The sequence below is a fragment of the Dermacentor andersoni genome, chromosome 1 (genome assembly GCF_023375885.2).
Source record: "Dermacentor andersoni chromosome 1, qqDerAnde1_hic_scaffold, whole genome shotgun sequence".
Lineage (NCBI taxonomy): Eukaryota > Metazoa > Arthropoda > Arachnida > Ixodida > Ixodidae > Dermacentor > Dermacentor andersoni.
The window spans coordinates 73,355,137-73,481,796 of NC_092814.1; the positions used below are offsets into that span (position 1 = coordinate 73,355,137).

A 126,660-nucleotide genomic window follows, 5' to 3' on the forward strand; every position below is an offset into this window, starting at 1 on the left:
TTCGCGGGCTTTCTTTAAACGCCGAAAAACATCGTCACTCAGCATGCACGTACGTTGCTGCAAAAAATTGGATCGGTCGTTTCTGAACCCCCTTCCACAACGCAACGAAACAAACTTGGCCCTAAAGTGAATATTTAAAAAGAATTGCATAATTTTAACTTAGTTAATTAAGTCATTAAGTGGAATATAAGAAATTCTCTAAAGGAGCGCCACATGACAGAAAAACATATGTCGTTGGTTTCATTCAGCTGCGGTTAACCGCTTTCTTTTTTAATCCTTGGTTCAAGTTACGTGAAACACCCTGTATAGTATGAAGTCAACAGACGTTCCATCCATGGAAAGCTTAGGGGGAAATTACCAGTTTATTATGTTACTGCGGAATTCTGTGTAGGGGTTAATTTTTTTTTTTCTTTCGATAAACACAATATTCTTCATAAATAAAACGGGAAACAAAACTGGTGTAATCTCCTTTCACTCAACACTTGGAATTTATGTGTAGTCAAATGTAGCATAGCCCAACAAAAAAAAAATGTGCATAGCCGCGTCACTGTTTCACTGTCATTTAGGAACTTGAACATGAAGTGCAATCAGGAAATTCTGTTGTGAGATGTTCTTCACGCCCGCTTTTTGTTATCAACTTCGAAACTGATACCTGGCCCGTATAGCGATTAAAAATGAACTTCAGAGGCCGAATTTCCGAAGCTTTTCATTCGTAAGTGCTGTTTGCCATTGGCTGGCCCCCTTCGGTAAATATGTCCAATTTCACAATTCGCTGATAGCTGCTCTTACGAACAGTTTCAGCTTAAGTACTGTTTTGTGAATACGGGCCCAGGGCTTTGTTTTGAACACTTCTAACCTTAACGTAACATAGGGTAAATGAATACAAAACAGTATTAGCGTACTCAAGAACGTGTAACATACGAATGTTATATGCTCTAATTTTTTTCCCCGGTGATTAAATGTGGAGGGGACATTAACGGTAGTGTTTTCACGTTGCCTTGGTTATTGGCTGTGCTCATCACACTGCAAATCACCTCATATAAAAAGAAAGCCCCGTGCCTGCGGGGTGGCACGAGATAATCTTTTCATGCATTATGTACTCAAACAAGGGAGGCTCGCTTCCTATTCGGCTTTTTTCTTTCTCATTTATGGACACTTTCCATGTATTGCACGAGTGAAACAGTTGACAGTTTTCTGCTCGATGAAATATGATTATCAGTTGAATTAGTGATTGAATATATAACACAAGGGTCCTAGTAAAGACTAATTTTAGCATTGCGTGAGTCCGCTAAGATAGCGTAACAATATAATTAATCTATAGCAAAAAGAATAGCGCGCCCAAATTGAAAGCCCGGCGAACGCCAGAACCAACTGGAAGCATATCGACCTGAACGAACATGTTTAAAGTGGCATAGTGATATCGAGATGTTTACTGCATCCAACTGAAAATCTGGTTATACTTTAATATTCATAAAAAGTTCAATGGATAGTTTGAAGCAAGAAACGTTTTAGCGAGATGCCGGAAAATCGCATCTACATGACTTCGATAATTTATGGCCAACACAGAAGCATGGTCTATTTCAACTAGCTGTGTACCGTACAAAAACAAGTTACAACAAGAACATAATAAATGTGGTAGTAAATTACACGTTCAGCACATTCAGACAAGTACAAGTGAGTGCTATCGGCATTTAATTTGGTACTTGCGGTGTTTGTCAGCTTGTAGATGCACAGGCTTTACTTACAACACTTTTCACTCCTGATAAAGATACCCATAGAGTGCGATTTTTTTAATTTTGCAAGATAACTTGAAGACGACTCAGAGCATCACTTTAAAAATACGTACATTAGATATTTTACGTGGATCTAGATATTTCCTGTCGCGCAAATTTAGGAATTAAGTGCACCCTTTTCTGATACTAAACTTAAAAGTTTCAATAGGAGCTTAGACTTCTAAAAGTGTCGAACGGGGAGAAGTTTAAATGATCAGTTGGAAACACTAATTTGATAGGTTCGTTAAGTGCATTAAAAATGGAACAGCATCAAAAGCAGAAACGTTCTTTACAGCATACATCAAAGTGAGATATATCCTTGTTATTGCAAACCTTCAAATAGTGACGTGAGAATACTCACTAATTCTACTAAGACGAGCACTGTAAATATTATGTAACTACGTTCCTAACTTCTCGCACGTTTCGTATGTCGTCGCGCTTTAACGTTGTAGCGTTAAGGGCCCCGCGACGCAGAAAAATAGGCGTTGGGCGTCGCTCCGGCAAAAAGATTTTCGAACCACGCATACCCAGTCACGCAGGCCCTCCATGTGGCTCAAGGAAACTACTGAACCAATTGAATTTCTCAAGGTGAACATGTAGAAAAATCGTAAAGGACGACTTAGACGCAACCTACAGACATGATAGCGTCGGGCTGTAATTTGTATATACGAGAAAACAGAATTCTATTACGCGGTAACTCAAACACAAACCCCTTTTAACGCGATAGCGTTTTCCAGCTGCCGTTTGAGGTCTGTCTTAGTAGGAGCGGCGGGGCCCCCTCGGTTCCTTGCACACAATCAAAAAAGGAACCACAAAGCTCGCCTTCGTGCATAGCGTTTCCGCCAGCGTTTCCCAGTGAACACTACGGTTACATAAGCTGCAGCTGCCTAGAAGCGTGAGAAGCACTTGGGGATTTTTGAACGCTATCACGTTCCACTCTTACAGGCGAAACTTAAGCGTCCTCCAATTTACCCCTTCTTTCTTTCTTTTCTTTTTTTTTCTTTGTAGACGATAATTCCAGGCAGTTAAGCCTTCTTTTTGTGCAAATAACGCATCGGGTAGTCGGATTGAGTATGTTTGTTATTTGAGTCTTAAGTGGTACAAATATTCGCTTACAAGCGTGCGCCATTTTCTATTTTAACCACAAGGAACATCGCACGAGCCATCATAGGACTGGAACAAAATTCTTCGAACGAACATTCCAAGCTATCCAAAATAACGACATCATCAGCCCTTCAGAACTTACGAAAAAGATGTTATTTAACGAACGTGTTCGCTTTAAAATACAACATATAGCGCAGATTTTTCTGTGGTTGCATATGCCATCAATTACATCGCATTCTATTTCTTCTGGTATGTTTCATAGTATAAAAATCAGGTCTATAATGGATTTAGCATCACCATGTACTCGTCTGCATCAATTTAGTTGCGTAAGGACAAAACAAACCAGAATGTCCATTTTTTTTCGTTGTTGACAACCTCTCTTTTAACAGCTGTGAAAATACTCCTCAGTGCCTCACAAATTATAATAACCAGAAATTATTCGTCTAGCATTATCTGTCGTAATAGAAGTCCTACATATTTAGGTTGTTACACCACGTCTACCCCCGTCAAGAGACGCTCTTTAAGCTACTGAAAAAGAATTGCCTCTGAAAAAAAAAAAAAGACTACTTACAAAACGTAAAATCAATTCCAGGTTGCTTAGTTATGCGCGTAGCTTTTAGATCTTCCTTAAAAATCATTTCCACACTCACATTCTTGCAACGATGGTTTCCCCTGTACATATACATATTAAAACATATTATACGTATTAGGCCTCTCTGTTTAACATGTTAAACAGAGAAGGCACAAATTCCCCGTCGAAGACACCTTCGTTAAGCGGTGTTTCTGTGAGCACGTTGACGTCATACTCATGGATTGAAGATAAGCGTTCTAACTCAAATTCCTCACGCCATGACGTTCCGGCAATTTAAGTTCAGCCGCTTCAGTGAAAAGAAATCTGGAAGTCACTTTTTCTTTTTGTTACCTTTAGAAGCAATCAACTTATTCACAGTAGCTTAGTCCCAGGAAGAGAAGCAGTTTCACTGACCGACATCTCCACATGTACAAGTTTTACGCGTTAGTTACGTTTTCTTTTTGCACTGGTACAGCCGTACAATTTCTCTCGAATAGTGCGTTCAACAATAGCTTTAATGGCGCTTTAACCCAGACATGCCGTAGTTACATCCGCAGGTTAATGAAAGCAATGAAAAACGTTGGTGTTCCTGCGCCGTCCGCAGGAGTTTGGGTCGCCGCAGCGTTGTCGTTTACACTTGTCGGTTCAAGTTTCATAACACTGATAATGACACCGGGCTGCGTGGAGATGAGCAAGTGGCACAATGCTTACACATACATAGACTCCCAGAGGAGTTTCTGCGTGAATTTTTCTAGCGACTCTAGGCAAGACTGGTGAAAAGGATGATGAATGGGTATTAGCATAGACGAACTAATGACGGTCTGTTAAGAATGCTCGAGTCCAACTAAGAACTGATTGGTGCACATTTTATTTTGAGAGTCTGAGTAGTAAACGAACATGCAGTACTTTATCAAAGGTTTTCTTTTTCAAAATCAAGACCAAGGGACAGGTATATACATTGTGATCGAGCGATGAGTAAATATCGTGCAAATATAAATCGAGAAAGGAGTCATCAGGCAAAGAGGCACAATCTCTCCAATGCTATTCAATGCATGCTTACAAGAAGTATTCAAGCTATTAGAGTGGGAAGGCTTAGGAGTGAGGTTCAATGGCGAATATCTCAACAAGCTTCGGTTTGCAGATCAAATTTTCCTGTTCAGCAACGCCGGGGGGTGATCAAGGACTTTAACCGAGAAAGTATCAGAGTAGGCTTGAAGATTATTATGTAAAAAACAAATATATAGATAGGAGAAAGAATAGCCCAGCAAGAGAACAAGAATTCGTGATCGCATTCGCAGTCAGGAAATTTACATAAGAAAAAAATTGGTTGGACTGCCTCTTTTGTTTTTGTTTTTAATTTTCAATGCTATTGTTACTCCCTTGCTTTTATGTTAAATTCTTGGGTTCATTCGCATCTTTCTGCACTAATCAATGTTTTACTTTGTTAAGGTGTTAAATTATTTTGATCTTTATATATGTATTTACTATACTTCCCTCCTTTCACAACGCCCAACGAGCACTTTGTAGGGTACTCATAAATCAAATTTTAAAAAATAAGGCAGCGATTACCAAATCCTTAATGGGAGCTTGCCTCTGTCGTTGAAAAGAAGAGTGTACAATCATTGCACGGTACCAGTGCTAATATTGGGTGCAGAAACTTGGACGTTAAAAGAAGCTCGAGAACAAGTTAAGGACCGCACAAATAAATATCGAATGATAAATGTTAGGCGTAACGTTAAGAGACATGAAGAGAGCGGTGTGGATCAGAGAGCAAGCTGGAATAACCGATATTCTCGTTGACATTAAGAGAAAAAAATGGAGCTGATTTTCTCTGATTCCCGTACAGCTATTAGGAATTACTCAGCCGGCTTCATCTCAGTGGAAGCACACAAGTTACTTATACACAGTATTAATACTCATAATTACGACCAACTGGATAGCTCACACCTAGTCTGGTTTCCGGCTCATCAGGGCCACTCGGTCAGCCCCAGTGGCTGCAATCCTAACGAGCAAGCTCACTCTGCTGTCCGAGATCTCACATGCCGCGCATCAGATCAGGAACTGCTCCAGGATGACTGCGGCTCCTACAAAGACCCACTTACTACTTTTCACGAGATCACCTCACACTATAGGGAAGGCAGGAGGTTTTTTCCTCCCCCCCATCAGAAGCTCAACCGAGCTCAGGCAGTCACATTAAGAATGATTCAAACTAAATCTTATCCCACACCTTTTGTGCTTAACAAAATTGACCGGGATTTTCCCGCGGAATGTAAAAGTTGTGGACACACTTCGTGTCTATTTGATCATATGTTCTGGCTGTGCCCCAACCAAAGGGCTTCGGATCTCAACAGTGAGGAGGACTGGAGTCGACGCATATCCAGCAAAGTCCTCCAAGATCAACTCCTGGCCGTCCGGAGAGCTCACGACATCGGGAAAGCCTTTGGCCTACCGGTGCCTACGTGGGCGGAGCCACCGACTTAGCCTGGGGGCTTGTGCCCTCGGACCCTAGTTTCTCTGGACTAAAATAAAGTTCTTGCCATGCCATGCCGGGCAGGCTACGTAATGCTTTGGGCAAATAACAGGTGGACCATTAGAGTTACAGAACGGGTACTAATGGAAAGGAAGCGCAGTCAAGGACGGCAGAAAATTAAGTGGGGTGGTGAAATCAAGAAATTTGCAGGGGCAAGTTGGAATAAGCCAGCACAAGACAGAGGAGATCGCTGGGAAGGGACTTCCTCCTGCAGTGGACTTAAAAATAGGCGGCGGCAGCGGCGGGTGCTGCTGCTGCTGCTGATGATGATGTAGGTGGGGCGGGGAGAGGGAGGTTGAAGTGGAAAAGAGGCACATATACTTCTGCAGTCCTATTGGGAGCGCGGCTCAGCGCCTGTGGGGAGAGGAAAAAGGGAAGAAAGAGAATAGGATAATGAAGGAAGGATTAGAGGGGGAAGGTGGCGCCCCATGGCGGGACCAGCAGTGGGTGCCAGCAGACCCCTAGAGTCTGCTGGACAGCGAGGTGTCTTCCAGGACGTCGATGACTGCCTTGAAGGCATGCCCCTTTGGCGGCGGGTGGGGAAAATCAGGTCCCCGATTGGAGGCAGGGAGGCCTGGCTGGCGGAGGGTAACAGCGAGTTTTACTCGTTGAGTTTAGCAAAAAAAAAATGGCTGAGGTTTAACTCTTGTATACCTAGTTCTCACGAGCGAAAGGTCTGTTTGACTTGGTTTTGCAAAGACTATACACACAGTGTTTCATTAAAGTTAGGCTACAGCTTTTCACACACGTTACACACGCTACCGAACGGGTTGTCCGTGAAGTCATGGTGAAACCTGGCCGTCGCAATCGAGCCTTCCGCCAGCCAAAGGGTGTGGTTCGTCAAACGTTCCTTGTGCGTGCCGTTGATTGTATCATCGGCTTCGTCTCCTTCTCCTTGTTGGTGTTCATGTTGCTTAACGACGGCGACGGTTGCAGTAGCATCGATATTGGGACGCTTCCGCGCTTGGTAAGCTTCTCTATAGCGTGCTAATCTGGCCTCCCTTTGATCCGGTGTTTCAGCAGACAACTTTGCCTTTGCTTGAGATTTCGCTGCCTGCTGTCAAGGTCTCGCAGCCTACTGAATGATTGAATTCAGCTTCTCGCTTGCGCTTCAGCGCAAGCGAGACGGGCTTAGTTGGCGCGCCATTAATGGCGAGAGAGAGAAGTGGTTCTTGAGGAAAAAAAGGAAAGGTTGACGCTATCTTCTGCAGCCCTTGCGGGAGCACAGCTCAGCGCCAACAGGGGTGGGAGGAGATAGTGGGTGCAAAAAAGATAGGAGAGTAGGGGGTTAAGTTGTCGCCATGGCAGCGGCTGAGCAGACCGGCAGGAAGGGCCTAGTGGGTCCGGCAGGAATGGTAACCTGGTGAAAGGCCAGGGGGCGGGGATCCAGCAGGAGCCCGATGGTTGGGGCAGGTCAGGTAGCCTAGAGTTGGTTGGATAGCCGTGGGGCTAGCCGTCTTTGCAAAAAATCCTAGAGTCTCGCCGAGAGCTCCGACGAGTCGAGGTATTCGACGACACTTCGTTCGTTGCTACCAGGGAAGGGAATGTCTTCCTGCCGTACAGAAGGATGCCCCGGGTGCCGGAACGCCTGCAGGAGGCGGCCACGCTGCTGCAGGTAAGCAGGGCAGGCCAGCAGGAGGTGCTCCTGGGTATCGGGCTCCCCACAGGAGACGCAGGCTGGAGAGGCGATTATGCCGTGCCGGTGGCGGCGAGCCCGGGCCAGTCCAGCAGCAGCCAATACACAGTCGCAGCAGGAGGGAGGTCTCCCTGCGTGCGAGGCCACGCTGCGGGAGTGGTCGTGGAGGGCGGCCCAAGGACATCCGCTTGTCCAAATGGCAGGCCAGCAGATGACGTCGCAGCCTGTAGCGTATGAAGCCACTTGCTGTCACTGCCACTGGGCGGGACCACACCGTGGTGGGCGCGCTTTGCCAGTGCATCAGCCTCCTCGTTGCCCGCTATCCCCACGTGGGCTGGACGCCAATGCAGGGACACTGAGCAGCCCACCTCCTAGAACGCCATCCGCATAGTCGAGAGCAGGGCGACCGCAAGGCTGGCCCTTTCTGGTCTTTGCAGGCTGAGAAGTGCCGCCTTGGAGTCGCAGTAGATAGTCACTGAGGTCGCTGGCAGCTCCTCCACGAGTACGTCCACAGCCAGGTTGAGGCCTGCTACCTCTGCGGCTCCTGTCGGGGAGGCGACACTGCCTGCTCCCCGACCATGCGACTTGAACAGCGGCAGAGGTGCGACCAAGCACCGGCAAAGCAGCTGTTAACCCTCGTCTAGTCACGTGGTACCGCAGCTGCGAGGCTCCGAGCGAGCGCAGCTGCGACGCCTCTCCGCAGCGGATCACGTGGCGTGACGTCACACCTACCACACTTGCGCTCCGGCATCTCAAAGTCATTTCAACGCGATGAATAACCTTGAACGACATGGCTTAGTAGAGCTTTCGCTTGAGGAAGCGCAACCTGTTTAACCCTACGCCTCCTAGATAGCGCAAGGCCTGTGCACTTCTATCCATGACGTCATGCTACCTTTCCCGACTGCCATAGAATCTAATGGGGATGCTCACGGGTAAGCCGCTGCGATTTTGTTGTGACCGCCTGTGTCACGCCGGGCTTGACAGTGGAAATTTCGCTTCAAGTAGTACGGCGTCATAAAGCAGAGTGCACAGGCCTGCTATCTAGGAGACGTTGATTATCCTCTTTGCCTTTCCTTCTTACTCTTTGTTCCGTTGTAAACCAAGCTAAACTCTTAGCTCTTTCATTACCATGGGGAAAACAGGTGTTGTTTGTAGGTTGCGACAGATTTTTTTCTGAAGGAACTACTGCACTCAATATTTTATGTAATACATAAACAAAAAGCAGAATGAACGCACTTTTCACGCATAAAAGTTTCATTAACGAGATTTAAGTTATAAAAAAGGTATAAATTGCCAGAATCAAGATTGTGGTATAAAATCGAACAACGTTTGTAAAGACACGCTTGTATCTACTAAGAAAAATGTGTAATAAGAAATATGAAATCTACAAAATATATTGCCGTCTGATAGGCATTAGCTCTGAAAAAATGAAAATTTTTCATTGAACAGGTGTTCCATTACAAACATTTAACTGCAAGCACTACAGTTGGGCGTCCCGGGTCGCGGCCGCCGGTATTCCGGGCTGGTTTGCGTCGCTGTCGCTGTCAGAGTCTAAGCCCAACGAAAAGGCAGCATCCTCAGACTCGCTGCTGCTCGACCCATTGATTAAATCAGCCGCAGACGCAGCGGAATCGCGAAATCTGCGATCTTTCCAAGAGCGCGCCGCTCCCGGAGACGGTCATTTTTGCTTCCTAATTTGACTATCGCGAAACTATATGGCGCGCTAAAACATTACCGCCTGTCGCGGAAAAGTCGAACTGCGTAAAAAACAACACTATGGTTCTCCTCCTTAATGTCCGATAACGCAGTTTGTCCGCGAGCTGCGCGGAAGGTCTCGAAAGCGGCGTTTCAAGCCATCGTTAGCAGGCTAACGATGCCCAGTGGGCGCGGTACGGAAAGATTTAAGCGACCTTTGCACATTAATCGCAATTATTATATCAGGGAAGCGTGCCAGATAGATTAAGGCAGTGGTTATGTCCATTGACCTCCATTTTGTAACGATGCCTTCTACTTGAGTGTATGTCACTCTTATCAACCACCGTTCACGGCCCACTGATACCACTGATAACGCGGGCAGAGCGTCTCTCATAGCACTGACGAAGCGCGAAAAGCGCGGAAGGGAATAGCATCAGAAAAAACATCAGTTGATATTCGCCTCGATGTCAGTGAGGGAAACTTGATGGTGTTGTTGGTGTCACGAAGACACATTGCAGTAGGCAAAGCTGTGACGCTTATTGCAAGGGGTTAACTGTTTGTTAAGATGGAATGCGCAAGCGATACAACAGAAACTATTTGCACAGACATCTAAAGGCTACGAGTCAAAAGTTACAATCATGTTGCAATATTGGTCTTTCAATCTTAGCCGAATCTCCACCGAATCTCCCTTCCAACGCCCCTGCTCAAAACTTTCCCCGACACCACCCTCCCCCCCAGCGTTCGTCCAATCACACTGCGGTGCGCCAAGTGTACACACAACGGGGCTCCAGGGTGACACTGTCCGAAGTTCTTATGTCTCGAGGTCATTGCCATAAATCCTTGCTGTGCAGTAGACCTCCACCTTGCAAGACGCAGGCTCCCAAGAGACGCTTTCACGCTCGTTGGGGCATCTGGCCCGTTCGCGGAATGTTTCGGCAGGGGTGCGGCCAAGAGGCGATGGGTTGACTTCAAAGCAACAGCACTGTTTCCGCGAACCGAATCGCGAAAGTCCCAGCTCAATTTGCCCGCTTGCGCACTCTCCGTAAACCACAGCTCCGCTAAAAAAATTAAATTGTGGGGTTTTACGTGCCAAAACCTCGGTCTGATTATGAGGCACGCCGTAGTGGAGCACTCCGGAAATTTGGACCACCTGGAGTTCTTTAACGTGCACCTAAATCTAGGCACACAGGTGTTCTCGCATTTCGCCTCCATCGAAATGCGGGCGCCACGGCCGGTACTCGATCCCGCGACGTCCGATCGCGCGTCTTATTTGACAACCGCCGCTTCTATATTTACATGTAGCCGAGCGCACAAACAACGATGAAACTCCACTACATGACAAAATCGCGATGCTTGTTTTTGATGTCTTAGCATTAGGACTGTCAAAGTGAGAACGGAGGTGTATGCGTGTGACGGTCCGCTCCAGACCACGATCGCTTGCACTTCGCTCCTCAGGAGCTCACGTGTGTCGAGTGAGCTCCTGGACAACACTTTGCAATGCGGTGAACGCGGTTTAAATCATGGATACGGGACCTCAAAGAGCTGTGACGTAACGCTAACACATGTCTCTCGCATTTCCCGCTAAATCGCCACTGATTTTTTTACCCAATACTATTGACTTCCACACTCTCGGCTTTTTACAGCGCAATAGGGGTGTCAAGGAGGCGGCTTACCTAGCGTATGTTAGGTCCATATAGGAATATGCCTGCCTTGTGTGGAAATTGAGATGTAAGGGCCTGGAGAAAACCGGGAAAGATTGGGGGTGAAACGCTTTTTCTTTTGTTGCGTTTTTTTTTCAACACAGAAAAAGTGTACGATTGTAGAAGGGACGATGACGACATGGAAACGGCAGCATAGTTTGAGGTGTTTTCATAATGTATTCCGATGCGGAGATTCGCAGGCGGCATATTGAAATAACATGTGTGGTAGAATCACGCCGCTGTCCTGCAAAATTTTTAGTCAACCTAAGACTCGAGCTGCACACGAAAGCAGCTGATATGGGTACCAGTGGTCACCAGGGGGTTGAGGGAAACGAGCGTGTAGACGCTTCGGCCCGAGCTCTTGTTCCCCGGGGTCCTTCTACGTCCTCCCAAGCTGACTTTTTTTGTATAGGCTTCTCCTTTCCGTTAAGGACACACTCAGAGATGTTACAGCCTTTGCGTCTTGAGAGGCAGACACTCCCGGCGCCCGCTACGGGTCTTAATAAATCAGAAGGGTCTCACCTCCGCCGGCTACAAACTATGCCGTTTAATAATCCAGCTAAGCTTCACATAATTGAGCCCGAGTCTTTTTTGGCGCAGTGCAAATGCTGTGGCCAGACCGTCCCATACGGCATGGGCTTGTCATCAAAATAGCAGTATTGCCATAATGAATTAGCCAACGTTGGAGGGCTGGCCCAGCTCGGATCTCGAGAAGCAACGAGCCCTCGTCGAAAAACGACGGGCAGCGGCTTTTGCTAACGGTGTCGCGATGACCAGTCTTCCCGTAACCGAAAGCCTTTTCTTGGTTTTCAATAAGTTTTTATCATCAAGTGTTTTTATTACATGCTTTCAGTTTCGTTTTGAAAATTTATCGTGGCTTTCAAACACAGTGGATTACAGGGCGCCCTCTGGGTTTTGGTCCGGTACTGGCGTCTGGGACTCTGCGAAGCATGTGTAACCGTCAACCTGGTGGCAACGCCTTTGCAGTAATCAGCCGCTGACAACTATATAGATCTTCTAGGCGGCTGCAGATACTTTCTTCTGCTGTTGTGACTGAAGCCGATTTTTGTTCGGAAATGCCATAAAAAATTTGAAGGGGTCCTGAACCACTTTTTATCTTTATTTTATTTTATTGTACCCTCAAGACCGTAGTATTACAGAGGGGAGTGGGTAAAAAACATACCAAGTAAATAACAAAGCAGCAAGAAATGGTTAGTTATTACAGCAAAATTGATTAGTTAATTGTATCCGGGAGTGATGATGTCTGATAAGGCCGAACGGAACTTTGAGTTGTCCTTGAATGCGACAACTGCGCCGGGAAGGTGGTTCCATTTCTGAGAGGTCCCAGGAATAAATGATTCGTTACAGGTTCTGGTGCGGCATTGAATGATTCCAACCTTATGGCTATGATCTATGCGAGAGGAAATGTAGGTAGGAGATGATATAAGATTATCGCGCAGTAAGTAATTGTGGAAATATAGTTTATGAAATAAGGCAAGGCGAAAGCACTTACGCCTGGCTGAGAGAGGAGCAAGTAGCAAGAGTTTTCCATGGCAGTTACGCTTGATGTGCGGTTGTAATTGATGAATTTTGGATTAGTTCAAGTGATTGAATAAGGGTTTCGAGGTGCGGGTCCCAGATGGATGAGGCGTACTCCATTTTACTCCTAATAAGCGTTTTGTATAGGATTAATTTTAATGATGTAGGAGCAGAAGAAAAATTTTGGCGAGGATAACCTAGCATGCGGTTAGCATTGTTAATTACCTTATCGATGTGCAACGACCAGGAAAGTGACGAGGTTATGTGGACGCCTAGGTATTTATAATAGGTTACGACCTCTAGGGGAGTATCATCAATGTAATAGTTCGGCGGAGAAATATCGCTGCGAGCTACACGCATACATTTACATCTAGCTACGTTAAGTTGTATTAACCATACGTCACACCAGTTAGAGATAGCGTTTATATCGTCTTGTAAGAATTTGTTATCAGATTTGGCCGATATTTCACAGGGGATAACACAGTCATCTGCGAAAAGGTAAATATTAGAAAAGACGTCATTGGGTAAATCGTTAATGTAAATTAAGAAAAGAAGAGGGCCTATAACTGATCCTTGGGGCACACGAGAGTCTACGGGATTAAATGGGGACATATGACTGTTTGACACAACATACTGTGACCGATTAAGGAGAAAATTCTCAAGCCATGCAAACATGTTAGGATCAAGAATAAGTGTACTAAGTTTAAATAGAAGCAATTTATGACACACTTTATCGAAGGCCTTGGCGATATCAAAGAAAACACAGTCTGCGAATGAACCTTTGTCGAGAATAATATGAAGGCTGTTAGTAAAAGAAAGAAGTTGAGTGTCACAAGAGAAGTTTTTTTCAGAAACCATGTTGTGCTTTTGTGAAAAATGAATTATTGTCTAAGTGAATGAATGAGTGAATGTTTGTTGTTTAATGGCGCAAGGGCCAGGTATGGCCAAAGAGCGCCATGCCCGTGGTAATGAGTTCGAAGTAGGTAAAGGCAAGGCGCAGAAGACCAGGACTTAGGAAGAATAACACCTAAGTGTCCTGGTCCTGGTCTTGCCTGGTCTTCTGCGCCTTGCCTTTACCTACTTCAAGCATGAACCAACTAGCCCAAGCAAGAGTTTTACTTGAGCGTAATGAGTTCGCAGTGTAGTTATGAGTTCTATGAAGTTGATATGACGTGGCTGTAAAGGGACCTTAAAAATGATCGCTCTAAAGTGCATAAAGTCTATGTGTAATAAGATTATGGCGATGACAAATGACGTTTACTATGAGTATTAAGGTGCATTGCGAAAGAATGATACGATATACAAAATATGTAACATGTTAAATTGACTAGAGCACCACTGCCTCGTTAGAGCCCTTGAGACACAAGGGCCTCGAGGCATGTGCTATACAAAACCACTATCACAGCGGCATCTTGTTGAAAGAGGATGCGCTGCGAATTTAATGGGCTTATAACATGTAGGACAACAACATTTAAGAAATTGAGAACTGCTTTGGTGTTCAAAAACGGTTTGTTTTACCAAGAAACATATCCGGGTGAAGAGGGACGCAATAATGGTATGCAAGAAAAAAAAATTTCTTTCTCTCAGATTCCGCTTTCCGACACTCCAGGAGGACGTGGAGGACGGTCAGCTTCTCACCACATCACCCCATCGACCACAGGTTGGAGGTTCATTTCCAGTGAGCAGAAAATTGTGGGTGCCAAATGTGTGCCCTATTCTGAGACGACAGAATAGGACATCTGTTTGCCGTGATTTTGTTGCGGAGGGCCAAAAGCCTAACTGTGGCTTTATACCGCGCAGTTTATTATTTATTTCTGCGTTCCACATGCGTTGCCAGTGGTTTCACAGTTTTTTTTTTTTTCGTATGAAAGGCTCCAGATCTGTGACAGGGACAGCAGCCGTAGGAATATTAGCAAGTGATGTGAGTAATGTGGCCATTTTATCAGCTAGGACATTACCCTCGATGCCTCCATGGCCAGGTACCCAGCATATTACTACATGTCTATGTGATAAATAAATGTTGCATAAGAGTGAGTAAAGTTCAATGAAAACAGGATTGCTGTGCTTTTGTGAAGGAATTAACGCTTTTACAAGATTTAACGAGTCAGTGAATATTATTGCTCTGTCGAGTTTTAATTTCTTTATGTGTTTTACTGCAGACAGTACTGCATAGGCTTCTGCAGTGAAGATGCTTGTTAGCGGGTTCACTACGTCGGATTTAGAAAAATAGGGACCAACAGCAGCATAAGATACGCAAGCATCTGATTTTGACGCGTCTGTGTAGAATTCGGAGCAGGAGTACTTCGATTGAAGTTCACGGAAATGCATAGCGGTTTCGTGCTTTGTGACCTCTACAAAGGATACATCACAGTGTATCACCTGCCACTCCCAGGGCGGTAATAGCTTAGCTGGAGGCATTAGGCGATGTTCGAGAATTGGGACATCCATTTCTTCGCTAAGTTCTCTTGCATGCAGTGGCAAAGGAAATCTCATAGAGGGTCTATTACGAAAAAGTGTTTCACACGTCAAGTCGTTAACGGTTGTGAAACACGGATGCTCCTTATTAGAGCGCACTTTGAGAAAATAGGTGAAGCTGATGTATGTTCTTTGAAAATGGAGTGACCACTCATCTGACTCTACGTATAGACTTTCGACAGGGCTTGTTCTAAATCCACCAGTGGCCAGGCAGGTATACCCAGATGGTGAACGGGGTCTAACTTCTTTAGCGCGCTCGGTGAGGCAGAGTGATATACTACGGCACCATAGTCTATTCGGGATCGAACTAGGCTTCTGTAAAGATTCAGTAAACACTTCCTGTCGCTACCCCATGTTTCGTGGGATAGGATTTTAAGTAAGTTCATTGTTTTTAGACATATTGCTTTAAGACGTGTTATGTGTGAAATGAAAGTAAGCCTGGAGTCAAGTATAACACCTAAAAATGTGTGCTCTTTGTTGACAGGAATTTGTTGTCCACCCAGTTCTACATAAGGATCTGGAACCAGGCCTCTCTTTCTTGTAAAGACAACACAATAACCTTAGCGGGGGGGGGGGGGGGGGGGGTGATTTTAAATCCATTTTGGTCTGCCCACTTGGATACCTTCCCTGCTGTACCTGTCTCTCACACACTGTAAAGTCGCAGGATTTGAAACCTATTTGTATATCGTCTACGCAGACAGAATAAAAAATAGCTGCTGGTAATGATGCACGAAGCGTTTTCATCTTAAAGGGACACTAAAGTGAAAAATGATTTATTCTGCATCAGTAAATTACCGTTCTACAACACCAAAAACACCACTCTTACAACGATAAGACGTTTGGTAAGCCAGAAAAAGCGCAAGAACGAAATACGGCTGGCGACGGCTACTTGAGTTCCCGGACCTGGGGGCTGTGGCGTCTGGATTTTGATGGCATCTTCTAGGGCCTACTAATTATATATAGCGGTACAGATTGACTACATTGTGTTCTAAAGGAACCAAATATTAAACATGGCAAGCTTCGGGAACCTTTATTCAGCCACCGCGGCCCAAATGCGAGAACATACTTTGGAATCCCTGACGTCACGTTTACGTACTGGCGCTGGGGTTTCGGCGCGAAATTCAAATACTGATACTTGGACCTTCATTTTCTCATCTAATAATCAAACTATTTTTTTGAAATGACTGCCTGCAGGATTCTCAAACAATGCTCCATTAGTCTAAACTGATTTGTTGTTTCGCTTTAGTGTCCCTTTAACGACAAAGAGCGTGCAACTGAGTACGGCACCCTGGGGTACCCCAGTTTCCTGCATGAATGTACGCGATAGGTAAGTACATTACCTATATTCACCCGAAATGTACGGTTGTCTAGGTAGCTTTCTATAATCTTTAGCATATTACCGCGGATGCCCAACGCCGAAAGGTCGTGCAGGATTCCGTACCGCCAAGTTGTATCGTACGCTTTTTCCATATCAAGAAACACGGATAAGAAGGTTGTTTGTGTACGAAGGCATCGCGAATGCTTGCTTCGATGCGCACGAAATGGTCGGTTGTAGATTGCACTTCCATAAAGCCACACTGGAATGGGTCAAGCATTTTGGCGGACTCTAGGAAATGTATTAGACGGGGATTGATCTTTTTTTTTTCAAAAAGCTTACAAAGGCAGCTCGTAAGCGCTATGGGACGGTAGCTAGTCAGCAATGAAGTATCTTAATCGTGCTTCAAAACAGGGATCACAATAGCATCTTTCCACTTAGATGGGAGATAACCAGCAGCCCAGATAGTATTGAAAAGTGTGAGTAGCGTGATTTGTGTGTCGGAGTGCATGTGCTTAAGCATATCGTACATGGTTCTATCAGGGCCCGGTGCAGGGCTCTGACATGCTGATAAGGAAGCTTTAAGTTCGGCAATGGTAAAAGGACGGTTATAAGGATCGTTTGGGATACATTTCAGATACAGTGGCTTAAGTTCTTCTATTGCTTTATGTTTCAAAATGTTCCCCGAATAGTGGGTGGAGCTAGACACGCGCTCGAAGTGTTCACCAAGAGCGTCGACCTGGTCTTCCAACTTGTTTCCCTCTATATCAACAAGGGGCAACGGATGCATTTGCTGTCCCTTAAGTCTCCTTAGCCTATTCCATACTTTTGCCTCCTGTGTGTACGAGTTAATGCCGGATAAGAACCTCTCCCAGCTTGTCTTCTTAGCTTGCTGCCGCGTTCGTCTTCGCTGCGATTTAATGTTTTTAAATGCTCTCAAATTTTCTCCACTTGGGGATCGGCGTAGTATGCCCCACGCTTTATTTTGCTTTTTCCACACCTCCTTGCACTCGCCATTCCACCACGGAACTTGTCTTTTGGATGAGCTACCGCTTGACTGTGGAATGAAGTTATTCGCTGCTTCGATGATAAAAGTGGTAAAATCCGCTACCGCGTCGTCAATACTAAAATCGGTGATAAAACCTCGTGATAGGTAGGTCGATTCCTTAACATGGTCCCAGTCGGCAGAAGCTAGCTTCCCCCGACGCGCACGTGGAGGGCATTCATGCTGTACAATTAAGTTTAAAAAAAACAGGAAAATGGTCACTTCCGTAAGGTTTTTTAATAACGCTCCCTTCTAAGTAAGGAATAAGAGCTGCCGAGCCAATAGATAGGTCTTTAGAAGAATGACAGTTGTGATACACATTATAATAAGTTGGTTCGTTCTTATTGAACAGACATGTACCCGTGCCTACTAGAAAGTTCTCTATCATTAGACCTCTCACGTCGCATCGTGAGTCTTCCCACATCGTGTTGTGAGCATTAAAATCTCCCACGAGTATGTAAAGCTCGGGAAGCTGACTAATGAGGTTACAAAAGTCTGTTTTTTCAAGATGATGGTTTGGGGGTATATAAATGGAACAGACAGTGATTAATTTATTAAAAAGAATGGCCCGAACTGACACTGCCTCAAGGCGCGTTAGAAGGGCGACTTGTCGGCAAGCTACAGACTTATCGGCTACTACTGCTATACCGCCACAGGCGGTAGCCTCATCGCGGTCATTCCGGAAGATAGAGTAATAACGAAGAAAATTTGTGTTCGTAGGTTTCAGATGTGTCTCCTGAACAGGCAGCAACGTTGGATTGTGTTTGTGCAGTAGTTCTGCAATGTCGTCGAGGTTACGAAGGAGCCCTCTGGCATTACACTGTAGCATCTGTGTCTCCATTATGATATATTTCTTGTGTGCTGTGTGTTTAAAGGACGAGGATTAGCTCACGGGCCCTTTACAGGCGCCGTGACGCGAGTTTTGTCTTTTTTGGAGCGGTCGAGAGAAGCTCGCCGCTCCTTAGGCGCTGGTGGCGCCGCCTGGCTGGTTGTTGTGTCCATTGCCTCTTGCGAGGCGCAGGACACGCGCTCTTCGAAGCGCTGTGTTTGACGTGAAGGCCTCGGCACGTTCGACGAGACCTTAGGCCACCGGACCGGTGGTCGGTGGTCCCTTCTTCTGGGGTGGCGGAACAGCGCTAGCTGCAGCCGCCGGGGGGCCGGATGTCGTCACCGCTGGCTCACTGCGTGTGGGCCGGACAGCCGCCGGAAGCCGTTGTGGCACTGCCCCCTGACGCGCCACACCGGCAAAGCTGCTCTTAGGCAGGTATGACACCCGCCTACGTGCCTCCTTGAAATATATATTTTCTTTGACTTTGATTGTGACAATTTCTTTTTCTTTTTTCCAAGATGGGCGCGACCGCGAATACTCGGCGTGCTCCCCATCACAGTTTACACAATGGAGAGAGTTCTTGCAAGCTTCAGACGTGTGTTCATGGGCACTGCATTTCGCACATGTTTGGCGGCCTCGGCAGCTCTGCGAACGGTGGCCCAAACGCTGGCATTTGAAACATCGGAGGGGATTTGGCACGTATGGCCTAACACGGAGCTTGATGTACCCGGCCTCGATTGACTCGGGCAGGACACTTGAACCAAAGGTGATTATAAGGTGCTTGGTTTGGATTTATTTGCCGTCCCGCCTGATCTTAATTCTTCTGACATTGATCACATTTTGCTCACTGAAGCCCTCCAGGAGTTCCGCTTCAGTTAGCCCCAACAGATCATCATCTGAAACGACGCCACGGGTGTAATTCATAGTACGGTGCGGGGTTACAATTACTTGGGTTTCCCCAAATGACACTAGTTTTGGCAATTTCTCATACTGCTTCTGATCGCGGAGCTCCAAGAGGATATCACCGCTTGCCGTCCTCGACGCTTTATAACCGGGACCAAAAACATCAGTCAAAGACTTTGATACAAGGAACCGTGAAATGGTGCGCACTGTTTTGTCGGGTTTTTCCGGGTGAACTACATGGAAACGTGAGAAGTTGTGGACTTGGCGTCCGAAAAACTGAAAGACATCTTCGGTCCGCCCTCCTTTCTGAGGGCAATCAGGGAGTTTAGGAAAAACATTCTCCATAAGTATTGATGGAGTCTTCGGCAGCGATGCCAACCACACACCATGGAGCCCAACAGAGGGGCGTGACATAAGCTCCTTCAAGAGATGTTCTGCCTACGCCAGCCGTACATCGCAGCTATAACCAAATACAGCATAACCAAGACTGGCTAGCCCCACAAGGTTAACCCTTGCCGCCGGGAAACTAGGAAGTGATAAGAAGTGAGGTGAGGACAGGAAAGATTAAAAGTGAGAGAGAGAGAGAGAGAGACGAAGATTGAAGAGGAGGACAGGAAAAGGCGACTGCCGATTTCCCCCAGGCGGTGTCAGAGTTGTCGGACGGTCCTACCGCTGTCGACCAGATGTAGGAGTCGTCGGACTATCTCGCCGCTGCCACCATTTGAAGGAGATGAAGGTCGTAGACAGGAACTCGGTGAACAGGATTTGTTTACATATTAACAGTTTAAGCAGGATACATTGGCAGACTAGCGCGACTCCCATATGGAGCCCGCAAAACTAACATACAGCAAACAGTTTATGAGCACACAGCTCACTAGTACATTTCTAGTATGACAGAGCACTCAGCTCCCGACAACGAGCACGACACGAGCACACCTAGCAGCCGGCAAACGCTGCTTATAAGCTCTCCGCTTGACGTCATAGTTCGACGTCGTCGTTCGACGTCACTCTTCGAGGTCCCCGTGGACGGAGTCCCAGTGGACGGAAACGCTCGTCCAGTCATTGTAAACTTGCCGCCGCCCCGCAGTACGGCCCACACACACAAATTAAGGCACACACGTTCGAGCCTACACACACAAAGGCTGACACGTTCGAGGGCCATGTGGACGGAAATGTTCGTGTTGCACACACACACAGGTGAAAAGGCCGGACAGTTCTCGGTACCGCCCAGCTTTCAGTGCCGACGTCAGAGGGCTTCGTAGAACTCTGCTTTGTCCCGGATGGCTCGGCCAAGTACCAATTTCCTGAGCTAATCGCGCGCCACGTGGCTGCCGGCTCTTCGCAGTTCTCCGAAGGGCGCCCCGTCTGGTGGGCTTGGAACACGTGCAGCGGGCTGAAAGCTGGCCCGTACGGCCATTCTTAACAGCTCCTCCATGGCCCGGAAAATCTCGCCTGGCCAGTGCTGGCAACCGCTGGGCAGGAAGACAATGGCTGGCGAGCAAGACGATGGCTTTGCTCTCTGCAACCCCTGCGTACTTGGAATGCCTTCAACCATCTTACAACAACTGGCACAGAAGAGCCGACCCGGCAACACAATACCGCTCAGCGTTCAAACGCCCGGAATCAGCTGCTAACCCACCAGGCCTCCTATCACAATTCCAATGCAAGTCACTCAACTGGGAATCCCAAATTTTGCCCCAAAATTTCGTGCCGCCAAAGCGAGCGTTCACGTTCCCCTTTCAGTTCGACCAAACCTGACTGTCGTGCTGCACAAGAGTAAAGGTTTACGCAGAATTAAACCGAAGGCTCTCAAACACCAATACCCAAACATAACATAAGCAGCCTAACTTCACGAACAGCCTGTTCTTACCCTATCGCAGTGGCGTACTTATCTCACGTACTGTTGCCACTGAACAGTCTGGCCAACTCCACAGGTACGCAATCACAATCGCGCTAGCTTTGTGGTCCCTATTCCGAACACGTGCTTGCATCCAACAAAGTTTTCATCACGCTGACTCACATTTGTTCGTTTAGTCCACACAGGACACGTTCCTTAAACAAACAACCAAATTTGCGTAACTTACGCATCACAGAGGAACCTTCGAACAAATGTGTCTTCTAATAACTAGCTCTACGCACGCGTACTAGAGAAGTCAGAATACGGCTGCACTCAACACACACGAGCAACCCAGACATAAATCTGCTTCTTTCCGTCCACACAGGACACGCGCTAATGGACTTAAGAGCTCATCTCAGTGCAAATCACGCACTTACTGAAAATCTACGCGGTTAACCTTAGAAAATAAAAAAAAACGCTTATAAAAAAGAAGAAGGTTAAATAACACACACGCGCGTTACGATAGGCCTCTCAACGATAACCTTGACCTTCAGCTTACTCACACACACAAAAAAAGAAAGCCTATATACTTATTAATGAACACCTCGCGAGACTACAGGTTTACTTTAAATGCGTCTTTCAAATCTCGAGCTTCTCAAACAAAACATAAACAGAGCTCATACCTTACATATTGAAAGAAACTTAAATCGCGAAAATTATCCGAGTGCTCAAAAATAAAACAAAACAACATGCTTTACTTCCACGGAAGCTCCCTTGGCCTCCCGTTCCAAGCATTTACAACTGACTCATACTTTTGAGCCGTACTCGAGGTGGTCGCGGTCCGAAAGCTACTCTGGCTACGGGGGAAGAACAAAAGGGCTGACTCACTATCAGCTCCCCCAAGACGTTAGAGTCCCCTGCCAATTTGCGCCCTCGCGCCTCGCTTTCAGCATGTCCTCGATTGACCGCGTCGCTACTCCCCACCTGGTCTCGTCTTGCCACCTTGCGCTTCTTTGTACTGCACGCTGAGCTTCGAAGAGAACGACGGAACGACGAGGAATTTAACTGCCCCGTGCCCTTTGTCCGCGTCCGTGCAGAACATGCTTCCCGGTCCCCTTTTGACCGGTGGCTCGAGCGATTAGGATGCGTCAACATCGTCCGTGACGACCGCACCTTTTTCCTCGCGCCTTGCCTTTTCGCGCCTGTCGCCGTCTTTGGCTTCGCTACATTAGCCACCGCATTCCGATCCTTTCGGCGCTTCTTTCTGCGGCGCTTTCTCCTCGAACTCTCTTTCATGCCGTCATCTCGCGCCTCGTGCTGGCCGTTACACATCTCGTCGGCCCGGATCGGTCTCTTACCCGCACAGTCTGAGTGATTTACATTAAAATCTACTCTCACTTTGCCTCGACTGGCGGACAGCTCAACCGACTCTGGCACAATGCAGCAGGCTTTACTCGAGTTATGCAACTCGCACTCTTGCGAACTGCCCTCTACTGCATTGCCCAGCTCACGCTGTGCATCTGCACACAGCCCGTCGGTATCGATCGCTGTCTCACGCGCACAGTCCGAATGATTAACAACTGAATCATCCCTATCTAGGCTATCTAGACTGACGGAGAGCCGCACCGATCCCTGAACAATGCAGTTGTTCTCCCGTGAGCTACGGAGCTCGCCACCCCGAGAACTATTCTCAACTGCATCGTCCAGTTCGCACTTCACTTCTGCACGCAGATCTGACTCGACATGGGTGCTCGCGTCTGTCAAGTCCGTAGTATTCTGTATCTCGCTAACGACCTCGCTACCATGAGATGCGACGCACACGCGCGGTAACTGTGCCAATTTGTTCGCAGCTGGCCTAGCTGTCTCTACAGTCCTCTGTTGGCACAGCACCTCGTCGCTCTCACTCTGGCCTTTAACGGCCTCTGTTGCCACTAAGGCTTCGTTAGCTGCTAGCACTTCGAGTTCACCTATGAACGTGCTGCTACTCTCACAGGTACTACTACTTTTCTCGGCTTTCGACGAAAATCTGCAATCTACTTCCTCACACTTTTGCTGCGTCCAGCCTACAGATTTCTCAAGCCGCTGTTGACTTCCTGCGTTTAGCTGCTGCAAATCCTGTATCTGTTTCTTTACTGCTGCAATTTCTTTTTCAACCTCCTGCCGTTTTTGCTCACGCTCTCGGCGTTTTCGCTCGCGCTCTTGGCATTCTTGCTTAATTGATTCCTGTTCCCGCTTTTTGCTTAGAATTCGTTTGCCCATTTGTTCTATGAATTTCAAATCATTGTTACTTTCTAGAATGGTTTTACGAATCTCTGACTCCCTCAAGTCCTCATCTACGTTTACCTCGATCTCCTCACACAACCACAACAGGTCAGCTCTCGTCAAACACATTAGGACCATGGTCGCTACTTTAAGCTTTGGCTCTGCTGTCACACAATACTCGTTGCGATACCCACGCAAATCAAAATACAAGTAAAAGATCCCAGCGAATCAAATCAAAAACACAGAGAAATTGAAGCCTGGTAAATCTTACAGCCAAAACCAAACGCTTACCCACTGAAGCAGCGCCATATCACCAGTCCTTCCCCGCCGTATCCAGTCAGTTGCAAGAGGTGGTCAATCTCAAGTCGCCTCCAACTTGATCAGGATGCCGGTCAGTCACCATGTGCCAACGTCCGTCAGCTGCCGTTGCTGTCTCCGAGTCGAAAGGCCGATCTTAGAAGCCGTAGGCTGGTCTAGGAGCCGTAGGCTGATCTCACCGCTGCCATTCAGTTATTAGATTTGGCAGACGTAGCTGTAGAGATGAACTTGGGACGACAGGGCTAGGCGAGCAGGATTTAATTGCAGGATTTACATTTAAAAACAGGACATACATTGGCAGTCCAGCGCGACTCCCATATGGAGCCCGCAAGACTAACATACAGCAAACAGCTTACGAGCACACAGCTCACTAGTTAATTTCTAGCATGACAGAGCACTCAGCTCCCGACAACGAGCACGACACGAGCACACCTAGCAGCCGGCAAACGCTGCTTATAAGCTCTCCGCTTGACGTCATAGTTCGACGTCGTCGTTCGACGTCACTCTTCGAGGTCCCCGTGGACGGAGTCCCAGTGGACGGAAACGCTCGTCCAGTCATTGTAAACTTGCCGCCGCCCCGCAGTACGGCCCACACACACAAAGGCACACACGTTCGAGCCTACAAACACAAAGGCTGACACGTTCGAGGGCCCTGTGGACGGAAATGTTCGTGTTGCACACACACACAGGTGAAAAGGCCGGACAGTTCTCGGTACCACCCAGCTTTCAGTGCCGACGTCAGAGGGCTTCGTAGAACTCTGCTTTGTCCCGGATGGCTCGGCCAAGTACCAATTTCCTGAGCTGATCGCGCGCCACGTGGCTGCCGGCTCTTCGCAGTTCTCCGAAGGGCGCCCCGTCTGGTGGGCTTGGAACACGTGCAGCGGGCTGAAAGCTGGCCCGTACGGCCATTCTTAACAGCGGGTCAATCTGGAGGTGCCGTCTACGTGAAGCCGAGGCCAAAGAGGTGTGTTGCCTCTACCAGGGGGCCTTAAAGGTCCAAACACCCGGGATTAGCTCAACCCCCAGGACCGCCTTTTTCCCGGAGACGGCTAAGCCGCGCACGGCTACACGCGGGAGGGTCCAACCCTCGTGTGCTAGGGAACGTGGTGTCGCAACACACCAAACACCTGCTCACGCAGACGCCCCTGCGGGTAATTATTGTCTAAGTGCTTTGCTAAATGCGAGTACAAAATATGTTCAAGAACCTTGCAAGGAATGCTGGTGAGGGAAATGGGGCGGTAGTTGAGGGGCGAATGTTTGCTACCAGACTTGTGAAGTGGGACCACCTTCCCGACCTTCCAATCTGCAGATAGCTGATGGGTATCTAAAGACTGCTGAAAAAATTTTTGAAAGCAGGACAGATGAAGAAACAACAGTATTTTTGAGAAATTTCGCGTTAACCAAATCAGTACCGGGACTTAATGACAACTTCAGATCCAGGCTCGTACCCACGGGGGTGCGCGGCCCCCCCCCCAATATTAAGCGACATACCCCCCCCCCCCCCTCTCCGCCCACGCCACCAATCCTAACACACATTCCTAAAGCACCGCCAAATCAATGTTGAGATTTCACAGCTATTTGGCGGGCAACATTTTGCTGCCTTTTTCCCTCCTTTCGGATGGCGGTAGCTATCGGCATCTCCTGGGGTGTGAAGGCCAGTTTTCTCATAGATTCGGCGCCCGCGCGATTAACTCGAGATTCAACGGTCACGCGCATTGCTGTTGCTTCGTTAGTTCAGCCTTCTTTGTTTAGACAGATCCAGGGACCAGGAAAGAGATTTCGTTCGTAGTCAGCTGGTCTGTATGCACGAGAAACGAGTTGCGGCCTGACAAAACGCCAGTTGCGTTTAACTTGTCCTTTTGCTTCATTATTTCATCGAGTGACGGCTCGCCGCGACGGTGGCAGATCCTCGTAATTATATACCCGCGATATGGGTTAGATAAGATGGAAAATAAAATAATGCGAAACAGCGTCCATCATCACACCCTGCAATAACCCTTAAGAAGCTTTAACTCGGGCCCAACTCCGATGCGGTCTATTCAAACAGATGTAAAACGCAAAAATGCGTTTCTGAGATAACCCCTGGACCGATTTTAATTAAATTTGTTGCATTTGAAAGAGAAGGTAAATTCTAGTTTCTGTCGGAAACGGAATTTCGATTTATGGGGTGAATATTGTGAAAAAGATTTTCAGAAATTCGGAAAGAATAGATGCACGAAGTTTATAAATTAATAGCTCTGCATCAAAAAGAGACACCGCGGTTCTGTAAACGGCATCCATTAGATCATTCAAAGCGGACAAATTCGATACGTCAATTTGTTACATTGTGTACAAGGGTTCTGCAAAAGCTGTATTTCTATATTACTTATTTTTTTTAGATTCATATGTAAAATATCGATGTTGTCCCCTTTAGATGTAACATCAATTGCAATTCACAGAATTGCGATATTATTTTTCCTTGCTGAGTTAGAGAGTTGTAAACGTGATAGTTTCGTTTTCTGAAATTTTTTATTTTTTGCCAATTTTTAGTAAAGAATTGACAATCTAAATCGAACATTGGAAACCATTCGTCACTAGATTTTAAGTTTCTCTTTTAAATGCAACAAACCTCGTCAAATTTGGTGCAGTGGTTGTCGAGAAAAACGAATACATGTGTTTCGATAGGAGCACCCGAGCTAAGGCTTCCTCTTAAACTCATAAGCAATATGACTGTCACCCGTTGCCTCGTCTGGTTTTTCCCTAATTGTACAGCACTTTTCGTGCAAACTTGGCAACTGGAAACAAGAGTCGCAAGGAGTTGAGAAGATAAGCTATCTACTAAGGGAGAGAGCCAAGGCAACCGCCAAACAGGAAGAAAAAGCGAATATTCACAAATTTAATCGCTGTTTAAGAAAATCTTTATGGATCAACATATTTTTATTTAAAAAGGAAGTAGAGAAAACGCCGCCGGAAGTGGAGAACAATTCCGTGTGTTTTGAATGACGCCTCGGCAGTTATCAGTCGAGCCGCCTGACTAGCCACTTCCTTGCTGTGCTTATGTATAGGTGTTTTTCTAACCTTCCGCGGTGGGCTCAGTACGTCTAGAACCGCAGCGTTCGGCGCTCTATACGGTTGTACGGGACTGGCGGCCACACATCGTTACGTAACTTCCCAAATAACAATACGAGTCGGTTGTGGCACTTAACTTGGTCGAGCAGTAAACGAGGGACCCAAAAGAACTCTGATTGTTCCACAAATGTATCATCATCATTATCATCATCATAATCGTCATCATCATCAGCAGCAGCAGCAGCAGCAGCAGCCTGGTTACGCCCACTGCAGGGCAAAGGCCTCTCCCATACTTCTCCAACTACCCCGGTCATGTACTAATTGTGGCCATGTTGTCCCTGGAAACTTCTTAATCTCATCCGCCCACCTAACTTTCTGCCGCCCCCTGCTACGCTTCCCTTTCCTTGGAATCCAGTCCGTAATCCTTAATGAGCATCGGTTATATTCCCTCCTCATTACATGTCCTGCCCATGCCCATTTCTTTTTCTTGATTTCAACTAAGATGTCATTAACTCACGTTTGTTTCCTCACCCTCTGTGCTCTTTCCTTATCCCTTAACGTTACACCCATCATTCTTCTTTCCATAGCTCGTTGCATCGTCCTCAATTTAAGTAGAACCCTTTTCGTAAGCCTCCAGGTTTCTGCCCCGTACGCGAGTACTGGTAAGACACAGCTGTTATACACTTTTCTCTTGTGGGATAATGGCAACCTGCTGTTCATGATCTGAGAATGCCTGCAAAACGCACCCCAGCCCATTCTTATTCTTCTGATCATTTCAGTCTCAAGATCCGGATTCGCGGTCACTACCTGTCCTAAGTAGACGTATTCCCTTACCACTACCAGTGCCTTGCTACCTATCGTAAGCTGCTGTTCTCTTCCGAGACTGTTAAACATTACTTTAGTTTTCTGTAATTTTTAGACCCACCCTTCTGCTTTGCCTCTCCAGGTCAGTGAGCATGCATTGCAATTGGTCCCCTAAGTTACTAAGCAAGGCAATATCATGAGCGAATCGGAAGTTACTAAGGTATTCTCCATTAACTCTTATCCCCAAATCTTCCCAATCCAGGTCTCTGAATACCTCCTGTAAACACGATGTGAATAGCATTGGAGAGATCGTATCTCCCTGCTTGACGCCTTTCTTTATTGGCATTTTGTTGCTTTCTTTATGGTGGACTACGGTGGCTGTGAAGCCGCTATAGATATCTTCCAGTATTTTTACATACGGCTCGTCTACACCCTGATTCCGTAATGCCTCCCTGACTGCTGATGTTTCGACTGAATCAAACGCTTTCTCGTAATCAATGAAAGCTATATATAAGGGTTGGTTATATTCCGCACATCTCTATTACCTGATTGATAGTGTGAATATGGTCTATTGTTGAGTAGCTTTTACGGAATCCGACTTGGTCCTTTGGTTGACAAAAGTCTAAGGTGTTCCTGATTCTATTTGCGATTACCTTGGTATATACTTTGTAGGCAACGGACAGTAAGCTGATCGGTCTATAATTTTTCAAGCCTTTGGCGTCCCCTTTCTTATGGATTAGGATTATGTTAGCGTTCTTCCAAGATTCCGGCACGCTCGAAGTCATGAGGCATCGTATACAGGGTGGCCAGTTTTTGTAGAACAATCTGCCCACCATCCTTCAACAAATCTGCTGTTACCTGATCCTCCCCAGCTGCCTTCCCCCTTTGCATAGCTCCCAAGGCTTTCTTTACTTCTTCCGGGGTTACTTGTGGGATTTCAAGTTCCTCGAGAATATTCTCTCTTCCATTATCGTCGTGGGTGCCACTTGTACTGTATAAATCTCTATAGAACTCCTCATCTACTTGAACTATCTCATCCATATTATAATGATATTGCCGGCTTGGTGTCATAACGCATACATTTGATTCTTGCCTATTCCTAGTTTTTTCTTCACTGCTTTTAGGCTTCTTCCGTTCCTGAGAGCATATTCAATTCTATACATATTATACTTCCTTATGTCAGCTGTCTTACGCTTGTTGATTAACTTCGAAAGTTCTGCCAGTTCTGTTCTAGCTGTAGGGTTAGAGACTTTCATACATTGGCGTTTCTTGATGAGATCTTTCGTCTCCTGCGATAACTTACTGGTAGCCTGTCTAACGGAGTTGCCGCCGACTTCTATTGCAGACTCCTTAATGATGCCCATAAGATTGTCGTTCATTGCTTGAACACTAAGGTCCTCTTCCTGTGTTAAAGCCGAATACCTGTTCTGTAGCTTGATCCGGAACTCCTCTATTTTCCCTCTTACCGCTAACTCATTGATCGGCTTCTTATGTACCAGTTTCTTCCGTTCGCTCCTCAAGTCGAGGCTAATTCGAGTTCTTACCATCCTATGGTCACTGCAGCGCACCTTGCCGAGCACGTCCACATCTTGTATGATGCCAGGGTTAGCGCAGAGTATGAAGTCTATTTCATATCTAGTCTCGCCATTCGGGCTCCTCCACGTCCACTTTCGGCTATCCCGCTTGCAGAAGGTATTCATTATCCACATATTATTCTGTTCTGCAAACTCTACTAATAACTCTCCCCTGCTATTCCACAAACGTATACTCCTCTATAATTCTTCTCGAGCTAATTCAAAAACCGCTGTTTTAATCGGATACCACTTAAAGGGACACTAAAGGTTACCAGAAACTCAAGTTAAAGTGGTAGAGCATTGTTCTAGAACGTCTAAGGCGTCAATTTAATCGCGAACAGAGCTTTAGTAACCGAGAAATTGAGGTAAATGCATGACACGATTTGAGACCCCCCAGCGACATTCCGGTACTAGCCCGATGACGAAAGGACTCCTCATAATTTGTGTTCCTAATACTCAACTACTCGTATTAAAAATATCATTTCATTCGATTATAAGACGGAAAAAAATGCTACTTGTCTACGTCTATTCGACTCTAAGAAAAAATAACATTTTGACATTACCCTTCAGTAATATGGGTGTTCGAAAGGTTTCGTTTTCGCTCGACTCTGCGCGCTCGACTCTGCGCCGCGCAGGCTTTGGAGTTTCAGTACTTTCGTTATCGCGTCGTGCTGTGAGGGTTCTGCTGGCTCGCGACACTTTCATTTGGAACAAGCAGCGAGAATGCCACGTCCATGTGATGTCGTGGGAAGCCCTCGTTGCTTTCCCGCTCCGGAGAGCCGGTGTCGAGGCCGCCGTCGTAGTACGCAACGACGCCGGCAGTGCGAGCCCTCAGCAGCAGGTAGCGCTCGTCGGTGCTCAAATCGCTGAAGTTGAGCCCACCATCGCGAGCCAATCTGTCGGTGTCAGGGTCCATTGCGACGAGCGTCGAAGTTTGCGCCATAGAATGAAGTACCAGCTTATGGGCATCTTGCGCTGGAGTTTGAGGTATAGTAGCGGCGCCTGGTGGCGGTGCGGGAAACGACATCTGGGTCGCGCCAGCTTGGGTCGTATTGAGCCCTGGCTGTGGCGAAGCACGTTTGTAGGCCGAGTTTTGCGTCGATTCGCACTTTTTTATGCCCTGTTGCGAGTGCGAAAAGGCTCGTCACTTCTCACAGATCACGCCGACCACGCTGCGAGCTCGCCGCAGCCTATAGTTTAACGAAAACGGACTCTCCGTGTGCCGTGGGACGTAATGTGGGACGTAATTCGTTTCTCCTTCCGCTAGCCACTATACTCCCGCTTTCGCTCTGCTGTCGGCTCTGTCTTGGCTCTGTTTCTGGCCGCGAGTTTGCGTTTTGCGCAGAAAAGCCGTAGCGCCGTCTGCGGACGCCGTTCTACTCACCGTTGGCGCAACGTCACTATGAGACCATGATGTCAGTACTCCTCGATCGGAGGGCGGGCGAATTGAACTGCGCTAGCGGTACGCGGACGCTTCAGAACGCATTTTCTCTTAAAATAAGTCTCTCCTTGGCACGAAACAAGCGTTTCGAGGTTTCTGTGATGGTATTTCAACAGTCCACGTTGACTTAATAGTAACCTTTAGTCTCCCTTTAAGTCTCCAATGAAGCCCCGCCCACGCCCTCATAACCGCCAGCCACTGTTCCTCCGCGAGGCTGCAAATAATTCGTACTTCAAATTTTGCCTGTTACCCAAATCAGGCGGTAACGACAAAAATAAATTTATTAGCGCGTAAATTTATACGTTTTCCCTCGCCTATAGAGTGGAATGATGAATGCCTAATTTTTTATTGAACTGAAATAAAATGCTTGCTTCGCTGCAACTATGCGGCATATTGTCAAGTTGCACTTCAGTTGGCAGTGAAATTTCATGAGTAAAACAGGCCCAGCAGTGAAATGTACCACAGACTTTTGAAGATTTAATTAATTATGGAGTTTTACTCCGGCAATTCGTACTACCTGGAGTTCTTTAACGTGCACCTAAATTAAGTACATGGGAGTTTCCGCATTCCAATCGAAAATGCGGCCGCCGTGGCCGGGATTCGATCCCGCGACCTCGTGCTTCGCAACCTAACATCATAGCCACTATGGACTATGGGACCTCCTTTTGTACTAATAAATAAACTATGAAATTATGAAATTATAAGCAACCATGGCAGGTAGACTTTTGAAGAGTGAAATGCTAAGACTCCATACACTTTGTCCATGTCTGTTGCACACCTCATTGCTACCGTCGATGAAAAGCCTCTTCAAGAACAGCAGACGGTCCGGAGGTATCAAATACGACGCCATTTTGAAAAGGCCGCATGACGACGACTTTGTTTCTGTGATTTGCTGGCAGAGTAACACAACTCCGCGTGGGCCGTGTGCCTTGTTTGTCAACTGCTGTTTTTGTTTTTTTTAAGTTGTGTGCTACCATAGAAATCTTTATTTTACACTTTCGCTTTTTTAAAATGTTCTTGGCAGTGTTCTTCCTGCGCTTCTTTGCTGCGCGAGTTCATTTGATGTGGTTTCTTGCTTGCCTAGTAAAGGAGAGGTGTATCTCACAGGCGTACCTGTGAGATACACCTTATTTCATTTCTCTTTTGCGGGTTTACGCGTCTTTACGGTGAATGGCGGGCGTTATTAACATTTGTACTTGTAAAGGTACCCGCCCCCTCATTTGCATAGAAAAGTTACCTTGGATTGCCCCCCCCCCCCCCCGAAAAAAAATTCTGGGTACGTGCCTGTTCAGATCTTTAATTACATTTTCGATCCCAAGAGGTTCAATGATAATAAAGTCCATAGGTGGGTAATTGCAACACTCAACCACTGGAATCCATTAACGTGACCGAATTATCTTTGGAAAAGTGGAAAATGGCATCTAAGTGGGAAAAGGCATTTGAAGTGAAAATAGGTTATTTCAGAAATACTTTGCCGCAAAAAGTACTTCAATGCGCTCAGCAGAAGCGGAGTTAATCAAACACGGCCTCCGCTGTGCTCCCGTTCCTTCTTCAATGCCTTGCACTGCGAAGGCTACGGCGCAGTGGCGCGTGCCCACAACGCCCCGCCTTCTAGATGTCACTATGGCGCGCAGCTCAAATTTCATTTTGGATGTTAACGTACAGGCCACGACTTCCGCCTTTGGTGCCTACGACGCGCGAAACGTAAGCCAAACGCGCTTGTCCTCAGCGAGCCGCAGTGCGCTTAGCCAGTGGACTCGTGGCGGCACCCCGCGGCGGCCGCGGTATCTACGCCATGTAGCCGACCGCAGCTTGATGTAAGCTATCGGCCAATAGCAGCCGTCTAAGGGAATGACGAAATAAAGCGTCCAGAAGAGAGTGAGGCCAAGGCCTTCTGTTGAAAAGAGAGCGTTCGAGAGAAAGGTGACCTCGCGATCCGCTTGCCAGCTCCACGCAGCGTGTACGACAGCAAAACTTGGCTGAGATGTTCACAGCAGCGTATGCTACCCGCGGACTATGTTATTACCAAGCCCCAGGTGTGGTTCACGGCCCCTTAAAACGGGCTCACAAGTAAACGAGTTCGAAAACTCGTCTACGTACAATCAAATCTGAATGTGGAAGCAGCCGCGACCGGATTCTAATGCGAGTGCGTCCGTCGAGTGAATCATACACTGAGCGACCTTTCTCTCAGTTATTAGCTTAGCAATATTTCGCAAAAGAGAACAAGGTGTTCCTTCCATTGTCTTCCCGTTATCTACGTAATTATGACGTGTAATTAAGGATGGTTATTTGTTTTTCTTGCTGGAATAATTCTTATAAGCCATTTTTACTGGAATATCAATTTTTCTAAAGATTTCCTAAAAACACAGGAACAAAATGTTTCCCTCCTGCTAAAGATGCCCGAAATCTTGCACTTCTGCGAGGGAACCGTTTGACACGGTACGTATTGGTGCACTTGAGCGCATTCAGCAAGATTTGTTGTGGGAACGTATGAGCGGTTTGCAAGAACCCGTGACATGACGCAAGCAAGACATTAAATTGAGCTCGCTGCGCGAAGACACATTTGTTCGAGTTGAGCTTTTTTCATGCAATTTATAGCAATGAAGCCGGAATTAATGCTTCAACTTATCTGCAGCCAGCACCATAGGCGGAGAGCTTTCATTTTTACTCGGGGGGGGGGGGGGGGGGGTGGGGTACTATCTTTCCGAACCCCATATATATATATATATATATATATATATAAAATAGAAGTAAGGGGTTTAACCGAGTTTCCCGATTTTTATTAGTCATATCATGAGAAACCAACACTGACACCAAGGACAACATAAGGGAAATTACTTGTGCTTAATAAATGAAATAAAGAAACGATAAATTATTGGAAATGAAAGTGGATGAAAAAACAACTTGCCGCAGGTGGGGAACGATGCAAAGGTTGTGGGATCGTTCCCACAACCTATATATATATATATATATATATATATATATATATATATTTCTTGCACTTGAAGAAAATTCGTGAGACCTCGAAGAATTGAGCGCTGAAGTGACGGCATTATATGAATATCTACAAGACCTCATAGTACATAGTAGGAGACAGTTCAGTTTCACAGCCTGAGTCCTCTCGGTGGTGTAATCTTCCTTCGTGTAATTGTCACATACTTGGCTATCATTAATACTGCTTCGCCTTTCCGGCGAAACTGCAGCCTCTCTCTCTCTTTCTTCTTTTTCTGTGACTGATGACTGATGTTGATACTGATTTTGAGTGAATCCGGCTTGGCCTCCTCTCGGTTACTGAGTGATACAGTGTTCCCCAGCTATCACGCACCAAGACTTTAAAAAAGAGCAGTTGCGTTACTCGAAAAAAATCTAGTGCATATTGTTTCCAATACAGTGCAGTAGCCGCCAGTAATTCTTTCGTTACTGAGGTTTATCTCGGTAATCGCAATCAATTAGCTAACTATAGAAGTACTGTCATAATTATCAAAGTGTCAATGGGATATTTGCAGGCACCCCCAAATGACACCTAACATCGATGTTTTCAGCGACGTACTAATTGCGTACAATTCTTTCCGACTGGCAAAGAAACCTCACGAAGTATGAAAAATACCACGTGAGTGCGCTCCCACCCGCATCATAAAGCAGCGCCCTGAAATAAGCTGATTGAAAGCAACTGCATTGCCTGTCGCAAACCTGAAGAGACAGCGCAACACCTTGATAATGGTACGGAAGGAGCACCAACAGCAGGTTTCGCAGCTTAGCAGATATTCCTTCCTCTCATTTCTACGTCACACTTATTATCAGTCTCTCAAGGCCGATTGATCACATTGATAACAAAAGCCCCTTGATAACGGGGCCGAAACGCCGCTCTGACCACGCACGAAATGCGAAAAGCAATGTAATAGGCATATAATGTTTCAAAATACCGGCTTTGCTCCCACCGAATCGAAAGAGTGCACGCGAAGCTATATTTTGCGCCAGACACTTGCTTCGGACCAAAGCCAAATTAAAGTGACTGTTTTATTTTTCATGAAAGTGTACGCGTGCTGCACAAACAGGTTTGTGTCAAAAAAGAGAAATAAACAGGCTGGGAAGCCACGAACATGCACAGAAAAGGCAAAACCGATGCGTTCAAGGAAGTAAATATACCGCTTCTAAACGCGCCGAATTGGCAATCAGGATGTCTGCCCCCCCCCCCCAAAAAAAAAATCATAAGATTTCAGTGTGCCCCTATTATCTATGAATTCGTAAGCTCCGTTGAACACCAGCTGCTGCCCAGAGGACGTGTTCGAATAGGTCTCTTTCTGGAGCTACGGAGTACTGTGTCCGTTTTATCACATCATCAGTGGCTTTTTTGATGACCGACGACGGAATTCTACGGCAGACATCCGTTATCCTTGCCTTGAACTAATCTGTCGTCCGTCTCGATCATGTAAGCACGATCTTTCAGAACAAATGACAACATCAAAGAACTATCAAAAGAGTTTTCATTGGGTCAAGCGACTGCAATAGTATTAAGACAATCAAGTCTAACCAAGAAACATTAGAAACTACGCTCATTGACATTCTTACCCGCATTGAAACTATCGAGCGTAAAACCAACGACTCTAGCTCCATGAATCATCACATAGCTGCCGTGCAGGATACTTCTACGCGCCTGACGTCACAGCAAGCTTCAATCCAGCGAAAACTTGATTATACATGGTATTCCTGACGCACGTGAAACATGGCAACAAACCCAGCAGCCCCAGCTGAAAGCGATCGCCGTGTTGTCCACCGCGATGGGCAGCAGCATCTCAGAATCCGAGATCAAACGCGCGCACCGTTTAGGCAGTTTCACAGCATGAAAATGTCGGCCTGTTATTATAAATTGTACTTCTTTTAAAACCAGGGAAAATGTGCTGGCATTACGATCAAAATTCAAAGAGAATAGAATGTCAGTTGCTGAAGACTTTTCCGCCGCCCCTCGCCATGCTAGAAGAAAGCTGGTTAATTCGCGAAAGGATTACCCGGATCACCGAACTTCCAGCTGTGGCACAACAAGCTCATTGTTAACATTAAACGATATATGTACGACGCAGCCAGCAGCAGCATTAACCCTTTCGCTGTCGGACCTTTCTGGCCGTGACGCACCCCCAGTGTCGGCTTGGTTTCAGGGAGCGAGCATAACAGGGAATGAACATAGCAATTTATTTTTGATTATGATTGGTATACAAATAACATAGTCAATGGAATATGCACATTTTAATGTTCTGCAGCTGTTATTAGTAAACATCATCATCATCATCAGCCTGACTATAACATCCGTTCAACATCCGAATCTGACGATGCGGAACTCATCTCTTCGTCGCGTTAGACGCTGTCCGAGTCCAAATCTGAGCTCGGCTCGTATTCTGAATCGTAAGAGCCACCGCTCCAATGAACAGACGAAGGTCTCGAGCTGCTCAGCTATCCGAAAGTAACCGCGCGCAGGGAGGATGCGCTTTCAGTCGCCCGCGCAAGGAGATAAATGGGACGTTGTGTGATCAAGAAGAGGGAGATGGAAAAAGGCTAAAACAAAGTTCGAAGGGCTTTACGTTTACTGCTGCAAGTCGGAAGCGAGGGTGCGGCGAGAGAGCGAAAGCAGCAATCGAGTCACTCTTTTCGGTGAGGCAACGGCGGCGCGTGCGCCTGAACTTGACGCGCTGTAGCAGACACACCAACAGAAGAAAATAAAAACCTTCAAACCGGCGGAGATGGCAGAACAACCCTTGAACCCATAACCACACGCGCGCGACGCATGATCCAGCGAACGCGGAGCCACCGCGCCACTCGGCAAAAAGAGAGGGGGGCGTGGCAGTCGCACCGTACTCTTCAATACGTGTATTAACACAGGCCGGGGCGAAAATACGAACTTGTAGGAAGAGTCAACAGATGGCGTGGCCAAGTCCGGGAGCGCCAGCTTTGCGCTCAGGCGCGAAATTTTGAACGCGCGATAGAGAACGTACCGGTACGTCAGTGACACTGTGGGGGGGAAGCGCGATGACGTACCGGTACGTCAGTGACAGCGAAAGGGTCAAAGAGCTAAGCCCGCCCATTTCCGGTGATTCATCTAGCGGTGTATCGCGACCTTCAGCGCCAAACTTGAGTGGCGAAACACCACCATAGGTGATCGCTAGGGGACGTGGTGGTTTGTTGCAGGCACCCAGTGTGTCTGTACTTTTGGCACATGTCAGAAGCGTACTTAATAAGCGAGAGTCACTTGAATCAGTTGTTGACACGTGCAATTCGGCTGTCATTGCGCTCACTGAAACCTGGCTTCACCCAAACATTACTGACAACGAAATATTTCATGACGCACCTAGCTCCAGCATTTATCGCTGTGACCGTGAATCAGGTGTAGGAGGCGGTGTTATGTTGGCTACCTCGCGAGATATTCGGTCTTCCTATATTCCTGTTCAAACTTATCTAGAAAGTGTATGGGCGCACGCTTATATCTGTCATAAAAACTTTGTATTTGGGGTTTGCTATCGTCCGTTCAATAATTGCTCAAATTTTGCTGCCCATTTATATGATGCCATTGATACCATTATTGAACGTCATCCTAACGCTTTCATTTTTTTCCTGGGAGACTTCAACTTTCCCAACATTTCCTGGTCTTCTGATCCCCCGGCTTTGAAACCGTTTTCATCAGAAAGCTTTGATTTTATCAATCTTTGTTCTGTATTTTCTCTTTATCAGCTTGTTTCACAACCTACTAGGCTATGGCACAATACGGTAAATACGCTTGACCTTATACTAACGAACTGTCCTGATATGATCTCTGATTTATCGTATCTGCCAGGTATTAACGATTATTTAGTGCTCTGTTCTGAACTTAAATATTGTCAGTCAATAAACCGGAGAGTCAAAAAGTCCCTTCGTAATTACAGCAAAGCCAACTTTGAAGCTATTAATAACGAACTGTCTACTTTTCTTAACGTTTTCTTTGATGATATTGAAAGCCGTACTACCGAAACTAACTGGAATATGTTTACAACAAAAGAGCATGAACTAATTGACAGGCACGTACCTACGCGCACTATTTCTCCGCATTCAAAAGAACTTCGGTATAACTCGCAGTTAAAATGACTTCGTAACAAAAAAAAAAAAAAAAAAGCGGCTCTATCGCTCTGCCAAGCATTCTCCCTCCGAGCAGCGGTGGGATGCATATGTGAAAGCGAATAATGCTTATGTCTCCGCACTGAAATGTTCTCGTAATAAATTCCTTTAACATACTTTGCCAACTATGCTCAGTAATGACCCAAAAAAGTTTTGGCCAACCATTCACCCCGACCGTAACAGCGAAATCACGTTACTTGACTCTTCTGGTGAAGCAATCCCAGTTGCCGACTGCTCTGTGGAGTTAAATGATGTATTTTGCCTTAATTTTGTTACAACCTCGTCTACAACATTTCCCAACGTGCAGTGTTTTGATTCTCTAACAATGGATCCAGTAATTATTCAACCCCTCGGCATCGAAAAAATTATCGAATCATTGAAAGTGTCTTCAAGCCCAGGAATTGACCTTATCAATGCGAAATTCTTAAAAAGTACCAAAATATATTCTAGTATTATACTATCCAAAATATTCCAACAATCAATTGATGAATGCACACTGCCATCCGACTGGAAAGTTGGAAAGGTGGTTCTAGTTCATAAATCTGCAAGTAAAAATTCACCCCTAAACTACCGCCCGATTTCACTAACTAGTATTCCGTGTAAAATCCTCGAACATGTCCTTTACACACACATTGTTAATTTCCTTGATGCTAACTCGTTCTTTTCGAAGGCTCAACATGGTTTCCGCCGATCTCTTTCCGGCGAAACACAGTTAATTGGCTTCCTTTACACACAAGCTACATACAATTCTTGATCGTCGTTCTATAGCTGACTGTGTCTTCCTAGATTTCGCAAAAGCTTTTGAAAAAGTTTGCCACAGTTTACTTCTCTTTAAATTAAGCAAATTGAACATTGATAGGAAACTTCTCTCGTGGATCGAATATTTTCTAACCGGACGCTCACAATTCGTGTCTGCCAACACTTTTAATTCCCCGTTGAGGCCAGTTCATTCTGGCGTGCCCCAAGGTTCAGTGCTCCTCTCCCGTCTCTCATTTATATTAATGACTTGCCGCAATGCGTGACCTCTAACATGCACTTATTCGCCGACGATTGCGCAGTCTTCCGAGAAATTATTGACCAAAATGATGTTACGATCCTTCAAAACGACATCAATTGTATATCTAACTGGTGTAAAGTCTGGCTGAGGAACTCAACACAACGAAGCGTAAGGTATTACGTATCTTCCGTACAACTTCTTGCCCCACTTCCTACTTGCTCGAGAATTCCGCTCTCGAATCCGTAACATCCTATTGCTACTTAGATGTCCACATAACTTCCTCTCTTTCTTGGTCTCTTCATATTAGTAAAATAATTAGCAATGCAAACCGCTCGTTAGGTTACCTCCGGCGCAATTTTTCATCTGCTCCTGTTTCTTTAAAACTCCTCCTTTACAAATCTTTAGTCCGAAGTAAACTCGAATATGCCTCTTCCATCTGGGACCCCAGCACTGCTATATTAACCTCTGCCCTAGAGCTTGTCCAACATATCTGTGTCCGCTATATTCTAGGAAACTACAGTCGTACTGCCATCACTTTAATAAAAGAGTCTCTACAGCTTGCGTCACTCGCCTGTCGCCGCAAGTTTTCTCGCCTATGTCTCTTCCACAAAATATGCTACAGTCTCGCCCTGCACAACGACCTTATTCTTCCTCCATCATACATTTCCCCTCGTTTCGATCCTGCAGAAAAGGTGGGAATAATGTAGTGCTTAACGCAAACATGTTATCAATCATTTGTATCCCGCACTTCACAGCACTGGAACCACCTTCCGGGATCAGTCACGGACCTTTCGGAGCACTTGAGACGGAGGCCGCAGTGTCATCTATGCTGCCCCCCCAGTACCCGTACCTATTTTCGAACAGGTCCGATCACCTCCTGCGCGAGAAGGGGCTTTTGTTTGGTGAGGCTAGCGTTCAGGCCTTAACCAGATCGAAGGTTCGGGAGCTCGCTGCAAAGGCGGTAGTTGCGGGGCCGACGTTGTTGAACGATGAAAAAGGGTCAGAGGCGCAGCAAGCTAGTATTCAGAGCACGCCCGAACGGGATAAAATTGAGCCTGTAGCGTTAAAGGCACCAGATACTGGAGAGGAAATTCCCGATGCGGGAAAGTTAGAAGAGCTTCCGGTCGAGCTTCCGGGACTAGGCTCAGTGACAAACAGGAAAGACACCGATCAAGTCATTAGTGACTTAATAAGTAAAGCATCGCTGTCGCCTGAGCAGAAAACCGAACTACACCAGCTCTTACAAGAGTTTCAAGGTCTGTTCTCTGAGAGGCCTGGTAGGACTTCTGTCCTTACTCATGACATAGAACTTACCTCCCCAGAGCCAGTACGATCCAAGGCGTACCGGGTGTCACCCCGCCAGAGCGATATTATGGAGGCTGAGGTAAAGAAAATGCTACAGCTCGGTGTTATTGAAGCGGGTGAGAGTGATTATACCTCCCCTTTGATTTTAGTTGAGGTACCGGGCAAGGAACCTCGTCCTTGCGTCGACTACCGCAGGCTTAATTCCATCACTAAGGATCAAATTTATCCGATCCCTAACATCGAGGAGCGCCTTGAGAGAGTGAGTAGCGCTCAGTTTATTTCCACCCTAGATCTTGTCAGGGGTTATTGGCAGGTTCCACTTACAGAAGAGGCTAGTAGGTATATATGCGGCGTTCATTTCACCAATGGGGACATTCCGTCCTAAAGTTTTGAGTTTTGGTTTGAAGAACGCGCCATACTGCTTTTCAAGCCTCATGGATAAAGTGTTGCGGGGACAGCAAGAATTCGCTTTACCGTATCTAGACGACGTAGCGATATTCTCCGCATCCTGGCCTGAGCATATGGCGCACTTGCGGGCAGTGCTAACCCGCCTGCGCGATGCGGGCTTGACAGTCAAGGCTCCCAAGTGCCAGTTAGCACAGGCCGAGGTTGTCTACCTCGGACACGTGATTGGTCGGGGTCGTCGCCGCCCCTCTGAAATAAAGGTGGCCGCTGTGCGAGACTTCCCGCAACCGCGCACGAAGACCGATATTCGGTCGTTCTTAGGTGTCGCCGGCTACTATCAGAGGTACATCCCCAGGTACTCTGATATCGCGGCTCCCTTGACGGATGCTCTAAGAAAGACAGAGCCGCAAACAGTCGTCTGGGACGAGACAAAGGAAAGAGCTTTTAGCGCCCTAAAGAGCGCCCTAACAAGCCAGCCTGTGCTACGATCGCCCGACTACACAAAAGGGTTCGTTGTTCAGTGTGATGCTAGTGAGCGAGGCATGGGCGTTGTACTGTGCCAACGGGAAAATGGAGAAGTAGAACACCCCGTCCTGTATGCTAGTCGTAAGCTGACGAGTCGTGAGCAGGCGTATAGCGCCACCGAGAAAGAGTGTGCGTGTATCGTGTGGGCCGTTCAGAAATTGTCATGTTACCTAGCTGGCTCGAGGTTTATCATTGAGACGGATCACTGCCCTCTCCAATGGCTGCAGACCATCTCTCCCAAAAATGGCCGCCTCCTGCGCTGGAGCCTCGCTTTGCAACAATATTCCTTTGAGGTGCGTTACAAAAAGGGGAGTCTCAACGGTAACGCCGATGGCTTAAGTCGAAGCCCCTAACGTGGGAATCAGCCTCAAAATTGCTTGTTACTGATGTTTTTCTTCCTGAGGCAGGATTTTTTTTAACTTATTGCTTTTGTGTAGTGTTTCAAAGTGATGATGTGCTTTCTAGTGCAATTTTCCGATTTGTGGACGCGTTCTGAGTGCTGCTAAACTACTGTAAGGAACTAGGCAGCAGTATAAAAGGGGAAAGAGCCTGGCAGGGCTTAGTGAGGGTTGTGCCGTGCTTGCTGACTGAGCGGTTGACTTTCGGCGTAGTTCTAACGCTTGCCGGAAACGAGAACAAAAATGTCAACTCTCCCGAAGTCACTTTGCAGTGTCCTGTGTGCACCTGAACGTGAGAACGAGGCCTTCTCTGTGCGCTGCGCTCAAGAAACGCCAAAGGACGCCCGACTTCGGTTATGAGCATCATCGAGCGACATCCCTCCGGACAGCGGATGCAGTCCCCTGACCATCGGGATCTCCTTCCCCCGGCGGGGCGGTCTGTTACGTTTCGCCTACAACGCGCGGTAATGCCGGCGCGGATGCAACGGACGCTGGGGCTTCGTTCAAAGCGGCGGACATTTTGGCCCGTTCGAAGCCGCCGCAACGTGTCCAGGCGTGTTTCAGTGCCACGTGTCTTCGTGTGTGCGTGTGTGTGTGTGTGCCCTCGCTTGTCAAAGCGCGGCAGCCGGGGAGCGGAGTTCCCCGAATGAGGAGCCTGGAGGTCTCTCGGCTCAACCGTTCGCGCCGTCGTGTGGGCGGGTTGGCGATGCGTCACTGCACTCAGTTCAGCAGGTCTCTCGGCTCGACCGTGCGCGCCGTCGTGGGCTCATGCTCCGCCGTCCCGTGACCTTCATCCCGTGACCTTCATCCCGTGACCTTCCCTTTTGGACCGCGACGCCGAGAGTATAAGAGCAGCTGCCCCCGGACGCCAGGAGAGAGGCTCCGATTTCTACTGTTGAATTACGTGCTCTCCCGTCTCTCCACTTCGGTCGAACTGACCGGCCGCTCTTTTGCTATGTTAGAATAAACAAGTTGTTCTGTTACCAGTCTTCTCTTGCTTTGCCGGGACCTTCGGATGCTTCCAGTGCCCCAGGCCGCCAGGCCAACGCTACCCTTGGGGCTTGCGACCCATTGGCAATAACGGGCGTCAGCACCGAGACCCCAACAACTCGTGCCAGCGGTGCGATTACAACATCTGGTGGCAGCGGTGGGAGATCGCGACAACGGAGGCCAGCAGCGAAGAGATGCGGTTGACTGTATGCTGAGCAGCACAACGACCATCCGGGAGCAGTGCAACGAGCCCTGTGTGATGACTGGTTGCCTGCAGCGGAACGACTGCGCTGAATTCTTGGCTGCGAGGTTTGGTGAGTGCGGGACTTTCTTCTTCTGAGTTTTGCCAGGCTTTTGTTAGTGTTAGAAACAGAGCTGGTAATTGTGGTTGTTGTTGCTGCCGGGTTAGTTTGCGGCAAGACAATAGTAGGCAGTAGAGAAAGCAGCATTCAGAGCAGCCATGGATTTGAAGTCGTTGCGCAAACCGATATTGCTGGAGCTTGCAAGAGAGTTGGGTCTGGATGTCTCAGACAAACTCAGAAAACCAGAACTGCTAAGGGCTATTCTTGAGTTAGAAGCTGAGGATGACGAGCTGTCGGAATGCCTTGAGACCATTGAGGAGAGGGAGCGTGAACTTAAAGAGCAAAAAGAGAAACAGGAGCGTGAACGAAAAGAACAGAAAGAAAAAGAAGAGCGCGAACACGCTTTGGAAATGAAGCGTCTCGAGGTAGAGATGGAACGCGCTCGTAATGGAAGTCAGGCACACGGTGCAGGAGAACGAGTAATGTTCAAAATGACTGACCTGATGCGGCCGTTTAAGCTTGGAGAGGACATTGGTTTGTTCCTGGTTAACTTTGAGCGAACGTGCGAGAAGCAGGGGTTCTCTCGGGAAACGTGGCCACAGCGCTTGCTCACTTTGTTACCCGGCGAGGCGGCCGACGTAGTCGCTCGCTTGGAGAGAGAGGAGGCAGAGGATTTCGACAAAGTGAAATCGAGTCTGCTAAAAAAGTACCGGCTGTCAGCGGAGGCGTTCCGTCGGAAGTTTCGGGAAAACGAGAAAGGCAGAAGTGAGTCATATACAGAGTTTGCGTACAGGCTTATGTCAAACATGCAGGAGTGGCTCAAAGAAGAGAAAGCGTTTGGTGACCACGAGAAAGTTCTGCAGTGTTTCGGGCTAGAACAGTTTTATAGTCGGTTACCTGAGAACGTGCGGTACTGGGTCTTGGATAGGCCAGACGTTAGTACGGTGGCTCGAGCCGCTGAGCTAGCCGAGGAGTTTGTGACGCGTCGGGCTCGCGGAGCTAAGGACGGTCAAAAGGGTGAATTTGGCTCCAAGTTGGAGAGGCCGAAGTTCACACCCATGAGAGCAAAGGGGGATACACGTAGTGCGGATGCGAGTGAAAGCAGTCCGACCGAACGTACGGAGACGGCGGCAACCGAAGCCGAACGCAGAAAGCGGTTCGAGGCGAGGCAAGCGCGCGTTTGTTATACGTGCCAGAAGCCGGGTCACTTTTCGGCGCAGTGTCCAGAAACAAAAACAAAAGTCGTGTTTTTGTCTATATGCAGCACTGACGAGAACATGAAGCTTCTCGAGCCTTACATGCGAGACCTCCTCGTGAACGGGAAAGAGTGCCGAGTGCTTCGCGATTCCGCAGCTACAATGGATGTAGTTCACCCCTCTTACGTAGAACCCGATATGTTCACGGGCGAGTGCGCATGGATCAAGCAAGCAGTGGAAGCTCATAGCGTGTGTCTGCCGGTAGCAAAAGTGCTTATTGAAGGACCTTTCGGAGCACTTGAGACGGAGGCCGCAGTGTCATCTATGCTGCCCCCCCAGTACCCGTACCTATTTTCGAACAGGTCCGATCACCTCCTGCGCGAGAAGGGGCTTTTGTTTGGTGAGGCTAGCGTTCAGGCCTTAACCAGATCGAAGGTTCGGGAGCTCGCTGCAAAGGCGGTAGTTGCGGGGCCGACGTTGTTGAACGATGAAAAAGGGTCAGAGGCGCAGCAAGCTAGTATTCAGAGCACGCCCGAACGGGATAAAATTGAGCCTGTAGCGTTAAAGGCACCAGATACTGGAGAGGAAATTCCCGATGCGGGAAAGTTAGAAGAGCTTCCGGTCGAGCTTCCGGGACTAGGCTCAGTGACAAACAGGAAAGACACCGATCAAGTCATTAGTGACTTAATAAGTAAAGCATCGCTGTCGCCTGAGCAGAAAACCGAACTACACCAGCTCTTACAAGAGTTTCAAGGTCTGTTCTCTGAGAGGCCTGGTAGGACTTCTGTCCTTACTCATGACATAGAACTTACCTCCCCAGAGCCAGTACGATCCAAGGCGTACCGGGTGTCACCCCGCCAGAGCGATATTATGGAGGCTGAGGTAAAGAAAATGCTACAGCTCGGTGTTATTGAAGCGGGTGAGAGTGATTATACCTCCCCTTTGATTTTAGTTGAGGTACCGGGCAAGGAACCTCGTCCTTGCGTCGACTACCGCAGGCTTAATTCCATCACTAAGGATCAAATTTATCCGATCCCTAACATCGAGGAGCGCCTTGAGAGAGTGAGTAGCGCTCAGTTTATTTCCACCCTAGATCTTGTCAGGGGTTATTGGCAGGTTCCACTTACAGAAGAGGCTAGTAGGTATATATGCGGCGTTCATTTCACCAATGGGGACATTCCGTCCTAAAGTTTTGAGTTTTGGTTTGAAGAACGCGCCATACTGCTTTTCAAGCCTCATGGATAAAGTGTTGCGGGGACAGCAAGAATTCGCTTTACCGTATCTAGACGACGTAGCGATATTCTCCGCATCCTGGCCTGAGCATATGGCGCACTTGCGGGCAGTGCTAACCCGCCTGCGCGATGCGGGCTTGACAGTCAAGGCTCCCAAGTGCCAGTTAGCACAGGCCGAGGTTGTCTACCTCGGACACGTGATTGGTCGGGGTCGTCGCCGCCCCTCTGAAATAAAGGTGGCCGCTGTGCGAGACTTCCCGCAACCGCGCACGAAGACCGATATTCGGTCGTTCTTAGGTGTCGCCGGCTACTATCAGAGGTACATCCCCAGGTACTCTGATATCGCGGCTCCCTTGACGGATGCTCTAAGAAAGACAGAGCCGCAAACAGTCGTCTGGGACGAGACAAAGGAAAGAGCTTTTAGCGCCCTAAAGAGCGCCCTAACAAGCCAGCCTGTGCTACGATCGCCCGACTACACAAAAGGGTTCGTTGTTCAGTGTGATGCTAGTGAGCGAGGCATGGGCGTTGTACTGTGCCAACGGGAAAATGGAGAAGTAGAACACCCCGTCCTGTATGCTAGTCGTAAGCTGACGAGTCGTGAGCAGGCGTATAGCGCCACCGAGAAAGAGTGTGCGTGTATCGTGTGGGCCGTTCAGAAATTGTCATGTTACCTAGCTGGCTCGAGGTTTATCATTGAGACGGATCACTGCCCTCTCCAATGGCTGCAGACCATCTCTCCCAAAAATGGCCGCCTCCTGCGCTGGAGCCTCGCTTTGCAACAATATTCCTTTGAGGTGCGTTACAAAAAGGGGAGTCTCAACGGTAACGCCGATGGCTTAAGTCGAAGCCCCTAACGTGGGAATCAGCCTCAAAATTGCTTGTTACTGATGTTTTTCTTCCTGAGGCAGGATTTTTTTTAACTTATTGCTTTTGTGTAGTGTTTCAAAGTGATGATGTGCTTTCTAGTGCAATTTTCCGATTTGTGGACGCGTTCTGAGTGCTGCTAAACTACTGTAAGGAACTAGGCAGCAGTATAAAAGGGGAAAGAGCCTGGCAGGGCTTAGTGAGGGTTGTGCCGTGCTTGCTGACTGAGCGGTTGACTTTCGGCGTAGTTCTAACGCTTGCCGGAAACGAGAACAAAAATGTCAACTCTCCCGAAGTCACTTTGCAGTGTCCTGTGTGCACCTGAACGTGAGAACGAGGCCTTCTCTGTGCGCTGCGCTCAAGAAACGCCAAAGGACGCCCGACTTCGGTTATGAGCATCATCGAGCGACATCCCTCCGGACAGCGGATGCAGTCCCCTGACCATCGGGATCTCCTTCCCCCGGCGGGGCGGTCTGTTACGTTTCGCCTACAACGCGCGGTAATGCCGGCGCGGATGCAACGGACGCTGGGGCTTCGTTCAAAGCGGCGGACATTTTGGCCCGTTCGAAGCCGCCGCAACGTGTCCAGGCGTGTTTCAGTGCCACGTGTCTTCGTGTGTGCGTGTGTGTGTGTGTGCCCTCGCTTGTCAAAGCGCGGCAGCCGGGGAGCGGAGTTCCCCGAATGAGGAGCCTGGAGGTCTCTCGGCTCAACCGTTCGCGCCGTCGTGTGGGCGGGTTGGCGATGCGTCACTGCACTCGGTTCAGCAGGTCTCTCGGCTCGACCGTGCGCGCCGTCGTGGGCTCATGCTCCGCCGTCCCGTGACCTTCATCCCGTGACCTTCATCCCGTGACCTTCCCTTTTGGACCGCGACGCCGAGAGTATAAGAGCAGCTGCCCCCGGACGCCAGGAGAGAGGCTCCGATTTCTACTGTTGAATTACGTGCTCTCCCGTCTCTCCACTTCGGTCGAACTGACCGGCCGCTCTTTTGCTATGTTAGAATAAACAAGTTGTTCTGTTACCAGTCTTCTCTTGCTTTGCCGGGACCTTCGGATGCTTCCAGTGCCCCAGGCCGCCAGGCCAACGCTACCCTTGGGGCTTGCGACCCATTGGCAATAACGGGCGTCAGCACCGAGACCCCAACAACTCGTGCCAGCGGTGCGATTACAACAGTGCCGATTGCGCTTTGCGCAGCGTGGATTGGAGTAACTCAAATAGTTTGCATTATGCAAATTTACATGGCCGTTTCTGTGAAAATTGGCTTCATCTGTGCTCATGATATTGCTCAAAAGGTCCGGTGACTCATCGGCTTTTGTGAGGACCCAGTTCGGGAAATCTATACGATTCTAAAGGTCCCTATCTTCCAAGCATTGGCGAAAGGCTGTCATTTAGATTCCTCCAAACTGATGACCTGGAAATTGGTACCTGGGCGGCCACGTCCCGCACATTAGCATGAGGGTTTGATGCCATAAATGCTAGAACATCTGTTCGTAGGCTAGGACTCAAAGATGGAGTCCTCCACCGCTGTTTCTTGAAAATCAACTCAAACATTTATTTTTTTCCAAAGCATGATTACAACAAGAAGGATATGCAGAAGAGGGTCCCAAGGTCACAAGTCCGTACCGGGACCCTCCGTATATGATTACTGGATACAAATTACGAAATTAGGAGAGAAATATAGAATTAACCAAGCCAACAGAAAAATGGTACAAACAAAAAAAAAAGCTACCAGTTTGTCTCAGGTTTTCGTAATTTCTGATGATACTAGTCGATGCGTTTGGCCTACCGCCACAGTTCCATGCCTGATATATATATTTGCGGCCTTCCTTTTCTTGTCATTTGCAGCTCTCAAGGCAAGGATAATTTTTACCTTCTGCTCATTAGAGAAAGACAATGCGACTGGGACGAAACAAAACGCACCTGCTCCTTCAAACATTTTCACTGGCGTTGTCAATTCGCTTTTGTGGTAATAGGTTATGCGGCAAAAATAACAAAAAAAAACGTGTACTTTCTCTACGCTAAGGCAACAGCTATCACAGTTTGTTTCCAACTAACACCAAACGCGACGTGTTACTTCGGCTGGGGAGCGGCAGATAAGGCACTAGCTCGATCACGATGTTTTTCTTTATTTCGTTCTGAATAACTAATAGGAAGCCTGTTCGAGGCCGCTGCTTTATGATCCGGGTGGGAGCGCAGTCACGTGGTATTCTTCATATTTCGCGGTATTTATCAGTCGGAAAGAAATTAGTACACAATTAATATGCTTCGCTGAAAATACCGCTGTTAGCTGTCCCTTGGCTGTGCCTTCAGATGCTTCATTGAAACTGATAATTAGTATAGTAGGTCTCGAATGAATTAATTACAATTACCTAATTAAACCTCAGTAACGAAACAATCACTGGCAGCTACTCTACTGTACTGTAAACAATAAGCACTAGGTTTTGTTCGAGTAAGGCATTGCTCTTCTCTTAAATCTTGGGGCATTATAGGACACCCTGTATATATTTATGACCTTTGCATGCTAGTGAAGATGTTTACCGGGGTGTTACCGGGGCTTAGCGGAGAGACGAGAACTAGGAGTCGGATTCCTGATTAATAAGGAAATAGCTGGTAACATACAGGAATTCTATAGCATTAACGAGAGGGTGGCATGTCTTGTTGTGAAACTTAATAAGAGGTACAAAATGAAGGTTGTACAGGTCTACGCTCCTACATCTAGTCATGATGACCAGGAAGTCGAAAGCTTTTATGAAGACGTAGAATCGGCGATGGGTAAAGTCAAAACAAAGTACACTATACTGATGGGCGACTTCAATGCCAGGGTAGGCAAGAAGCAGGCTGGAGACAAGTCAGTGGGGGAATATGGCATAGGCCCTAGGAATAGCAGAGGAGAATTATTAGTAGAGTTTGCAGAACAGAATAATATGCGTATAATGAATACCTTTTTCCGCAAGCGGGTTAGCCGAAAGTGGACGTGGAGGAGCCCGAATGGTGAGACTAGAAATGAAATCGACTTCATACTCTGCGCGAACCCTGGCATCATTCAAGATGTAGACGTGCTCGGCAAGGTACGCTGCAGTGACCACAGGATGGTAAGAACTCGAATTAGCCTAGACTTGAGGAGGGAACGAAAGAAACTGGTACACAAGAAGCCAATCAATGAGTTAGCGGTAAGAGGGAAACTAGAGGAATTCCGGATCAAACTACAGAACAGGTATTCGGCTTTAACTCAGGAAGAGGACCTTAGTGTTGAAGCAATGAACGACAATCTCATGGGCATCATTAAGGAGTGCGCAATAGAAGTCGGTGGTAACGCCGTTAGACAGGAAACCAGTAAGCTATCGCAGGAGACGAAAGATCTGATCAAGAAACGCCAATGTATGAAAGCCTCTAATCCTACAGCTAGAATAGAACTGGCAGAACTTTCTAAGTTAATCAACAAGCGTAAGACAGCGGACATCAGGAACTATAATATGGATAGAATTGAACAGGCTCTCAGGAACGGAGGAAGCCTAAAAACAGTGAAGAAGAAACTAGGAATAGGCAAGAATCAGATGTGTGCGTTAAGAGACAAAGCCGGCAATATCGTTACTAATATGGACGAGATAGTTCAAGTGGCTGAGGAGTTCTATAGAGATTTATACAGTACCAGTGGCACCCACGACGATAGTGGAAGAGAGAATAGCCTAGAGGAATTCGAAATCCCACAGGTAACGCCAGAAGAAGTAAAGAAAGCCTTAGGAGCTATGCAAAGGGGGAAGGCAGCTGGGGAGGATCAGGTAACAGCAGATTTGTTGAAGGATGGTGGTCAGATTGTTCTAGAGAAACTGGCCACCCTCTATACGCAATGCCTGATAACCTCGTGCGTACCGGAATCTTGGAAGAACGCTAACATAATCCTAATCCATAAGAAAGGGGACGCCAAAGACTTGAAAAATTATAGACCGATCAGCTTACTGTCCGTTGCCTACAAAGTATTTACTAAGGTAATCGCAAATAGAATCAGGAACACCTTAGACTTCTGTCAACCAAAGGACCAGGCAGGATTCCGTAAAGGCTACTCAACAATAGACCATATTCACACTATCAATCAAGTGATAGAGAAATGTGCAGAATATAACCAACCCTTATATATAGCTTTCATTGATTACGAGAAAGCGTTTGATTCAGTCGAAACCTCAGCAGTCATGGAGGCATTACGGAATCAGGGTGTAGATGAGCCATATGTAAAAATACTGGAAGATATCTATAGCGGCTCCACAGCCACCGTAGTCCTCCACAAAGAAAGCAACAAAATCCCTATAAAGAAAGGCGTCAGACAGGGAGATACGATATCTCCAATGCTATTCACAGCATGTTTACAGGAGGTATTCAGAGGCCTGGAGTGGGAAGAATTGGGGATAAAAGTTGATGGAGAATACCTTAGCAACTTGCGATTCGCTGATGATATTGCCTTGCTTAGTAACTCAGGAGACCAATTGCAATGCATGCTCACTGACCTGGAGAGGCAAAGCAGAAGGGTGGGTCTGAAAATTAATCTGCAGAAAACTAAAGTACTGTTTAACAGTCTCGGAAGAGAACAGCAGTTTACGATAGGTAGCGAAACACTGGAAGTGGTAAGGGAATACATCTACTTAGGGCAGGTAGTGACCACGGATCCGGATCATGAGACTGAAATAACCAGAAGAATAAGAATGGGTTGGGGTGCGTTTGGCAGGCATTCTCAAATCATGAACAGTAGGTTGCCACTATCCCTCAAAAGGAAAGTGTACAACAGCTGTGTGTTACCAGTACTCACATATGGGGCAGAAACCTGGAGGCTTACGAAAAGGGTTCTGCTGAAATTGAGAACGACGCAACGAGCTATGGAAAGAAGAATGATGGGTGTAACGTTAAGGGATAAGAAAAGAGCAGATTGGGTGAGGCAACAAACGCGGGTAAACGACATCTTAGTTGAAATCAAGAAAAAGAAATGGGCATGGGCCGGACATGTAATGAGGAGGGAAGATAACCGATGGTCACTAAGAGCTACGGACTGGATTCCAAGAGAAGGGAAGCGTAGCAGGGGGCGGCAGAAAGTTAGGTGGGCAGATGACATTAAGACGTTTGCAGGGACAACATGGCCACAATTAGTACATGACCGGGGTAGTTGGAGAAGTATGGGAGAGGCCTTTGCCCTGCAGTGGGCGTAACTAGGCTGATGATGATGATGATGATGATGAAGATGTTTCCATCCCTAATAATGTTGTAATTTGTTATTATTTTTTTTTCTAGAATCGTTAGCATTGCTTACTGGAAAGAGAAGCAATACTCAGACACACAACATTCACGTGCATTTTACACGCCATTGATAAAAGACTCTGCCGAAGGGGTCTATGAATAGGTTTTTTTCATGGTCAAAAAAGCCTCGCAATGCAATTTGAAGCGTGGTGAATATACAGCAACATATTCATTATCTCGGCATACGCTGTCCATACCTTTAGAAATAATTTTTAATTGGCTACCTCCATCTCTTTCAAAGACATATTGAACTTTGTGGTGTGTGTATACTTATTTATATTGTGTATGTGCATCGTGTTTACAGTGAAAATTTAAAACGATGTTGAAGTGAGAAAATACGGATGAGGCAGCAGGCGCTAGTGCTTCTAATGCGCGTGTCCTTTCATTGTCGGGATTTGCAGAAATAAAGCGAAAGTATGAATTAAAATCCGTGCACGTCCGCGCCAACAATGATGCAGTAAGCTATTAGCCCCAGTAAAATTTCAAGTGAGAAGGTCGAGGAAAGTCAAAAGAAGCCTCAAATGATGTGGGTGACAAAGCTCTGGCAATGGCACTTTAGATGTGTGCGTCTGGGGGGGGGGGGAGAGGGGGTTCAGCCCCCTCCGGAGTTTTCCGGAGGGGGCTTGGGCCCCAGAGCGCCTCCGTAGTCGACCAGCACACTACCTGTCATAACGCATGGACCAGGAACTCAAGGTTCGGCCTCACTCCTCAAGGACAGATCTATTTTATAAATTTTTCGCCGAGGATCACTCATGGGTAGGGTAAGTTGCTAGCAGATGGTGGTTGGCCGCAGGACTACACATTTTATGATGCTTTGAGCTCCCAGCATTATGCTGGGAGCACAAAGTCTACAGCCCACCTCCCCCATGCATGGCATGCCTGCTACTACACATACGCTAAGGTGAACGAATGGCTTATTCATTGTTGCAAAAGCAATTAGGTAGCAATTTTTGTGGCACAGGAACTTGAGAAGGTGTAGAGTGCTCTTTATTATTTTCAGTTGTGTGCTTTTAGCTGTTTGACAGTGTACGGTCGGCGACGAAGTTTACGCACCGCTGCGGATTCCGATAAAAATAAAGTTGAATATTCGCTTAGCTTGGTGTTCCAACTTTCACACTGTACTAGTTATGTGAACACGGTGATGTACGCTTGTTGGCTATGCTCGCCAACTGCTCCGAAATTCAACGCTTCCTCAGATCCACCGGTCCGTAATTCTTTGACGCCGACTGCACATATCGCAGAGGAGCTCATACATCTCAAGTCACTGGTCGCACTGCTATTGAAGAAAGTTTATCCAGGGACTTCAGAAATGCGCGTGAAGAGATCCTAGATGAAAGTTATGCGTAGAGGTCTTCATCCCGCTTTCATCATTGCCAACAATCAACGCAAATCTGTATGATACGAAATATTTATTTAATGTGGTATGCACGATATAACTAAGGCAATTATGAATGCGACAAAAGAAGTGGAAGAGTTCACTTTCTTCTACGCTTCTTAGATTTACGATGGTGCTTCTGCTTTTTTCTGGACTCGTGTTTTGAGTGGCTGTGCTTGCGGCGACGCTTTCTCGATTCTCCCGGGGAGCTACTGCTGCTTGAAGAGCTTGAGCTGCTGTCAGAATCCGACGATCCTTCAAGAAGTTCCTGCAGCTGGCGAATTCTATCATGAAATAATAAAAAAAGAAAAGCGAATATACACACTCGAAAAAGCTGACTGAAACATATTACACTTGTCGATATGATCGGTCATGCACGATTTAATAAAACGACAGGTAGAAGGCAAGACACAGCTTGACAGCGATACAATTTCGTCCGTTATCTTTCAGTGACCATAGCCGTAATGCGTTCATTCCATCGTTTGTTCCCCAATACCCAAGAGCACCAACCTCATGCCCTACGAGTACATGACGCTAACGAAAGACGGCAGATGAACAAATATTTCCTCAACTAATGCATCGGATCGTTAATCCCCACCAAAGGGCGAACTTACCGTTCCTGCTTTTCAGTCGCTTTGCTTTCTTTCACGAACTCGTGCATCGGATCTTCATGCACCTAGGAATGAAGTAGCGCTCTGACGCACTTTAAAAGTAGTTCGGAATAAATGCAACTTTCATAGTGCACTTACAAATCTAAACTTCTCGCTTGCAGAGTTTCCACTGAGGAACATAGGACACTCCCTGTCTCCTGTCCTATGTCCGTAGGCTTTGCACCTCCAACCTATTGGAAAAGAGCGTCTGATGTTGAACGTCTCATGTACTAGCGGTGCTACAGTATATCACGCACATTTCATTACTTTAACTTCCTTTCCCAGGGGCATCCACAGACCCTTCGTAGGTGCCTTTGACAGAAACTCTCGCGCATGTTTGTTCTCTGGCAAGTCAGGAATACAGTCTTCGGGATTCTCCTTTTCCTCCTGAATTAGACCCGGTGGAGCCTGGCTGTAGCTAAAAAAAGAAATCAAAACAACACCGTTAATCGAGCTTTACACCTTTACCAGTAGCAGGTCGTGAGCAGCAGCGTGAAAGACAGGCAGTACAATGTGTCGATGTGTTTCAGAGCCTGAATTTTCTCGCTGACATTCTGCCCCTTGTCAAGTAGCGTCGGTCCTGGCTTAGCTTCCTGGCTACCACAACGACCGGACTTGGTTGATGACATTATAATCAGCAACACATCACGAAAAGGCCACGAAACCGCGAGAAATAACTGCAACGACGCCGCAAGATCAAAAGTGAACCAGTCACAATTACTACTGTACACTCCAGCCACAACACAGAACAAGTAGGACTTGACTCGACTCTCGAGCCACAACACACGTTAAGCCAAGCCGAATAATAATGCAACTTGTAGTTTTAAAAAAATGCTAGCCTACTTTCAGAACAAGTAGACGCATGAGTATAAACTATAATAAATGTTAGCTGAGAAAGCGTATGAACAAAAAATATTTGCTTAAATTATTTCTATTTGTGACGCTCGGCGCTGCCGGCGTCTTGTTTTGAGATACTTCAATATGGCGCCATGTTCAAACAGAACATCTGAAACTACAGTTGGAGTGCTACAGTGCTACAACCAACCTGTTGCTGCAAATGATCGGTACGATCAGCTTTCTGAAGAAGTTACATATATTCGGTAGAGATCAGCATCTCCCAGTGTCACTTATATTCGAGCATGCTTTTGAGCTGAACATTTTAATCCCCGCTGTGTCGGTACAGTTAGCGCTCCAAACAGGTACAGGCTGTGCGACGCAGGTGCTAAACGCACGCGCACATAGCGCGTGGCAGAGGTGAGGTGGTAACCACATGGTGTGCATCTATTTCTATGGCGATGGATCATCTTAAGAGCTTGGAAAGTTCGATCAGATGGGATTCTCAAAGCACATCATCACTAGCATGTGCAGAAAAAATTCCGGCAGAAGTCATTTCACGATGACTGTCCATGGCAATGCGATTAGCATTCGAGCAATGTAGCGGCACCCAGTATTTCTGAAGATACGTTTATTTAAAATCTGTAGTGGTCACTCTCAGACTTCCGTTGTTTTAGCTTTATGCGACATACCCTGGCATTGCCCACTTTCTCATGGCACTCACTTGCCCATGTAGCCCATGAGCATGGCGGCATGACAATGACTGTATGACGCCGACGCAGTGACGACAATGTAATGAAGAAGAAATGACGTCGATGAAACGGCAAGGTGGTATGATGACGACGGGATGACGATAATGAGATGACAATTCGTAAAAAGAGGATGATGATGACATAACGAGGACAGCGTCACGACGATGGCACGACGACGCAATGACGACGGTGCCAGCATAATCACGATTGAATGACGACAGCATGCATTACGATAGAATGACGAAGAAGGAAACATGTCGATGGATCGACGAAGGGAGTATGGTGACGACGGCTTGGCAACAATAGCATGATGTTACTGTAGTTATAGAGTTAAAATGACAGCATAACGCAATGATAAGACTATGACTGTGTGGCAACGATGGCGTGACGACAATTACGTGGCGGCGACGGCATGACAAGAGTAGGATATGTCTGATTTAGAATAACGATGACATATCGACCGTGACGGCATCATAACGACGGTATGATAACAAATGCATGACGACGACGCAATGACAACGATGGCATGACAACGGTATGAGGAAAATGGGATGATGATAAATGTATCACGACAGTGGCGTGATGACGACTGTATCATGAAGCCTGTGAAGCCTGTATGACAACGATGGCATACCGAGTGTTGGATAACGAAGGTGGATTGACAGCGATGGCACGACCACGACAGCATGACGACTGTGACAATAAATGTGTGATAGTGACTGTCTGAATATGATGGCATAACAAGGTGACATGGCAATAGTGGCATAATCACGATTGAATGACAAAGGCCTAGTATGATAGAATGGCAAAGAAGGAGTGACATCAATAGAACGATGAAGGCGGTATTGTGATAATGGCTTGATGACAATAGGATGTTACTGAATAACGAGAATGGTAAAACAACAGCATGATGACGATGGTGTAATGATGACAGCATAATTTGAATCAGATGATGATGATGGAATGACCACAACGGCGTTGCAACAACTTTATGTGGACAGTGGGATGACGACAATGGCATGACGACGACTGTATCAGGAAGCCTGTATGACAATGAGGCTCGACGATGATGATATGACGAGTCGAATGACGAAACTGGAATGACCACGTTGGAATGACCTCGATGGCATCACAACGGCGGTGTGACAACAAATGCATGATCACTGTATGACGACGATGGCATGATGAGAGTCGGACGACAAAGCTGGAATGATAACACTGTGACAACCACGGCGGCATCATGACCACTAGCAAATATCTAGTGTCCCAAGCTATTAGGCAACTTGAGCCACTGAGTCGGTGTTGAAGGCATGATGGCAATGGCATGACAGGAGTCAGATCACGAAGTTGAAATAACGATGACAAAATGACCACAATGGTATCGCGATCTTGAGTGCGTACCTAGTTGTTCAAGATGGTAAACAACTTGGATCACTGGGTCAGCGTAAGAGGCTGCTTAGATAAGCAGATAGATAGGCTGAAAATGACTGAAGTAGCCAAAGGATGATAATTGCATTGAAAAGAAAACTGCATGGCCCTAGAGAAGTGAACAACGCCAGCAGTGAAGGGGGGAGGGCAGGTCATCATTCTGTGTACACGAGCCGTTCAATTAGATATTGTCATCCAGGTGCAGAATAAGCTCGATGCATTTGCATAGAGGTAATGAATAAAACCCTAACTAGGCTGGCTTCAGAAGCAGCAACTGAAGTAGGAGGTAAGACACCAAGGCAACCAGTAGGTAAGCTCTCCCAATTAACAAAGGACCTAATAAAGAAATGACAAAGCCTGAAAGTGTACAACTCAAGAGATCAGATAGAATTCATGGAACTGTCAAAATTGACCAAAGAAGAAGTAAGGGCTATTCTAAATTATAATGTGAGAAAGGCTGAGGAAGCCGTAAAAAATGAACACAATAAAATCAGTGCGAAGAAAACTTGGCATAGGACAAGCCAAGATGTATGCACTGAAAGATAAGCAGGGTAATGTCATCAACAATTTAGAAGATATAGTAAATGCAGCAGAAGAGTTCTGTACTGACCTGTACAGTACCCAAAGGAGCCATGCTACCTTCATTCAAAGTAGCAATGAACAGGGTACACAGGCTCCTTCTATAACTAACAATGAAGTTATAAGGGCATTGCTAAACATGACCTGGGGAAAAGTGGCAGGAGAAGATGGAATAACAGTCAATTTAATCAGAGATGGAGGAGATATCACGCTTGAAAAGCTTGTGGCCCTTTATACAAAATGTCTTACGACGTTAAGGGTTCCAGAGAACTAGAAGAATACCAACATTATACTCATCCACAAAAAGGGAGACGTTAGAATTTAAAAATTATAGGCCCATTAGCTTACTTTCAGTATTGTATAAAATATTCATCAAGATAATTTCCAATAGAATAAGGGCAACACTTGACTTAAGCCAACCAAGAGAACAGGCTGGCTTCAGGAAAAGATATTGTACAGTGGATCACATCCATGTCATGTAATCGAGAAATCTGCAGAGTACAATCAACCTCTCCATATGGCTTTCATAGATTATGAAAAAGCATTTGATTTAGTAGAGATACCAGCAGTCATAGAGGCATTACGTAATCAAGGAGTACAGGAGGCATACGTGAATATCTTGGGAAAGGTCTACAAACATTCCACAGCTACCTTGGTTCTCCACAAGAAAAGTAGAAAGACACCTATAAAGAAAGGGGTCAGGCAAGGAGACAATCTCTCTAATGCTATTCACTGCATGCTTGGAAGAAGTATTCAAGCTATTAAACTGGGAAGGCTTGGGAGTGAAGATCAATGGCAAATATCTCTGCAACCTTCAGTTTGCAGATGACATTGTCCTATTCAGCAGCACAGGATGAATTACAACAAATGATTGAGGACCTTAATAGAGAAAGTGTAAGAGTAAGGTTGAAGATTAATATGCACAAGACAAAGATAATGACCAATAGCCTGGCAATGAAACAACAGTTCGGGATCGCCAGTCAGCCTCTAGATTCGGTGACGAGGTATATTTATCTAGGTCAATTACTCGTAGAGGACCCTCATCAGGAGAAGGAAATGTACAGAAGACTAAAAAGGTTGAAGTGCATACGGCAGGCGTTGCCAGATCCTGACTGGGAGCTTACCACTATCATTACCACTAGCAAAAATTTGTTGTCAGAAGTCTGAAAGAATTCAAATAATTGCTAACCTGCTTATAATGCATCATTGCTTGCCCTCTGCGTCAAATGGCAATAGTTGGTGAACATCACCTTACTACATCTTTCACGTATTAGTATCTGAGGAACTGTTATTTGTCATCTGGATTAGTGTGTAAAACATACAATAAAGATGTTCCTTGTGCTGGCACGTGCATTTGGCACGAGTTTACGTATACCTTGCCACATGAAAGCAGGATCTTGTAGATCACATTTCATACACAATCCACAAACTTTTGCACATTTTTCACACCGCATGTTTCACACCACATGTTACACGCCACATGTTCCATGCCACATGTTCCTTGTGTAAGCTCCTTATCAGAATGTACTTTTTTGGCCCAAAAAAGCTTGGCCCAAAGCAGAGCACTGGGACGTCATGCCTCTCAGCTACCTTTTTTAGGCGATGCGACAGATTGTGTATGTAAGGCAGAATTACCGGTCTCTTAGTTCATTCATTATTCTTTTTCCCCTATTTTTCTGGGCATTCCCATTTTCATGCGGCAAGGTATACATGGGCCAGACGGGATTGTCTCAATGACAGGCTCAGAAAACACTGATATGCAAGGCAGCAAATAGCCAAGTCCAACAATCTGGCCATACATTGTAGGATGTGCAATGTATGCCAAACTTTGGCAAGACAACAGTTGTCGCTAAAGAAAAATTCACAAGAGAAATTCGAGAGGCTTTAGAGAAAGAATAAGAAGACAAGTGTATGAGCCCACCTTCAGTCATGCTTAGTGATGCCGAAATTACATATGCATGTGATGCATTTATATGTAAATAGTGAAGAATAATATAGGGAGAAATAAATGTGAGGACACGATTGAGTGGATTTGTTGACTTGATTCCCAGCTTGCTCATGCAGCTGCAATGCATCATTGTTTTCAGTTAAATATGTGGTCTGGTCTAATGGTTGTAGTTTGCGTTTCTTTGGTGTCGTTGTGTTTTCCTTCTTAGTCGGGGTTCCTGTTGTCCCCATTAGTGTGTGCTGCACAAGCGCAAAAACAGTGGATGTACACAAAATAGCCCAATTCGTTGCTCTGTTAAGAAGGAAATATTGCTTTTGCACAAACTGCAACTGAAGAAACTGAAAAGAACAAATGAAAAGGTTTAATGTCATTTTAGGAGTGACAGCAGCCTTCCGAGGATTTCAGTGTGGTTCGTCGATTGGCAGCACAGGTTGATTAGAAATACTTGGGTGTGTTTAAAATTGGTCACCATCAAACAGACTTTTACTTAATGAATTACATGTAATTAATTGTAATCAATTACATTTTTTGGTAGTTATGTAACTGATCAATTACTTTGTTTACTCGGTATGGGCTACTGCACTTCAATAATTTTTTTCAATAGTCAATGACATCATCATCATCATCAGCCTGGTTATGCCCACTGCAGGGCAAAGGCCTCTCCCATACTTCTCCAACTACCCCGGTCATGTACTAATTGTGGCCATGTTGTCCCTGCAAACTTCTTAATTTCGTCCACCCACCTAACTTTCTGCCGCCCTCTGCTACGCTTCCCTTCCATTGGAATCCATTCCGTAACTCTTAATGACCATCGGTTATCTTCCCTCCTCATTACGTGTCCTGCCCATGCCCATTTCTTTTTCTTGATTTCAACTAAGATATCATTAACTCGCGTTTGTTCCCTTACCCAATCTGCTCTTTTCTTATCCCTTAACGTTACACCTATCATTCTTCTTTCCATAGCTCGTTGCGTCGTCCTCAATTTAAGTAGAATCCTTTTCGTAAGCCTCCAGGTTTCTGCCCCGTACGTGAGTACTGGTAAGACACAGCTGTTATAAACTTTTCTCTTGAGGGATAATGGCAACCGGCTGTTCATGATCTGAGAATGCCTGCCAAACGCACCCCAGCCCATTGTTATTCTTCTGATTATTTCAGTCTCATGATCCGGATCCGCCGTCACTACCTGTCCTAAGTAGATGTATTCCCTTACCACTTCCAGTGCCTCACTACCTATTATAAACTGCTGTTCTCTTCCGAGACTGTTAAACATTACTTTAGTTTTCTGCAGATTAATTTTTAGACCCACCCTTCGGCTTTGCCTCTCCAGGTCAGTGAGCATGCATTGCAGTTGGTCCCCTGAGTTACTAAGCAAGGCAATATCATCAGCGAATCGCAAGTTACTAAGGTATTCTCCATTAACTCTTATCCCCAATTCTTCCCTATCCAGGTCTCTGAATACCTCCTGTAAGCACGCTGTGAATAGCATTGGAGAGATCGTATCTCCCTGCCTGACGCCTTTCTTTATTGGGATTTTGTTGCTTTCTTTATGGAGGACTATGGTGGCTGTGGAGCTGCTATAGATATCTTTCAGTATTTTTACATACGGCTCGTCTACACCCTGATTCCGCAATGCCTCCATGACTGCTGAGGTTTCGACTGAATCAAACGCTTTCTCGTAATCAATGAAAGCTATATATAAAGGTTGTTTATATTCCGCACATTTTTCTATCACCTGATTGATAGTGTGAATATGGTCTATTGTTGAGCAGCCTTTATGGAATCCTGCCTGGTCCAATGACAGTAACCAGTTATTTTATAGACAAGACAAACTGTGATGGGTGATACAGCTTTGAGCACTTCAATGTGGTGGGAACTATAGTAGAACACGCGCGATCACTCCAGGCAGCAGCCTTGGGGATTTACATCCTTAGACAGGCAAACCGGGCACTCAGTATTTGTTTCCTCATCTTAATGACAGGTCATGGGGCTTGTATTGTTGCACCACATTCTGCATCTGGCAATGGTTTCGCATATCTATTTGCCACGAGTGGCACCACGTCAGAGTGTTCATGTTTAGCGAATTCAGACTTTGCTTATTTCATTGTCATGGGATAGTTCCCGACCTTTATTTGATCATTTTGCCATCCGGTGTTTGTAGGTTACAACACCGCCTTTTCCCTCAACACGCACAGAGCGACTTTTCATTGTTGCTGTTGACGTCCTCACAAGATAATGAGAAAAAAAAAAAGGTGACTAACGAAAATTTTGAAAAGCAATTACTAGTGAAGATAAACATGTGAAGGGCTGCTGAGGACACACTAAAAAGCCAGGGCAGCTGTTTTTATTTACTGTATTTGTGCAGTGCCAATAACAGCTGGAAGAAAAATAATGGTAAAGTAACTGATTACTGTTTAGTAATTACTCAGTTGCTTTCATGGAGCATTAATTGGTCACTGTAATAAATAACATTTTTGAACGATTTAAGTGTAATCATAATTGGTTACTTTTTTCCTGTAATGTGTGCAAGTCTGCCATCAAAGGCTACAATGACAGCGGGAAACCTACGTAATCGCTGATAAAAGATGCTTCTAGCTATGTGGTCATCTTTTTTTTGCACTGATATGTAAATACAACCAGCTGCAACAGAAAAAATACTGAATCATATAACCAATTCACATTTTTACAATGAAGCTGTTAAGGGGCTACTTTCCCCGCTATTGTGTCCGCGTGTAGAAAAACATTCCAAAGATAGTGCAATGCCGGGCCGACCCGCAGCGGAAGTGAAGCAGGCGTTAAACACTCCCCATATATGAGTCGATCCCAAACATAGTGCAATGCCGGGTCAACACCAGGGCGGAATTGAAGCAGACATTAAACACTCCCCATACGTGAGCCGATCCCAAAGATAGTGCAATGCCAGGCCGACCCACGGCGGAAGTGCAGTTCGCCATTAAGGGGCCCACATACACAGCTTCACTGGTCATCCTTCTTCACAGAGTGGAAGGGCACTGAGTTTTTTTTTAAGTGTTCACATAAACTTACTTTACCATTTATTTTGTTGGGTTAGCGTAAATGCTGACTGCATGCTGCAGCAATGGTTTGGGATGACTGCGGCATAGCGGGTGCTAAGACTTATAGTGCATGGGTACAAATCCGCTGGTATTCCCAAAGGACGCATAGGAAGAGAGCGTATGTTACCCACTTGGTTCTCTCTCTACCTTAGCTCTCGATATTTCAAGAGAAAGCTCGGACAAAGCCATGCACTGTCACTCCAGTGCCCATGCCTGGAGCTAGCCACCTCTCTGTTTTAGCGCCTTTCCATGTGAATTCTGATGTCCAGCTCTCCACAGCTGATATCAACTAAGTTGGTGTAGTGGCACAAAAGGTTATGCTAGAATCTGTGTATCAGGAGAGGTGCTGTAGCGATAGACTATGCACCTTTGTGTTGCTTATGGAAACTCGCATATCCACTTTGACGAAGAAAATTAAGTCTGTCAACAACTTTGCGAAATGTGCTGCACCAGGCAAGAACAGTTGATTAAGTGCAACAAAAATTTCTTTGAGCTGCTTAGACTATAGCACAAGTCTAAGCTGCTATGAAGGGAGGCGTTAAAGAATTGAAGAATTAAAGGCCTATTAGCTTGATTTCGTTATTGTACAAGATATTCAAAAGGGTACTGCAACACTTTTTGAGTATGATAAGAAAATGTTTGCAAATCAGTAAACAATGCTGCCATGAACATGCGAGCCAAATATAATCTTGATGCATGAAGCAGGGAGCCTACAATATCGCATACCTTAAACTTTTTGCTCACTCCCTGCTGTGGCTTTTGAGGCCCCCTCTCTTTTTCTGCTGTCAGCGACATCATAGCCAGAATGACAACCCGTAGATGCCAGTCATTGGCTGATTCTTCATAAATCATGAATCTCTTATAAAATCTCCAATATCTTGTAGCAAGGCACCCACTGTAAGTGGCATTTGTCATTGGACATTGTGCTGCGTGCTCTTAAGCAGTCCTAGTAAAGTGAGGGCTATGAGTGGAGTTATGTAATGTGGAGTCGGCACTGGGTCAGCATTGGGTCAGCCTCTTCCCAGAGTGGTAGCCCACAAGGAGTCTAGTGTTATACTTGAAGGCTATAGAGTACTGTCCCAGCTTTGGAGCTTATTCTTTAAAAAGCCAAAGCACTCCATCTCTCCACTCTGTTTACTTTCTCTGTCATCTATCCGCCACGGTGGCTCAATGGCTGTGGTGTCCTTCTGCTGCACTCGAGGTTGTAGGTTTGATTCCCAGCCATGGTGGCTGCATTTGGTGGGGGAAAAATGCAAAAACGCTCATGTACTTGTATTTAGGTACACATCAAAGAACACAGGTGATCAAAATGAATTTGTAGTGCTCCACTACGGTGCCCTTCATGGCCCACCATGCAGCTTCAGGGCTAAAAACCCAATGAATTGATCAATTTCACTGAGACCTAAAACTTATACCAGCCCTTCATTATGCCTTGAAGGTAAATACAAGTATGTATTCATGATCATCACCAAAAATTCTGGTTGCATGAATACTTCAAAAAATTCTAGTAGAAACCATCAATAATGATTCTGAAAGACTTCTTTGAAATCTACTGGAATTCCATTGTGTTTCTTTGCATTGGTTTTGTATGCTACATTGTGGTCAACTGTATTTTGAAGTTGCAGCATGAGTTGTTGCTGCGAAATGTCCATTTGCCATGTTCTTATTTAATTTCTCTTTCTACAAGAAGGGTGGTGTAAACCAAAATAAACTTATTATTATTGTGGCAAAAGCATGCAACTTTCCCTCGCCACTCCTCCCCCTCACCATATTCCTCTCTCCCATTCCCCTCACCAAGTTCCTTATAATTCTTTTACATGGAACTGACCAAGTTTTCATTACACCATCTGCGAGATCAGCCTGGTTGAATGAAAAACACTGTCCACTTTAGTCAGCGAGAACGCAACTGGACAGACATGCCGGAACCCGATGAAGAAGAGAAAAAAAAAGGTTTCCTTTGATGAAGTAATTATGCACTTGACGTAGTATATTTGTTGCATTGAGGATATTTAGGTACCATTTATTGCTTCATTGCGTAATTTTGTAGAGAACACAGCCAGTCACCAGCACATCTTTAGGGATAGCACAGATGGCTATGTAAGCAGATTATTTACATATGTGCTGTTGTGCACAGCTGGAGGCGAGTGATTCTTTCTTAACTCCATACCCCCTCCCTACACCATATTCCTCCACTCAATTCTTACCAACCCCTCACCACATCCCCTTACATTACACTGCCCTGAGAACATTTCTACTCACAATCTATTGGACTGATGGTCCATTGATTTAGGGATTGGATAGTCGCAAAGAAGCTGTATAATGCTTACAAGCTAAGCCAGTCCTTAATGTTTGCAGATGAAAACCAGTTATAAATATTCAGTCATATAATATTGTTTCCAAAGAATACCTCCAAGAATGCTAAAGGACTGTTTGCGTCACAAACTCTAATATTTGTTGTTGGTGCTGGCTGTTTCTTTGATCGAGTTCCATTATACGATTATGGAATATAATACACTCCATTTGACCTTATGCTCTGGTCACTCATGCTGGTCTGATTTGGTCTTCCATCCCATTCGACCACCAGTAGTGAAAGATTGTGTTTCTGTACAATTGAAAAAAAGATCAGTGCTCATCTGAGAAAATCGATTGCAGTCTACCCATCATGAAAGCAACTTGCAATGCTGGGCCTGTTGCCATTTGTGCAAGTTTCTGTGACACCCAAGCGCAAAGTCCTCAACTTAACAAAGTGGCTCCAATGTACAATGTTAGATTCTTTTGACTGCACCAAACTTGTAACAAAACTAGGATATGTCAGAATGGCAAGGCTGCCATGTTTATAATGATAATTTAATCCTCGACTATGGCACTTAGCTACATTAATGGATAGGCCAAGGATACACCATATTTATGTAGATATACATATAAGTCCTTGGATATGCTTATTCTGCTCCTATTCTCTTTTCATGCCGTTCTTCTGCTTCACTTACCTTACATTTTTGAACATTGAAACTGCTTTAGCTAAGGCTGGTGATAAGAACATTCTTGGCTGATACTACCTCTTCATACTACTCTGTCAAAGCTATTTGTGGGAGTGCAGTTCTCCCTTTGTACGTCCCTCTCACTCACTATGCATGGTAGCACCTAGCAGACCACAACTTTGAAGATAGTTGGCACCAATGAGTTAAATAGAATGTCCACATTAAACCCTTGCATGAGGTGAAGCAAGAAAAATGGAGGCTCGCTCTCAGTCATGTGTATACCACCTTTCAAGCAAGAACTACAGCCTCCTATTGGTATTCGTACTTGCCAATAGTTGTGCAACAAGCACTTTTCCATGTACCTGTGGTCATCTTCATCCCAGCACATGTGCTTAGCTCCTACAGGACTTTGGGGAGACGCATGTCAACCTGATTCAGAGCCATCATAAAAATTGTATTTCTAAAAAGCCTTCTGCTTGCCTAGTTGGCACCTGCTGAAGCACATTATTGCTGCTAAAAGGATACACAGGAACAAAGACTCAAAAACACTGATGACACAGGAAGCACTTTTAAAAAAATGCTACTTTTACTTGTCACTGTTTTTGAATACATCATTACAGTCAGTGTGTTGTCTCGGCTTCTGTATATGTGCTTTTTAGTGGCAGTCATGTCCTTGAAGGGTTTTTTCCTTTTACAGGCAAGAGCCTACCAGTGCGAGTGAACCTTGGTGCAGTTTTCAAGGAGTTTGGATACATGTACATAACCAAGGGTGTTTGTAAAAGCTGACCTCTACAATAAGGAACTTCATGGGGAGGATCCAACTTGTATCACAGGCGATTGCCTGTATGTCGGGAGTATATAGTATGTGTAATTGGAATCATGTCATTTATGCGGTAAATGACAAATAATAAATGTAGTAGATCAATAGGGATTAAACCTGGCCCCCCTCAATTAAATAACTTGCTCAACCAGTTGCACTATCAGGATGGTAAATGTATAATGCCCCAAGAGCGAACGCCTTATGATGCACAGCACATTGTGCAAACCACATGCTGAACGCTGGTAACTGTCGCACCATATCCAGTGGTGGTGATGACGGGGTGCAGTGGCAAGAATGAGATTCTGAAAGTTTGTTGAAGGCAAGCTGAATCTGTGTCTGCAGTGACCTCAACAAGCTGACAAAGACCACGATTGAACTCTTTCATGGTGAGAACATAATTTGGAGATCTGTAGTGCCAAGACTGTTGCCAAGATGACAAGCCAATACTGTCTGCAGTTCTGCTGCAATTGACAAAATAAAATATTGATATCACATTAATCAAGTTTGATGTTACCATTTGTGACTTTCATGCAAGCATGTAATTGGAAATGGTCTTTAGATGTCTGTTGAATGTAATGAAAGCAGTGGCCAGAGAGAGTGCTTGCATATTTGTACAGTAAAGGTAGGTGGGGTGGACAAACGTGGCAAAGGCAAAGCAAAAGAAGTTGGAACTGAATTGAATGCTACTCAAGGCATTGAAGGGAGCAGTGCAGCAAGGCCCAGTTTCAAAAGGCTGTTGTGGTGCCCATTCTATGGTATAGTGGCAAGAATCAATTTTTTTGTCACATGGAGAGTACCTAGCACTTCGAGCTGTGAAGTTTTCTCACTTCTTACACGTGTCCACACATTCCTTTTCCAGCTCCTGTGGAATCTTGCACCCATATAATTTCTAAGAATGCTACCCTGAGCGTAGTCCAGTGCCATCATTTGTACAAGTTTATGGTTGTGACACAACAGGAATGCTGGCAAGCGTAATGTTTGACTTGTCTTGAACATGGCTTGGCCTAAAGCATAACCATGGCTGCATGATTGATGCACAAATAAAGCTGTCTGGGTATTACACCTTCATAAAAGATACAGGTTCTTTAGTAATACATCTAGCATTAATGCTATATGTATTAACATAGCATTAATGCTTACTTAAGGTGTAAAAATTAATACAGCAATCTACTGAGCGAAACTGATGAAAAGTGATTGCAAACCTTGTGTTTTCTTCGATTTTCTTGACCTGCTGGTACTGTTCACATTCAACACAGCCATGCACTAGTGGAAGTGTTTATGTTCCATTATAAAAGGTCCTGCACAATGGCAGAGGAAGGACAGCACCTTAAATTGTTTTTAATAATTGTTTTTAGTCCACTGTGACAGAGAGAATAATACTGGCCACCAGATATTTCTACAAGGTGTCCTGGCTCTCTCAGAAGAATGCCAATCTGATTAAACCTTCACAGACTTTCACTGCCTGAAATTCTCATGCATACAACAGCTGGCACCACTTTTGCCTCTAGAAATGCGAGGGAACTCTATGCTTGCAACTAATGGCACAGTGTACTCGCCACAGGTGCCACGAAGCCAGTAGCGACAACTCTGCCAGCAACCAAGGAAATCACCACCGTTGGAGAATGACTGGAGGCTTCTGCTCAAATTCATAGGCTCTACACAAGTGTGAAGTTTATACATGATGGCCGAGGTGGTAGTAGACATGCCTATAATAGCTGTGCTCTAAACAGGAACTTTTTTGTGCAAGCAGATCTTCCTTTGGAGAGTTTCCTGTTCACAGTTCCAATACATCCTTTGCCTGCTCTCCATTCATGCCCAAGCATGTGCAGCACATGAGCACTGAACCCAGAGTCAGTAGCTTTGGCAACGTTGCTAAAGTGTTGGTGATTTAACCAATGATGTGCTCCTTAAGCCCCTTGTGCCAACATCAAGTGAGATGCTGAATGCCATAAGACTTCCAGAGGCAATTTACTGGCAAACTGATACTGCTCCAAACAAAAGCTTGTGGGCGTTATTTTGTGATGTGGTGGAAATTATGTGAGAAAATAAATTTGTGGCAAACAGAACACTAGTCTGTTAAAGAATGTATATAGCTGACATGGAACGATTAAACCGCAACAAAAGTAAATGAAGGCACAATATTCTTTCTTGATTAAATCATGCCAATTTGTAGCAAAAGTGATACATGTTATACGGGCGTCACACAGCGCACTTCCCTATCCGGATCTGAGCCCAATCCGGATCGAATTCCTCGGTTGTGATTGGCTCCTTTGTACAAAATGCGTGAGAGAGCCAATTGCAGTCGAGAATTTTGATCTTGACTGGTGCCGATCACGATAAGTGTACGTGTGACACCGGTATTACACAGGATTCTCATAGTGACTGAACAACTGGCAGCCACCAAATTTTGTTTTGGTCATTGTAGTATGAAACTCTATGGTTACAACAGGGCTGAGCTATATCGGTTTCAAACACCACACAAATCTGACAAAAACCAGGCTGAGCCACACGCTGCCAAAACATCTAAAGGGAACCCTCCACAGTGGCTTAACTCTCTCGTTACTGCGAGAAAATGGTCATTTTTATAGGTCTCGGAAAAAGATTTACCACAACAAATACCATTCCAGCACACACTACAGCATAGCATATTGTACATAATGAAATGCTCTTTCCAAAAACATATGCTGACAAGAGAGAGAGAGAGAAGGGAAGACAGAAAGGCAGGGAGGTTAACTAGACTGAGTCCAGTTTGCTACCCTACACGTGGGGAGGGGAATGGGGAGTGAAAGAGGGAGAGAGAGAACTTAGGTATAGGATGTCTACAGTCTGGCACTCAAGTCTGTTTCCCTCAGGTAGCGAAAAAGCGCTCGAACTGCTTTCTGGGCCAATATATGCTGACAAACAAAAAAAAATGATTAGGTGAAACATAATTCTAGAAAGCACCATTTTTGCTGCCAGTAGATAAAAACAACAATAAAGACACATATCTACAAAAACATTAATTTCAAAGGAAATTCAGAATATACATTTCAAAGATAAATAACCCAGGAATAGTGTCTGAAAAAATAAATGCTCAGTACACTGCCATTCTTCGGATACAAAAAGACCAGTTGATCGCTCATGCCATGCGGTGAAGCAGTTCCTGGATGTTGTGAAGCAACGTAGGTGCCCTCGGCACTTTTCCCACAAAACGTCTGGTTTTTATAGTCAAGGGCAAAACGGACGCCGACCAATATAACATTAAAAGAAAAGGAACCAAGACGTTTCGGCTCCCATACGGGGGCCTTCTTCACAATGAAAGTAAACGAAAGGGGGGAGATGATTATGTACGTGTGAATAGATGGGGCAAACAGCGGGCATAGACGGAAGGAAGGCTGCCATCATTGCGGTTCAGCGTGGTATCAGTAGTTTGGTTTAGTAATGACTCGAGATGCAAACGTGAGGTTAGATTACTTTCAGTGACCAGCACATGTGCCCTGCCCCAGTCAATATCATGTCCTTCTGTTATAGAATGCTCGGCACGAGCGTTAGAAGAAACTTTTTGTTTTTTCACATCATGACAGTGTTCCTTGATGCGTCTTTGAAAATTGCCCGTCTCGCCGATGTAGACGTAACTACAGTCTGCACAAGGAATGTTATACACAACACCTGCAGGTACCTTTCTTTCGGAAGCTTGTCCTTCACATTTACAAGCACGTTTTTCAGCTTTTTCGCTGACACATGTGTGACGTGCACATCAAAAGAACGAAGTATAAGGGCTAAGGCCTCGCTAGTACCGGGGGCATAAGGTATCGCAGCACGTTTGTGAGGAGCAAATGTGGCGGAGGAAACACTAGGCGAGCGGGATAAGTGGTGCTGCACTGAAGCCACAAATGAAGTACGGAGGGTAGCTGTTTCGTGAAATTTCAAGATGAATAGTTTCCGAATCTTTTTCTAGGTCTTTAGGAGAACTGCAGGTCTGTTGCGAACGTTGTATGAGCAATGCGACGACGGAACGTTTGTGGCAAGCAGGATGAATTGACACTAAGTTCAAGTAGCGTGCCGTATTGTGCGTAGGTTTTCAAAACACATTAAAGCGAAGTCCTTTTCGTTCACGTTGCACCATGACATCCAGAAAAGGCAAGCGATGATCCTCCTCCAATTCTATGGTAAAATTTATGGTGTGTTCTATCGAATTTAAATGCGACGAAAAAGCATCCAGGGCATCCTTTATCACAAAAAAGCAGTCGCCCACACATCTAAGAAATATTCTTGGTTATGGCACGAACGTCGCTAGAGCCTGGCATTATACTGCTTCCATCGTTAGGTTTGCAGCGGTGACCGACAGGAAGGCACCCATTGGCGTTCCTTGTAGAAGCAGCCTTGGAAAACGAAATAAGTATTTTCAAGGCAGAACATGCAACAGCTTGCACAGGTCCGTACCCTTGACTATGAGCAATCCCGACCAGACGTGTTATCGTCAAACTCTTGATTTCTTCTGTTTTTTGTTCAACTTTGCGGTCCTCGTAACACATCTTGCAGTTCCGACTTATACTTCACTAGTTCGTCTAGCTTCATGTACCTCTTCCAGGACCAATCGCTCTCAGCGTAGCTGGGCAACTACATATGCATCCAAGCATATCTGTTTGCATTTTTGCAGATTGTCTTTATCACCTCTGCTGAGAAGAAGAGAAGAAAGAAATCCCACGCCGTCGTAAACTAGTCTTGCGCTGATTCGTAGTGCTAGGCCGAGATGTGCTACGGGCGGCCTTCTTGGCGTGAACTGAAGTTTCTTTGCTGCCGATGGCAGCACATCATGGACGTCAGACTCTGGAGTTTTGCAAGACGCGTAGCGCCACCTGCCGTTGCGAAGAGGCAGTAATTGAGTAGTGCGAAGCCCGACTCCCTTTCTAAGTTGCCTATGCAGCTAGCGACTGCGAAACAACGATTTAACTAGATTTTGGTCCATATTGCGAGTGTTTTGCGCATTTAACACCCAGAGAGAGAGCTATGAATTTCTACGCTATTCGGACGCGCCGCCGAACTGCCATAAAGCGCTTGCTGGCTCACTCTTCAGACTGATGGCGGAAACGACGGCAACTGTGATAGCTCCGCGCGCTACGAAGAAACGCCGCAGTCGACGCTGCTGTTGTGTTGTAAATTGCCATGAACGTGAAGGACGGAATAACAAGCTTCAGTTTTACCGATTTCCATCGCGATTGTATGAAGGGGAAAGGCGAGAGCGCTGGATACGGGCCGTTCAACCAGTTGGGTAATCGGATTACTTGCATTCCTCACAACACAGCGGCTCGCATGAGAAAGTGCAACAATTTTGTTCTGTAATTGTGTTGCGTAGCCCTGACGGAGGACCGTGGTAACCAAGCAAAAGCTCAAGAATCTGCAGCCGCCACTTCGTTGGTAACAGAAAAAACAACGTTGCGAACCATCCTGCTTATGTGCCATCGATATCTTCACCTTTTAACAGACGTCCGCCTCCGCTTGACTCAACAAGTGGAAAGGAGAGATTTGGCAGGTCAGCTTAACCAAACATTTTGGTTCGTTTATGAATTCAACATCCTGTTCTAGAGCATCGTTGTATCGCGAGCTCATTTCTACTTTTGGTATTTTGTATGACCTGCGCCGTTACAACAAGCACGCTTCGCAATGTGCTGAGCCTGCTTGACTGCGTTTTTCAAATGTGAGCAATAAAGTTGCTGTAGGAGCACTGGATGAGTAATTGCGAAGTAACGCACGTGTGTAAAGAAAAAGATTTCGCGTTTATTTAAATTTATTTGTGCGCGCTTGTTGTTCAAAGCGTCTGCGAAAAGTTCGAATTAAGGTACTGAGCGATGCTGTAGCTCCTGCGAGAAACAAAGATGCAGCGCGTAGGCACTGCAGGAAGCTTACTTTCGTTATGATCGCACGCTGTTTGCTGCCTTGGAAAACGTTTTCTGTTTGCTGCCCTGGAAAAGGCTATGAAAGGATTTACTCTCTGTAAATAATTGCGAGACAAAACATTACGATAAAATACATAAAAATATAGGAGATACTTAAGTCTTGTGTTCAGGACATATTCAATATGAAGCAATTTGAAATGCTTAGATTTTTATGCTGATATGCCTATAGACAAACCTGACGCTCGCTGTACTACTTGCGAGTTGCAACACTCCGAAATAACACTTGAGACTATTTTATATTGTACACGCACTTCGCCCTGCTGAGCTTCCTTTCCGAAGCGTAGATGGGCGGAAGAAGCTTTCCAGGTCCTTGATTTTTAGGAAACCGTGCCTCAACACAAACGAAAGAGAAGGGTCCATTGTGGCATATGCACCTTCGCTTGCGGGCAGCTCTCTTTGAACTACTCAGTTCGCGCCAAGGCTCCGATGGGGGCGCTGGTGACGGGTTTTTCCGCAGCGCCGCCTGGGCAGAGTCTGAGGTCTATAGCCAAGCGAAGTATGCACCCTGAAGATACTCAGTAGCGCTCTCAGGTCGTGCAAAAATATCGGCAGATAAGCGCGCACAAGGAAGGAGACCGCTCAAGGCCGTGAACTCGCCGGTGAAGAGCTGCGGATGTCGCATGCCGACTCAAAACATCGTCACCGTCAGAGCTTGAATCTACTTTGCTGTCATCTTCAAAATCATAACTCGAGTCCTTCCTATCACTAAACTGAAGTGCGGGTGCAGCATAGTTTCGAGCACAACGCTTTCCTCGTGACGCAACCGCGCGGGAGAACGCCATAGGAACGACTTTGAACACCGGCTTGCCGGTGTGCAGCACTGGATTTTACGAGAGAAGCGAAACCTAAACTCTTGGAAACTGGTTGGAAATGCCAGGTCCACATGTCGAACATGCGGCGGACCTTCAGAAATACATTTTGGCGGAATAAAACGTCTCGGACTCCAAACCAAAGCTCACTAGTGAACAGCTGGCGTCATTTTAGGTTAATTATCACCTCTCAACACTGTCCAACGGCAAAGCCGGCGATATAATTTAATTCTTGACTTGCTACGAGTCATTTGATTACAAAATTTTAATGCTAGTGCAGGATAATCGTGAGCGGCGTGCCTTTTTCTCGAGCGCGGCAGAAGTTGACAGCCACGCCTCTTTTCGCTACAACATACGCGCATTAGTTCGCAAAAAGGTCCGTCAAAAATCACATCATTGCCGGAGCGCGAGAATTTAAACTGACTGAAAGTTCAGTGCCTGTATTAACTACTGGATGGCCTTAAGTGGATAAGAAACAGCTTCAACATGTCGAAATCGGCAATCTAGAGCATCGTTCACCGGTGATCGATTTGAATAGGCGTGGCAACGAAAGAGTTAAATGTTTTGCTGCTGAGCACGAGGTCGTGGGTTCGATTCCTGGCCGCGGCAACACACACCATTTGTAGGCTAAATCCAAAAGCACTCGTCTGCTTTGATTTAGGTGCACGTTTATGAACCCTCAAGTTGTCAAAATTAAACCAGAGTCCTCCATTACAGTGTCCCTCATATACCATGTGTTGCTTCAGTATGTTAAACACCATAATCTGATTTTGAAATTTGAAATCTAAAGGGAAATATGTGTGCAGCCTCTGAAGTTTGGTGATAAGTGGTATATATGCATGCTTGTAATTGTTGCATGGCAGCCACAGCCATCACATTAACTGCAAGAAGGTGCCGCATGCCATTCCGTGGTTCCGTTTGGGACCCAGCACTGAATGCTCTGCTGTGCTAGTGTCTGCAGGAGCCATGCACTGATGCGTCTCAGTTAAGTCTGGCAGTGGCAGCACAAAGTATTGGCACAGACCGTTTTGCATCTTTACTAGGAGTGGGTGAATATTCAATTTTTCGAATACGGGTCAAAATATTGCACACAAACTATGCGTATCGGTATTCAAAAATTGAACTATCTGGCATTTTCGAGTATTGAAGCCAAATATTTCGCAACTGACTGTTAAAGTTGGGTTACTGTGCTTCATCTGCTAAGTATCATCACAAATGAAACAATGACAAAAATTTTCGAAGCGACGCACAAACAAAATGAGTAATTAAAGCTTTGTTTTCGGTTTTGCAGTGGAAATCTACATAACAACCTGCAATTTTTCCTTGTAGTGTGTAATTTAGCGTTTATTGCAGTCTAGTGATGGTAGTAGCAGTTTTAGTTCTTAAACTACAGTCAGTGACATCTTTTTTGGAACGGGCCATTTTCCACGTGTACTACACGGCACAGAAGGCCTTTAGCAGCTTTTTCTTTTCTTTTTTCACAACTTCTGATCTTTCTTCCACTACCATTTATTTAGCGTTTTAAAAAAGCTAGTCATAAAGCAGCCATTCAGTCTTGGAAAGCTTTTGTTTCCAGGTTCTAAAATGTTGAGAGACTGTTTGTGGAATTCTTTTTCTGACAATTAGTGATCTTGCATTTAAAACTGATCCTAATCGTCCGTGATAGTTGGCCGTCTTTCTTTCACTAGCCGGTACAAGCGTGGTGCCTAATTATAGTGAAATAAATACTCCAGCTATATATATATAAATATGTGTTCAAATATACAATATCCCATTTGGTATTCAATACTTACTCTACGTATTTCATTTGTAATAGAAAAATTTGATGTTCGCCCACCTGTAATTTTTTCCAACTCACTATTGATGCAATCTTGACCAGGTGAGGTGGGTCTTCACTGCAAGAATCGGGAAACGATGACGAAGTCGGGCATCATGATGAGGAAAAAAAAATAGAATGTATTCACTTCATTGGTACATAGTTGTGACTCTATCCGAGTCTCGAGTGGTTCAGCCTAACACGGGGGGCAGGACAGCCTTAAATAACCTTTCGCAGTCTTGCGGTTGTTGATGTCTTCTTGGAAAACTTGAGGAACTTGTGGAAGTGCCAGTGCCTTAGGTTGTGAAGTAGACAGACACGGCGCTGTACGACATGTACGACGGAGACGTCGTACATGTTCCTCTTTTAGTCCGCGTCTTCGTTGCACTCTTTTCTTCAAGTATGCAAAACCAACTCGCCCACATCAAGCTTCTGCTGCTTCAGAAGTAGACAGGCTCTTCCCCTTCGTGTCTTCTCCTTCGGATCCTCCCCTTTCTGTCTGCTCAGGGTGCACTGGGGTGATGCTTTTTTGGGAAAGAGGGCAATTATCTCAACATGGGAATGCCCACTTGAATTTTTCCCACACTTGAAAGGTCAAAGTCCAGGCTGATCCTAACAGCCTTTTTTGGGATGAGGGAAATCATCTCGTCATGGAAACACATGCCTGAATGTTTCTCACATTTGAGAGGTCAATCATAACAGCTGCCTGTCCGCCGCCACAGGAGGTCTTGAAGGGGTTGCAGCATCCAAGCAACTCGATGAGACCAGTAGACCCCGTGCCTCTGCTTCATTTCACTGATTGTTCCAAGGCATGTCAGGTGACACCTTATGGAAATAAACCAAGCCAAGTCCAAGGCACAACAAAGAGAGAGCACCCAACTAACCATGAGAACTGCAGGTTCACACGTTGTTCACATAAAACCTTATCAGAATCGTACCTGTAGCCCTCGTTCGAGATTCCCTAGAATTAAGAAAAGGAGAAAACCGGACTTCACTGCATATTTCAACCAACCTAATACCTAACGTTTTTTTTCTTTCCTGAGAAAGCCATGGTTACTGAGAGACTGAGAGCGCATCAAAAATGATCAAACGGATAAAATCCACGTAGTGAGTTACTCGTTCAGTCAATGCTACCTTCCAGTACCAGTGCCTCTAATGCAATATGTACTGGGCTCTGCTGACCGCTTCAACTCTAAATTAAACTGATTCATAAAGTAGCATTTAAAACAAAAAGAAAAAGCGCTATTTAGGTGCAAAAAAAAAAAAAAATCTCCTCCAAACGCGATTCAGCAAATCAAAATTATACAATGGTGACCGATAAACACACCTACTCTGTAAGCATTGAATTGCCCAAAATGGTTTGTTTCTACAAACCTACAATATCAATGCTTATCTGCAAAAATCAGCGCGACCACGAGCCACCATGGTTGCAAAACCGGCAGCGTACTTTTGTATACTGGCTCATTGTGGTGTCGTCTCCCTTCTGTCCTTGTTCGCTGGCGCTAAATATGCTTTCCAAGTCAGTTTACCAACACTCCCAACAAATGGCAATGTCGTACAACAAACACTACAAAGAAACTCTGAACGTAACGAGAAACCTTTGAAATTAAAAATGAGTTCATAACTAATAAACAAAAAAATTTGCATCGCGCTGCTCTATTTCTAACAAGAAACTTATTGATGTGCCTAATTCGACAATTACTACCTCTTAATGTGCACTCGATTGGGTCACAGTCTGAAAGCTTTTGGGCCTCGCCGAGGGCAACAAAGGGTGCCAGACATGTACTCTCCTCTGCTGTTGCCTGCCATTTTGTGTGCCCTCGGCTTGCCCTCTTGTCCCTGAAGGGGAGGCCGTAAACACGAGACGAATAGCCATTCTCCCTTTGTCCTCACTCTCGTGGCACATTCTACTGCAGTGACTGCCTGACTGGCCCTGTTCGTACACGCATGTCTCAGCCAGGTTGAAACTTTCAGCCAAACCCCTACTCGCAGAGACGCGCCCTGTTTTGTTGTTAGGTGATGCCTCCGTTTCCTCAACTGCCACAAAGAACCTTTTGATGTTCTGTACGATGGCCTGTTCTCTTGTCTAATGGGCTGTGGTGTGGCGTCTTTCTTGATTTCTCGCTGCACCGAATACTTAGCTTGTTTTAACTTGCGCCGTCTGAAAAATTTTTGCTATGCCAGGCGGTCACCAGATGTGCCTTTAAAATTCCCGAGCGTAGAGTTCCTGCCCTGCTAGACTGCCATGGCATTCTCTTCTCCTTTTGATGATACCGGAAAGTCGTTCAAGTGCGGAGGTACAAGGGAGTTTTTCAGCGCCTCCTTGGCCGATTTGGGGCTGCTTAAGCAAGCCTCGTCTCCGTAAGGAATGTCCTCCGGAATAGTCATTTTTACTTTCGCAATGTAAGTGCTCTCTTCTTCTACTGCGGTTCCTTCTTTAACAGCCTTCAGTGGGTCTAAAGAGCTTTCTGAATGTGGCAGCACCAAATTAGTCTCCAATTCCTCTGCTAGCCCTTGCTGTGGTATTTTCACTGAGCCGGATGTCTCCTTGCTAGCACCTTTTCCCCTGCTTTCACTAGCAATGTGCTGTGCTTCCTGGGTATCTATGTCACGAGGCATCTTCTTCGCTTCATTGCCATGCTTTATCTCCGCCATGATCTCCTGAGCCTTGGAATGCGGGAGAGCTTGGACCGTATGGTCGCCAAAACTCGGGCCTTTTTTCTTCAACAGCACTTCTGAGCGATTTGAAAATAAGTAGGCATAATGTCTCGACAGATTTTGCGATACTGTGGCTTCAGTCAGCAATAGTCCAGATTTTGCAATACTGTGGCTTCAGTCAGCAATAGTCCAAATGGCCCTTCAATCTTCATGCTGGCTATGGGCAAGCAAACACTATTCTCCTCGACTATCTGCAGGATCCATGCATATTCCCTGGTGAAATCCTCAGGTTTCACAAATGCAGGGTGGACAATGTCCATTGTCGTAGCCGAGTCCCTAAGTATCTTACACAGCATTCCATTCACTACTAGGGCATGAAGGGGGGGGTTAAGAGGGCCAACTTGTCGTCGTCGCCATTCACAAAAGAATAAACAATTCTATACTTCCGACAGCTGATCACAAGGTGTCCAGGCTCCTATTAACGGAAACAGATCCCCGGTTTTCTAGCCTCAAATGCTTTTTCCGTTTTTCTTTTGTCTTTTACTGCAGTGTTATTCTCTCCTGAATTATTGGGCTGCACGTCCTTTGTTCCACCTCCAGGTTTTTCGTGGTGAATGGGGCACCTGTTTTTCCTTTGCTGAATTTAGAGAATTGTCTGACATGTGTTTTCTTGGATTTGCGACATGCGGCGAATTCATCTGCTAGCACTGCAACATGTTCCAAGCCTTTTTTTGCCCAACCTATCTTGAATCCACAGGTGCACCTCTTCGCTCAAGGACCCATAGAAATGCTCCATACAGGTTAGCTCAACAACCTTATCATGACAACCGAATGCATCTTGCCCTTTTTAGCAACTCAATTAAATTGGCTTTCAACTTGTAAGTGAAACCTCGAAAAGACTTGCCCGATGTTCTAGCTGCCTCCCGAAAACGATGGCAGAAAGCCTCCGCTGAGAGCCGATACTTCCTTAGCAACACAGCTTTTACTTTCTGATAGTCATCTGCGTTGCCTCTCGTTAGCCTTGTTGCTTTGCCAGGAAGAATGGTCAGAATATGTTGTGGCCAACTCTCTCTAGAGCCAACCAGTTTTTCTCGCAAGTTCGTTCAAAAGTAATGAAAAACAATCCCATGTCATCATTTACCTTGTGTGATGGCATGAGATCCCTTATTTTTACCACTGCTTCACCTGAACGTCTTTCTTCTATTGAGAGGTTATCTGCCGATTGTCTGGCCAGATCCTACTGCACGTCTAGTTCTTTTTAGCTTAAGTTTGTGTGCTCTCTGTTCCTCTCGTTCCTTTCCTTCTGCAGCTTCCTTTTCTGCAGCGTTCTGTTCTGCTTTCTCAGCTTGTTTCTCCATCTCCTCCCATGCTTCAGAAATATCGTCCTCAAGAGCCCCGCACTTCTCAATTGCCTCGATAAGCAGCGGCTTTCTCTGACTTTTCACTACCTCAATTCCGAGCTGTTCACAAAGTAATAACAACTCTGGCTTTCTCCGTTTGCTTAAATCCTTGGTCAATCCCGAACGAGGACTTTCTTACTCTGCTGTGACATGAGGAAGCTTTCAACAGGAGCCTGCACATACAGAAACTAATCTGCCGTTTTAGAAAACACACGAGCTAAAACCTGGCAAATTCTCAAAGAAAGTCAAGCGCTCACCATTCTGCTGAAGCCAGGACAAAGGGTGGAGTGTCCCATTGCTGCCAACCAGCTGATACTATCTCGACTGAGTGAAGTGGGTCCTCACCGCAAGAATCGGGAAATGACGACGAAGGCAGGCATCGTGATGAGGAAAAAAAAATAGAAAAGAATGTATTTACTTCATTGGTACATGGTTGTGACTATCCGAGTCTCGAGTGGTTCTGCCTAACATGGAGGCCAGGAGGCCTTAACTAAGGCTTGTAGTCGTTGACGTCTTCTTGGAAAACTTGGGGAACTTGTGGAAGTGTCAGTGCCTTTGTCAGGTTATGAAGTCGACAAGCTCTTCCCCTTCGTGTCGTCTTTGGGTCCTCTCCTTTGTGTCTGCTCAGGGCGTAGAGGGGTGACGCTTTTTCGGGGAAGAGGGCAATTATCTCGACATGGGAATGCCTGCTTGAATCTTTCCCCCACTTGAGAGGTCGAAGTCCAGGCTGATCCTAACAGTCTTTTCTGGGATGAGGGAAATCATCCTAACATGGGAACACACACCTGAATGTTTCTTACATTTGAGAGGTAAATCATAACACTACTTGGTCCACATGAGCCAGTTGCATATCATGATAGTCACTTAAGTGTGTTTGTGTCCATGTTTGCTCTGGAGTTTGCAATTTTTTCATGAAGCTGCACTGTGCATGCCCAAACCACTCTGCCTTGATGGGTTCATACAGACTGAGTGTGGAAGTTGCTTTTCATTTCCACCTGATGAGGAACTAAATAGAAAAAATTCAGGCAGTTCAGACTTATAGGTTACTTTTGTGAAAGAACAAACATACTGCTTATATGAAGAAGCCAAAGCAAGTGAGAAAATAATGAGTGGAAGATGGATGGGCAGAAACACCATTGTCAAGCAACAGCTCCCGGTTCTGCTATGCTACAAGGAGTTGATGTGTCATGTTTCAAGGTTACTTTTGCTCACACAGCTTTATAGGTGCTCGGAAGCACAGGCTCAACTGGCTTATAACCATGAGGCCACAGCTGAGGTTCCTGTTTTTGGTGCCTTGTGGTGGTAGCCCTTACATTGGCAGTGGCAGTAGTTAATGGCTACCATTCTCATTTTTGTTCACCTTGCCTCTCAGTGCCTAGGACCAAGTGTCACAACTCCACTCTGGGTGTGGTGAGTGTGTGGAACATGCTGTAACAAAAAGGCGCAGTGTTGGAAATCACAGAACCACCACAGCTACGGTGGTGAACGTCGCCAACTTTTTTCGAGCATGTCACTAAACTGAGAGAAAAAAAAGTCACCAAATAATGGCAAAATTTTGGCAAAATCTTGTTGCAAGGTTGCTAAATTGTCGCTATAACTATCGAGTGAATTTTAAATTTATACGTATATATATATATATAAAATAGTCTACGCTCGTTACAATGGACCCATGTACTACATACTTTCGAATATAACAGACCATATTTCAGTCTTAGTTTGTGCTACCTATTAATGCAACGAAGTTCACTTTTAACGGACCACGCTACAATGGACTATCGGCTACAGCAGACGAAATTGGCAGCAATTTTGTTAAAAATTGGGCATATAAAACGTACTTTTGCCATTCGACACCGGCTAACAACTCACTTGGAAAGGTCAGCCGACGATCGCAGCTCAATATTGCGCGTGTGAGAGAGAGGGGTGCTACTCCGGAGGCTGCTGCTTACGGCGCAGCCGCCGTTTACTGAAAGTGATTTGAGAGGTAAAAAAAAGTGTGTGCCTGCACAGGCCTTATCTTCAAAGCGATCTGCGATGTGGACAAAGAGCGCTCAATGCACGTAGCTTCGTATGAGCTGTGCTTCAGACGTTTAGTTTGCACTGAAGCAAGACACAGCACGAAGGTCAGTTCGCTTGCTGCTGCTGCTGCGCTTATCTTGCGTAATTTGCTTTCGTAATCGAGGCTTCGCCTTTTTGGCGAAACTGAATCTTTTCTTTTTGTTTTTAACTTTGTGTGTTCATCACTTTTTGCATGTTGGTAGACATCACGACGAAAGTTTCGGAAGTTGAATACCTCTCTCTCTCTCTCTCTCTCTATATATATATATATATATATATATATATATATATATATATATATATATATATATATATATAGAGAGAGAGAGAGAGAGAGAGAGAGAGGTATTTCAGAACAATATAGCCTATAGTCGGATACAACTCAAGTCTGCAGTCAAGCCCCGCCCACATCCTCATAACCGCCAGCCACTGTTCTTCCGCGAGGCTGCAAATAGTTTGTACTCCAAAATTTTCCTGTTACCCAAATAAGGCGGTAACCACAAAAATAAAGTTACAAGAGCGTAATTTTATACGTTTTCACTTGTTTGTTATAGTCGAACGACGAAAGCCTAATTGTTTATTGAACTGAAATAAAATGCTTGCTTCGTTGCAACTTCGTTGTACTGTCAAGTTTCACTTCAGTTGACATTGAAGTTTCACGAGTAAAACGGGCTCAGCAATGAAATGAACTGCACTGAGGACTTTAAGAGTGAAATGCTCAGACTCCATACACTTTATCCATGTCTGTTGCACACCTCATCGCTTCCGCCGATGAAAAGACTCTTCAAGAACAGCAGACGCTGCGGAGGTATCAAGTACGACACCATTTTGAAAACGTCGCATGACGACGACTTTGTTTGCTGCTGTGGTCGGCTAGCAGAGTGACACAATGTCGCACGGTGCGTCTGCTTGGTTGCCAGCTGCTGTTTCTTTAAGTTGTATCCTACTATAATATGACATAGCACACCAACCGAAACGTTTTACATTTATCTAATGTTTGTACATGTGAGAAATGAATGGTCAATTTACCAGCAGGGTGGAAAGAGCTTTTGCTTCAATAACATAGTTACAGAACAATGAAGAATGGCAGCTGAAATCCTGCATTTACGTCCAGATTGTAAGGTTACAAATCCAGCATGTTTCAAAACAACATGGCTCATTTTCCAGCACGAAAAGCATTAGACCACATTATGCCTGCAAATTTTATAGTTATCAGTGCTCACTAAATGAGAACTAAATTTTGCAACATGAGCTTAGTCGTGCTTGTAACACAGTGATGATAATAATGCAACCTTTGTACAAGTCAAATACTATGTTGCCACCCTTTGATCCACCTGAAAGCTTCCTGCAATATTTATTTCTTCAAAAGCCATGGGAAATGAAAGCAGTATGTTCATATTTGTCTTAATGAGCCCAGCTGCTCCAATCTGTATGCCTTTTTACAGCTGGTTTGTTGTTTTCTTGCTGCCTTCTAAATCCCAGGACATCATAAAATTTATTGCAATAAGTTTTGGTAAATTGATTTTCTGCAACACTTGTGAACATGCACTAATCAAACATATTTAGTAAAACTGCAGCACTGTCATACTTAATACACATTCTATTGGGTTTTCTAAACAATAATAATTTATAAAAAACAAATGTGAAGCCCGTTTCTCTTGGTACAATTAACTGCAGTGCATGGCCTTTGTTAGTGGATACCACCGTTGCTTGATTACGGTTACAAGGCTGATGCACCATGTAGCCAATTTTTACTGTTATGTAGCTATTTAATAAAAAAGAAAGCCATTTTTGAAGCAACTTTTTTAACTTCGAAGCTGCTAAAATGTTGCAAATTGTCCAGTCATGTCACTAAATAAAAAAGTTTCTCGCTAAACAAACAGGCAGAAAGGTTGCTAAATCTAGTGACAAAACTACTAAAATGGCAACACTGGCTGTGGTTAGAACGTGAAAGAAGATTTTAAGAATGAAGCCTCAATTATAATTTTCTGAGTCAATAGGTAAGCTCTTCCCGTGATATTCCTAGAAGAGCAATAATTTATAGTGAGGAAAAAAAAAAGTCTCGTTTGAGGTTATTTATATTTATTTAATCTTCAAAAAGCATACATGATGGCAATTCAGTGCCAGTTCAGTGCTTGTGCAAAACAAGTCTTGCCTGCATGCAACTAGTTTCCCTCGAAAATACAGAAGGAGTTGCAAACTATGCCTATCACCTTTAGAACCGATTGAGGATGTGCAGGTAATCCGAGAGGGTTGTGTAGCATCCTGATGCAGTAACTTTGAACTGGAAGATAATTTCACATAAGCAGCTGGCTTGCAGGCTTCATGTAACTGCCAAATAGGGCTCTTTTGCTTAATGCTTGTAATTTGGCAGCTATGTAAAGGCTTATCTTAATACCTAACCACAGAATGTAAACTGCCACATTGCAACACTTAAAGATTTTGTCTTCTGCTTTCTGTCATGTCAAGGAAGATCACTAAAGAAACGGCACTGAGGCACCCAGCAAAAGGTCCCATATTATTTCACATCACCTGCATTGTACAAGGTCTGGCTAAAGATTGACAGCAGACATTGCATAAAGCCAATAAATTTTATTTATGCATGTTTGATGTGTAGAGTATGCAAGCGACAAACTTTCCTATCGTCAAGGTATCTACATTCACTTATGTAACTGATGCAGGAACATAGAAAATGAAACCCTGAATAAACAAAATTACAAGCTGCTATTTCCAAGACGCTTTTAACTTTTTTGACAAACAATTACTGCAATGAAATTGGTAGCCACAATTTCTCAGTGTCAGTTTCTAAACTTAAGTGTTCTAAGGGGTACTAAAGAACAACACTAGTACCTAGTTCAGTCTGGCAAAGTATTTTTTCAAGACTCAATTTGTATTCAATTCGAGGAAAAATAACTTGGTTAAAAGCGAAGAAAGTGAACAGTTTCCCTTTCCGAATTTCACATTTGAACTGCAGTGCCTGTACATCAGGGGAGCTATAACGTAAAACTATTCCAAACTTTTCTATTCCAATTCTATAATCAGCCCTCTGGTCAAAAACTTTTTTGGACCACTCCCACTTAACCTCACATGACGTCACGTAAACCGCGATAGCTCCCCAACTGATATGACGTGTACACACTGATTATGCATGATTTGACTGAACAAAAGAAAAATAGTTATTTCTGATTAGACGCCTTTTCGCCATTAGCCCCCAGCTATTGGTCAGAAGTTTTCGGACTGCACCCACTTCACCTGCCTGTCGCGCGACGTCACTAAACTGCAAGAACTTACCGTGTCAAAGTGACGTGTACACATTAAAGATGCATTTTAATGCCAAACAAAACTGAACTTTCTTTGGAATAGCCGCAGGCTGCCCCGTTCCGAAAGGAATAAAAGATGACTGCCGCTGATTGCTCAGGCACTGGCTACTTGCACCTGCCGGAGAGCAAAGGTTTATTTGATATTATAATAAAGCTTTTTGCCTGGCCATGTACCGTGTCCGAGCACTTTCGGCATGTTTACGACCTCGCTCTGCCAACTCTTCTTTGCTGAGGATCCATTTTAGCGTCGTTATTAAGCTTCCGTTGCATGCTGCCGCGATTTTCGACCAGCCACCGCAAGCTAACTTAGGGAAAGCGGACCAGACGCAGATGCCGGCACCACCCTCTTCATCCGGTTATCGACTTTCAGTGCAGTGGCTCGGCCCCATCGAATCCCTCTCCACTTGAGCGTGTTCCTTGCCTCTCATCAGCCATTTAAATTAGACAAGCCGCTCCGAGTAGGCAATGTTATTCGTTTTTCAGGCAAACAAAAGTGACCTCCTATGAACGAGGAGAGCGTTTGATTGGTCTGTTCAGACAACCCTGCGGGTGACCGCCTAGTGCTTGCGTCGATGGTCACGCAAATTTCATGTCAGGAGATTGAAATGAAAACATATTGGAATAGTTTTACGTTATAGGGCCCCAGTATGATGTCATAATTTCAAAAAAAAATTTTTTTCATTTTTGTGAATTTTTTTTTCAGGAAAAGATTTCCAAACGCACTGGGTTGTGTCTTTAGTTCCTTTGAAAATGCAACATAAACCTTGATTATTGATAAACGATTACCTAGTCTCAAGCAGATGCTGTCCATATCTCACGACGTCACAAGGAGCTAGTGTGGGAACTTCAAGCTCTTTCATGCCTGCATCTTTCCTGGCTTACAAAGACTCCACTCACAATAAGACTGATGTTTCTAGTGTCCCATAAATTTATGTTACCAGTACAGCTTTACTGTCCCTTTAAAGGGCTCATCACCAGGTTTGGCCATCTTAAACAGACAAGTGCAGCACATACTTCCCATGCTAAAGATCACATCTCCAAAGTATTAATGCTGCACGCCACAAAAACAGCTGAAATTTCAAACCAAATTCTGTGCATCTTCCTTGTCGAGAAAGTGCTTCTCCAAGCAAGAGAGTCAAAGTAAAATGCACAAATGCCATGACATCAATCGCAGTACTAGCAACACCACTCATTATGACACATTACTTGGGCAAATTGTGCAATGCAGAACGCACAATGCCGCCACCAGAAATGTGCTGATCAGCAAATATGGAAGAGCAGAAAAAAGAAGAGGCATGGCTTATCATGTGAACGTGACAAGCCATGGCTCTCACTCTGTATGGGAGAAGGTGGGGAAGGAACGTTGCCTGTGGACTCTACGAGGGACAGCAGGAGAGTGCCTCTGTTAGCAGTCGCACTCACCTCCTGGTGGTATGGCAAGAGGGCATTATCTCCTCCAATAATAAACAGATATGAAACATTATTTTGGTATAACGATCCCAAGACAGTGTAAGAACTTCCAGAGCATAACTAAAATTTGCAATGGGACTTGGTGAGGAGCCCTTTAAGAATGATGATACTTGCGTGGAGATCTTCTGCAACAGGGTGAGCAGCAGTTATAAAAAGAATGTGTTGATAAAATGCTAAATTTTTTATAAGAACAAAGATGCATTCATTCGTAGGTTCTGTAACACTGCTAAACAGCATTCAGCTGCCATAACTAACAATGCCAACACAACAACAGGCACTCAAGCCATCTAAAGGTCTTCCCATTTGAGTTCTTTAGCTGCACAACAATCCTGAGTTAACAAGTGGTTAAAGAGCAATCTGCCACAAAATGCAGGAATTGTGACCTTACATCTTAGAAAAGGTCCTTAACCCACAAAAGTAGTGATGAGGGCTTTGCTGCTGCTTATAGCAAAAGAAAAAAAAAAAAGAAAGAACTATACTACAAACACACTGTACATGTCCTAACTTAACATTAGTTTCATTCCAAGAATAAAGACTAATGCAATGGTAAAAGTGATGGCACCCTGTTGAATGCTCATAGCCTTAAAAGCACTTGCTCGTGGATGATAAACTTCAGCAAAATATAACTGAAGGCCATGCCATAGTGAAATAAATTATGTGAAGAACACTCCAGAGGGACATCAGGTGAGCACCTGCTAACATACTGTTTACGATCTTTATACTTCAAGACATAGACATTACTATGCCTAAAACAAAGGCTTCAATGTGACATTCCCATCAAACTTGAAGAAAAAACAGTGCTAAAAAGACGAGGACTAAAAGTAGAACAAGTACGACGGACAGGCGCTAACTTAACACTAACCCACCCACATCAAGCTCCTGCTCATCAGACTTATCTGCTACAGAAGAAAGTCTGGATTCTCCAAGAAACGCAATTTTAAGCCTGAAATGTGGGAAAGAAATTAAGTTTTTGTTAATGCTTGGCCTTTAAATCACACTGGATTTTCTAGCTGCCAAACATAGGCATTTTTTAAATATTTGCACGTGATGAACCTCTGAAGGATGTGATGTAAGATAATGAAAATACAGCAGCAAGCCAGCTGAAACACACTAATGTCTATTCCAATGCCCATGACCCATTTCTTAAGATCTAACACAATCACAGGGCTAGAGGCAGTATATCAAATGTATGTAGGCGAGTCTTTCAGTGACTGACTACATGCACTGCAGGATAATGCCTGACGATCATTGACAAGTGTGCACAAAGGGCACTGCTTGCCACCAGAGAGCAATGGAGTCATCTCGGGGCCCAGATGCTTGCTTTTGCTGCACATCTCACACACATCACGCTCTGGTGCGTTGAGGTATGTGCACGCCCCACAGGACCATATCTGCTTGTCACTAGCTGCTTCCTCTGCATCTAAGTAGCGTTGGGAGGCCTCTACCACAGCAGCTGCATCGAGGCAGTCTCCAGCACTGTCCGGATGAGGAGGCAGTCCAGCATTTGCCATGGCCAGGGATGGTTCATGAGGTATACCATTCATTTCCAGCCCACTCCGCTTGGATCCCAGGGAAAGTGATCTAAGGTCTTGGGATAGATGACCAATCATGTCCCTACTGCTGCTACAGTCCCCGGAGTGACGTGGCAGGCGGCCAGGCATGTTATCTGCAGGAACAGTGTAGCACTGTTCCCCAGCCAGACTGCAGTGCAGAAAAGATCGATCACCAGCTCTTGACACAGCCCCAGGAAACTCGTAACCAGTGGCAGTACAGTACCCACTCCAGGCACCAGCAGAAACACCATAAGCGTCTGCGTAAGAGTCACCATCACCTATAGCATTGCCCAAGACATCTGCATTGCCCATTACCAATTCCTCAGGGTGTCTGGCTGCATGCACTGAAGCTCTGTAACTTGATGCTGTGCGTCGTTTAGCCTCGGAGGTATCGGGAGCTGTTGCCCCTACGTGCGACTGCCAATGGGGTGATGGCCAAGTGCCATTGGAGGGCATCTGATAATCACTAACAGGTAAATCTCTCCAGGATACACAGGGTTCATTTGCACCAAATACTGGAGCCAGCTGCTTGGAGCTTTTGAACTTATGCTTCTGCACCAAGCCTCGAACAGCATCCTCAGGATCACAGCTGCATTCTCGCCGAAATCTGTAAATTTCTTTCCAGCTCAAGGACAAGCCACGATCCCTGATGCCATCCATAATAGCTGCCAGCACCTGTAATAAGACAATGAATTTAAATCTTCAGTGACAAATAGAACTACCTTGGCCAAAGCTATGAAATCTCAACAGCACTAATAAACACACCCTTATAGTTTGTGACAACACACAGTAAAGTTCCTTCAAATTGTTAAACTTGAATGAATAACTATTTAAAAAAACTAACCATACAGCTAATCAACAACGCTTCAATGATCATTTATATCAATGCAAATGTCCATTTTACAGGCGGACCTTTTTCAAGTTGCAGAAGAAGGATCTATGTTGTAGCAAGTGACATTAACGGCAGCATATTTGACTGCAAGTGTGCTTTTGTGATATGAAAACATATGGAAGCTGTGTCTACCTTACACAGACTGCAACAAAAAGCAATGTGGTGATTAATCTGGTTATCATGGCACTAATTTGGGCGATGTACTGTTAAATGAGATGATTCCCATATTCTCTAGGCAGAAATGCTTACTTTGAGCACATTAAGCAGAAGTGTTCTTGTGTTTTAAGCTTTCAGTTCAGCTTTAAATGTTTTGGTTTGTTCTCTTTCTGTTGGCTCTCCTGTACATGCTTTTACAGGTGACTGCAGCTTTTCAATATAGTAATCAACTTGTTTGAGGCTATCAGCATCACACTGATGGTGCATCAATGCAAATGGTCATTTTGTAGGCCCTATTCTAGTTGCAGAAAAAGAATTTATGTAAGTGGTAATTGACACTAACAATAGCATCAGGTGTTTTCTGGATATGCTCTAGAAACTTTCACAAAACATGTTTGCTTTGATATATTTTTAGAAATTGCACAATCAAAGTGCATTACAATATTTCAAGTTGCTTGAGATGAATGCAAACAGTATGCTGCTGGTCCCATCCATCTATGATGATCCATGAACTTCCTCTTCAATGCTTCATTATAGTTACATAAAACACAAAGTATACACCGCAATGTTAAAGGTGCCTGTTCAACTCAATTTGGAAGAGGCGACAGTTAAATAAAGGACAACTAAGATCAACACCCCCATTTAAAGCACTCATTGCAAACTGCTGTGGAGTCTATGAAACAAAGTCATACATATCACATAGATTGAAATCATAATTAGACAAATGACTACACTGTCATCTTGCTGCCCTGATGAAGACAAAGCCACCCGTAGAAATGGCTCTAGCGACATCCCTTGTCAGGCCACCAGTGTCAAACTGCTGTTTGTCACGGTTTACGTGAGGTGTTCATATAGCCTGACATTGTGACTAAGCCGCTATGGAATTCTGCTGCCGAACATAAGGTCAATGGTTTTGTAGGTACACTTCATCAGCGGTTGCAATTTAGTTTGAGTAGAATGCAGTAATGCCTGTGTATCGAGATTTCAGTGGAATAAAAAAATATCCAGGTGATATATTACCTACATGAAACAAAAAAACAGGTGTGGCAAACCCTCAAGAAGGCCCTGCCACACCGATTACGAAAGACATGGAACACATATAGCATTAAAAAGCTTTATGAACAGATTAACGGATCTGGTATTATAAACAGCGCTATTGGCAATCAAATGCAACACCTTCGTGGCATTCCTCTCGTTTCGATTGCTGAAACTGTGTCCAAAGTTCTCCTGCCTTGCCCATGCAGAACAATGCCAACCGTGCTCCATCCATCGTCGTGCTGAACTTTTGTATTGGCAAGATCTCGAAATTACATGGAATGACACCATGTCACACCGTCCACTCTTGGACACTATAGTATCAGTACAGTAGTACTGTTCTCTGCCACCAGATGGCCCCATCCGCCATCAAGTAACACATGAGGAAGAAACTAGAAGCTTAAGGAGTTACCACAAATGCATTAGTTTACACATTGGACATCAAACCTTGGAACAAAGAGGAGAAGGATGAGGAGAAGAATGAGGAGAAAAGACTAGTTTAATTTTCAATGACCAATAAACAGCTAACACAGCAGCTAGCACACAGAAGCAAACAGAAATGAAGTCACGAGACTGGCACAAGATATGTAAAAAAATTAAATAAGATAAACAGAATGTCCTATGAAAAGGAAAAAGAAAACGACGTATAGATAGTGGAATAAGGAAATCGTGGATGCAATCAAAGAGAACTGAAAAGCATCCAGAAAACACAGACATGCAAGAAAGGCAGAGCTATCACTGCAGGAAACATACAAAAAATGCAAATTATATTGATGGAAGAAATGGAAAGTACAGAACCTGGTCCAAGAGAAAACCGAAAGCAAAAATAATTGCTGGGTTTCAAGAGTACGAAAGAAAAGAAACTAAGTCCTCAAAGGCTATTCTGGAAACACATGAAATCTCTTGGTTCAAAAAAATGAAATGGTGCAGGCCTATATACAAGATGATGAGAGCAACAAGTTATAGGGGAGGACACAACGAATTATTTGACCAGAAATACAGCCGTCATTCAAGAGCAGGGAAGGAGCAATTTGGGAGAGGCAGACAAATGAAACTTGTATGGAAAAAGAATTGATCTTGAACACGTCTACTGGAAAAAGTAGAAAGGAAAATACCAAGCTGTATGACAACCAGATTGGATAGAATACCAATGGGGCTAATCAATAAACTGGTGCCTAAAAGCACAGAAGCATCAGTAAAATCACTGGAAAAAATCGTGCAGGACAAGCAAATCCCAGAAAGTTGGTGACTGAGTAGAATGAATCCAATCTATAAGAAAAAAAAAAAAAAAAAAAAAAGAAAAGAAAAGAAAAGAAGAAATGAGAAAACCAGCAAAAAATCCTGATGAAGAATGCGGTTTTATGGTGCAAGGGCCAGGGATGGCCAAAGAGCGCCAAGGAATGGTATGATGTTGATTTTAAACGCGAGTAGTGGTATGGGTTCTATGTCGCAGAGAACCTGGTGGTGGCAGAGTCTCCCAATTCGATCGGGAGTTTCCGCGTATATATACGTATGTGTATATGACAGTGCAGCTATCCACTCTTGACGTCTCGGCTTTTCGACGCAGCCCGAAATGGAAATACCCAGCGTCTTGTTGCCTTTCGGATGAGAGAAGCGACCACTTCCACCATTATTTTGCCCCTTACTCTTAAGTGCTGTCTGAGGCCGTCGGACCGCCTGTATAGTTTGCCTAGCCGAGTTCCCGGCCGCCTGCGCACACAAGAATTCTGGAACTACAAGGCCAGAGCCGCTTAGAAGTAGTTCTATATTGACTTACCCATCGCGATCAGCAAAACACATCTATCGTGGATAAATCAAAGAAGTTTTTAGGCATGTAGGGCCCTCTGGGCTGTACTTGTTGGTGATAAGGTAGCTTCGCCAACTACGGGATTATCTAACTGAGCTATGTCAAATGCTATGCTGCCACAGTCAGAAGTTCGAATCCTTCTATAAGAGTATTTTTTTTTTATTTGGCGATGGTGAGCTTGAATTTCACCTCCTCCGGTGCACATCTGCAGGCTTAGAGTGACACCTGACACCGGCAAAAGATGACGAGAGCGAGTGCGGCTACACTAATCCCGGTACAACCAAACCAGAAAGGCCCACTTAGCTTGAATAAAGACACTCCCTCACCAGAACAGGAATTGGCCTCCCTGGTGCAGTATTCGGCCACTACCTTCCTGATGATTCTTACAATTAACCCCTGGGCCTCAGTCCCCAGCAGCTGCGGAGCACCTGACCAAGGTGGTGGTCAGACCTGTAACGCTGCAGAGGATGCTAAGAATCTCTGGGTCCGGACAGGCCGCCACTGGAAACTGACCCTGTCAACCTTTAACATCCGAACTCTGTCGAGTGAGGCTAGCTTAGCAGGACTCTGAGAAACTATCAGACATTGTTTGGCATATCATCGGCCTTAGTGAGATTAGAGGAACTGGTGAGGCTTATACATTGCTGAATAACGGCCATGTCCTCTGCTATAGAGGTCTCCCAGACGAGAAGCAATACGGGGTGGGATTCCTAATCCATAAAGATATAGCGGGCAACATTGATGAATTCTACAGCATTAATCAGAGGGTAGCAGTAGTCATCATCAAACTTAAGAAGAGGTATAGATTAAAAGTAGTACAAGCCTATGCTCCAACATCCAGTCAAAATGATGAGGAAGTAGGTCAGTTTTATGAAGATGTTGAATAAGCGATGAGAAAAGTGCAAACTCAGTATACTGTAGTAATGGGCGACTTCAATGCAAAAGTGGGGAAAAAGCAGGCTTGTGAACAAGCAATTGGCAACTATGGTGTTAACTCTAGGAACGCTAGAGGAGAAATGCGGGTAGAATTCGCAGAAAGGAACAAGCTTCGAATGATGAAAGAAGCGTAGAAACAGAAAGTGGACCTGGAAAAGCCCTAATAGTGAAACAAGAAATGAAATTGATTTCATACTTTCTGCCGATCCCAGCATAGTGCAGGATGTAGAAGTGATAGGTTGGATAAAGTGCAGTGATTATACGCTAGTGAGGGCTAGGATTCACCTTAATTTGAAGAAAGAAAGAGTCAGGTCAACCTAGAGGCAGTAAGGGTAAAAGCAGACGAATTCAGGCTGGTACTTGTAAACAAATATGCAGCCTTAAAACAGAGAGATGAAGATGACATAGAGGTAATGAAGGAAACCGTAACTAGGCTGGCTTCCGAGACAGCAATTGAAGTGGGAGGCAAGGCACCAAGGGGGAACCAGTAGGCAAGCTCTCCGAAGTAACAAAGGACCTAATAAAGAAACGACAAAGAATGAAAGTGTCCAACTCAAGAGATAAGATAGAATTCGCGGAACTGTCAAAACTGATCAAAAAGGAGAAAATAAAGGATATTCGAAACTACGTGAGAAAGACTGAAGAAGCTGTAGCAAATGGACACAGCCTGAAATCAATGAGAAGGAAACTTGCCATAGGTCAAACCAAGATATATGCACTGAAAGATAAGCAGGATAATATCACCAACAATCTCGAAGATATAGTAAAAGAATGGAAGAATTCTATACTGACCTGTACAATACCCAGAAGAGTCAGGATACCTCCATTAGAAACAGTAATGAACAGGATACAGAAACTCCTCATATAACTAGCGATGAGGTCAGAAGGGCCTTGCAAGACATGAAACGACGAAGAGCGGCAGGAGAAGATGGAATAACAGTCGATTTAATCCAAGATGGAGGAGACGTAATGTTTGGAAAACTGGTGGCTCTTCATACGAAGTGTCTATCGACTGCATGGGGTCTCAGAAAACTGGAAGAATGCAAACATTATACTAATCCACAAAAAGGGAGACGTTAAAGAATAGAAAAATTATCAGCCAATTAGCTTACTCCCAGTATTATATAAAATATTTACCAAAATAATCTACAGTAGAATAAGGGCAACACTGGACTTTAGTCAACCAAGGGAACAGGCTGGATTCAGGAAGGGATACTCTACAATGGATCACATCCATGTCATTAATCAGGTAATTGATAAAGTCGCAGAGTACAATAAGCCTCTCGATATGGCTTTCATAGATTACGAAAAGGCATTTGATTCAAAAGAGATGCCAGCAGTCATACAAGCATTATGTTATCAAGGAGTGCAGACTGCTTATGTTAATACCCTGGAAAATATCTCCAGAGATTCCACAGCTACCTTAATTCTACACAAGAAAAGTAGGAAGATACCTATAAAGAAAGGGGTCAGACAGGGAGACACAATCTCTCCAATTTTATTCACTGCGTGTTTGGAAGAAGTATTCCAGCTATTAAACTGGGAAGGCTTAGGAGTAAGGATCGATGGTGAATATCTCAGCAACCTTTGGTTTGCCTATGACATTGTTCTATTCAGCAATACTGCAGACGAGTTACAAGAAATGATTGAGGACTTTAACAGAGAGAGTGTAAGAGTGGGTTGAAGATTATTATGCAGAAGACAAAGATAATGATGAATAGATTGGGAAGGGAACAAGAGTTCAGGATCGCCAGGCCACCTCTAGAGTCTGTGAAGGAATAGGTTTACCTAGGTGAACTAATCACAGGGAACCCTGATCATGAGAAGGAAATTCATAGAAGAATAAAAATGAGCTGGATCGCATACGGCAGACATTGTCAGCTCCTGACTGGAAGCTTACCATTATCATTGAAAAGGAAGGTGTACAATGAGTGCATTTTACCAGTACTGACATATGGGGCAGAGACTTCGAGATTGACAAAGAAGCTTGAGACCAAGTTAAGGACCGCACAAAGAGCGACGGAACGAAGAATGCTAGGCATAATGTTAAGAGACAGAAAGAGAGCGGTTTGAATCAGAGAGCAAACAGGTATAGCCGATATTCTAATTGAGATTAAGAGAAAAAAATGGAGCTGGGCAAGTCACGTAATGTGCAGGTTAGATAACTGTTAGACCATTAGGGTTACACAATGGGTACCAAGAGAAGTGAAACGCAGTCGGGGACGGCAGAAGACTAGGTGGAGCGATGAAATTAGTAAATTTGCGGGCGCTAGTTGGAATCGGTTGGTGCAGGACAAGGGTAATTGGAGATTGCAGGGAGAGGCCTTCGTCCTGGAGTGGACATAAAATAGGCTGATGATGATGATGATGATGATGAGTCGATGCTATAGTCAATGTCAAAGCGTATATGTGACATGGCTGTATATTGGCCTAAATATTTCACTGTAGAGTGCGCAAAGTATATATGTAATAAAAATATGACAGTGATACATAGGGTGTACAATAATATGTTCTATGAAAATAAAATATAGGCTACGAAGGAGTGATACACTAAAATGTGTCACTGTCAGTAGCACTACTACCTCATCAGGGCACTTAAAAAGTAAGGGCCTGGAGGCGTGCGCTATACAAGATCTACCACCGCAACAGAAGCCTCCCAAGAGAGGCTGTGCTACAAATTTTTTGGGCTGATAGTAGTAAGTGGATTTCCTTGAAGAAACCTAAAACTGATTTTGTGTTAAATAATGGCTCCTTACCGAGAAACACTGCCGGTTGAAGCAGGATATGTTGCCTGTAAGCTAGTGTAAAGTGTTTTTTCCTTTCAACGTCTAAGACGTGGAGGACAGTCAACCCCTCACTACATTTACCGCAGATCGGAGGTTCATCACCTGTTAATAAGCAGTGGTGTGTCCTGTATGTGTGTCCTATTCTCAACCGACTTAGCAGGACACCAGTTTTCTGTGGTTTCATTGTTGATGGCCAAATTCCTAATCGTGGTCTAATCAGGTGAAACTTATTAGACATTTCAGCCTCCCAAAAGTGTTGCCAAATGCTTCTTAGTTTTTTCCACAGCAAAGGTTTCAAATCTATGGCTGAAACAGCCGTGGGAGTGTTGCGGGCTTTCATTGCTATGAATGTAGCGAGTTCATCAGCAAGCATATTACCCTCGATGCCTCTGAGTCCAGGCAGCCAGCGTATTACGATATGTTGTTCAGCTGTATGAATAGTGCACAGAAGCAAATATAGTTCACTATTTACAGGATTTTTGTGCTTTTGTAGTGACATCAAGGCCTTAACTACGCTTAATGAGCTCATACATACAATTGCCTTCTCTAACTTTAATTGCATAATATGCTTCACAGCTGACAATAGTGCATAGGCCTCAGCAGTGAAGATGCTTGTTAGTGGGTGCAGAATGTCAGATCTTGAAAATAATGGACCGACGGCTGGATAAGACATGCCAGCATGCGACTTTGATGTGTTGGTGTAAAATTCTGGGCATGAGTACTTGGCTTCAATCTGAAGGAAGCGCATATGAATGTGTGCCTCTGCGGCATGCTTTGTGACACTGATAAATTATGTGTCCCATTCTACCAAATGATGTGATAACTACGATGATAAATGATGTGCCACTGCCATGGCGGTAGCAGTATTGCTGGTTGCAATAGATGGTGTTCTAGAAGTGGGACATGCATTTCTTCATTTCTTCACTGAGCTTCCTCACACGAAGTGAGAAGGGCTCCCTCATTGTGCATCAATTATGAAACAGTGTTGCACAGGACACATCGTTTACGGTTTTGCAGCAAGGATGTTCAGGATTCGCATGTACTTTCAGATAATATTGCAATAAATCCTACTGACTCATTACAGTATTCTTAGTGGCATACAGATTAACAATGGTGGGTAGGACAGAATGAAAACTGGGAGATCTACGGAACAGTCTTAGAATAGGCAGGTGTATAAATAATAACATATTTATTATCACAGCCTACAGAATAGCCAGAGCAGAGAATAGACCCTTATACTTAACGTTTCTGGATATGAGTGGTACAGTCGCGGTCAAAAATACGCGGCCCACGGCTCCAGTCGGCGGAGCGGCCGCGAGCCGCACCGCGGCGCTCGCGTCGGCGCTGCGAGAGTTTGCGCTCTGACGACAGGTATCTCCCTACGTATCGTCCGTATCCGTTACGTATCCGCCCGTTACGTATCGTCCGTTACGTATCCGCCCGAGAGCGAGGGAGATACCTGTCGTCAGAGCGCAAACTCTCGCAGCGCCGACGCGAGCGCCGCGGTGCGGCTCGCGGCCGCTCCGCCGACTGGAGCCGTGGGCCGCGTATTTTTGACCGCGACTGTACATACGAGAATGCAAACACAAATTATGTGGAACATTGTTAGTGATGAAGGACTAGGGAAGACAACATAACGCTACTAAAGGAAATATACAAGAATAATAAAGCGCAGGCAGTGTGGAAACTGTTGCTAGTGGCGAGACAGAACATTCAGAAAATCTTGAGCCAGGGTTTCCCATTATCACTGCTGCTATTTACGATGTACACTGTAGGCATGGAAAGACAGAAGAGTCAGTTAAATTGCATTTAATTAAGAAGATGGTGTGGAGGTGGAGTGAACTGTGCCAGGTTTGGTATATGAAGATGACATTGTTTTGTTTGCAAGAAGTCAGAAAGATAGTCATTCAGCTTCTGGCCGACAACTGTGGAGAAGAGGGTGAGGCTCTAGGATTTAGATTCAGTGGAAAAAAATCGGGTCTTAACATGTTTAGTGGTGCTTTTGATCAGACGATCGCAGTACAGGGAAACAAAATACAGAGGGTTGAAGAATACGAATACCTAGGATTTTAAATTAGAGGCAAAGAATTGCATGGAAAAAAAGTCGCAGTTTCACCGGAAAGGCAAAGCATTGACAGTGATACCAAAGTATTAGACTAATATATGAACTAAGACTCGTATGAACTTTATGAGCAGTATACACTACAGCCCACCACCCAAAGGCACACATGACAGAGCTCACAATGAACACGAGCAGTCGCATTCATAATACTGACGTGATGAGGAACACATTAGTCCAAAAAACAAACATTTCATGGTGCTGCCCTCTTTACCATTTCAACTGTGGTGTGCATAGAAAACTCAGCAGATCACGGGGCCTCCAACACTGTGTGCACGAGAAGACAGTGAACATCAAGCTGCCAGCCTTCGAGGCCCACCCTCACATGCATACCATGGCTCCCACAGCAGATCACGTGATCTCCAACACATAGCACGCAGGCCATATATGCACTCGGCCACGCATGCACTGTTGCACCTGGGACAATATGGCTATTGCGGTGCCAATGGCACTGGCGTGAACACATCTTGATTGCCCATGTAATTGCTACCGCAATAAAATATAAACAAGTATTCAAAGAGAACGGCAAATAAATGCACTTATGGGGGCATAATAATTACATGGTAATACAAGGCTAGTGAAAATTTGTAATGGTTCTAGGACTTGCGTATGGAAACTCAATGTTGTGTTTAAAATCTAAAGTGCAAACTGAACCAGAGAATAATGAAGGTTGGGAAGGCTAGCTATAGGTGCACACAGAAAAACTACAAACACAGATGTTCAAGATTGCATGGGTTGGGTGTCTGTCGAAGTATGGGAGGGCCCAGAGTAAAATTTGCTTCAAAAAGTGATTTGCTTCAAAAAGTGACCGAAGAATATAAAGAAAAAAAAGGGCTGCTAAGGTATTTGGGTACCTATACATCAAAAACATACAATGTAGAAAAGAAACGACAAACTTAAATATTAGGTTAATGCCTTGGAGAGCGACAAGAAAATAGGTGTTAAACGTAAAGTTGGAGATGCAGAAACAACATATTGGATAGACGTGATGCAGAAGCCAGCGATGGAACTATATGTCAAACAGCAAAGAATGAAATCAAAAGAGAAATGGTTTATGATAATTCAGAAAGTAATTTATGGCTTTTCAAAGCCAGATCAGGATGCCTGTGAGCACAGTGTTATACAAGAAAACTTGCCGATGACAACTATACAAGCATAGCTTGTGGATATAGTGGAGAAACCAGAGAGCATATTTTGCTGGCATGTCACAAATCCAACCAGAGGTAAATGAGGAAGTAGTTACCCTACACCCGTAAGCTTTAAGGATAATAGAGGAAAGGTTGTTAAAATAATAGCTTTAAGGGCCCTGTTACACAGAAAATGTGGCAGCGGTGGTGTTGCTCGTGCGTTGACCGTGCGTTGGACATGAGCGAAAATTCCCGATGGAAGTAAAGAATTAATAAAATTCGTTAATAGGGCAAAGAATGTTTGCAATGACGCCAAATTTCTCAGGGAGGTTCGTGTAACCAAAGGAAAAGTAATTAAGCTGAAAAGAAAATTGGGGTTTAGGTGGAAATTGAACCCATAACCTTCGGCATGTGAAACGGCCACGAAGGCAAACTGGTTCAAGTGCATTAGAGGGCGTCATAGTGAACGCTGTGGTCTTTGACTGAGTGGTGACAAACAAGAGCATGAGAAGCAGTCAGAGACCCTTTAATGCTATTGATTTCTACTCTTAAAGGTGAAGCTTATGCATCCCACTAGATTTTTGAATCTCTGGCATAGAATAGTAAAAGATAGCTGGAGTAATAATGGTGGGATGAATGCATGGTACACATAGAAAGAAAAGGGACTATATTTTAGAGCAATAAATTTCTTGTAGAATTCACAATTTGTTAACACAAACCACATATCTCAAGGGCCAATAACAAACACGGAAGAAAAGTAAAAATAATGTGCTTGGTGGCATAAGCCACCAACCCATTTCAAAGGGTATGCTGATAATATTTACCTATCCATGGAGCAAACACTCGCAACAACCTGCGTCTGCTGCAGAAAAGACCTGTAGACAATTAAGCACATTGTGATCGAATGTGAAGATATCCATTCAGCTAGAACTAGAGGGAATGTCCACCTTCTAGAAGCGCTGGGGTTCAAAGCTGACGGGAGCACTAACTGTTCAGCGGTGGAAATCAGCAAGAGATGATTGGAGCCTTGATGGAAAAGAAGCAGGAAAGACATCGGGGCAGGGTTAACACAGGCATAGGAAACTTTACAAGATAAATTAGACATATGCAAAATGTTAGATTGCAATAGATATAGTAAAACCTAATTATAGAAGTTAGCGTGTGCAGGCTAGGTGATTATTTACTGCCTCACCAATTCAAAGGGGATGCCATTAGCAATCACCATCATCAAGACATTTTGCCAATTTTGCTTGTACCAGATGCACTGCTTAGTTGTAATGTCTACCAGCCATGGTTGCTTAGTGGCTATGGTGTTGCGCTGCTAAACAAGAGGCTGTGGGATCGGATCCCTGCCATGGTGGCCGCATTTCGATCAGGGCAAAATACGAAGACACCCGTGTACTTAGATTTAGGTGCACGTTAAAGAAACCCAGGTGGTCGAAATTTCCGGAGTCCCTCAATACAGCGTGATTCATGATCAGTTTGTGGTTTTGGCATGTAAAATCCCATAATTTTATTAATTTTAATTTTTAGTTGTGATGTCTAAAGAAATCAAACCAATGGCCAGTGTGTTTAAATGTGCACAGGAATATACACAAAATGGCGGAGATCTCGGGAAGCTGAAGGTAAGAGCAAATGGCCTTTTGAAGGAAACATCAAGCTCCATCAAGGTGCTCTCTGCTGCGAGCGAAAGAATAATGCTAGGATCACATTTTCATGACTATTTTCTGATGGCTAAGCAGGCTTACTTACCATGTTCTAAAACTGTTAGGGAGCTCGAATCACAATTTTTTAGAATTTTCTAATAGTTTTATTGTGTAGCGATTATATGAACACTTGAGGTATGCTCGTGCCACTGCTGCGTTGTGACAGTTTCGACACACATGTGTGTGTCATGCGTGGATGGCTAGAAGGTCTTCATAGATGCGCAGTGTGTTTGGCTGCAAAAGTGACAAAGCCAAGTGGATGCACAGTCGCTCTCCGCTCAATTGGCTCTGCTGGAGCCAGGGCAACATTCTGACTTCTGCTGCTGGCATGAGCATTGTGCATACACACATTAGCATTCCTACTGAGCAGCTCTGTGCATACCACACAGTGATGCATACACGTGTCTCAGCGAAACTGACCGTAAACGTCCAGCTAAACTGGTCTAATCTCTTCATTGGGCACTGGCAAACATAGATGGTTTTCTATTGGTCTCATCTAGTGCACTGTCGAGGTGTGAAAGCTGTAATGCCATTGCAGGCATTCCTTATTGTGCCAGCATTGTGACACGCCTGGTACCTACCAAGGTTCTCAGCGGGAACAGTTGTCTCGCGTGCTGCATTGTACCATGTCACCTCCACGTACTGGTAGAACACCGTACGAGATGCTCGAGCACAACGCTAAACCTTGATATAGTTTTCAATGCTTCACCTTAGTGTGAAACTGCCAATGTTTATAATTATTGACAACCTTTTTAACCCTTAATAATAAAGAATGTTCACATCCTAGTATACTTGTAACATTAGGAAGCTTCTGTCATTATACATTGCCCCTATAAAGCTTGCTTTATCAAAAGTACAAATGGACCATAACAAACAAGTAAGCAAATTGTTCGCATACTCAAGACTCTTTGCAGCATGCGTAGCCATGTATTTTTAGAATGAAATATTAAAAGGCAGTCTTGTAAGCTTGTTCGCACTTGCATTACCGTTGTGGATAAATTGGAAATGCTTCATCCGACGCAATGGCAGTGAGAAAAGCACTTCGAATGGTCATGGCAGATGATGGCACTATTATGTTGACTGACGTTACAATGAAGTGTATTCACATTTAATCCGAAGAGAACACAAAAGTGCTGTATCCATAAATAGTACAAAACATTATCCACTCTCGAATGCCATGTCTGAATGAAATTTGAACGTGAATGATCACAATGTAGCTAGAAAAGTATGGCTGACTGTGCAATCCAACATGCTCTACTACCGAACTTATTGTGTTTTTATGTACAATATGGCTGCATTTTTTCTTCAATTTTCAGGTTGATTGTGCAAAGTTGATGATGAGCAGTATTCAGAAAGTATTTGAAAAATATTTTATTTTGTGAATAGTGACTATATTTGATTCGAGGATCAAATTGAAAAGGAGAATAATAATCTATTCGTTATTTGAAAGGTTAGAACATATGCACACTCCTAAAAAAGTGTTAGTATGTTTCATGTGATGGTTTTGTGTCCTCTGCAAGGTCATGAAAATCGCTCAGTTGTTCATACTGCTGCAAGTTATTTGTGCATTGCAGGCAGTGTGTACACCCTGCAGTTGGTGCCTACGACATCACCACTGCTGGTGGGGAGAGTGGCTCTTCCAAGTAGGGCGTACAGGCTTTTGTTTGATCTTTCAGCCGTTTGAACTTTGAGAAAGTCATTCTGCAATCATGCCTGGAATTTCGCAGACATGCGCATCACGGCATTATCCATGCACCGTGCTTGAGGAGTACTTCTGTTTGGGCAAGTTAGTGTGACATATTACGAGTTTAAACAGCATGAAAAGACGAGCACAAAGAAACATATACACACAAGATCAGTGCTGCACTACTAACTTGGCTGGTAGAGGTAGTACAGCACTAGGACTATGTGTGTGTGTAACTTTGTACTATTTTTCTCGCACTGTTTAAACTTGAGATGGTATGTAGCACCATGCTTGTTTGTTTGGAATGCTCAAAGTTGATGAGTAGCCCTTTAAAAGCAAAAACAAGAAGCGTTATCATCTCTTTCTATGGCCGTAGCTACTATGCAATTGTGGCACATTCAGTGCACAAGCAAAATGTCTGATGTTGTGACGCATTGTTTGATACTGAGAGACAAGCAACAACCTAAGGAACCACTGTCAAACGTGACACTGGTGGTCAGTTCAGTGATGCCTTTAATGAAAACTAAATATCCATTTCCACCACCTCAGGCAACTGATGTGCATTATGGACCACAAATTCTTTCTTATCAGTGTTAGAATGCAAGCACTAGCCCACAGCCTTCATTCAATTAACTTTGTCACCCCAATGGTGCTGTATTTCATGGACAAGCTTGCCACATTTCTAAGGTTGAGTATCCGCCTTGAAGGGAAAGGACAGCTTTTGTTTTCAACTGACACTAGTGCTGGCCATGTTGATCAGAAGTGGTGAGAAAAGTCTGTGTAAATTGCCATGGCCCTTCACGTCTACAGGGTTTAGAAGTTTTGATTCCAGAGCCTTTAACACATCTACTATGACCATTGTGCTTGGCATTGCTATGAAACAGGCTGCAGATTTTTGTTCTTAAGCACCTGTCGCATCAGTAATGGCTAGTGCATCTGCTATGAGTGGACCTAGGAAGTGGTTGATTGCATCTGCCACAAATGTGCCACGATTCGTCTGCTGCTGCTTCAAAAAAAAAAAAAAAGTGTGGGTTGCTGACAACAGTTTGAAAGTATGGCATGTTTAGTTGCTACATACCTAGATGCAAGTAGGATGCAAAGAATAGATGCAAGGTGGTTGGTTTTGTCAAAAATGCAGGAGTGGGCGCCTTGCTCATGTGCTTATAAGACATCATATTTTAATTAAATGTTTTGCAACAAAATTTGCTCAAGTTATCACACATAAGACCTTTACTAGCCAGTAACTTTGCTTCTGAGATGAAGATGCAACTAAATATGATATACCATAACATGCTTTGCAGCAGCCAACACATGAATCACTGTGAAAGAGCTCTCACATATTTTGGATCCATTGGGCAGACACAAACAGTATAACAGACTATGGCTAATATAAGTATTAAAGGCTACACAAGAAAAATGTGACTTATTAATCCCAATAGTTCCCATCACATAATGCACATATAAATTATGTTAATTGACAAATTATGTTAATGTGTGATGAATTATGTGCAACTTGTGATTTACTACCTGCTAACTATTTAATGCTATAAAAATAACAAATGTTTTTAATGTTGGCTGTGAAATGCAATTCATTTTGATCATTCATGTCTTTGAAGACACTGTGATGAGGCTGTGTGAGCTGAGATGGGTTGCAGCCAGTCTCAAGCTCTTCAGCTAAAGGAAAATGCAACATTGGGGGAATAGCGTGTTTCCCTGTACTGTAGAGAAGAGTCTCTCCATTTCCAAGAAATAGAAAGGAAGGAAAGTGGTGCCTCAGCTGCGGTCTCGCAGCAAGGTGCAAAATGCTGGAAGCAGTTGGAGCAGTGAGAGTCCCTCTATGTGCAACCTTCTTTGCGGTGCACACGTATGCACCATGTGACAACCAAGCATAGCCACTCCGGAGATACTGGGGGTTATCTGTTGAAGTGTTCACAAGCCCTTTGTGCCACATCATAGGCACAAAGGGCTTGTGAACACTTCAACAGATAATGAAATTGACCCATTAGAACATGAACATAATGTCGACGAGATGAGATCCAAAACAAATTTGTCAAATACCCCAGAAACATTTCCCCCTTCACGTAAAGTGCATACTAGCAGCTCTACTACTGGAATTCTTTAGCAGAATGCGTTGTTGGGCAAGTTGGTTCATTGTATTTGGAAAGATTGGATGTGCTTTGTAGACGATCACAAGGAAGAAGACGGGGTAGGCGCAAACTAACAACTGAGGTTTATTCGAGGGAAACACTTAAATATCAGTTCGTGCCAGCGCAGGCGCATCCCCTTATCTGCTGCTGATACCCTGATGCGCCTGCGCAGGCATGAACTGATATTTAAGTGTTTCCCTCGAATAAACCTCAGTTGTTAGTTTGCGCCTGTCCCGTCTTCTTCCTTGTGATCGTCTACAAAGCGCATCCAATCTTTCCAAATAGAATGGAATTGTTTGGTGAACATTCTCACGACAAGTTTACAAGCTAATCCTTCTCCCGTCTTTTCGTGCATTGTGTTAACATGCTCCATTCTTTCTAACTATTGGTGGTATAAGTATGTAAGTATAAAGACTGCTCAACATTATCTGCCCTCTTGTGTTGGTGTTCAAAAAGGCAAGTGAAGGAAGAGAGAGGGCGACTCAAATAATGTGTGCTCAGCGACATGCTCGCCTTAGCCATGACTTGCATTGCCTGAATTCTGTGTCTGCCTTATGTCAGCAGCCCAATGGTCAGACTTCTCGCACTGGTTGCTGTTGCTACCCGTTGCTACCAGGTGACGCTTTGTAGACCACAAGCTATGCGAAGTAGGGATGCATGGACATCCCAGTAGCATGCGCCTCCCAGTACCTCCGGAGTGGCTATGCTTGGTTGTCACATGATGCATACGTGCGCACCGCAAAGAAGGTTGCACATAGAGGGACTCTCACTGCTCCAACTGCTCCCAATGCATGTTGCACCTTGATGCGAGACCTCAGCTGAGGCACCACTTTCCTTCCTTTCTATTTCTTGGAAATGGAGAGACTCTTCTCTACAGTACAGGGAAACACGCTATTCCCCCAATGTTGCATTTTCCTTTAGCTGAAGAGCTTGAGACTGGCTGCAACCCATCTCAGCCGGGGAGACCACTGCCTGCTGTCCCTTTGCGGCACCTGGCTAAATTGTGAGCAGCACTGCCCTAAAGCCAAGAGCGTGGAGCATACATGGTGAGCTGAATCTTCTCAGCCTCTAATTGTGTACTCTACCCATTTGCAGTTTTGCCCTAGCTGTGTAGAAAGCTGATGATGTGGTTTATTATTGTTTGGATCTCCTACAATGGTGAAAGTGAGGTGACAATAAACACCTTCAGTTAGAAAGTCTTGTTCCTGTTCCCACTAGCCTGAACCTACTGTGGCGACAACTCGATGTGAACCACCTGTTGAGTCACAGCTCTGACTGATAGGGCTGCCACAAAAGGTACTAGCAAGCCACTCCACTGGCCTGGCGTGATAATGAGAAGGTGCAAATTGCACATGCACAGTTACTATCACACATGTATAGATACTGTCATAAAATGAGTGCGAAGTATTCAGTGATTCCGTGCATGAATTAAAACGTCAAAAGGTTTGGGACAGGTAAACAATATTTATCGGAGAGTGACTGGGTTCAGGTTTCAGCAGAAAGTGTATAACAGGTAAGTATTAATAGGAAGCCCACTTGAGCTGCACTTATAAGCTATTCACATCAGAAAGAACAGCCCTAATGTTCACATTGAATGTTTACCAAAGACTGTCATGACTTGAGCTACATGTGCTAGGGCCATGGAAAAACACTGCATGCAAGGACTCCAGAGCCGGGGGCAGGGGTCGGGGGTGGGGTGGGGAGTCGTGGGGGGTTCGAGCCTTCCTGGAGTTTTCCTTCACGCGGCTCAACCCCCCCACCCTCCCCATCTCCCTCTGCCTTTCACCACCGCTCCCCCTTGCCTGTCATGGCCCTGTCGACTGCTTGTTGCCGGCATGTCAAATAAACAAAGAGTTGATAATCAATTCATCCCTCCCCGTATATCATGTATTATCTGCTCTTCTTTCTGATGATGTCAGTGGGTCAATTGGCCAAAAAGCAGTGTTTGATCTACCCTCACACATTTTGGGGACAAAATTTGGCAAGGACGCCACATTTGCAGCTGTCCAACTTGAAGCCCATGTTTTCAGTTAGCAGCACTTGTTGGTTTCTCAAACTTTTCTAGCACAACTTTCTCCTCCCTGTCTCTGGAAGGTCAAGAACATGTGCGACACGGTTGCAGGGGTAGCAATGAACTGAGACACAAAAAGTTACGAGCTGAGTACTGTGTAACCACCACACCCAACTCCACAAAGTTCACCTGAGTATGATAGTGGTATGCAAAGTGTCTTAAAGCCTGCATCTGGCATGAAAGTGTCCATTTGCTCGGCGCAGTATGTAACACCAGACTACGGCTTCGATACAACGGTTTACCTCATCAAACCTCCACAACGAGCAACCTCAATTGCTGTAAAGAAACATGATGTTGTGACAACCTTCCTTTATTTTACTTGCACTCTTTTGTATACTATACATATATACTATACATATATTATATACTATACATATACATATAGATATATGCGCATCGTGTGCTCCGTGAAGCATCATGCATTTACGCGACAATTGCATGAAGAATATATCAACAGTTTGACCAGCGCATTCATCGCAAGCCTAGATGCCAAGCAGTTAAGATACACTAGTGAAAAGAGTCTTGCGCAATCTTGCATCACCCAGCCTACTTGCATTTGGCACGCTCGGTGCCGCCTGCCCAGACATGTCACCTTCACACACTCTGCGTCACACTATCGCAATAAGGAAATAAAAAAATAGAATAAAAAATACCACACAAATGAATAAAATTGTAAGGTGTTAATATTGTGTAAACACTCATGAAGGCTACAAACTTTTGTTAACCAATCATCTTTACATAATTTATTGGTAGCGGCAACTGTGTAAAGTCCTGTCAGGCTTTCTAGCGCCTAGTTGTATCAATCCGCGCTGCTCCACCTCAGTCTTGGAACAACTGTGGCACATGCGAGTCGTATGTGTGCCACGATGCCAGCTTCTCAACAGTAGATCGGCAGTTTCTTTCTGCCAGCATCAAAATGCTGTGCAAGAACTGAAACTCCACAAGGTATTACATCTCATGCCTGCATGTGTAATTTTTATACTTTTTGAGCACACGCATCAATTTTATTGTTTTATTCGTTCCCTCATTTTGTGTTGTTAGTGGTAGGCACCTGACCCGAGTCTCTATCCAAGCAATGCAGCCATATTACGCAAGAAACATGCTCTGACGGTAAGGCTTGTCAAACAATAACTACACTTTAAATGGCAGCCAATGGAAGCAACTTAAATCTTGCGACTTTCGCAGGAACCCTGCCAGAACTTGCGACCGCCATAGTTATCGCCGATGGATGACAACTACAGCCTGACTACACCCAGTCTTCCCAGTCATCACCTACGTCCACAGACTTCCACAAGTAAATTGTCTCCAGTGTTGAGGCTATTATGCGTGCCCTACAACTTTAAAAGAAGGCTGGACTCTCAGTATGCAAGCAAGGGTGGCCGCCTGTTTCTCGCTCGTTTAGTGCTCACAGGAGTGAGCATAAGAAGGATGCCGCCGCGCATGCGTTTCCTTTTCTTTTCTTTTTTTTGGGAGACTCGAAATATCTAATTGCCTCTGGTTGGCAATAAGATGAAGATTAGCGGAACTTTGTCACAAGTTTTGCTTTTTTGACGGGCACACAACCACACAGTTTTCTTAAGTGCGCTAACCTAAGCAGTTCAATTATGCTATGGAAGTAAATATTAGTGCAAGAGCAGGAAAATTTGAGACTTGCGAAATATTCTCGTGTGCACATATTCTAAGCCTTGAACTATAACAATGCATCAAATTTTTATTTGCTATAAGTTTATTTCCTTTCTTTATTGTTGTCATTAATGAATAAAAAGTATGTATATACCAACACAAAATATTTTTTTCTCACTTTACGGTCACCCTAGAAAAGTTCAGGTAAATTTCTTCAAAATATGTCCCTCAGAAGAATTGAAATCTGCAATAAAAAAAATCGACCCTGGGCGGTCGCATATGGCGAAAAATATCGACCCTGAAATGGTTAATAACTGGAAAAAAGCTATAGAGAGGTTCTGACAGCATGAAAAAAGCCAGTTCCACTTAGATTCCTTGAACCACAACCTGTTGAGGTAGAGAGGTATCCGTGTAACACAGTTCCTAACACAGCAGTGTAGCAAGCAGCAGGAGGAAGCCAGGACGGCACTATATGTCATTGTAAGCTCCGTCTGCTACCTGTGTCGCACAGGCCAAGCTCCGATTGGGTGCACTAAATACGATGGAAATTTACTCGATTTGCTTGATGAAAGGTCAGGGGATGCTCCAGCACTGACGAAATAGATGGAAAAAGGGACAAATGGATAAGCAGTGACGTGTAAAATGAGTTAAGTGAGATCATGATCCACGCAATACAATGGGAAATCATTAGAGGCGAGGTTTGTAGCCCATTCTACCACATAATAACCGAAGCAACAACTGATGTTGATGCTTTGATGGCGAAGAGCAGTTTGCCATCAGTGTACACTGTGCTGACATGACACTCAACGCCCACGAAAACTATATTGGCCTGTACAATATGCCAGATAGCAGGGCTGACACACTGCACATGGCCATCAAAGATATGATTTTGCACCTTGGCCTTGATTTCCACAACGTTCCTGGCCACTGTTTTGATGGTGCAGCTAACATGTCCGGCCGTCTTGTAGCAGTCCAGAAAAACATGAGTGATTCTGAGCTGAGACCTATGTATGTACACTGTAGTAATCATTGCCTAGATCTTGTATTGCAGGAGACTAGCATGAGCTGCGATATCATTGGCAGAGCTTTGAGTACCATAAATGGTCTTTCCAAAGGCATTCTTGAATCAAAAAAGAGCAAAAGTGTTTATTTCTCTATTGTTCTTCCCTCAGTAGAGGATTCATCAGATGAGTCAGAGTCAATGCCAGCTAGCCTTCTGCCACTGTGCCCGACAAGGAGGACAGTCACGGTAAAGTCAATGAAAAGGTTCACTGAGAACTATGCCAGGGTCCAAGAAATACTGAGTGAGATCCTTGAAGGAACAGGCTCGATGGCAGGAACAGGCTCGATGGCAGACAACAGCAAAGCAGTTTTGCAAGGACACCAAACATTCCTGGGAATGTTTGAAACATTGTTGGGAATAAATATCTCCATAGCTCTGTGTGGTCCATTTGAGGGACTAGCAAGGGCTGCCCAACGCTCAACGTTTCGTTCTGCAGGTGTGAAAGAAGCTGCCGAGACTCTGCATGAGGCAATGTTCTGCCTGTTGTCTGAAAATACGCTACAGGAGTTGTGGGACCGCATGAGCGCTGGTTCAACTCTGCTAGGTCTGAAGGAGCCTCGCAGTGGAAAGCCTACAAAGCCAACGAGGAGGTTTGCGATGTGCAGCATGCCTCTCCCACCAGTTCCACTTGATCCCAAAGCAGCATTACACAAAGAATACTTCGAGGCGATCAATCGTATTACGAGACAAATACGGTGGCGCTTTGATTAGCCTGGCATGGAGCAGCTAGTGAAATTAGAATGTACGTTGATAGACACCGCCAGAGGAAGACAATTATCGACTGACGACCTAAATGCGGCATTAGACGTGCACACAGCTGATTTTGACCTAAGCAGTCTCTCGGCGCAGTTCTTACTTTTTCCTTCAAGTTTGTCTAATATTGAGTCTTTATCAATTGAAAGCATTTCGAAGACTCTACAGGCAATATCTGAACAAGTCCATGAGCTGCTAGACGAAGTCACCAGATCATGCAACTTCTTTGTATACCTGCATCAGTAGCTTCGGCAGAACGCTCATTCAGCATAAAGTGCTGAATGAAAACTTATTTGCGGAACCACATAATGCAGAGGAGGCTAACACATCTTCTTTACACATTCACAAGGAAAGTGCCACCACGCTCAACTCAGAAGATGTGATCAAAGAATTTGTCACCAGGACTGCTGAACGAACAGCCACTTCTGGTTTTTGAGGCGATTGGTAAGGTGTGCATCTGTCATGCCTTTGAAATTTGGAGCAGACTGCGTGCACTAAGTATGTGCAGCTATCCGTCTCTCTCCTTTTCTCTCTCTCTGCTAGTTACGTCTACCTTGAATTATCGAACATGAGTCCATAGGCAGGCTGTTTAGAGCTGTATGATGAAGTGGCACTGCCTTGAATAAGCTTGAGCCCGTAAAGAATCATTCTGCTGCAAGCAATGCATACCACAATGTTCCTCGTACAGCTCTTCTCCATCCCACTTCAAGCACCATTTTCGCACACAGAGCAGATCGAAATGCGGGTTGTAAGTGCACTTCAAGCAGAAAATAAAAAGACGGGTAATTTCACTGAGCTTTGAGCGACGACAAGGAGGACTGATAACCCAAAGTTTTTGCTTGTAAACCGATGTATTGCTTCATCATTACTCGTATATATTGCAAATGCTGTAATTAAAACTGCGGAGCATTGATCTTCATACTTCTCGCAATTAAATATGTAAAGCTGCTTATATGTATATCTATTGCACACGTGTATAACATAAAATAATAAGTATGTATTAATTTTTTTAACTCCGTGTATACTGTCCTGATGAAAAGGCTCAGTTTTCATGTGATAATGCATTAAAAGCAGACCTCAAGAGTGAGGGTAAAAAGATGGAAAGAATAAAGGTGCTACTGTTTTGTATGTTTTCTGCTATATACTAATCATGTAGCTATTTTGTTTGCACATGCTTTTAAAGAGAACTTGCAGCATGGATACTTTTGTGAATAAACATGCAAATCTAGATAGTAATAAATGCGATTTACTGAAAATTCAGCTTCGTGTGTCTTTTTCTTGTTTTTGTGTGTGTGTGTACGTGCACATTTTCTAAACTTACCAGAGGAAGTGAGCGTTTATGTAAGATATTATAGAGCAATTAGCTGCAGTAGCCATGTAGGCTAAATGTACTACAGTGCAAACGATGCACAGAAACAAAATATTCCATAAATAATGAGTGTAACTTGTCATGAATGTTATTACAAAGAAAATAAAAAAGCACAATATGTTCTTTTTTTGCTTTATACAACAACAAAATAAAAATAATTTTAAAAATGCTGCCGTTTTCTTCCCTGCACTGTCTGTGTGTCTGCCCAAATACTTCCAGAGTCACTGACTGCATGTGTGTCTCACGCATATAATTTCACTTAATCATGGCTATCTGGAGTAGCATGCCAGGGATGCCATCAGGCGAAACTCTCAAAGATTCATTAAATAATTGTCTCTCTAAGTAAGATGAAAACAAGAAGTGAGCAAATCCATATTGCAGTTCGTACTTCGCAGAAATTAAATTTTATATCTAAAAAAAATTATGTACAGCATTGTCCACTTTTAGTGGATACATGCAAGCATGCGACTGTGCTCCACGGAGTGCCAGATGCAGCCTCCGGGAGAACTACTTGCACAGGTGTATTGAAAGCTGAAGGCCGCGTGTGCTGCGTGTCATCCTTTAGTCTGTGGCATGTAGGAAACCTTGCCTGATGCTGGCACCATAAATTTGCTTGCATCACGGTGCACGGACTACAGTCTTTCATATCAGCCTACGTGAAACACTGAGTGTTTATGGCACGCGGCGTAAGAAACTGCTTGAAGTGGTAAGTGACAGCAGCCCAATAATGACAATTTTAATGCGAAAGCATTATATGCCCCATTATGCAAAAATTCATGGGCATAGTCGGTACCAAAAATGCCTGATGGCGCAGAGAGTAAAAACACGTCAAAGAATGCTTGGATTGACGTCAAATTTCTCAGGGAGGTTCCTGTAAACAAAGTAAATTAATGCCTTTGAAAAGAAAATTTGGTAAATTACCGTCCGGATGGGGATCGAACTCGGGCCTCCGGGAAGCAAAACAAGCATGCTTGCCCAACGCCACGGTGGCTCTACGGTTCTGGTTGACTAGAGGTGTGCCTAGTGCATGTGTCATTGCACACATCACGTCACAGCCATCTGGGTGACTAAACATGTGGCCTAGTGCATGCGTCGTTGAGCATGTGACAGCGCAGCCAATGGGGATGAGGTGGCGCCCCATCATCATTGTATAAAATGAGTGTATAAAATAAAAAGCATTAATGTCCAATTGAACACCGCTGAGCGATCCTTCAAGTTATGAACTCCTTGCGAGCAAGCGAGCGTGTTGAGACGCTTGGCGCATTTTGATTTGGCCTTACCGAAGCGCAGTTAGAATGCAGGCGAGAGCTTGCGCAGACAAGGAACGCACAGAAAAAAACGTTTTACCAAAGGGACTATATCCTATAATGCTTTCACATTACCACACATAAGCAGTCTCTGCCGAATTTTTTTATAGTGTTGTTATTTGGTTCAACATTCCACAATATGCCATAGGCACAATGAGTGCGCCTATGTGCTATCCGCCTCAATTTACCTAATAAAGTTGGAAAAAAAAACATATTAGCATAGCGTATTGGAATCAGTGTTGCCATGTATTCGACTAGCCAGTGGCATATGTAGTTTTTGTTAACGTACAGTTGTGTTGTCACATTAGGTCATTTTGCCGCTGAACACAATTTAACCATCCGGGCATTAGGATGGTGCCTTTGCATTGTCACACAACAAATAAATGCACGTTTACTGTTTTCGACTACACAATACAGAGATTGGCTGAGTCCTACGGCCAGCAAGGACAGCCGCAGAGGCTGGACATAGAAGGAAAAGAAGCTACACGACAGACTGTACGAAAAGTTCATGCTGTACTATGTGCCTCAGCTCCTCCGTCATGCGAAGTATGATAAACTCATAAAATATGTCAAAAGTCCTCTCATGAATGCACCACACATAACGATAGTATAATGAAAATAGGTCCTTTAGACTTTTGAGCAGCTTATCCTGGGACGCATTATAGCACCCTGCACTTTATGTACCGTGACGTAAAAGACCTGCCTTCAGGCATGCTGAACCATAATGTAAGCTAATTTACAGTACTTACAGTAATTTACATCAGGCGAGGTTTCATGCATGCTGGAACAATAGCAGACGGCACACCGTAGGTGTCACCTTTATCTCTCAATGCGTCTGTGCCACTAATTCTCCTGGCGGCTGCATCTGGTGCTCCGGGAAGCACGGCTATGCGTGCGTTTCCCTCAAGAGTGCAGGACCGTGTACATTTTCATGTTACAGCAAGTACCAGATGCTAAGATGATATAGCAAGCCATACTCACCCTACATTCAGCTGCTGCTATGAGGCAATCTAGTGCCACATCACCCAAAGTGGCGGTGTCAACAGCATCAGCCAGGTATAGTACACTGCCTTCTCTCTTCTCATATCCCATAAGTTGAAGCACTGTTTCTGCATTCTTGAGGTACCGCTCCACTGTGTGCTTGTAATAACCACTGTAAAGCTGCAGATAAAAGGCACTTATTGCCGAGAGTGCTAATAAAGACATTATTTAGAAGCCACCTGATTACAGACATACCTTAATTTGGAGTAGCTCTGTTCGCCATGGCTGGAGTATTAAGTTGGTTGCATACTCTTCAAGAGCAGCAAAGGCAGTGGCAGCTTGAAGAGGCTCAAAAGAGGCTCCATCCTCAAGTGCTCGACGCAGCACAGCTTCAACAGGTTTGCAGACAAACTTATTTGCATGTGGAAGCTTACAGACTAGTCGCCAGGCAGCATCTTCAAGGCTCTGGCGCTTCTCCTCCTGGCGCGAGCCCTCCTCTTGAAGCAGGCATTCTCGCTGATACTTGGATAAGACACTGCGCACCATGTCTGGGGCTGAGCGCCACATCTTCAATTGTTGACACGTGCCTAAGGTAACAGAAAGGGGTTGGTCACAATTTCTACAGGTGCAGTCACAATACAAAAATATGCTGAAGTGCAATTACTCTTCTTTACTTTGCTCCAATCTTTCATCCTGTTTAAATAATACCACATGAAGCCATAAAGGTTACATCTTGAATATATGAATGTTATTACAGACGCAGCAGCAGCACTGTGGTTGCCACATCGACTGCATGGTAGCAGTGCCAAAACATGTCAGTGATGCGCTGCAGTTAGACAAGCATTCAATTAGAGACGTCGTTATTTTGCAAAGCATGGAGCCAAGCTGTAAGTATACTTATTGTAATTATACAGGAAGCAGGGCTTTTGTCATCATGCAACTGAATTCTCTTCTAAAGGTGCCGAGACATAAACAAACACAAGGCACATTTATTATACAAAATAAGTGACAAACACAAAAGCCTATGCGGGTAGATATACCGCTGACATCACCTACAGAAGGAACTAAGAGCACAGCACATACATTGCTAACAGTTAACAGAGTAAAAGCCATCTTTCGTATCCACAATAAGTAAAGGTAAGGACTAAAATTAAAGCAACAAGTGTCCCTTTAACAATAAGGCAAAGCAAACTGACTACAAGAGTGGCATTGTTATACGTAGGAAAATGCACATAACATAAAACAAATAAACTATGAGAACTCAAACAGGAAGTGAAATTTTGTAAATAATTTGCTGAATTATGAAATTGCAAGAGCTGTAATAAAGGTTTGCAATGGGTAGCATCAGCTAATGAAATGCAAGCGATATGATCGATGAGGCAGCTTGAACCTGCAGCGTAATCACTGGCTTGACTGACAGTGGTCAGCCAAGGCTGACTGACTACGGTGATGCCCACTATGGTAATCAAGGTGGCAAACAATATGTCATAGCTTTTAACTGGCATATTCAAACGAACATTAACGAGAAACAATATATCAGCTTAGACTGGCAAGGTATTCTTTTTAAGCTCCATTCAGATTTCTTTGGCTAACAAAAAAAAAAGAAGAAGAAGAAGAAGAAGAAGAAGAAAAACACTACAAGCAGCTAAAATTAAGGATGAACTCCCCCTTTTTAATTTTGTGCTCAAACTGGTACTGATGATGATGGTTCAATCCAATTGATTTCACTGCACAATTTGGCCATTTTCAAGCAGGAACGGTTCACAGAAGCTGCCAGCCTCAGTCTTTACATACTTTAGAATGCAATAGGTAATCCTTCGTAATTGTTACACCCTTAAGTAAGCTGGAGCAGATGCTGCCACAATCTATAATGTCATGGGGGAGTCGGTGTAGGCATCTCAAGGCGGCATTGTTATCTGTCTTTTGTTCTTTGTCACCTAAAGAGCTTCTACTGACTGAAGAACTGAATTATGCGATATTCCAGGAGTGTGACCTTCCAATCTAACTCTGCTCTTTAGTGTCCCTTTAAATATAATATGTGCTTTACCGTGCAAGCCTTATTGAGGACCTGCTAGGACAAACACATGGCAATGATTGCGTTTGGCTCAAGTAAAGGCACTGCAGGTAATATGGGTGCGATAGGCAACTGTATAGTGCTACAGTGAATGGGCTCACATCACAATAACACGACGAGAGAAAGAGCTGCTACATGGGAGCAGAAATCAAGATATAACTACATTGAAATGCTCAAAATGCAGGTGGGCTCAGACATTGTTGAAGAACAACTGTATAAGCCTGCTGCATGTGACAGTAGAACAGACCAATGTCAAAGCACAAAGGCAATGCAGGGCCAGCATAATGTAAATCTATTCCAATGTGTTTTTATTCTAAATCAGCCATTAGCCCTCCATGATGGGTGAGAATGGTTCGAGTCGTGCCCATATGGGCAGGTGCCACGCCCAAATGGGCAGAGCCTGAGTCAATTTGATCTATATCGAAGGGCTAATGGCCGATTTGGAATAAAAACAGATTGTAATAGTTTTACGTTATACCAGCTCTGATCACTACATGCAGTACAATCCACACGAGAGGTATCTGTTAAAAGACATTTGTTGAGCACCATTGCCCGAATTACAGTAGCCTTCACAGACATGAAGTACAAAGAACTCCTTGATGCAAGTGTACTGCCATCATCACATTTATTTTGCCTGTTCGGTGTGACATTGAACATACACATACAGTGCAAGCAGATGGAGGCTGTGTCCTGTCTCGTCCCAGCATCAGTCTGCTTGTGCTGCATGAGTGAGCATGATGTCACACGGGGGTGCTACCTATCCAGGACAAAGCTGTCCAGGAAATGAGTACAAAGTATATTTGCTCAAGCCTGGTGCCAGCATGTTTCATACCGGATAAGAATGGAGTATGCAATGAGACAGAACAGATTAACAATTTACAGCACAAAAAAACACAGACAAAAGAGAAATATATATATATATATATATAGGGGATGACAGGAGTGCTCTTTCAACTGAAGGTTTATTGAAAACATGCCAATTGAATATACAAGGCCACACAAAAAAATAATAATAATGAGACTTTCGTAAGTGGGATGACAAAACCAGTGGTCACATGGATAAGATGCAGTGAAGATTTATCTAGAAAAGCTCCTGCTTAGTTAGATCAATAGACGGCTGGCTCACACAAGACTGCACATGCTTTTCAATATTAGCTTTGGCAATTTCTGGGTGTGCAGAGAAAAGCTTTTTTGCCTGCCATGAGCAATGTTTTAATGTAGCAGTAGTAGTACATATTGCATTATAAAAGCTGTTAACCCGAAAATAAAATCAATGAAAAGGTTAATTTTACACCGTACTGCGGCTATCAATTGACGAAATGAATTCTGCATATGACTTGCATGGTGGCAGAAGATTCATTGAGAGGAAAGCCTTGCATTCACCAGACTGCAGCATGTGACCTCAATAAGATCATTCTTTGTACCACATTTTCCGAACTATAAGTCTCATTTTTTCCCCAAATACTTTGTCGGTGAGTGCTATATATGCATAGAACTATGCATGCTGGCACGACCAATATGAGCATCTTTTTTTCCACAAGCACACCATGCTAAAGAAGCAATTCCAGTGATGTGCCTACGTCTCATATAAGTTATCATATAAGCTATTCAGCGGCGGAAATCACTGACCCAGCGATGCTGCCGGCTGAAGTAGTTGAACATTTTGACTACATCGAAGGAAAAAGCATTTGCTAGGTTAGAGTGAAGCATAATAAATGCTGCTTTTCTATGCCTAAGAGGAGTATTGGTTGAAGCTCTTTTACTGCTAGAAATTGCGGCTTGTAAAAATTTTGTTTATGGAAATTTAAAGCCCTGAAATTGGTAAGTACGGCACTTCACAAAGTATACAAGCGTGCATAATTGCATTTTTACCACGCTGACTGAGATAAAAGAGGTGCGTCTTATATGCTGGTGCAACATACATAACAATTTTTTCTTTGAAACTAGCGAAAAGTGGGGGGTACGACTTCTACAAAGGTGAGACTCGTAGTCCAGAAAACATGGTAGCTTTGAAGCTTCTGAAAGGTGGTGGTACCATTTTCTGTTGCTGCACCAGGATGAATTTTTCTCCAAAGGCAAAGTTTTCTTTCCAGCACCTGTATGGGTTTCTTTGTATCTTTATGCTACAGTCTGGTTATTATAAAAGTATTGATTAATTTATAAGAAATCCTAGAAAAAAATTGGTGCATAGAGTAGTACCCATATCATGTGTTACTACAGTGTAGCGGTCACCAGTTCAACCTTTTCAACGCATCATAAAGGTGGAGGAATGAAAAGTAAAAACAGTTTAAAAAGCTACACATTCAGGCATCTGTACCCGTGTGTGCAGAAAATGGATAGATCCCTCTGGTTTCTATTCAGTTTTGCCTCAGTAGGAAAACTAGTGTAGACACTTTTTTTACACGTATGTTATTCAGTCACAGAATCACACAATATAAAGCAAGTATTGACAATTGTGCTGTCGGATGATGCATTATTGCTGTTAAAAACTGGGAGGGGGTCTAATAAGCAAACTTGGAAGGCTAAAGAAAAGACCAAATGGAAACTACATTATTGAACAAAGCACTCTCTCTCTCTCTTTTTTAAACACAGGCATAATAAGCCAATGAGATAATCGCTTTATGGACGAACTGAGTCAGTTTAATAATGAGTCAAAGCATAAGCACTCTAATGGGCATGCTTGCTTACATACGTAAGCGGGTAGAAATGGCTGAATAACAATGCCAATTAAAAAAAAAATCGTGTCTCCTATGAGAAATAAACAAAGGTGACAGCAGCTGCCGAATGCCAAAAAAAGCAGTAATCGAGTGCACACCACTACCACCACCTTTAACAGTGTATAGCGGAAGGTAAACAAGCGACAACGCACCGAGCTACTGGCGCTCGATACCATAAAGACATTTTTTTTCTTCGTGTCGTATCTGTCAGTGCACCCTTCCGATAACCACGAGCATACGCAATCGAGATAGCAGGTTGCGCGCTACCGATTGGTTGCTGCACTCATCAGATTGGTACACTTAAGACAGCTACCACAGTATCATAAACTCGGCTGGTGCAGTGGGTGAGGACAACCTGGAGCTGCATTTCGCAACAATTTCGTGCCTTTGATTCAACTCTTATCACAAGTCGCGCCGGTTGGTCGATCCCGGAGCTAGCAGCGGCGTGCAAGCTCATAACGAAGGCCGAAAACAGCAGAAAAAGAATGCTTAAAACGAAATACGGCGCCTGGTTGTCGTTCATAAACACTGCAGCTAACGGCGGAGCAAAAAACGGTGTCATTGCATTCATGTCTCGGGTTCAGAACCACAACCGACTTTTACATTTTGTGGAAACTAGGACAGGCAAATCGAAAGAAATACGTAGCTGCTATGTATAACACCAAAAGCCACAAGAACGAGTGAGGATGAGAAGTGTGTGGGCAAGAATAGATCAAAACAGCCACAGGTCTCAGAAAAGAATTCCAACTGGATTATCCAAGCACAGCGTGACGAGAAAGCGTTTCGTAAACCGTACTTACTATGTTAAAACCAAATTGGGTTCACACGGCCACATCTGTCGCAATCACAGCGAAGGACAAGCTCATTTGAACAGCTTTTCGTTTTGTCGGTCATGCGACTCCAAATCATAGCTCTATTCGCCAACTATTTTCTACGAAGCACAACTTTTATGCTGCAGCAAGTATAAAGTACAGCTAGAACATTGGTTCATCATGCTGCTTACTATGCTTGCAACAAGGCAGTACAAGCACAGAAACGAAAGTCAGTCTTAACCAACCGCAAAGCCGTCGGTAGGGGCACAACCTCCTATAGGACTACTGTGCCTGCCGGAGACCGCAGAACTGCCGTCGTCTATGGAGGCGCCACTTACGTAGGATTAGAATCTTTCAGCACATTGAGGGTAGTGATAACCCTCACATGGCTCTATGCGACCATGGTAGGGTGTTGCCGCCGAGTAGCGGCAGCAGACAACAAAAGTTGTTTGCACTCTTCTCATAATAATGGTTTCGAACGGCGTTTGCGGGGATAGTGTACCGAGTGTACTACATGGTGTACTAGAATACGGTTGGGTGGGGCAAGTGGCTGGGGGGGGGGGGGGGGGGCGCATGTTTTGCAGTGAGGCGCGCGACGACGAAAGATACTGTGTTTAGAAAAAGTTTATTTCGACAAGAGACGATACGAACACTGAGTCACAATCACGGCACAATTGCACCAGGACGATAACATATACAAGAAACGAAGGATTGTATAGTTCTCAAGTTAGTGTCCGAGTCCTCACTCACTAACATATAACAACATAGACCCACCGAAAAACACAGTTACACATGAACTAATTGTAACATGTATAAAATGATGTTCCATATATGCAGTGTACACAATGGTTATGTACAATGCTGATATGACAGAGACACTTGTACATAATTTTGAAGTGATGCTGTGAGATGTGTATATACAAAAATGATCATGTATAAGAGAGCACGCACACACAGAAGTTACAGGCACCTACATTCTGTGCACATTCAATGAACACTTCTGACATTGGCCTGGCTACAAGAACCAGGCTGGTCGAAAATTAAGCCGTACGCGTCCATCAGCAACCGACAGAACACGACATGACCACTGTCGAAGGAACTCTTCTTCCCCAAGGAAGAACAACTCCTCTGACAGAAACGACGACGCTGTTCGATGTTGCCCGTCACACCGTGGCCGGCATGCTGCGAGCACGACACGTAAAGCCCATTGAGGGGCTTTAACGACACCCGGACCCCTGCGTCGCCAGTGGCAACCCGCCGAAGCTGCTGCCACGCACGGGCCTTCACCGACGAGACCGGGCGCTGCTGCTTCGTCTCCGCATCGGCTGCTACCGCACCGCAGCAAGGACGCACCGCCTTCAAGGTACGGGAAGCCCTTTTTGCCTCAAGTGCGCCGATGTGGAGGACTTGGATCACGTACTCTTGCGGTGCCCCGCGTACTCGGCCCATCGTGACGCGCTCACGAACGCATACCGCCGCCTCGGCCTGCCGTGCGACAGCACCGAGGCGCTTCTCTTCCCGTCGGCTCACTCCTCGGTGATCGGGCGCGCCTTCACGGCGCTGCTCGAATACTTGGACGGCGCCGACCTGTACGAGCGGCTGTAGCCGCCGCGCCTTCCTTGACGTGCCTTACCGCTCGGCTCTCTCTCTACACATTCTTTTCTCCTCTACTCTTTTTTATCCTTTCCCTTCACCCGTACAGCGCTGTGGAGGTGCCCTCGCACGAGAGGCAGTAACAACGCTGTACTTAGGTCTTCATTTTCTCTTTTAAAAACCACTCACACTGACAGAAACGACACTAGTTCAGAATAAAGCCCCTCCATACACGGTGGCGCTTGTATGGAGGGGCTTTAGTTCAGAATAGAGTTTCCCCAGAAGTGGAAACAGAGCGCGGCGACGATGCCCCGCGGCAACTGCCTCGCACCTGTTACGCCATAGACAAAAGGCCCCCGCAGCAATTAAAAGTCGCGCAAAGCGGCCGCGTGAGCAGCGACCAGATGTAACAAAGCGGTTAACTCAAAGGCCACGGAAACCAGTATGCACGGCCTTCCAAAACACCCTGGCAACGACGCATTGCAGCAGCACATGTTTATCGGATTCCTGAAGGGAGCAATTGGGACACAGCGAAGATGGGGCTACACCCCACCGCTCTAGCCTGTCACGAGTTGGAAGCACTTGCCATCGTAGACGCCACATGAAGTCGCTTAGGTGGAGGCAGAAATGACGCCGTTATTGCATCCCACGGCACATTATTGGAACGTGCGCGGCGCGTTGGGGGAACTAGAGGAAGCAGTAAGGCTGACATTGTATCCACCACACGGTTTTCAAGAACGTTTACATCAGGACATATCTGTTGTATGTGGCGATAATATGTCACGGCCGTAGAGTAAAATGCAGGTGCGTTTAACACTTGTGGTCCAAGATTTAAGTGCACGCCCGGTAACATGTAACGAATTTTCGTGCCAAGGAAATAGCAAGCGAGTTCACGCGCAGGACACTGATCACGCTTTAGCAGACGGAGCAGAAATCGCAGAGCAAGCAGCCGGCAGCGAACAGACACGGATGGGAACGCGAACCCACCGCGAGAGCGTGGTTGCTTAAGCGCCCCGCGACAGACCAGCCCGACCAGAAGGAGAAACCAAGAAGGGACTGCAAGGACTTAGTAACTCGTAATGGCGGCTGTACAACGTGACAAACGTACCACACTCATCCGCAAAATACAGACTGTGCTAAGTACCTTCTTTCTTATAGGGGCAAATCATACCCTTGAATATCTTGAATATTTCGTCTTACATCTTCAAGAATTGAGAGCCACACAGAGTCTGATATGCCATCATAGGTGTAATCAAGGCCTAAAATACGAATAGAGTCGCTCTTTTGAAGACGGAAAAGGGGACTTAGGCGTGTCTGTGGTGAACCAATGAACAAATAACGACATTTTGAAAAATTTAGCGCAGCACCTGGAATATTTCCGTACTCAGTGAAAATTCAAAGGCTGAGGGATATCTTCATCCCTCAGATACAGTGTGATGTCATCGGCGAAGGATGTCACCTTCACAACGCCGCTACGAGGCAGTGGGAGACCGCACAGGTAAGGGTCTCTCAGTAATGTGCGCAGAAATGGCTCAAGGCTGAGCACAAAGAGTACTGCAAGGGATAGAGGGCACCCTTGACGAAGACCACGAGTAACGGGAAATGGTGCACGTTCCCGACCATCAAGGAACAATGTACTTCGGATATTTGAATAGGCAGTCTTAATAAGTTCAAAAAATTTTGACGAAAGGCCGAACGAGGTCAGTATATTAAATATGCAGCTATGTTCAAGGTGATCGAATGCCTTTTCTTGATCTAGTGAAACTAAAAGACCACGTGCTGACATGGTCAGCGCGTATGTCATTATGTCACGCGTAACGAACGAGAGACTGTATCTCTCTGCCAGGGACTGAGCATGCCTGATGGTGTCCTATTAAGGAAGGCATCAGGCTTCCCAAGCGTTGGGTGAGAACAGCTGTGAAGGTATTGTAGTCAACGTTGAGAAGCGTGATTGGCCTCCATTCCTCTGGACGAACTGATGATGGATCGGGCTTAAGTATCAGCACAATACGACCGTCGCGAAAGCTAGACGGGAATTCAAAGTTCTCAAAGGAGCGGCTGATAACAGACACGAAAGTGGCACCAATATCTTCCCAGGATGTTAGATGAACGGCAGCAGAACTGATAGTTGGGCGAGTTCGTAGTGCTCGTGTGTCCCCCTTCACTGTGTCCTTGTCAATTGTGCGCGCAAAAAATTTTACTATGAATGTTAGATGACCCTCTACGGGTAACCCGTCCGGCCCTGGGGCCGAGCCACGCTTCATGGAAGATAATGCTGATTTCACTTCGTCAGCCGACGGTCATGCACAAAGACGTTCAGCGACTTCAGGTGGAACCTGAGGCCGCTCACTAAGCATTTCGACGTTACCATGGTCCATTCGTATATTCCTACGCGCCATGTTTTCAAAATGCGATACAAAGAGCCAATAATCACGTGCGGGAGCGACATAACAGGAAGTGCTCTTGGGGCCACAGAAACGAGTACATTCGGCTGTCTAAAAAGAGAGTTTCTTGCAAATCGCAGAACTTCAGGGTGTGCACAGCTGACAAAAACGACGCAGCGATGAGGCGTTGGAAACGCCTCCGTAGCTCCCGCTGCCGTAACCGCATCAGCAGAGTCAGTTGATTGACCCGAAGGGCCATACGAAGCTTCATGGCAGTATCCACCAGTTCTTCTGACGTGCCTCCCGTGCGTTTCAATCAGGGCGACCCCAGCCCGAGCCTTTCACATCTGCTCGCGTGCCTAAAACGCAGTTTAAGTCCCCAACAAGAACCACGTGACGACCGTCCAGGAAATACACGTCCAGGTCACGAAAAAAATCATTGGACTTAGTGGCTTGAGCGGGCCATAGATGCACAAAATACCTAACCTAAATGAGGATAGCACACAATCAAATGCCAATATCCGCCCTGTCCCATCATAAAAAACGTGATCTCGCAAGAGAGCTCTGTTGAAAATAATAATACCGACTCCACTAGAGCGTGATGTAGCGAAAGAGAAAAAGCAATTTAGGTTGAAAGTGCGTTTGAAAGCCAAAACATGATCAATGGCGAAAAAATTTGTTTCTTGCAAACACAGAATGTCACAATTTTTAGCGCGGGCCACGCTGACAATTTCGGCTTGTTTTATAGGATTTCGGAACTCCTGTGCGTTTAATGAAATAATATTCAGGGTGTCAGCCACATCTAATTATAAGTGTCACTGAACTGACCTGGTAGTGTTGTTCAAGTCGGTGCCCGGAAAGAAGTTCAGGGAACGTGCAGTACACACGTCACTTCTTCGACCCTCTTGAAGAAGGCCGAGGTTTCTTTGGCCGTTGTAACTCGGCGCGGCGATCCGGGGCGCCGTCCGAGGCAGAGGCTGACGCGTGGGCACGCTTTACGTCTCGCGGGACCGCCATTCCTACATCGAGTCCATCCAGGCTTGGTGACAGTCCAACGTTACTGCCAACTCCGAGGCTGAAGCTATATTCAGATGATGATGATGCTGGTAGCGGTTGGGCTGCGGGATCGATGTCCTCGCTGCCGTCAATTTCGGCAGCCGGGGGCTCATTCAGATGCAACGGCGCAGTGGCTTTGCAGAAGAGTCACAAATCAGATGCGGCGTTGTATACGCAACTCAAGCGCATGAAGACACCGCAGACTTTGTTGGTGTAGCGAGCGCAGAAATTGCAGGGCCAGGTGTTTTAGCCATGTCCAAAACTCCCGTGTGATCAGGACTGATGGTAGCAGCCGAAGCGGAGGCGCCATCGGCCACAGCGTGCGTGTCCCTCGCTGCCTGGGAGGCCAGCGAACATGGCGTGCAGCGATCGGACACGTCATCAATAGCACGGTCCTCCCTTTCGGCCGACGAGGCCGGCGAACATGGCGTGTTGTGATTGCTCGAGCTGCAGCTGCATACTTCTTCTTTGTTATTTGCCAACGCTGGTTGATTCGGTGTCAAGGCAATCTCTTTGGTTACGGCGTCACACGCAGTCGCGACCGCAGCTGACGCCAGCGGTAATGGGAGAAGAAACCAGCAGTAGCGTCTGAATATGAATGCCGCACAGGGCACACGACTGTAGGGTGACAATAACTGCAACGCCGACAAGGACGGTCACATCCGTCGCTTTCGTGGCCATGGATGCCACAACGGCCACAGAACGCTGCGGTGCACTGTGCACGGTAGTGGTCGCTGGAGCCGCACTGATGACACACGCGTTGCAAGCCACGGTAGTCAAACGTCACACGATGACCAGAGATTCGCAGATAATTGGGGACAGGGATTGTGGTGCTCATTTCCATTCGAACGAAGCGGGTGCCCGTGAGCACGCCACGTCGTCCGCTCATAAGACCAGCGTTGACAGACAGAACCTTGCCATATGGTGATAGCGCCTGGACGAGGACTTCGTTCGGAACGAAGGACGGCAAGAAGAGGCAGGTTACGTTCGTGAACTGCGGGCCGACGGGAACGGCAGGACAACGCTCGCCACCGATGACAAGGCAGCCAGCATAGACGATTAGAGCTATGGAAGCCATGCTTTTGGCGGTGACTTGGAAGTTGAAGCCTCCCATGTGCTGTACGCAATAGACCTCAGAGAGGCCAACTATTGAGGCCGTCGCGTCGACGACGGTCTCGGGACCATTCCCCGCAGGGACAACAACATCGAAGACTTGGGCCTTCGAAGGTGTTCACGGCACTGTATACGTGTCATGGCGTGAGAGGTGAACATCCTTGACGATGATGATGAAGCCTCAATCAATGGCACAAACCCACTATGGGGGATAGATAGGCCACGACGTGAAACACGCAGGGACGCCAGCAGAAACTCTTCTTCTTCCTCTTCTTCCAAGCAAGTATGACGGGAGAATGCCACGTGTATTTTACGGAGATACTGTGGCGGCGCTGCGATCGAAGGTCGCGCCGTTGGAAACTGCTGGCGATTCTGCTCGGCGGGGTCATTCGTATTGCTTCGCGCGCTACTGTTTGCGATCAGACCGCTCAAACGGTGTTTATAATTGGACATGACATGTATTTATGCCTTAGGAATGAATGCCTTTCTTTCCTCTCTTTATTTCCTTTTACTGATTTTCAATGCCACTCGGTGACTACGCGTGTATTGCGGCCGCAGTGTCGGCTTTCATTCTACTACGTTATTGTACGGTTCCCTTTGGAGAACAAATATTTTTCTTGTTCTTCAAGCAGTACGTATCTCTTGTGTGTTTTTGGGCATATAGTTTTTCATCAGTAGGTCTTGCAGAACGCAGACGAAAAAAAAAAAAAACATGTAAACTTCCTGCTTGCCGCTTCAAACAAATAAAACATATCGGCCCCATGTGGCGCCCGGTACTCAGATTTACGGGAAGTATTCTTACAGAAAAAGAAAAAGAAAACTGCACTGCAACATTCCATTAATGTTTCTGTCTTCCTCGCGTAACAGAACGCGGAGTAACTGGCACAGGTTCTTTTATTGCGGTCGGCACTCGGGTGCCGAAAACAGTTTTCGGTAGCTATTATATATGCTAATCTTTGGCCCGTAAGCCGTGTGAAATTTTTGTCCAGTCCATGCTTAACAACAGCAACAAAACTCAGTGCCCTTCCACTCTGTGAAGAAGGATGACCAGTTAAGCTGTGTATGTGGGCCCCTTAATGGCGAACTGCACCTCCGCCGCGGGTCGGCCTGGTATTGCACTATCTTCGGGATTTTTTTTTACACGCGGACGCGATAGTGGGGAAAGTAGCCCTTAACAGCTTCGCTGTTAAATGGATATGGCGTTGCGCTGCTAAACTCGAGCTAATGGGTCCAAACGAAGTCGCGGAATTCCATAGGAACGAAGTGGAAAAACACTCGTGTACGTAAGCATGAGCATATCCTGTAGGTGCACGTTAAAGAACCCCAGGTGGTGAGAACTGAATAGGGTGCCTCGTAAGCATATCGCCAGGCGTAAAACGGTAGAATTTGTTTAATTAAAGAAAAGAAGGTAGCTGCGTCCTTCGGCTTTTTTCTAGGTGGGTAAACGAGAGAAATTATTCTTGAGTCGGATTTCTGAGAAAAACATGTTACGCTTATCTTATATTTCATACCTAAATGTAATGCCGTTCCCGACTGTAAGTCCGCTCAACTAAGCAGCTTCTGTATTATAATTAAACGCCTAATTTCAGTTATCCGGTGCACTATGATAAGGACAATAAGGAAGCATTTAAAGGAACGGCAAGCCTCGCATACACGTAGAGATATTTGTAGATCTGCTGCGTTCGTTGAAAAGGATAAGTGTGGTAACACATTGGGCACCCAGTTTTGATGGGTTGCAGTCTTGGAGACATGGTGAGACTGTCAAAATATTTTTTCCTTGCCTGATTCAAGTTTGCAGAGTTGGCTGTCCCAAAACGGAGCGTTTATATTGAATGACAGCTAGGAAGTTGTTCAGCTGAACTGATTAGCACCCGCGCGCTAATTCTCTCGGGAACTGGTGCGGCTCTGCGCAACAGCCACGACTCTCTTCGGAATAAGAGTCCTCACTTGCATCGTCTCACCTTCGAGACTTCAAAAGCGCTGTTATTCGTTACATTCGAACGCAAACGGCTATTCAATAATTTTTAATAATGAATTCTGAAGTCGAATACGATACAATACGAGCAAATACAATTCGATTAGACTATATGTTTCTACTTCATTTCGCCTGTTGGCACGTTGAAGAAGATCACCAGACAAGCCACGGAGATTACTTTGGTAAAGACTTCCCGGTCTCCCTGATTCAGTCTGAATACAGAGGCAGCATCTTGTCCCTAACACTGTTGTTCATATTATGCTGCCAATAATTGCCTTGATTCCTTTTCTCGGAATGTCGATTGGTTCACCTGGCGCTGGTGCAGCTTTTAGAAGAAACACGCTTATTCCGGTCGGGAGTTTTCACTTTTTCAATCAGTGCATTTACAATATTTGATAATTTTTCCCTTGCATTTATTTCGTGGATATGTATGTCTATGTACCATTAGATTTACCTAGAAATGCATTGGTCATCTGCCTCTCTTCGCGCCACGCAGTTAATGAACCTGGTTTATTTCACTATAATATTGTTTTCTTTGATCATTGGCTCTAATGAAAATTACACCAACAAGACGCTCGCGTCAAATGACACGATATCAATAGCATTTTCTTTCGTAACTTCATGTTGCAGATAGGCGGCCTCTGTGGCGAAAATTGCGTGTTGCATTTAGAAAACAATGTTAAAAACAACAGTTCACCTGGCTAAAACTACAATTGGTACCGACCGACAAGAGACGCGGGCGCACCAATGCAAGTAAAACCACAAAAAATCTTACCGCAGACACTTTCTGTGAGAAAACTGGGCGTCCGCCATCGCCCGCGCAACGAACGCGCGCTCCCTAGCAAACGACGCACTTGACAACGAGAGCAAAATTGAATACGTCATGTTGTATAACC

At 45.0% G+C, this 126,660-nt stretch overlaps 2 protein-coding genes and 1 long non-coding RNA gene across 4 annotated transcripts; 1 reads left to right on the plus strand and 2 right to left on the minus strand.

The window, feature by feature from the left end:
• Window positions 1–52,418: 52,418 nt before the first annotated feature.
• Window positions 52,419–53,819, minus strand: LOC126545966 (retinitis pigmentosa 9 protein-like). The gene is made up of 5 exons (XM_055061619.2): window positions 53,562–53,819; window positions 53,309–53,469; window positions 53,151–53,242; window positions 53,016–53,077; window positions 52,419–52,685 (listed from the first exon to the last, which is right to left on the minus strand). The coding sequence occupies exons 1-5, from the start codon at window positions 53,678–53,680 to the stop codon at window positions 52,502–52,504; spliced, it is 618 nt and encodes a 205-aa protein (XP_054917594.1). The 5' UTR covers window positions 53,681–53,819; the 3' UTR covers window positions 52,419–52,501.
• Window positions 53,820–54,021: 202 nt separating this feature from the next.
• On the plus strand, window positions 54,022–67,527 carry LOC129380503 (uncharacterized). 2 transcript variants are annotated; one of them, XR_008608587.2, is made up of 2 exons: window positions 54,022–54,115; window positions 65,339–67,527. It is a non-coding gene; the product is annotated as an uncharacterized lncRNA (long non-coding RNA). The 2 variants fall into 2 exon arrangements; XR_008608586.2 differs by lacking the exon at window positions 54,022–54,115 and adding an exon at window positions 63,265–63,628.
• Window positions 67,528–82,712: 15,185 nt separating this feature from the next.
• tamo (PUB and ZnF_RBZ domain-containing protein tamozhennic) lies at window positions 82,713–117,926 on the minus strand. Its single transcript, XM_050194011.3, has 4 exons — window positions 117,632–117,926; window positions 112,296–112,627; window positions 112,041–112,220; window positions 82,713–87,153 (listed from the first exon to the last, which is right to left on the minus strand). The coding sequence occupies exons 2-4, from the start codon at window positions 112,605–112,607 to the stop codon at window positions 86,107–86,109; spliced, it is 1,539 nt and encodes a 512-aa protein (XP_050049968.1). The 5' UTR covers window positions 112,608–112,627; window positions 117,632–117,926; the 3' UTR covers window positions 82,713–86,106.
• Between the last annotated feature and the right edge of the window lie 8,734 nt (window positions 117,927–126,660).

Bases quoted from the DNA above. Each gene is read 5' to 3' on its own strand.
- LOC126545966 (XM_055061619.2), bottom strand. From the start codon at position 53,680: ATGTCATCAACCAAGTCCGGTCGTTGTGGTAGCCAGGAAGCTAAGCCA. The intron at 53,243-53,308 runs GTGCGTGATATA...CTTTTCCAATAG, and splicing joins GGAAGTTAAAGTAATGAAAT to GTTGGAGGTGCAAAGCCTAC. The intron at 52,686-53,015 runs GTAAGTTCGCCC...ATTTCATGATAG, and splicing joins GCGACTGAAAAGCAGGAACG to AATTCGCCAGCTGCAGGAAC.
- tamo (XM_050194011.3), bottom strand. From the start codon at position 112,607: ATGTGGCGCTCAGCCCCAGACATGGTGCGCAGTGTCTTATCCAAGTAT. The intron at 112,221-112,295 runs GTATGTCTGTAA...TTTTATCTGCAG, and splicing joins CAGAGCTACTCCAAATTAAG to CTTTACAGTGGTTATTACAA. The intron at 87,154-112,040 runs GTGAGTATGGCT...GTCTTATTACAG, and splicing joins TAGCAGCAGCTGAATGTAGG to GTGCTGGCAGCTATTATGGA.